The following is a 144,179-nucleotide window of genomic DNA, read 5'->3' on the forward strand; positions in this document are numbered from 1 at the left end:
TTTCAATATAAAGTTGCTCCCTAAGGAGTCTACTTTTGCATAAATATCAGACTTGATTTTTTTTCTTTTTTATTACATATTCTCTTGTTTCATTTTCCTAAGATCTTCCTATAGACTGAGTGACATGAAAAAGTGGTTAATATATGATTTTGATATGTCTTTGTCTGTCAAAACATCAGAACATCTTCATGCATGGAGTAGCTAAGACTGCTGAAAGATTGAACTTGAGATGCACTGAGCCATCTATGGGATAAATGATATGTAATACGTAATAGAAGTCTGTTTCTATTTGGAAACGTGATGAGAAATCAACATGAATATCACTTTTCTAATCATGCAAAATTGTCAGGTTGATTTTCAAGTCATTATCCCTGTAATCAGATAAAAAGTTTTCAAAACCAAGTTGTTCCCATTTGAGGTCTCTTGATCATAGCCTGTCTAGACTATTTTAACAACACATTTTGTTTAAATTAAATGTTTACACCATCTGCACTGTAAATGAAGAGGGGAAAAAAGCATTTTAGAACACTACCCTTCACAACCCTTAAGTGAATGACTATTTCTCTAAGAACTCTGCTTCACTACAAGCACAGAAAAGCATTCTTCAGAAGTCAATTCACTTATTCATTTGTATTTGAGGCATAGACTCTCCTCATGACCGAGATAAGCAGTTTCTATTTTCATGAAAGGAAAATATGCTCTCCAGCATAAAATGATTTACACAAAGCACACAAACAGCATCGCTTCAAATATCATGAACTTGAAAATAAAATCTCCCAAATATTTTTGTTCCCAATTTTTTTTCTTAAATGATGCCACACACCAGTAGATTCTGATCGTAGCTTAGGCGAAATTAATAACGTTTCGTCTTTGGCCTGTGTAAAGTGATAGTTTTTATGTGGAAAATGATAAAAGACAGTAAGAATAATGCTTCAGAAGATCAAGCTGGTTTACAAGAAGAGTGGAAGTTCCCAGACTTGTTTCTATTAGACTTGTTTCTATTATCTGTTGTATCAGAATAAGAGGATTCGAAAAAAAATAAAAAAAAAACTAGAACAAACCAGTACTCAAGGTGCAGAGAAAGTGTCGTCCATCGTCGTGTCCGTCCCTCCCCCCCCCCCAAGCACACTGACAAGCCAAACCAAACATTTTTTTTTAAAAGAAGAGATTTTTGAGCTTCACATTTCTGTTCTATTTGGGGTTTTGCAATAAATCTAAAGCCAAGCACTGAAAGCTTTAATACGTCAAAACTAAAAATAAAAAACTAAATAAAACAGGTGCTCTTAAGTATGCATTTGTATTTGCTTAATCTTTCAGTGTAATAATAGCTGGATACTGTAATTCCTTATCTTCACTTTTTTTTATTTCTTGATTTCTGCTGAACTTAACTTCACTGGAGGTGTTGCCACATATCTGCCAAATTTGCAGATTTCTATAGGCTTTCTTGCTCTAGTGCATTTTTATAAACCTTCTTCCTTTTCCTCAATTATAGCCACTGATAAAGTGTATATATTTGCATACCAAAAATCACTTCATACAGTTTGTGTTCTATTCTAAAGCTTTGCATTTTTTGCACACCAAATTTCAAATAGCATTATGTGAGTCAATGTAGTGCTCCCTCCATCAGACTCATCTGCAGAAGACAGGAAAACAACTGTATGACTGAAACCATATGCCAAAAAGGCCAAGTATTGTCAGTTTGCCAAATTAATTATTTTTGTGTAACCTTAATGCTCCAACAGAAGGCTGTGGGAAAATCTGAAGCCAGTCTCAAGTGTTCAAACAAGTCACCATCTATTTTGTTTTTTCTCTCCTCGATACAACTTTGACTACCAAAGAAATGTACTGCTATCATTACTATTTTCTGGAAAACTATGTAAATTCCCTCCTTTATATATGAGCAAAACTAACCCCTGAACCACTGTCTTTTCTACAGCGTGACTCCACAACTCCCCAAGATCCCAAACCCAAAAGACCCCAACTTTCACCCTCAGTGAATTGGTAGGTATCATTTCCATAAGAAGCTAGTATTTGCTAGTTCCTTCTGTTAGAATTGTAAATATTTGCTATTCAGACATTCCTCATTCCTAAAAAGATTATGCTTTCCCATATGGTCAGAAATGGATTTCAGAACCTCTAGTAATCAAACCTTAATTTATCAAGCTCCATATGGAAGAAAAAATGTGTGAAGGTATAAAACTCCTTTCAGACTAGGTCTTGTACAGGCTACAGCCAGAAAATCAAGCAGTCTATTCTAGATCCTAAAGGTTTCCTCCATTCAACTCTCCCAAATCATCTTAAATCAGTTTTTTAAATGAGACTTTATCCAGAAACTAATATCTTTGTCAATACCAACTGGTATAACAGAACTGCTTATCAGATTTTCAATAAAAATCATTGGTTTTACAGCTTCTATTTCTTGCCTCTAGTTTATCAATGATTAATTTTTCCTTTCCAACCAAGGAAAAATGGTTTAAAATTCCTGTATTGAAAAAAAAAAATCAAACAACTTTTAAAAAAAGAGTATACATTGCTTCATTTTTGTTATCTGTGCACATGCTTATTCAAAATAATACCCACCTATCAAGAAGCTTTAGAGGCAATGGAAATTCCACCCTGCTGCTGATTCTACTGGTAAAGGGAAGAACTACTCACTTATCCTACAAGAAAATGTCATGCCTGCCAATTTAAAGAACCTACAGCACCTGGAAATGGTAATTAAGACAGCAAGAAGAGTTTCTCATTACAAATTGTTTCCTTCTCATGGTTGATCGGAATTAGTAAAGAAGTAAATACATACAACCATGAAGTCTGGCCCTTCTTTAAAGCAATGAGAAGGCACCCACCAAATTCAATGAAGCTGACACCAGAAGTTGATTACATACTGATGACCAAGAAAGCAAAGTAGTGTTAAGTTATACAAGATAAATGTGCACTGCACCATAAATACCACCAAAGGCCAAGGTTTTCATCTACCCAATAATTTCAGCTATGCAAAATGAAATCATCAGCACAACTTTTAGCACCATAAACACAGGTTTTTACTTCTGTCTTCCTTCTACCATCAGGTTTCTCACATGCTAACTTTCTAGCTTTCTATTTTTTCCTTAGCCCTACCCATTTTTCAAAATATTGTTTTTCTACCCTTTATTATACTTCACAGCTTTCAGACTGAGGTTTGCAAAATATTAGTTATTTTCACAGAACAGTATGCATAAGTACACCCAATTTCTGGATTGCAAAAACCTGCCTTATTTCCTCACATGTGCGATTTTTAAATATATAAGACTTGTCAAAGCTGACTGATCTCAGATTTGCTTACAATCATCTCTAGAAGACCAAGCAAAGGAAGAAGTATAAGCCCAAAGAGTACCACGTGGGAGAAAGAAATAACTGCTCTTTGAGCAGAATGAAAGTATCTTGGATGAAGGATGAAGAAGTAATTTTCTGACAAGGTCACATTACTTCTTTACTTTTAAAAGGTTTTTAAACAATTTTAAAAATTATTTTTATTTTCAGGATTCTTCAACCAACACCTTTGTACATGAGTTTCTTCATAATGAAGTCAGAAAGAAACGAAAAAGACAATACAAGTGCCTTAAAAAAAAAAAAAGATGTTTCCTTAAATTGGGTCTAAATAAGCTTTAAAACCCTACCACCATTGTGTGCCATCACATGCAGTTTCTTTTGTCATTTGTTGAGTGCAATATTGTAATGATATGCTGCATAAATATTTTACTCCACAATAATTATGCAATTCTTATTTCTCTGACAGTGGTTGCCAGGTATGTAAGTAAAATTTTCCTGCATTCTTTAGGCTAATTTGAACAGCCCAGTATGTTTTCATCAGCATAGGAATACATGGATTTTATATATACCCATGATATAATTCCTCTCAAAACAGACAAGCTTAAATTATCACATCTGTTGCTAGACAGGTTTCTGAAGAAAGCAGAAATGTATGCCATTATATAAATGTACTTTCTGCTTTTCTCAAACACTGTTCTAGAAAATATGTACTTGAATATCATAGACATTTTGCAGTCAGTACATCACACATGAAACAGATGAATTCCCATAGAAAGGCTTCATTTTTTCTTAATTTCTACTGGGAGTCACAGAGGTGCCTTTTCCTTTGTCTTTCACAAACAATTAACCTTTTGGCATGTATGCAATTGGCTGAGAGCAATCCTAAGTGGCTCAGAAAATAATTTACAGCAGAAACTGTACAAAGTTAATTAGTATTAGTCTAAGAAGGTTATTCATGTATTATCAAACCAAGAAAGTGGTCAGCATGACTCTCATGGAACTTTAAACTACCGCTGAGTTTTGTTGTCATCAGCTGCAGACTACAAATGCTAATCAGGCTCATGAACAGATACAAGTCTTATAGCCATGGTCATTTTAAGTCAACGTTAACTTCTGCATGGGCAGGGAAACACAGGAATTCAAAGTAAATAACTCAATGGTATTACTCACAACTTGGAAAAAAAAAAAAAAAAAAATTCCCCAAACCAGAAATACTGTTCATTCACTTTGAGAATGTTTTTGTTGGGCTTTTTTTTTTTAACAGATTCTTTCTGCCCCAAGCTAAATGCCCTCAGAATTCATTATGAGCATGTATACTTCCAAAGGCAGAATCCAAGTATGAGAACACAGTCGCAATTTTAAATTTGACAAGCCAGAAAGAGAGCTGTCAGTGTGTTTATTACACCATATGAAGTGCACACCATTAGGCTTCCAAGTATCTGTACTGGTTGCTGTTGAAAGCTAGCCATTTATTACTAGTTATTTGATTCTTGCTTTTGGTACCTATGGCACACGTGACTATCAGGTGTCAGTCTGTTACATGGAATCCCTTTCTACCATTGCATGCCTAATGTAGTTGTTTAACTGGAAATCTTGCTTACAAAGAAGATATTCCCCGTTTGTGGACATACTTGTCAGTTGCTGACTAACTAAAGGAAACTCAGAAGTCTTAAAATCCAGCCAGAGTAGCCCACTACCTTCCTCAGCTCCCTCCAGATCACAGTATTCCCCAGATGAGGGATCTTGTTTAAGGGGAGACCTGTTTTGGTGTCATATGGAGGATCTTGGCTCCCCCATGTGGGCACAGTTTTGCTGGAAGGAGTGAGTCAGCAGCTGGTCTCCCAAGGTGAGCCAAGGCTGGGCCAAGCCCTGACACAAATTTAACCACCTCCACACATGGAACTACACTACTAAAGGTTCTAAAGACACCAGCCCTGCCCCTGCACTGTAGGGCAGAAAGATTAATACTAAAATAATTGTTTCTAACGGTGGGGGGAAAAAGAAAGAAGTAGAAAAGTACCTTCTGTATAGGCCGCTCCCATCCTGGCGTGTAGGTGTGGCAGCAGACTGTGAAGCAGCCACCAGAGCACAGGAGATATTCCTTCACAGTGAAAAACACAGGAGGCCAGGGCAGCGTCACCCCACCCGTGGCCCCCAGATCCCACCAGCTGCGCCTGGGAACAGCCTGCAAAGGGCCAGGCCTCACCACATGCCTCAGTGGTGGGAAGTTGTCCTGCAGGCAGGCAACCAGCTGGGAGCAGTGGCACAAGCAGCTCAGGGGCTGACTTCAGTTGGCATGAAGCTTCAAGTAAGGAATGTATTTAAACAAGGGTAGTTAGGAAACACTGGGTCAGTGGTATTGAGTGTTACAACTCATCACGAAAGGTTTTATAACAAAAATGGATACCTGACTGAAAAGACTTTTTTCTTGGAATGGGGATTTCTTCAGCAAAAATTAGTGTGGATGATCCCAATAGCCCCTTTCGGCTTTATAATTCTCCACTCTGCAAAATTTAAAACTAAGCACATTTAAACCCCAGACATAAAAAGGATGTGGACCTATTGGAGCAAGCCCAAAGGAAGGACATGGAGATGATGAAAGGGCTGCAACACCTCTCCTATGAAGACAGGATGAAAGTTGGGCTTGTTCAGCCTGGAGAAGAGAAGGCTCAAAGGAGACCTTAGAGCAGTCTTCCAGTATCTAAAAGGTACAAGAAAGCTGGAAACTGACTTTTTACAAGGGCATGTAGTTATAGGACAAGGGGTAATGGCTTTAAACTGGAAGAGAATAGGTTTGGATTAGATATTACAAAGAAATTCTTCACTATGAGGGTGGTGAGACAACGGAACAAGTTGGCTGAAGAAGTTATAGATGCCCTATCCCCGGAAGTGATCAAGGCCAGCCTGGATATGGCTTTGAGCAACCTGGTCTAGTGAAAAGTGTCCTGCCCATGGCAAGGGGCTGGGATTAGATGTGCTTTAAGGTCCCTGACAGCCCATATCATGATATGATTCTATGGGATGAAGTGAATTTGGGTAGCTGGCTGAAACAGCTCAGCTCTGCAGATTGCCATATGAATTACAGTTATCTAGTGAACAATTTCTTATCACTGACCAGGGAACCTCTTAGACTCTTTCTGCAACTGATTTCATACATCAAAATCATTTATGTTATAGTTTAAGTAACATCTGCTATAAACATTGTCAAGCTGAGTCAGTATCTCTGTGGTTGTTCATAACTAGAAAGTAAAAAAAGACTGATCTCTACTTACAAAAAACCTCAAAACATCTGCCATAGTAAATGACTGCTTTAGAAAAAGAATTAATCTCTTTTAAAGTAGTGAACCCTTGGATATTTCTTTTCTTGCTCTCCTGAGATTTTAGAAGATTGAGTATAGTAAGGACTTTTTCCTTTTTTCCTTTTCCTAGTTTCAAACATAAGAGGAAAATGTGGTTTTGAAAGTTAAGTTCTGATTCTAGTGTAAGAATTACATTCCAATAAACTTTAAAAATCAAATTAATAAAAAGACAACATAAATTAAGGAAAAAACAATGTAAAATAAATCTTTAAAAAAATTAAATGAGAGAAGGGTAGTAGATCAGCAGAATACAGAGCACGTGAAAGAACATAACATTAGGTCTTGCATACACAGGTATTTGTCTGCATTTGGAATGGTTTGTTTGGTTTTTTTTTCTGCTCATTTCCTGTTGCTTTCTAGAAGAATATGAACATTTTAGCAAGAAAAGTAAATGGTTCATCATTTCAGTTAGTTTAATGACCCCCAAAATAGCAACCTGCTCTGAATGCAGTATAATTAGATATTTTTCTGGTTTCAGACAGCAGCTTCTCTTGTGAAGTAGGTTTTGACAAAATGTGCTAGTAGGCCAATGGCAGAGAAGTGGCTATTTGCAAAAATTACATTCATGAGCCACAGGTGGATGAATTAAGGAATATCTGTTCAGTAATTCAGGGGCCAATTAACAGTCCCCTATAAGTCAGCATAAAAAGTCCCACTGATTTGAGTGGCTTTGATTACAGTCCTAAGGCTCTAATCCTACCATTTACAGTCTTTGCTTGGACCTCCCATCTCCTTGGATGTGCCCTGGCTCAGCCCTGTGAAGTAAATGGAAATATGTCCATACATTTTCAGATGAATTACCACTGCCTAATTTATAGGGTTTCTTGATTTGTATAGGTTCCGAGTTTGAAAACCACGTGTTTCCTCTGCTCTTCTGAGTGATACATCATTGCAGATTATTTCTGTGTTATGTACTCATCTAGAGATTTAACATGGGTTTTAAGTTTCCCTAGCATTTAATGTTTGCTTTTTAACACTCCATTATATGTTTATTTTACCTCCAAGCATACATATGTTAAGCAGAACTTTCCTTTTTACCTAATAGCACAATCTCTTAAGGAAATAACCACATGTTAGTTTCTGGCAAAATCATAGAATCATAGAATAGTTAGGGTTGGAAAGGACCTTCAGATCATCAAGTTCCAACCCCCTGGTACACCTCACACTAAACCATGTCACCCAAGGATCTGTCCAACCTGGCCTTGAACACCAGCAGGGATGGAGCATTCACAATTTCCCTGGGCAACCCATTCCAGTGCCTTACCACTCTTACAGTGAAGAACTTCTTTATATCCAAAATCATGGTAATGATGTCTGCATGGCCCTGCTAATACTTAAGAAATCCTTCTGAAGTCAATACAAATATTGAAAAATATTTATTACTCAAGCATACTGCGAATAGTTTTGTTCCACTACATTCCATCTTTCAATCCATTCACAGCCAGTGGAATCAGATGCAAGGAAGATATGTGGCAGGCTTTCTAAATTACCTGTCAGAATGAGGGAAGGAGTCATTAGAGAAAGAGCAAAGATGTGACAGGACATGACTGGGTGTGTAGTATAGTCCTTGGAAGAAGATTGAGGCCAAACTACTAAAGTAATGATCTGGATTAAATATAAATTAATGTCACAAAGAACTCTCACTTCTTATCTGCTTAAATCAAGGCACAAAGGTAACAATAGAAAAGAGGTTTTTTGGGAGGAAGCTGGCTAAAACCTATTGTAAATCACAGAATCTAGAGCATAAATGAATAGACTGCTAAATCAATGGAATGCTAAAAAATTAAGAATGAAGTTTTCTTCTGCTTAATTTTATGCATCTTTCAGAACAGATTTCATAATGAGTATTTTGTTTCATCCATTCACATGGGTGCATTCTTGTGGAATGTGTTTTATGTAAACACCATGTACAGTGAAATGTACATGAAGTATATTACTGTAGAAAAGTTTCTGCAGAAACAGTGAAAATAAAATGTAACTGCAGTTACTAGTAAGTATATCTTTGAATAGATTAATCTGAAGGGAATCTACAATGTTACTTGAGCTTTATAGAAGGCGCTTCAAATTTTTACTTCATCTTCAAGCTCTTACAAAACCTGACCTCAAGTTGGGGTGTCAGCTCTCTAAAATCTGCTAGTTTTAAGGAAATTGAATATTGCAAAGGCTACTCTGTCATTCATATAATCATAGAATCATAGAATAGTTAGGGTTGGAAAGGACATCATCAAGTTCCAACCCTCCTGCCATGGGCAGGGACACCTCACACTAAACCATGCCACCCAAGGCTTTGTCCAACCTGGCCTTGAACACCACCAGGGATGGAGCGTTCACAACCTCCCTGGGCAATCCATTCCAGTGCCTCACCACCCTTACAGTAAAGAATTTCTTCCTTATATCCAATCTAAACTTCCCCTGTTTAAGTTTTAACCCGTTACCCCTTGTCCTGTCACTACAGTCCCTAATGAATACTCCATCCCCAGCATCCCTATAGCCCCCCTTCAGATACCAGAAGGCTGCTATGAGGTCTCCATGCATGTGTTACAATTATTTGAAACCTGAAAACTTAGTTAATTTCCTATTTGTATTAACAAATTATAAGTAATTTTTCTTTCCACTTATTGTGGACAGAATTCTTTTTTTCGTACCAGTTTTAACATACAGACTTTTTTCTTTTCTTCCCTAAAGCCCTACGCAGGTTGAGTCAAACCTTAGGATATAATAGTAGCATTTTTGAAAGCAATATAAGCATCCAGATGACTTAGCAAAACCAAGCTCCAAGATTTCCATTCATAACAATGCACAGATGCCATGGAAATGCAGACTGTCAGGTGCCATTTAAGCAAGCAATTTCTTCCTTGCTCTTTAATTAATGTAAGACAGTTGCCAAGTAGGTCCTCATGCTCTGAAGTACTGTAAACAGAGCGAGTTGGTCCAACTTCTGCAAAGAACTGGAGCATGCATACTTGATATTTGACAGTATTTGCACCATCCATCATTATCATCAGTTCATTGCCTCCCCTTAAAATGAGAGACAGTACATCTCTAGTCTGCTTGCCAAGAAAAAATCACTATACAATGTCTTCAGAGTGATTTATGAGCTAAAAAGCAAACCAGAGACACTGAATAACCAAACACACATACATGCAGCAATATCACTTAATCAATTACATTATCCGCTTTTATGATACACTTGTGAATTATGTTCTTTTTGCATGTATAATTAGAAGGTAGAACAGATGGTGAAAGCTTAGTTTAAAGGCCTTAGATAAAGTTTTAAAATAACCATTGCTGCCAAGTGATCATTCACTGTAACAGGATATATTTTTCATTAAGCTACGTTTTTACCATGGTCTAACACACTAGATAGTAATAAGACTGTAAAAACATTACTCTTCAGGGTCTTCCTCTACCAGAGTTCATTGTAATGGAATGTGCACATGGACTGGAAGATTGGAGGTAGCTCTAAGGTACCTTGTCATCTCTCATTTAAGTGTACTTAAAGAGTCATCACACTGAATAATCAAGAGGATTATCCCTGAGAAGACAGTGCTGCTTTCAGAGAAAGGAAAACGATGTCTTAATATGTAAGTATTAATGATTTAGGAATGTTCCATTCTCACACGTGGACATTTATCAGAATAGAGCAAAAGAAAAGTACTAAAAATAAATAGAAATATTCCCAGTTCATTAGGGACTGGAATAACTAAGGGTAGAGCACAGTGCCAGACCATCTTACTATAATCCTGCCCGTATTTACTTCTGTCATCACTGTGCAACACATCCTACATCTAGTGTGAAATATGAATCCCAAGATGTAAAATACATTCTTAAAGCAAAATATTCTGTCATTTCTTTATGTGGACTTCTTTTTTCTGCTTTATACATTGTTATACATTTAGTACATTTTTAGAAAACAAAAGTAACAAATCAAATAATTTCGTTTGTTTCCTCTTATCAGCTGTTCTTCTCTAGTATATATTGCATTCACGTTCCCTGAAAACTTTTGGTTTAGTACTTGTTTATAACAGAAAGCTTCTGTAAACAAGTTTGGTGGTAGTTTAATGTACAACAGCTCTTTCACACAGGCTTCATTTGAAAGCAAACCTTCATATGAAGCAAACATGCTTCTGCATGTTTGTCTTTTTGCATTTCAGTGTAATCAACTTCCAAAGCAGTTTAATGAAAGATACATTATTTTTAGGGAATAAGCAGGTCCAACAATGAACCCACATAAAAATCCCATGTGGGATATTTCCTCATATGTAGAATGCCTAGGGCAACTCCTGGCTGTTTGTAGCATTACAGATGAGGCACAGCCTCTGCAAAACTTTTCCATTCCTATAGCAGTGCAACATCAATGGACACACATCATATCTTGCTGGAACAGAAAATGAGTAGTAGACAGTGATTTAGTCATTGGCTTGCTCCTAGGTCAGTGGGGTGACATGTGGTGCAACCACGCCCTTGGAAAGTTCAGCTATCATTGCAGATGCTGACTACCTGATCAATGGTCCAAAGAGAAAGCTGACGGGGTGAGGGAGGCAGATGTGTGTGTGTGTATGAAATGTGTTGATTTTCAGGAAGAATTATTCGCTACCAAGCCAAAAAAAATAAAGATCTTTGCATACTTACTTAAACCTCAGTGACACATCTTCAAAAAAATGATACTTTTCCTTTCAGATGTTTTAGATGGCGTACAACTGCTGTATTACAAAACCATGAAAACAAACACAATACACTTGGATGAATCCTCTGTTAAAATGAAGCCCATTATATCTTTGCATTGATTACAGAACTGAGAAAGCAGCACATTTGGAACCCTAATACTAGCCAGTTTGCTTTACTTATTATACAAAGTTAGAAAGGTTATTTTAACAATTATTTAAATATTTACAGAGATGTGTCATATATTTGTACAGTTGGCAGTGATTTGCTTTTTGCTCTGTTTTGTACTGTAGCAAAGAAAAAAACAAAAACCAGCATCTGTTTTGTCATTTTGTTAATTTTAGGATTGTACTGATAACTCATGTGTTTACATAGTCTTTTATATATCTAAGAACAGTCTATAAGAACAATAAATAACTAGTCCTCCTATTTATTAATTTCACTCATACTCTACAGTGCAGTGGTTGCTCATTAACAGTCCAGAAGTTTCATAGCCTGTAATGAGCCAAGACCTTTCCAGCCTGTTACTTTTCTATGCTACTTATAAAACCTGCCTAGTGAACAGTGTAGCATAGACCTTGATATCATGTTTCTCACAGTCATATTTCTCATATCACAGGAATGGTGATGACAGATCATTAGGTGTTCTCAAAAAAACAACATTCTTTTAATAAAGATTTTAAATAATAGCAATCATTAAGTAAAAGATAACTTACTGACAGTTATTGTCTGGTCGGGCATGTTGTTGGGCATGTTGTATATTGAAGGGACTCATGTAGCTGTATTATCAAAATATGCAAAGAAAGCTGTACACTAATGGATGAAAAATAATTCCTTTCTCATTTCTAGAAATCTAGATAGTTAATTTCACAAAACAAACAATTAAACCCCCTTTGAAATTGCTGAATCAAGTTATCTCCAGCAATAGGAAAATTTGCTTCAGGAAGCCCAAACAATTGCAGGAAGAGTTCCATCTGAAGCAAGTATGCAGAGGCTGAACAAATGCTGCAGGAAATCAGAGTTATACAAGAACCCTTCAAACATGATAGGATCCTTCCTGTTCCTTTTACCCTTACTGTATACATCAATTTATTTATATCCTTTGTATTCCTAACTGAAGTAAGAATTAAAGATCAGTGTATCATTTACATGCCAAGAAATGAACTACAAATACTATCTTCTGGTATTATGTGGGAAACTTCAAATTTGTGGGACTTCAAACTGATAGGATTTGTGATAGAACTGATAACAATAACAATATTTTGAACAAATAGGTCTCTCAAGCCAAAGGTTCTAGAACTGCAAAATGAAAAATTAATTTCTTGGAACATTTGGAATAAACTGTTCTTAGAACTGTTACACAAAATTTTTAAAACTATTTTTTAAACTATTGTTTGAATTTTCATTCATTTTCTTCACTGCCCTTTCACCTGCAAAAGCGATGTTCTGTTTGTTCTGGAAGTCTGAATATAGAGGTCTCATGAATAAAAATGCTAAATAATATGTTAAAGATCACAGAATCCTTTAATCTGTCTAATACCATTTTCATGTTTTATTCAAAACCTTGCTGTGGATCAGAGAGAGAAACAAAAGCTGGTTACCACTTGTAATGGGAGATTCCCAGGAGTCTTACAGTCATGCTTTTCTAACCCCGATAGTCCACAAGCTTTTAGCCTTCAAAGCTAAGACCTTAAAACTATTTCAAATCTGAATAGTCACTGTTCCTGCAGTGAACAAACATGATTTTCTGTAGGAGGAGGTAAGGGAGGAACATTATAATGGAGTATTTTAAAGAATATTGTGTCAGTTATTTGAATTTTCTTAGATTTGGGGTATATCAGTAGTCATTCCAATACATATGGATTCATGAGCCACAAATAGACAACACGGGTCAATGGTTGAAGTTGTCTTCCCTGCTTGGATATCTTTCTTGTCTGGGTGTCAAAAGTATTTTTTGAGGGAAAACTGGAATATTTGTCTCACAGAAAACTTCAGTGTAGGTTTTATTTTGTGGTAATTGAAGTGTCTGAGACCTCTCAGGCTTCTAGAATAATTGGTAGCATTCTCCATGTATGATAGTCTCACTAAATCCAGGTGGAGTTCCATCCTGCCTTCTATAAGTGGAGGCTAAATACCTATCAGGAGGCCTTTCTTTAGCGTACAGAGAAGTGGGGGGGAGGAGGAAGGGAAGGAGATTGGCATGTAGAAATCTTCTGATGCTTTCTGCGTCCTTGGGTGCACCTACACTACTGTTTTAGTTCAGCTCCAGAATACTTTTTTGAGCATATTTTCTGATTATTCCTACTCACCACGCTTTGGCTTCCAGGATAAACTCCAGAAGGGTACCTAATGCACCCTGCCTATTAATGCACATTGGGTCTAAGGAAGCCAAGATGGCTTATAGTTTCTAGGAAATATTCTTTTAGGAATAATTCGCAAGTAAAGTACAGAAGAAAGGAAGCAGAAAACAACTGGAAAGCACAACCATAGGAAGAACAAACAGCTCTCTGTTTCATATGCTCTTGAAATCTTGTGATTATTTCAAAAGGAGAAAATTAATTCTGGTTTTGTGTGGTTTAAGTGTTTATTCCTTCAGTAGTTTTAGAATATAATGTAAACAGTGAGCACAAGCAGGGAGTTGTTAACATAATGACAAACTTGTCAGGACGATACTATTTTGACATCATCTAAACATTTTCAGAATAGTAGATATCCTGACAAAGTCTCAGTAATATATTCCAGATAAAAAAGACAGTCCAGTCAGAGCAGGTGTTTCTCAGTGTGGCCTAGAAGTGTCAAAGACAGGACGAAGAGGAAAAACAAAATATTTTTCAGTGCCACCTCTCTTTTTCTCATCTTTGTATTTTTAACTGCCCTCATTTTTGAATCTCTCATTCCCCTTTCCAGACCCAAGATTCAGCTGTTTCCAGTCTCTTTCATCTCATTGGGAACTGTCTTGTATCACCACCCAGATTCCAATTCTTCCTGCGTTAGACCAACCCTAGAACCACCAGTGCATATGGAATCAGAAAATAGTTTGCAGACTTCTGAGATATGATGGGAGACTATAACCACTATCTAATCCATGAGCTGTCTGACACTGACTTCTAGTGAAGAAACCTAACAGATGTTTCATATTACACATTATATATTCATATTGCATTCATATTTCATTGTTTCTTTGAAAATAACAATATCTGAAAAAAAATAAATGACAATGACCTGAAAATGTTTAAAATTGATAGATGATTAGAAAGAAGAAGTACATAAGCAGAAAGAAGAGCAGACATGTAAGTTATACAGGGCTAAAACTGTGGACACCAACTGAAAATAATAGTTTACCATACCACAGGATCTCTCTTAATTAGAAATGCAATACACTTAACTATTAAAGCCAGAAATCACTCTATTTCCCATGCCAAGGAGAACGCCGAATCATAGATACCAGGTTGGAAGGGACCTTAAGGATCATCTGGTAAAAACACAGTCTAGGAAAGACAGCCCAGCACCCTGTTCAGCTGAATCTTGAAAGTGTCCACTGTTGGGGAATACACCACTTCTCTGGGGAGATTATTTGAATGGCTGACTGTTTCATTGTGAAAAACTTTCCTTGTGTCCAACATAAATAAATAAATGAATAAATAACTCATGATAATTCAACTTTAACTACTGACTATAATACACTATTTGAATACGTATGTAGTAGTCTCGCCACAGTAGCAGTTTCTCCAAAACATCTTTGATGTTCTGAGGTAACTGCTGTTCTGTTTCTTCACCAGCTGAAAACAACATACTCTATTATTTATGTTACATTCTTTGCTTTAAAATTTCTACAAACAAAAACTAATCAACCTGTCATCTCTCACATTTTAAATATCCAACAGTATATTAAAAACATGATTCTCTGGAAAAAAATCGACCATTAAAGTAGATTTAAAATATACTCTTGATATAAATCAAGGGAGGTAGCAGTACTCATGACTTCACTGTTTGCTGTTGGTGTGATACTAAGAACATGCTTCCAGTTCTTTTTTAATAAAAAAGCTCTTCACAGACCTTAGAGAATCAAATTTTATGCACACAATAAATAATGCAACGTTTTCATGTGCAGAATGTAACTAATGTGAAAGGTACCGAAAATCCTCTCCATAGCTAGAAGTAAATTGCATAATGTCTGTTAATTTCTTTGATCCTACTTTAACCACTGAATCTCATATTTGTAATGGAGAGTTCTTACCTACCCTAGGTCTACTTTGACTTTGCAATATGACATTTTTAACCTAAGACACATTGAGAAAAAAGAAGGATTTTTGTGATGACACAAGAGGAGACACGAAAATATGCATCCACACCTAAATCTCATTTATAAAGAGAACACCTTCACTTTCCTGTGTGTTGCAGCCCTGCAAAATCGACTGCTGGGGAACTGCGGTCTGGAGAATCACAGCCATTGCTTTGATTTCTCATAAGCCTTTCATTTACTTTGCCTTTCTATTTGTATTTAGCTTTATAGCAAATTGCTCTTTTCAGGCCTTATTTACTAATGTATTATTTTTAAAATTTTTATTCCTCCAGCTCTTCTAAGTCCATTTTCCACTGTTATCAGGCACATAAGACAGCCCTTCATCTTGGCCTGTCGGCTGCAGAACCTCCGCACTCTCCCAGGAGAGAGCAGCATCTTGTGAATTCTATAACTGCTTCACTCCCCACATCCTCTTTGCTTCTTGGATTTCACTACCTTGTCTGTTTTCTCATCCTTTCCCCCTTCATTTTAAAGACTGTCAAAAAAAGATTTCTGACATATTCTACAGATTCATAATGATCGAGCTGTATTTTACATCTCCACAGCAGTCACCAGCAGCTACTGTTTAACACACACTTCCAAGTTTCTTGCCAAGGGTAACCTGTGAAATAGGCTCCCAGATTCACAGGCTGCAACTTACATTAAGTAGTGGAAAAAAACACTGATCATACAGCTGTTGTTCTAGTTTTGTTTCCTCAAGTTAAAATACTGTAATAATAATTTATAAACTTAATTGCTGATAAGTTTTTTATACTTTCAAAATTTTTGTCAAATGTTTTAACTGCCATTTTACTTTGATTTTCTGTTAGGACAGTCACTCAACTAAGAAATCTCCTACACCGTGTGACCTTTTAGTTACTTGTCTTTTGCATCCAAAGGCTTTATCTCCTTTAAATCTTCTACGATTTATTTCAGAATTATATAACTAAGCAAATATAAAAAAAATAAAATAATTCCAATTCTTTACATCTTTGTTTCTTCCATTCATCACTGCACCATACAGCTCTAATAAGGAGATTTAAAGTACAGGGGCTTTTCTTCTACAGTGCTTATATTAATCTTGTGTAACTGACTGGTGATCATTTTCTGACCTTGGGTTGTTGCGCGATTTTTCATTTCCTACAGAGCATAAGCTCAGCTCTGACGTCCCTCAGAGCATTCCATTCCTGGCTTAGCACTGTTCCTAATCTATATGCTGGCACTTAGAGGCCAAATTCTTTGGCAATGTTTGTGTGCCCCTGCATGGATGCTGATATTCAACTGTATCTTTCTTTAACACCTTCTGTCCCTCAGGCATTTTTATTTTTCTTACATCATTTGTCTGATCTCTGCTACTGGATGTGTTCTAACATTTTCCTCCTAAATTCAACAACAACAATTAAAAAAAAAAGGGCAGGTTATTCTTACTGACAAAGTTTGTTTAGCTGTTATTTTCCTCTTTGGTATGTAACCATTCCTATATCTAATATTCAGTCCAAATAGGAAAAAGAGAAAAGAGAAGAGAGCTGCTAGTGAATGATATTTAAGTCTTATGCCCATTCTATAAGTTATCTTAATTTCAACTAAGAGGGATAGATGGCTCTTTTATTACCTAGATATTGATATCTTCGACTGTGCTTTTATTTCTAGCAAGATACATGTGAATTTGTCCATATTTCCAAATCAATTTTTTACAAATTGGTGCTTATAAAAAATACTGTTGTCTGTGTCTTCTCTGGAATGTTCTAAACCATTATGTTTAACAGTAGAGTTTATCTCTACTGTTTGTATAGAGGACACATGAAAAAGATATCTGCACCCCATTTTTTTTTAAAACAGAGTATAGAATAACCCACAAGTCTCAGCAAAGATTGACAGAACCTAAACATAAAGCTATGCCTACTAAGCGAAGCTATGTGGCTCACTTCCATCATAGCTAATGGGTTAAAAATAGGTACTCTTGCTAGAACACTTCTGGAACTATATATAGCATTGATTCCTTTTAGTGCTTTGAATATCAATCCACAAAATAAACTTCTTATGCAGCAATACTTGGAAACAATTTAACATATTGTTTTTAAGACCTGCTACATCTACCCTGGTTTAGTGTTTATTTTTGCAAAGATTTTTCATCATATGTTTGGTCAGTCACATCTGTTGCTATTGACTAAATGTGCTAACTAATACAAATATTTGTGAAACTCACTTCAGTTGACATCCATAAGGACAAAAAGCTCTCTCAGGTAGTGGATACATAAAGAGTAGGTACCACAGGTATTAGCAGTTTAAACATATTTGTCTGCAGCATTCTTACATTGCTATCAAAGGCCTGAAAATGAATGTGAACATGCTGGAAAAATGAAGAAACAGTGACATGCAAGAACAACACTGGAGTAAAAATCTTAAGAGTTGTTCAAAAGTAATATGGAGACTGATTATGAAAGCATCATAAGGGTTCTTGCAGTGAATTACAGAAGGCCAAATCTCTTTTTTGAGCAAGGTTTCCCAGTCTTTTGTAACACCAGAACTGTGCATACTACAGAACAGCTTTTATTCCCTGGCAAATAAACATTGGCAGTTTAAGATGTTCTGCTTAAGGCAGAACCTGCAAACCATCACTAACACAAACATTAGTTTGACTTGCTTAGCAACAAATTATGACAAATTCCTTCTCACAATGTGGAGGGGAAAAAAAAAAGGCTTAAGTTTTCTGCCTTTTTAGTTTAATGTTCAAATATGCATTTCTGCATGCTTAACAGTTTGTTAAACATGTTAAAATCTCTTTGTGCTTTCCATAAGCTGACAAGCAATGGATGGAGAATTGTCAAAGAAATTTCTGAAGTACTCTTGGTGCTTCCCTTTTCTGTCACAGCATATGGATGCAAAATAGTGGTGTAGTGGTGTTCCAAGACTCACCCCTGCCTCAGCTCTCCTGCTCAGGTGGGGGGAAAAAAAATTAAATTATTTGTCTAAGTACTTAAAATCAATAGGACAAGTAAATCTGAAAACAAGATACTCAAAATTGGGGAAATAAAAAAAAAGCCTTAGCTTTCAGAAGGGTTAGATTTTAGATTTTATTAGATTAGACATGGCATGATAATTTCCTTCATCATCTCAAAAATACTGCAGTTGAGTTCTTCCTCTTTTCAACATAAGAAAGTCATTGAATGCTTCTAACACAATAGATTGTCAACATCCAATTTATTCCATACAGTATCTGAACATACTGCATACCACATAAGTTCCACAGTTTACATTTACCAACAGATGTTTTTCTTTCTTGAGCAGATGGTACATTGAGTGTACCATGACATTATTCACATTTGCATTATCAGTCATGAATGTTACTGCATTCCATAAATGGAGTTTTGTGTTTTGATAAAATATTTTTAATAGTCATAGCATTTTTGTAAAAATCAATTAGTTTGATAATACAATCAGGGAACCATGTTTTTTTATCTCTGTTGCAGAGAAAGGTATGATTTATCAAAATACAAGAATTAAAAACAAGGGGTAAACATTTTGCTATTACCTTTGTTTGAACTGCACATACTTACTCTGTGGTTGCTAAATATTGAACTTCAAAGACGGAATTACTTTTGTAAGAATCCCAGTTTTCTAAGCTATGAGCTAATTCTGAGTGATATTCTTAGAAATAAAACTTTTCAAACTTACTTCATGAAGACTTCACAGGAACAAATAAAGTGAAATAATTGCAAGTTGAACAATATGTTACCAGATAAAATTAGTATCTTCACTATTCTTGGGTATGATGATGGTCCTGATAAATAAATAAATTCAAATTGTTCTGGATTTTCTTCTCAACTTGCATTACTTTTTCCACTGCATTCCATGTTTTCCATTTCCAATTTGTAACTCATAGTAGTTCATCATTACCCATTTTCATTATCCTTGCCCATTCACCTGTGGCTAATTTATCCTACCTTATACACCAGTTTGGTTTTGCAGTATTTAGTCTATATCCATGTTACTGGGCATGAGAAGTAATTGCTGCTAGGGGGTTTTACTACATTTCATTGAGGTTCTTTTTTGATTTCTTAGGAACTGCAATAATTGTAATATTAAGTTCACCATTGACAGCTCTGATAAGTTTTCATGCCTGTCCATCCCTCCTCACACTAGGAGAATGTTTATTCTCTGTTCTGCCTTTCTTCTTAAGAACTTGTGATTCTTATGCACTAGCATTCTTGTATGATCATTAAACTTCAGTTCAAATGTTTCTTGGAGGTATTTTTTTTGTGTTTATGTGTGGTTTGTTAGTTTTAATGTATTGTCATTTATCATCTAGTGCAAATTGTCTTAGCAGCCATCTGTCGATAAAATTCAAAGTGGAATGGCCCATTCATCTACTCTTTCTCACTGCGGTACTTCTGAAAATCTTTTCCTGTATACATTCATGTATGAGAATGGCTTGTAAGAACCATTTTTAAAATACATAATTTGTTAGGCCCCATTTATTTGCATCTAACAGAAGTTTGCTTAAAGATGTTCAATTTCCCACTTTCTGATTATATGGAGCCAAAGAGAACCTCTGGGTCCTTTAAGTGAGCGGGTAAATAAAGGGCTTGTCAGCCCCTTCCAACAGGGAGCAGGAGAGCACTTTTCTATGCTATTCTATGTGTTCTGTAGTTGACAGCAGAGTTTTTCAGATACATGTAATCTTCATCTAATGAAGTCAGATCCAACTGGGGCAAGGGGCAAGACAGAATGGGAGAGAAATATCCATATTTCTTCTGTAATTCCAACATTTTGTCCAAACAGATACTGCTATTTGTGGTATTCAGCTTCTTTTTTAGTGTTAGTATCATGAATAATTAAAATTATATCATCCATCATTTGTCAAGAGTCCTGCAACATCTACAGCCCTGAAACTAGCCTTAAAGGATTTCCAGAACAACCACTTCCCACTCACATAATGCCAACACAAAAAATAATTTCTAGCAGACTTTAACACATATAAAAGCATACTGTAAAAGGCAAAAAGGCCAAATTATAACTCTGATAGTTTAGTTTAAAAAAGAATACCAACTCATATATCATAATATAATTTAAACCAGAACTCAAGGATTTCAGGATCACCAGAAGCAGTATATCCTTGCTGTCCTGCTCACTGTTGTCTGATCTTTTGCATTTCAGAGGAGTGCAAAAGCAAAGTTTCCTAGCCACTGCATATTGAAATGTTGGATTCAGAGTATAGTTATGGAAGCTGCATGACCATATGGTCTTTCAACCCATCCTTAGGCTTCCAAAAATTGCAAACGTTAAGACTTGTATCATCAGCAACAGTTTTGAACTGTAGAAACACTCCTACATTGTCACACAATTACATAACCTTGTCAAGCTCCATTTTTTAAGCTATATAAAATCATCAGTCCTCTCTACCCAGCTGTGAAGACAATTCCAAATCATATGTCTTTTAATGATTGCAAATATATAGAGATTACCATTTTATCTTCTAAGTGCTGGGATAAAGTTTGTATTATGTGCTCCTTTTCCCCCAAGGCTGCAACCACCAATTTCTGGAAGATAATCTACATATTCCCTGGCAGAGAAATCACCTAGTGTTTAAAAATTGAGACTTTTCTTTCAATTTTCTATTATATCTAATAAGACACTAACAAAAAATTGATGACAGTTTTGATACAGTGTGTGTATATATAGCAACAAATACATGGAGTAATGTTATTCCTGCTAGAAAGGCTATCTTTATTTAATAGAAATGCTTCTGGGTTGCTTTCATTTAAGTGTTTTCCCTCTGTAACTTCAAAAATGATGGCAAAGGAATTGGGAAGTTTCACCATTTCCAAAAATCCCTTTGAATTAACGTGTTGACTTTAGAGAGAAAGCAACAAAAAAGGCATTGTAACATTTAGCAGTAGCTTTTGCTGCAAAGGAACTAGAATCAAATACCTGAAGCAATTTAATAACAAAAAAGTAGCTTATTTTCCAAATAAGTTTGTTTACGTGCTAAAACACAGCAAACAGGGAGCCTTCATACTTCCCCAACACATAATCTCTCTCCCCTAGTCAGTCACCAGCTGCACGACTGATCTTTATCCAGTGACGTAACATTAACCAAGGCACTTCTCATTCTGGGATATGTAGTTCAGTAGCCCCCACAATGCAACTCATATAGATTGTCTGTAGTATTTGAGCATACTATTTGTTTGGAGGCATTAGGTGAAAAATAGTGTTACATTTTATGGGTTTCCTATAACACACATTTATTGAAGTCATTACATGTATTTTAAAAATAAGTATTCTGAAGGGATTTGAACAGCATTCATGCAGGGAATTCTTTCCTGGTTTTGATTTGACATTGTCTGAGGGGATACCAGAAAAGAGAACATTTATTTTTAGTGGAGCGCCTTAGGCCAAAGTGGCACAAAATACATTTTTACTATATTCCACACCTTCAAAAAAGGAAATAACTATGCAAACTGAAAGAAGCAAAAACTAGGGGGAAGCTGATTAATTCTTTGCGAGATTTGTGAGTTTAATGTTGGATGCTTTATTTTGGCCACCACAGAATCATATTCTAGCTACAAATCACTCTAATGTCACATACAGTAAAGAGGAGCTGAAATGGTGGAGTGAAATGAAATGTGGAACAAATAATCTGTGGAGACAGGTCTGGTAATCTAGTTATCAAGAGCAGGCAATCCTAGAGCAAGCCACATCATAGACACCTGAGCAAGATGTGGGGCCACACATTCACAGTAGACTTATGGCAGAAATATAAGACACCTGAAAACACTCTATTTCCCCATTCAAAGGTCCAGATTTTTAATTTAAAATAAATAGAACAAATCCAGAGTTAGAATTTGACAGACCGAATGTAAAATACAACAAATCAGACAAAAGAAGCTGTAAACAGGCATGAGACAATTCATCGTAAGGGGGAACCTAAAGGGGAAATACTAACTCAACTATGAAATAATCTTTTTTCTTTTTTCCTTTGTGTATCTACACAGCAGTGGCAAAGATTGCTTGGTTCTCTTTGTAAAATGAATTATTTTAGTTTTTTTCTTTTCTTTTTTTTTTTTTTTAAAGGAGGCTTGATGTGTATGCAGGGGCAGATCAGCCAATTAGACAAATTTACAAGTGGAAATCTCTGAAACCCTGTCTCACCTATAGCTATACACATGACATTTTCATAGGTATGGCCTCTATTGGGGTCTAAAAGGCAAAGCCAGAAGCATTGTCTCCTGGATAAATTTACAGCCACGCCAGCAGAAGCTTAACCTCTATGGAAGGTTTTCAGAGATCCCTGCGTTCATTCGTTTATATGACTTCCATTAACCTTTTACACTTAGGACTTGATTATTTTAACTTCAGTTGCTGACAGAAACTGTATCAAAGAAAGAAACAGCTGTTCAAAAAGTGAAAAAATACGTTCCACACTAAGGAATAACAGTCTTACCTGAGAAATCCAAGCAATTCTGACCTTAAAGTATAGAAAACACATTTCATTTGGGGATTACAAGCTATGCAAATCTTTGGGTTTAGGGTTCTTTTTGTTTTAAGTTCTGAAGTTAATTATGTAAAGTAGTAGCAGCAGCTCTCAGGTTTCCAGTAATTTCCAGAAAGTCTGTGCGGCTTCAAATTTATATTGACAGCTGTATGAGTATTTAAATTGCCTGGATTTACAATTTTGTAGAGTTGTGTAGATACAATAAGATCTTCCTTTAGTAGAATATGCCACCAAGATTCACTGATATTAACTACATTGGTACCCACCAATCTAAATATCTCATTGCTTTTGCTTTAAGACATTTGCAGCAAAGCATTTGTATAATAGTGTATTTGGGTTTGTTTGGGTTTTTTAAGGCCTACATTATGTTGCCTATACAATGTATGTTATACATATATTTTTGTCACTGGAAAACATTATCAGGATATTTGACAAATCACAAATTACCATAAACCATGAAAGAAATACAGTGTTTTTAACTTTTACCCAGTTTTTTTTGCCAGTCACTGATAAGTTTTTAGAGAGTTAGTATGTAGATGCTTACAGAACCAACGATCCCTCTCCTCTTAGTTCTTGTCAAATTGCCTTGGTGTAGAAGGCAGGGGAGGAGGGACAGACATTTTAAGAATCAGCCTCCAGGGACTTTACAACTGAATTAGTTTGATGTGATTTGTTTCTAATGAACAAGCTACCAATAACTTATCACTTTATTTTCCTCTAGGTGCTTTAAAAATAAAGTCTATTAATCATTCTAGCAATTTAGTAGATATTAAGTGCACTGATCTGAAATTCTTTCTTCCCTTCCTCCTATTACAGACATTGGCCTGTTCTTTTTACAAGCATTTGCCCTTTTCCAGGCCCCAGGCCTCACCTGTCCTTCATGAGTTCAGAAGCATCATCTACCATTGACTGTAACAGTTCCACCACACTGCAGGCGGATCCAGGCATTTTTATCTGCTAAAGGTTTTATGTCCTTTAACCTGTTCCATACCAGTTCTTTTATATGACATCTATCTATTTATAGTCTCAGTTGACTAGCACCATCAAGAACTGAAATCATTACAGGACTAAAACTGTTCAGAACTGTATGACTATATTTAATTGATGCAAGAAGCATCATGGTTCACAGTTTATTTACTAAAAACTGAATTTATGTTTTTTCTGACTCTGCCACTGTATGACAGTGAGTAGGGAGTGCTATCAGGGATGATCCTGCATACAGTAACTATGATAATGACTGGGATACCAGCCTTTTCAAAGGAGGTGTTCATAACAGAAGCTATCTTCTTCATAGCCAAACCATCCTGGTCACCTAATCTGGCCTTCTGTTTAATCCAACCCTCATTTAACAGTTCCATAATTTTTGATAATACTTGATCCAGTGAGTAATCTGTAAAATGTATTATAACAAAGGTTCAGAAAAATTGAGGGAAAGAAGTGACACACTCTTTTCTTCCAATCTTGAAGGAGCTGACAGAATTTGTGTTTAGTATCTTCTCCCCCACAGGTGGTATAATTATAAATTATGCATAAGCAGGCAAGATGGGAGTTATTTCTTCATGTGGAAATCAGAATGTTTCATATTTCCTCTGTGGCTTAAAGTATGCAGAAAAAGCACAACTGAAATGTATGATTTCTGATAAATGTTGGCCAAGTAGAAAGAATATTTAGATGAGATATCATAGCTTTTGTTCTCTTCCACTAGGACTGAAAAATGTCATTGCTCCTTAAGTGTCAGCATCCTGATACAAAACAGAGAAGGTGCTTCATACATCAGCAAAATAAAGCAGGAAGTAATGCTAGTGCTTTCTCGTTAGATCAATTTAGAAAGTAGCATTGTATTTTCAGCTCAGTTAGCAAAAGTGCACTTAAAAAGGATGGTTTTATCAGCACAGGCAAGAATAAAATTCCCTGCTGTTATCATACTTTTCTACATCCCTGACTGAGGCGTTAGAATAGATTACAATGCAGTCCTCAGTTGAAAGGAACCAGTAAACAAATTCAGCATACTTTTTCTTTCTGCATGGCCCTGTCACTGCCATTCTCTCCATCATGCCAAGATGTCAAATCAGACTTAACAGAAAAAAAACAAACTGGCTTTTAATAAAAGTATTTGACCAGTTTGGTGTTCATAATCACCTTTATTCTATGAATGACAAATGAATGTCAGTAAGCAACTTCATGTCCCAAAGCAGTAAATGCTTTGCAAGTATTTTCCACTTGAACATTAAATTCCTACCACAAGAAAAATCCCCCAAAAGCAAGCACTATCTTGTCAATCCCATGTAGAAATTCTGAAAAACTAAAGCAGAAAAGATTAGAAAGGAATCTGAAGAACTTAAACTCTTCTTTCCATCCTTTTCATCAGCATGTATAATGGCTTCTAACTAATATATATGCATTTTAAAATTTTTAGTTGCCACAGAGATGCATATTTTATATATATATATATATATATATATATATCTAAACAAGACTCTGGGTATGTAGAAAGACCATTGCTGTCAATTCGTTAATGTATACTGGCAAATCATTTTAAGCATTCCTTTCCCATGGCTCAACATAATCCAAACCAAGATGAGCAAAGATTTCTTCCTCACTTCCAGCTTTGAGAAAGATCCTCTGTGAAAAAAAAATTAAAAACAAAAAAATAAAGGAAGTCAATAAGGGTGTTAGAAAGAAATTTCAGTTGATGTATTTTGCTGTTTAAAAGGAGTTAATTTTGACAGGTCTACCCATTGTATCCTCTACACTCATCAGTGTGCTGACATTCAAATGTGAAAGCGAGTTAAAAAAATAATTCTAGTGCTGCTTGAAGCTTTCAGTTCTAATGACTAGCTTATGACTTTGTTTTGATTTACTTTTTCAAGACCCTGTGCACAAATATTCACACTGGAACTCAAATAAAACCTGCATTTTCCCCCCCATGAGGGTCAATAGCTTGACTTTCTTCATAATGATTAATGTCTTTTTAAATTAATATAGTAATGTTCTCTATAAATGCATTCAAGCCAAAAGCTGATTCAATGGTTACGCTAATTATGTATAGAAGAGCATTAAAAACATTGATGCTTTCCAAATTTCTAGGTAGCTGAAAATGAAAGATCAACAATTGCAACTTCTTTTTTCTTTTTTTAACACACTCTCATAATGAATGTTTTACAGTAAAACCCAGTTTTCTTTTCATACCTGCACTTCAGATAAGACAGGATATTATTCCTACACAGAAACCACTCACAAACCTGCCTCCCCTAAGATGGACTGCTATAGTAGAGTAGTCTTATACATTCATGTCATCACTGAAGTACAATATTAATTGAAAAGGCTGCTCAGGTAGATTAAGATTAAAACAGTGAAACCTCACTGAGGAAGAGGAATTTGGAAGCAAAAAAAGAACTCAATTCTAGTAATAAAATATTGTTAATATTTCAGCAATTCCTGAATCATTTGAAGTCAAGTCTCAGTCAGTGTTCAGTTCCACACAATCTCAAACTCCAGTGCCACAAAAACTTCAGGATTAAAATTTCATAATCTTCTACATTTACTTTCTACTATAAAACAGGAGATGCTGTCTAGAGAACTACCCACTGATGAATTTTACTGAGTCAAGAAAATCTCTGACTGCTGTAAAGTTTAGGAATATTTGTGTAGCACCTCTGCTTTCTTAGCTGCCAAGCAGTGCCTCCAGGAGGGTTATGCTGCCCAGCATACCCACGGAATGGGTCCAGAAGAGGAGTCCATAACTAGATCATAGAATCATAGAATCATAGAATAGTTAGGGTTGGAAAGGACCTTAAGATCATCAAGTTCCACCCCCCCTGCCATGGGCAGGGACACCTCACACTAAACTCTATCACCCAAGGCCTCATCCAACCTGGTCTTAAACACTGCCAGGGATGGAGCATTCACAACCTCCCTGGGCAACTTATTCCAGTGCCTCACCACCCTAACAGGAAAGAATTTCCTCCTTATATCCAATCTAAACTTCCCCTGTTTAAGTTTTAACCCATTATCCCTTGTCCTATCACTACAGTCCCTAATGAAGAGTCCCACCCCAGTATCCATATAGGCCCCCTTCAGTTACTGGAAGGCTGCTATGAGGTCTCCACACAGCCTTCTCTTCTCCAGGCTGAACAACCCCAACTTTCTCAGCCTAAAATGGCTGTGCCCATGGTATGGTGGAACAATTTATGGCAGCAGAGACTTACAGCTTTTTCTTCTTTTTTGTCTGTGTTCTCTTCTTGCTCTCCTTCACTCCGTAATCTGTACAGTGCTTCCCTGTCTCTTATTCCCATTGAGATCACATAACTCAAGGGACTTTGAAAGCAGAAAATAGGCAGGTGACTAGGAATCATAGATTCTGCTTTTGGTTACTGGCATGTCATTCTTTTTCCTTTCAACTCCCCTTATCAGTCAGCAAATCAACACTGATAGGAAAGTCTTGGGGATGCAGCTTTGCCAAGCAGCATGGCACTAGCATATGTGAAGGCTACATAATGCTGTCTAAACTGCTGCATCAACATATGGAAAGCAGAAAGAACAATGAATAAGAGGGCATAAGCAAAACCACTGAGCCCAGGACAGCCTCGAGCTGCAACTGAAATATGCTAGTACATGATCAGTAAAATTCACCCCATCAGTTGGTACCCACTGGCTTACTGTTTTCTCTATCAGCCCTTTATTTCCAGTGCCTGATCCATATTTCAGTCCTGTCAGGAGCCACAGTTTTAACAAGGCATAATGAAGAATTAAACCTGTAAAGTGAAATGTAACACTAATTGTCAGCTGACTCAAACTCTTTCAGGGATTCAACCAAATTGGAAACTTGTTCCCATTTCATTGTAGTGGCATTTGAAACTTGAAGCTCTAAGTCCAACTCTACAGAGAAAGCCCACCTTTCATTGACACTGCTCAGCTCCAACAGCCAGAGTTGTCAAACTGGCAGCTTTCTTAACAGCTATTTTTCAGTGCCACAAAGTAGAATGAAAGCTAGTTTAAGTGCTAGAAAGACTACAATGACTAAATTGGATGCTAGAGGTTAGATGCTCCTGAGTGAACAGAGCCAGAGGCCATCAGTGTTCCCTTGAGCTTGGAAGGACAGAAAGGACAGAGAATACAAGGTTCCAATTCTGTTCTTCTAAAGCTCTCAACCAGCAAAGTAGGTATTTAAAAGCAGTTCTGGCTGATATCCTCTTGAAACCATCCAGAGTCATTTATCTTTCTTAGCAAATTATTGCTACAGAGTGAAGTAATATGGAACATTTTCACTATTTTATTTGGAGACAGTTCATCTTTAATTAGATGAAAACCATCTTAATAGGCAAATAATTAAGGTCAATGGTAATTATGGCAACATGAAGTAATGTGTTCTGTCTTATTAAAAAAAATACATTACAGAATCAGAAAATAACTTTTAAAACTGTATCTATTTCTGTAATGTCCTGTATAAATATGTACAGTGCAGACTTCACAAACAGGGCCTTGCCATGCTCTGGAGTTACTTGCTTCTTGTATCCTTGGCATTTATATTTCCCAGATTTGCATTTGCAAAACTGTTGTGTATCAACTGCAAACCCACTGAAATAAAGTCTCTCACAATGAGATCAGTACACGTGGTCTTAAGCTCTACTGCAAAGGCATTGATTTCAGGCAGTGATACATTCCATATGTATCTAAAATTTGTTACTAGAGTGCGCAGCCAAAGTACTTAATAAGGTATTAGAAGTTGTTTTCACTATTCCATAATGAATTCTACTTTTATAATTTTAATGTTCAAACACACCATATCAGAAATTGGAGGGAATAACTTGGCCAGTTGCCTTTTTGTTTTTTGGTTTGCTTTTTAATCAAATCAGGGCAAACATGGTATGCCTTTTTGCTTTGACATCTGTAGTGTATAAAAGAGGTCTCCAGTTTTCTCAGGTATCTTATCCTTCACCGTGAAGTTCTCAGCATATGGATATTTTGACTCTGTAGTCAGGTATTTTATCCTTCAGTTATTTTGTCCTTCACCATGAAGTTCTCAGCATATGCATATTTTGACTCTGTAGTTCCACAGACAACTAAGAACATTGCTGGAGTATGAAAAGATGAAAACAATCACATATCCATAATGAACTAACAGTTCAAAGTGGTGTCTGCAATAGCAAAGATTTCTGATAGAGAATAGACAAACAATGTTCTTTTTTCCTATGAAGTTCTAATGTCAGGTTCTGGAATAAAAGGAACCCACAAAAAACACTGACCAGGGAAAAACTGATCCTTTTTCATATAGACAGGAATAGAAAAAATAGTAGAAAATAAGCTATTGACCAGAATAATAGAAAAGGAAAGAAGACATTGATAGCTGCCTGTCAGGTAACAATACTGGGTGTATTTTGTTAATATGATAATACGTGGGTGGAAAACTTTTTAGGGAATTTTTTTTTTTTAGTTGTTTTTTTGTTGGTGTGTGTTTGTTTGGTTTTGGGGATTTTTTTTATTATTACTAAGAATAAGAGAGGAAAATCCATACACATCCACTACTGCGAAAAAGTAAAACAAGAAAAAGATTTTACACTTGTAGATAGATGTTATAGATTCTTTTCAATAGAAACTCTTCATATCTCTGGGACCCCAGATTGCATCCCATTTCTTTTGTTCTGTTACTTTATGTTTTTCTGCAAGCAAAACTAATTTCATTTACTTGACAGGGAAAATTTCTAATACAAAGTATCTGGTGCTGAATACCACTCTCAGTAGCTACAAGCCATGTTTCTAAATGAATCTCTAGCTGATATCTGCCAACTGCTTTAGCAATGTAAGTGTTATTAATGTTAATCATAACCTATGACTTTCCTACATTGTCAATCTATACTGAGCTTACACAGTGAGGCAAATTCACTGATGTTCTTTCTTTTTTTTTTTCTCAAGAAAAGTAATGAACTGCTTGCCTTGATGTCATTTTTTTTTCCAGCTTCTTACTAATATTTAGCTGATCCAAGACATGCCCAAGCAACATCAGTCAAATTTACAAAGAACACTGCTCCAGAGCAGCTGGTATCACTCTGCTCTTTTCCCATTTAATCAATTCTGTTATTTCAATGGATGTAAATATTACATTTGTGGTTGCTAACATGACCATTAACTACACCTAATGTAGAACAGCTGCCATCCAAATGTTTTCTTATGTGAACTGCTACCTCTTATTTTTCATCTTGGCATTAATGATCAATAATACTTCTGATGAAAGACAAGCACAGAGCTAGCGCTGCTTGATGATATCCTAACTAGGACTGCCAAAGTTCAAGCAGATGTTACACTACTATTGTTTGTTTCATCTCACATTTTAATACACCAAAGCCAGCAAAACAAAACTGTTATTCAGTAGAGTTCTGGTTTAAGTTATATAATTCAGAACTGGCCAACAGCATGTTTCTTTTTGGGGGGCAAAACCTGATTTTACTGATTTTGTATATACATCATTTAAATAACCAGAAAAACTTGAATGCATTGGAAAGCACTTCAGACCTCTTTTTCTCTTCCATTTTTAGAGTACCTTTATGTGTCTCTTTAATCTAATTCGTACTTCTAACAATGTAAATAAGTTGACCCTATGCATCAAGATAAGAAACCTTAAAATACAGTTAGCAATTTGTCTGGTAAAGTGGATGAAATGATCCCAAAAAAATCTGAGATACTAGAAATAACTGTGCACAAATTCTTGACTTTCACAACACAGAGGATCTTGCTATTACATGAAAATTTAGGCCACAGGACATGCACTGTCCATGTATTAAGCAACTTGTACTTTCAGTGAGCCTAGACAAATTCTTCAGGTTGTTGAAATTAAAATATACTGGCACCCAGTTTACACTTGGCTCTACTGTGGCCATCCATCTTTCTTTTCATTGTTTGGTTAGGAAGGAAAAATACTGAAGTAATAGCAACTTCCTAATGCAATGAATAAAACAATAACTTTGCTTAACAATAAGTTAAGCTCAACTGCTCTGCCAGCTTTGTATACACAAAGCTCCTGAAACCAAGTCTACTCACTCTCTCCATCAGTATTAACACAGCCTTTTTGAAACGAACACATTTAATCAGAGCTCAAGTAGACTGATATCCTACTGTGTATCACTCAATAGCTTGGTAATAAGTGTCTTGCAAAATACCAAATTGAGTAATCTATTACAACTGAGTAACACTATGACTTTCAGCTTGTCACCATGGCATTTAATTACTATTTTCCCATCTCAAGATGAACTTAAGAAGCTAGTTTGAATATAAGTTCCTCAAAATAAAAGCCAGTAGGACCCCATATTCAGAATCTGCTGGACAGCAAAGTACTCCATGTTTGTACGTACAACATATGTACATGTGGAATCCGCTGCTCTAAACATGAGACATGGTGGAACCTTGATAATTTCTTTCTTTAAATCCTTATCATCCTTGGTATTAGCTGAGAAACTAGAATTAACTAGGAAGATTCCTAGTTGATTACTGGCCCAACTCTGCTTTACACATTATTTGAGCATTTATTTCTGAACAAGTCACAGTCATATCAAGGCCTTGAAAGACCAAATAATTTACTTCCATATTCAATTTTTTCTACTTGTTTCATAGTAGTGACTTTTATTTGCTCTACAGCAGTAATTCAAAAGGAATGCAATCATACTCCAATGGATTTCATTATCCTTTGGAAAACTATGACATTGCGTAGGAGGCACACATCCTCCTTTCACAAAAAACCATAATCATTATGGTCTGTCTGGACTCCTTCTGACTTACTGTTTCATCAGGTAAATGGGGGAGGAAGGACACCTACTATTGCCAACGGTATCTTAACAAATTACAAAACTGTTTGATACAACTTTGCTTCTAGTAACTGTGAATGTTGCATGCTTTAAAAATGCAAATTATTACATTTGTATTTAGGGATTTTCTCATTTAATTTGGTCATCTCCTACTTGTGTTTCACATATGACATCTATTCACATTAGTTTAATTATGTTAATATTAGTTTTCCTTTTTAAAATTATTAAAATGGAGCTATAATGGCAATATGATCATATCTAACTTTGTAGTATTTCCAGTACACAAAATGATAAATACCAAGCAGTCTAAACCCCCATCACTTTACATGTCTGGAATTATTACAGTGGCAGTAAGCATGACAATGATAAACGAACAACACAAAAAAGAGGACAGACTGTCATTTGCAAACTTAAAACTTAGCTGCTCATTGTGCTTGCACAGAGGCCACTCTAAAAATAAGTTTTATGGGTAAAGTCTATTGTAGATGAATGATGATAACAACAGGACTTGCTTAGTGAACCATAGTAAAAGATAACACAATGCCCCTTAAATTTATTTTACACATGTATTTGTCACTTCAGTGACATCTTCATATGTCATCACTTATGCCAAGTAAATTAAAGATTTCTAATTAAAGATATTTGGAACTAATGTGGAGATGATGCTACTTACATTGCTTGCAATAGGTTCCAAGATGTGAAAGTACTTCTTTAGATATGAAAGGCCACAGCAACCACTGAAGCAGTTCACCCTAACACCAAAGACCTACAACTGACAGAACACACTACAATGCCTTATTAGATTAAAAGTGCAATACTATTAAACTACTCACACTCCTTTCTCTCATCCTATGTGATCAAATAACATTTCTACACCATAAAAAAAATGTAAATAGCTGTTAATTAAATTCATTACAGAAAGAATTGTGAGGGCAGAAATGTAAGTAATCCATCAAATAGCAAGCACTTTCCACAAGATTAGCCATGCACATGTTCATGCATGTTTACTTGACCAGATTGTTACCATATCTGTTCTCTGCCACTGGGCCAACTGAGGCAACACCACTGCACACAGGTCATACCAGTACTACAGCAACTCTTAGGAAGATGCTACTTTTACTAAATCAGCCTTTTATAATGTGTCCTTTTCAGTGTGCGTATATATTTCATTCTTTTATGACTTTCAGATTATATTGACCTCAACTCATGCATACCATGCCAAAGGTATTCCGCTAATGAGGAAGTCTGATTGTTGCATCAAAAATGTCTATACAATTGTATGTCCACAAAACAATACACTGAAGTCTTTTTGTTGTAGTATTTCCTGAAATTATTTGTTTGATTGCAGCTATCTTCTGAACAAAATGTTCATGTTTTATTGAGAGACATATTCTGACAATAAATGGGTGTAGCATTAAATTATTTCTCATCTGTGAAAATGTTAGAAATAGCAGTAAATAGAAATAAAACAAACAAGCTGGAATAGGAGCAAACAACTGAGCATTTCTATGAATCCATTGGTGAAATTTTTCAAAAGAAGTAGCTGTAGAACATAAAATTGTTTCTTGTTCTGATTATTAATTGTAATATGTGACAATAGCCTCAAGCACAAAATACTGAGATAAAAAGAAATAATCAGACATTTAAATGCTTGAACAAGCTATGTTTTCATTTATTTTATGATCAGAATTGCACAGAAGAGTTTTTTTTGTTTGCACTACAAAATTCTCTAAAACCAGAAATTGTATCTGCCTGAAAAGTGTGGGGGAGGGAAGAGGGGAATGGTGGAAGAAACAAAGAATCCAGAAAGCAAACCATACATTGTTAGCCTAGCTGTTAAAATTTAATTAAAAAAAAAAATTAAAAAAAGGAAGTTACATTAGAAAAATATGCATCTTTCTGACTCAAATTTATCTGAAGAAATTCTGATAATTCAAGAATTCAATTCTAGTGCATGAATTTTGTCAACTAGGTGTTAAAAGTCCTTAGACACAGATCTAAACATTTATATCAATATAATTCCAGTTACTTCCTATTTTTGACAACTAAATGTTCCTGCGACTAACAATGCACAAATTCCATGAGAAGAGAAAAGTAAGTTCTCAGTGCAAAATTAAAGAAAGTCCAATGCTACAGGCTTTTTCATTTGATTACAAGGAGGTGTATGGATTTCTGGTGAACCTTAGCAAAAAAGGCTTATGAAATCATGTAATTTCACTGATGCTTTTCACCTGGGAAGTCTCCTCTGCCTCACTAGCCTGAATAACTCTATCAGCTCATAATCAAAAGAAAACTGAAAAACACTGGGGCCACAAAAAAAATCAATCTCTGGCAAGGAAAGCATTTTTTCAAACAAAAAGTTGAGTCTGAAGACCAACCACTGAATACATTGAATGCAGATGTCTAGGAATTCTTGGATGTGACAAGTACGAGGACCACTGTCAAAGCAACTGAGTCAGGAAAGCCTGAGAGAAGACAAGACAGACAGGGAGAACGTATGCTCCATTTTAGATATGCACTTACATATTCACTCAGAAAGGTCACTTGGAAAAAAGGTAATCAGATTATACAGACAGATTGATGAAAAATTATCCAAATTCACTCTATGACACAACTAGTTGGACATTCTATTTATTGGCAATTAGGTTACTGCAAGTCCCATAACAAACACTGTAAGCTGATTATATTCTTGATCCCCATCAAATTAAATTGGGTTTATCCTGGAATCATAAATATGGAGAGGCTAGTAACATTTTCTAAAAATAAGTAAAAATAAAAGAGGAGAGGACAACAGGGTGGATGTTAGTAAAAAACTTGCAAAAGACAAAAAAAAGGATGGAGGAAGCTGTTAACGACTGCCTTGACATGACCTCCTAATGGTGTCTCCTAGGCTAACATTTCTTCCAATACTGAATATGCTGATGACCTTCTGGCATTCAGCACTTTCATATGGATAATGAATGCAACAGGTAACAAGTAAGGGATGTAAAACTGAAGAAAATAGTGAAAAGAAATTTTCAGTGGAATTTTAGTTCAGACACTTCTGAACTGTTTGGGTTTGGGTTTGGTTTGGTTTTTTTCAGGTAGATGTAAACCCAGACTGAGATCTCTAATAAAATGAGACAGAACTGTTTACTCTAACCAAACTTTACAAAACAATGCAAATTGAATCCAACCACCAGCCAGCCAAAAAGAAAGAACAAAAGGGTACCCAAGAAAGTAATGGAAAGAGAAGGTGGGGGAAAAGCAATAGTCTAGATAAACTTCTTCAGGTCTTAATAAAGGTCTTAAAATACATTAACCTGTCTTTGTTTTATCTTAAAGGATTTCTGAGAGATTGGGTTTCTGAAAGTGCAGGCAGTGCCTGCAAAGTGACTCAGCAAAAACAGCAGCTCAATGGAGGTTGAGGAAGGATGCTGCAAAATTAAACTGTTTCAGTCACTTCCTGTTCAAAACATGTTTAGTGCACTTTCCCCATTATCAAAAGCAACCACCTTCTGGAGTGATTAACTGGGTCATCTAATAGCTTTGAAAGGTACAAGCCACAAGGTTTTCAGAAACCTATGAGGAAATACATGATAACTGTCCATAGCAGTACAAAGGAAGGGATTTCAAAGAAAAGCATCATTTTGCTGAGGTCATGGCCATATGCTTGTGTCTATGCTTGAATTTAGTAACCTAAAGACAAGCAACGTTTCTTGACTAGTATGTCTTATCAAATACAAGGGATATAAGTGAAACCTAGTTTCTGTCAAGCACATTTCTTTAAAATCTTCCCTAAATATCTAGCTGCATATTTTCTACTCTTACCATGCATAATTTGTGTTATTGAGCATCACCCTAACCAAGACATCAGGCTTTGATATAATTTTATATGCTATATGTCAAAAAGGTATACACATGGCAGTATATATATATTTTTACTAAAATAACTAACAGGAGCCCTGTGCTGCCATCAGTACTTAAAAATTACTGACTTCAGGAGCAGAATTTGGAGATATCAGTGTTCACCCACAAGGACTATTATTCTATTTTCTTTCAATAGCTGGATGTGTGCCTCCTGAATCTATGTATTTATAGCCATTGATAAAAGGGTGCAGCCCCTGCATCAGGATTTCTGTCATTCAGTTCTGTCCAATTCTACCATGCAGTTTAGGATTACAGCTAACTCCACTCCTTATTTATTGACTTGCAGTGACCAAGATGAAAGCATACTTTGCAAACACTGATCAGGAAGCCAGCTATTTTCTCTTCCTTCTCTATGCTACTGTTAGCTTTACAAGAATGAATGTTGTACATTTTTGGCACAAATCATACATTTGCTCAGAGCTTCAATGTAGCAAATAGCTTCACAAGTTTATACCAGTTACAAACCCAGAATCGTGCAAATCAACTGTAGAGAATGTTCTACAGAAGATCCAGGAATTCCTGCTGTACACTGAGTGGTATGAGGTTGAGTGCCTTCTATCTACAATGAAAAGATGGAAATACAACATAACATCAATCCATAAAATGGTGGGTGCTTCTCTGAAACATTAGCTGACTCTTTAAGATATACAAAGTGCTAAAAAGAATCACGGTAATCAGTAACTTTCACAGCGAGCTACTGTGAAAGTTACTGATTTTATGGTCATGATTTTATACTAATTTTATGGAGAACAAAGGGAGGGAACAGAGGAAGAAAAAAAAAAACAAACCCAAGTAAATCAATTTCCAGATAAAAATGCATACAAACCTGTCATTATACAAGAGATTTCAGATAATTGCATTCACTGTCTTGAGGAGTATGAATATTGTCAGGTAGTAACATCAAAAAATGAAATTTCTCCACATCCTGATATTCATGCTGCCAGCCAGCCTGAGAGGGACAGCATCTTATCCCATCACCAGTCAGTCAGACAACATTCCCAGAATAAGACACTGCTCAAAGAACAAACATGACAGAATCTAACCCTAAGGAACTCTGTAGTAATTACCCGTACGTATATTTTACTCTGAATTCTATTTATGTTCACTATGGTCAACATATATTTTTTTAATTTTTGTGGATTGCAATAATACCTGAGAATTTATCTTCTAGTACTTTCTTAAACAATATGACAAACAACTTCCAGGCGTTTTTCCTTCTTTGCTTTTCCCAGTCTTTTCTTGCTTGGTTTGGGTTTTTTGTTTGTTTTTTTTTGTTTTTTTATAGGTTTTGTTTTAAGACTGGTTGTTAGTGATTTTTGCTTTGCCTGCAATTAGATATTTTTCTAAATATTTCTGCTATGTTTATGAATAAAACTATCAAGAAATTTCATTAGAATTATAGAACATAAATGTTGAAGTACTGTAGTACTAGAAATGTGAAGTATTTCATATAGTTTAACAATGATATTCCACAGAACTGTGCAGTCATTATGCATTTTTGCTTTGATGGTATCATAACAATTTTCAGTTGCAAATAAGCTGAAGTTTCTCTGACATTATAATATCTTCAAATGTAATTTTCATGTTTAACTGGTATTTTCTGTACTAATATTCACATCACCATGCCTGCTTTAAAATAAAATCTAATCTGTTCCTAATCCAGCTACAAACGGAATGATAAATACATCAGAGAGAAAAAAAACGACTCTTTGAAATGACATTATAACAAACCATGATGAAAAAGCAGTATTACAGGCATCACCCATTGACTCAATACCCTCAGGCAAAGTCATATGTAATGGTATTGATGCAAAATAGTGCAGTGGAATTTATTCTAATAATTCTAGGCAGGAATAACTTTTGAAGATAATAGAAGCCAGAACCATAAATTCTCACTTCATTTTACCACTGCACATGCCCTGTGCTTTTAATCAGAAATACCATACTTGAATGCTTCTTTTACAACTATAACTGTAGCTATAGGTTTATTCACATTAAATTTCTGAAAAAGTATATCCTCTGAGTAAATTAGAATAATCAGGGTGTTAGGATATTCTAGGCACTTATCTTATTAACTATTTCATAACATGGAGTAACAAAATATCCTCATGCTTTCTACATGCAGCCTACTTACTCCAAGTAGCTTTGAAGTCAGAGACAGAAAAGTACCAATGCTGAACAGCCAACACTTTGAAAAATAAGATATTAAAAAACATTATCTTTTGACTTACTTGAACAAGCACTTTTTTATTTGCTAAGTTTTAGTTTGTAAACTTTGTTGTTCAAAAAAAATGGAACTATTCTCTGTTTAAAATGACAGATATGTGGCTACTTTTCTGCAAAACACTACACAACATTATGCATCAAATCTCCCATTACAATTCTAATAATTAAAACCATTCCACAATAAATAAAGAGTATAATACATTGCCATCCAGACTGCAAGAATATGTTTTCAGTTTTGGGCATACAAAGTGAATAGAATAATTTAATTAATCTGGAATCAACAGGAATTCCCATCTGACAACCCAGGCAAAAAATTTAATATGTTAAATAGGACTTTTTGGTAGGACACAAGTTGTCAGAGAACTACAGGAGGCAATACATTTTGGTTCTGTTTTTGCTTACAATAAAGTCCTTAAAAATATCAACAGGGATTACTTCCTTTTCCACTTTAGCTATACTTCTGGTTTCTTTGTCTACGTTAGTTACACTAGCTTTAGCTTGTTAAATACTGTTAAATTGTCTTATTGTATTTTTCTTTATAAAGCATCATGTGAGTGAATGAAACAAGAAAAATGCAGAATCCTGGATTTTATGAAGCACAGTTGCTTGTAATTCATATGGGATCATTATAAACAGACCACTTCAAAAGAACATTATTGAGATTGAAAAATCAAAGACCTGCAATTTAAGAAATCCCAGGATGTGGTTGATTGAATTTTAACCTTAATTCAGTTTTCCTGTGTATATGCATAGATACTTCTTTTTTCTTCAAAGAAATACTGCTTCCTTTAGTTCCTGTAACATAGTTAGGCTTCTTTCACTAGGCAGAAAATACAATGTGCCACAGGGCTAACAAGTATTTGCTGATAGCAATGGCAACGATCTTGAATTGCGGACCACTGTGGGGGGATCAGTCTTAGCAATCTATATCTGCAATCCATATCTTTACAATCCATATCTGCTCTAGCTCCCTTTCTTTCCCACTTCCCCATACTAAGCTCTAGCCTTGATCTCTCCCCTCAGATTTCTAATGTAACTACAGACACTACTCATGCCATATCCAGAGTAAAGTGACATAAGCATGGTTTTACTCAGTTATTTGGGGCAATTGAGAGTTTACCCATTTCTTGTTCCCAGGTTAGAGCATTAGCCTTATGAATTTAATTTATTTTTTAGTCCATAAAACTTCCACTCATGTCTCTCTCTAGTCATTCCTTTTTTGTGCCCTTTTTCAGGTCAGTTTCTTCAATCAACACAGATTCTTTTCTACTATGCTGCCGCTAATCAAATACACCTTTTCCATTCCCCATCATTTTGTCTAGCCACTATCCACTTCCTTATCAAATCTGTACATTCACCACAGACTTCCCATTTTCAGTCCCACTCCATACCCCATGTTCCTCTCTCATCTTTAGGTCTTTCCTTACATAGTTTCCCTTCTACCCAGGTTCTGCTCAATCAATTTCTTTCTTCTTGTAACAGATAATCTGAGACTGTTACCTGCCCCACATTCAATAACCTACCCAAGCATATTGATTGAATAATTTAATTAAAACACTCACACATGGTTAGCTCTCTACTGCCTTAGAAATTAATATTCTGGATTTGCACCTACTTACACATTTTGAGAGCTCTATCTTTTCATTAGCAATACAGGTTTCACTAAACTGTTCAGAAAACACATCAAACAAAGGAAACAACAATTAGGCATGTTTATCTTTCTGTTAAGATGTACACCTTGCTATTACAAAAACATTAAATTTGGCTAAATATATACATGAATTGCATGCAGACTTTGTAAAAATGAACAATTATATGATACATGTGAAGCTTTTAAATTGCTAAGAGAACACTGGGGAGAAACACATTTTGGAAGAAAACGCATAATCATTTCCTAATTTACCAAGAGGTAAGAAAAGCAGATTATTTTAATTCTTAATTTTTAAAAACAGACCAGCTGCAAAAAGAACTAAGCCCCAAATCACATATGCAATTTCCACATTCCTGAGAGAGAGAAGAATTGGAATGTAAATGAAAGTATGCACATCTGTTTAAAATGACTCAGTGTTTGATTGTAGTAACGTGTGAAAACTGATCACATTAGAAATAAATATTATAAACTTTGGAACTTTATGTTTACTTTAACTTTAATCCAGGCATTACTGCAGACATCTAAAGCAAACTCTGCAGCTGCAGCATGTTTAATTCATCAAGCTGTTCTCAAGGCTGACTGTCTCGCAGCTATAACTTCATAATTTTAGAGTAGCATCTGCCAAAGTAAGACTATAACATCCAGCTTAAAAAAATAAAATCATTTAAAAAGATCTTTAACTGTGCAAATAAACTTCTGCAAGCATCTTTTTTTCAGTGAAAGGTAGTGTAAACATTCTCAGATGACGCGAGAAAACTGATTTTAAGACTATAACTACTGAATACACAGTTAATCACATGTGAATATCACACATCTTTATGTAATAAAATGAAGGTATAGAATCATAGCCAGCTCTTCTTCCCGGTGATACATGTTTTTTGAGAAATAACATACTACATAGTGACAGAAAAGAAGTAATGCTTGGAAAACAAAGCTGGCTGGGTTGTAACTGCAACTGCAAAAGTAGTGGCATTCCAGCAACACAGACTTAGACTCAGACAGATTAAAATCTGAGTATCATGAGGGAGGCTATAAGTTCAAGTATGTTGCCAGGCATGACTGGATGAACAATCTCCTGCAAACACTGTGGTCTGTGAAGCAACTACTTGGACAAAAGATAGGCAGTAGCAGAACTTAACATTCTTACAGACACCCTAGAACCAGCTCATCAGAGCATTACAGTCATATAATAGTCCTTCACCTGGGCTGCAGTCACATCTTCATTTGGCTTTACAGATACGTGCAAGCCCTGCCTGAAAAGTCAGTTAAGGATTTTCCTGAATAAGAGTGCATTCTGCAGGCAAGTAATTAAGGACTGTGCAATATCTGGTGATGACTATTGCATGCCTGTGATCTTTTCAATATGGAAGAAATCCCAGGATAATTTTTCCATGTCATGCTCATACTTGTTTCCAAAGAAAAACTAAATATTCTCTTAAAATAAAAGTTGGGAGCATAGGGTTTTAGTATTATCAGTGTAATCACACAATACTTAATGGTTTGCAAGGCTGGGTCTCACTGTGAGGTTTTCGGAGCATTTTGTGAATTTACTATTCAGAGCAGATACATAAACCACCTCTCTTGTTATTCAACAGCTAAGTAACATTTAATACCATCGAAATTCACACAGTGGTTTTTAAATGCAAAATTATATATCTTTAGCATTAAAAAAATTAAGGCAGCTATTTCCCATCTTAAATTTTTATAGGACATAAAACTAATAACTGCTTTCTGCTCCAATGACTCTTCAAAATAACACTGAGCTTGTGACCCTCCTCCTACAAAAACCCAACAACCTACAATGTTAGTGCAAGAACATTCATATGCTAATAATTTAATCAGTCTATTATATCCTAGAAACCCCAGCTAATATTTTGCAAAAGAGCAATGTTAATTATTTATGTTATTTTTTTTGCCTTGAACTGCAGACAAATTCAATTCTCAGATCCCTCAACCAGCTTAAAGATCTCTGTTGGGCAGTGGTGTGATATAGGTGCAGAAAAGAAACACTTTCTACATGGCCATGATCCAGCCATGAAGCTGTTCCACAAGCCATCCCTAAAAATCTCCTTCCAAAAAACAGAAATAGAGAAAAGTACTTGCAGCAGCTTAATGCATCTAGCCGATCCCACCGCTCATTCAGCTTAACTCCCACATGCCCACTCACATGCTTAAAAGATAACATTTTGAGGGAATCTACCATTCAGACTTTCTGGCACAGAGCAGTTGAAACCAGTTCTTTTTTTATGCAGAGTCATCTCCTGTGAAATAGAAGTGATTACAGATGAATACAACAGGCTTATGCCAGGCTCTTTGGCTCTGAGCAACTGCTGAACAGCAAATGGCATCAAGAATAATGAATATACCTTGAATGACAAGAAAGTGCAATACAGAATCCCACTACAGCTGAAACTGTGTGAAGTACAGCAAGAAAGTTTTAAATATCCTTCCTTACTGTGGCTACAAGGAACTGTTTCCAAAGAGTTACCAAAATGTAAAAACCAAAAAGAAGTTTCATTATCTGACAATCTGGGTTCTGAAGTATTTGGTAATGGCGCTACTTTTAATTCAGATAAGGGAGTTTAGCTAGGAAATAATAGTAAAAAAGGTTGATAAATCCTGCATTTTAAAAAATTCAGATTTATCCATGGTGTAAGTGGTAGGGCTAGGCTTTGCATAGCACAATAGATCCTTCAGAAGCATCTTTTGTACTTAAGTTTGGGGCATCCTCAGATCCAGCTCTACAGAGAAAAATGATTCCATCATACATGGGTTCTGTTGGCTGAGAATCACTGGAAGGTAACTTCCCAGGGTTCTAGGGAATGATATTTCTACTTAGAACATGTATAGTCACACAAACATAATATCCCACTGCCTTGTGAACAGATCTATTCACCAAAACAGTAATGAATTTTGTTTTTTTGGCATTTTCCTACTTAACTGAATCTGGATGTTTCATGAAAAATTTATAATTATCAAAATATTGCCCTGAAAAGAGTAATCCAATACAATTTATTTTACCAGGCACTTTTAAAAATCTAAGCCTATTTGAGCTCCTGCCAGCTTGCCCATCTTCTCAACAACTTGCTTGACAGGCTACTGGGAGCCTGAGTTCAAATAAGTCCTTTTAATTACATCAGAGCCAAGGTCCCCAGAAATTGTTGGCTCCATGATCCTGAAGAAGCCAGCCAAGAGCCTCAGAGCTTGCAGCACCAAGAGCTGCCTGAGCTTTGGAGGTTTGGAACAGCCTGATCTATGGATTGTTTCCAAAGCTGAGATTAAAAAAAGTATTTCTCTTTGCAGAAAGTATCAACATTTGAGTTTCCCTCTGATTGAAAGAACAAACAAATTTTGAATGATCAAAATACTTCATTAAAGATTTATTCCTTCTAGTTATAGGGAAAGGCAAAACACTGGATAATGAAAGTCTTTCATTAAACCAAACTAGGTTTTGCTACGGTGGTTAGCTACTTATACTTACTGCACCTTTTTATTGTGGGAATTAAGTTTTATTGCTGGGAAGTGAGACCAAGGAAAGTTAAATGACCTACTTAAAACTACAGATAAAAATGTGCTAAAGTGCAACTTAAGTTGCAAGCTGAAAGTCAAACCTCTGGACCATCCTCCTTCCTCAGGCCATATTACAATAAAGTGAACACTCTCTTCAGCTCGCACAATTGTCACTTCATGACAAATGTCAAAATTCCTTCTCATGTTGCCTTTTTGCAAGCCAAATCAGGATTAAAAGAGGGTTCAGAAAATGTTCAGAGAGCATGAAACCCTGAAATCTGTTTGAATATGCCCTCTGATGTCACCTGTGTGTACCAGTACACTACCCTTTGGCTAACTGTACTCAACGTCAGTCTACCAGCTTGACACGATGACTTTTTGTAAGTCATACAAGAAAAGGCATACGTACTAGGCAATAACAGACCTACTGCAGAGTAAGAAAAGGCACAAATAGAGTAGATGATTTCCAGTCTGCATATGAATGCCTTCCAAACATGTTAACAGTTATATTCTTGATTGTTTTCCCTGTTGAGCCAAAACATCAATAGTATGAGCAAAATTTTACACATAAATTTCAGAATGACTTGGCTGTGCACTTAAGACATCTCTCCAAGTTCAGAGCCTGGAAAATGCACAGCCCTGAAGAATCTAACTGATAAAACTTCACATGATTTTCAGCCTGCTCATTCAACATTTCCTTTAAATACTAATGGTTATGTAGGCTATGGAAATGGAAGTTTGTGGGACAACTGTTTTCACAATCAACACTGTAAACAATTCAGATACCAGTGACAGGTATAGTGTCTTAGCAACCAAGTATGTCAGGTCTTTTGGAAACTGAAAAAGGACTTTTTATTTTCAGTAACAATGCACAGAGAACCAGAAGGAGCAGAAAGAGCTTTAACCAGCCAAAACACAGCAGATCTACAGTTGTATATAACAAGGATTGTGTATCTGAATTGGATCTTCAAAGGGATGAGCCATAAGGAAGACTGGGGTCACAACAGCATAGCATTTATGAATTGCAAGCTGCAACCTCAGTAACATCCAGAAACACAGAGTCAGGATGAAAAAGGAAAACAGAAAAAGAAGGATTCCAACATACTTACGTTCCTGTGGAATTTTAAGAGTAAGAAGAAACGAAAAGTTTTGCAGCAATGCCAAAGAGCAGCTACCAGCAAATGTGGTAATAACAGAAGTTAAATCAAAATAATCTTTAATTAAAAACACAGCTTTTCTTGATGATGGAATTTTTGGAATTTGAGTTTGATTTTAGTGTTTTCAAGACTGGAATCAAGCTATATTAACACTGGTTAATGTTAATTTCAGCAGAAAGACAGAGCTTATCATCTTCCACGGCTACAGCAGCTCTCTAGGTAGCTCACAAGAGCCTGTTGGATCCTTTTGAGATCAGGATAAGGAAAGTAACTTCTCAAACTACCATTTTACACCACTAAGTTGTAGCCACCCTTTTTACAGTCATTCCCTGGATTTTGAAGTGGTATTAATAGTACCCAAGACAAAGCAGGTAGCAACATTGGAGTCTAAAAAATACTGGAGTCTATGAAACTGAATGAAACTATGTCAAATTAAGAAGAAATAGAGACTTGGATGAGATTAATCATAGAGACAAAGTAAAGGCACAAAGAGTACAGACAGATTTTATATTTATGGTGGCTCAGACTTCAAAGTTAAAGATGATGCTAAATTCATAAGCTGACTGGATTGTAGCATTTCATATTCTGGAGAACAAGAAAAGTTTTTCCTGAAGTAATGTTCTTACTGAAGAAAAGCACACAATTAAGTCCTAGAGCCATTTCTTCGGAGAAGAGTAATTCCACATTCAGTCCCACCCTCTTGGTGAAGAGTTCAAAAATCCAATATCATAGAGTCCAGCTTCAAACACTGCAGTGACCTTCTGCATGACAAGGATGCTCTACTCTGACTAACAGCACCAGAGTTTGGAAAAAGAGCAACCAGCAACCTTTGAAGTTCATGAATCTTATTCCAAGCTGTTGGCACTCTAAAAGGGGACAAGCACTCATACTTCAAGAACAGCTACTCCTTTAAGAACAGAAAGCCTGTGGTTTGCCAGCCATTTTAAAAATAATAGAACATTAAAGTGAAAGTAAATCACAAATTTATTACATTCTCATGCAAGCAGATGATATTTATTCAGCTTAAAGACAGGTATTTAAAACAGGGTTTAGAACTGTTTCTTCTTTAGTTAGATCCACTATCTCTCTCTCCATTTCAGTTAGTTAAAAATATGTCAGGATATTGTCAAAACTTGCTAAAGACTGCCCCAGTACATCACAAAATTTTAATCACTGCAAAGAAAGCGCATTTCAAATCTCAGTATGTGGCAAACTATATATACATGCACACAAAAAACTGCAGTTCAGACAGTGAACTGATAACCACATTACATAAATACATAAAAATAGAGGTCCGAGCATACACTCTTATTAGCTCCTGATTAAGAGCACAATGCATGTCGTAACCAAAAATTCTTTATAGTGGGTTAAGAGATAAACCCTTTAGAACCCTAAACCATCACAGAGGGGTGTCAAAACAACCAGAAATGCCAAGGTTTCCAGCTTAATGACCTTAGTTTTTCTAAAGAGCCTATTGTTCACTTGACCTGACTTATGGTTCAAACAGGAAAAAAAAATCCTGTTTTTTTCATAAGCACTTCTATTTTACTGAGACAGAATATTGCTCATTCATGAATCAGGAAAGTTTTGCAGTGACAGTTTTATTGGCCCAGTTCATAAATGTGTCATGTCATTTGTAACCAGTGCAACAGCAATAATAATATTACAAGACATGCGGAATATACAATTTTTCTTTCTTCCTGATGGCTGATAAACAAAGTCTTTCATTCCATAAGGCTGGGAATCATTGTAAGGTTTGATCTCCAGCTGCTGTAAATCAGAAATTTCATATTTCAAGTTGATATATACAAGTGCTGATTTCCATAGCTTTAGAACACAGTTCTAAAGAGGCACAGGTTTGGACATCCACTCATCTTTATATGAAAAAGAGGCTGACAGATAATTGATAGTAAGTTCAAATTTTTGTTGTCACAATTTTCCTACCAAAGGAAGATCTACAAAATGCCCTTTTTATTACAGAACCAAAAAAAAAAAAAAATCATTAGTTTGATAGTTGCACAGTGTCTTCCAAAACCCACAAATATATCAAAAAGATTCATGCTAGGAAAAAATATATATTTAAAAAAAATCAAAGCTGAGGAATAATTTCACAGTGTAACTTTGTAACGAGCCCCTAAAGGAAATATCTGTTTCTTTTGTTCCCCTCTGCAAAGCTATGTAATTGATTCCTAACTGCTGTGTTAATGCTCCCTATTCCTGTCAGAATTCCTTTGGAAATACATGAAAGTAACCAGGACTTTTTCCTGATGCAGCTTCTTGAATGCTGGAACCGGGGATTCTCTTCCATACATCACATTTCAGGCAGTGGGCCACAGTGAAAGCTTCAGTGGCGAAGGGGTGATAAATATTAATATGGAAGAATAAAGTATACCAAATTGTATACTGAAATGTAGAGCAAATCAGGAAATTGTTTACTGTTATAATGAAAGACATTTTCTTACAGACACTGTTATGTTCCAACAGAAAAAAAAAATATCAAAGTATATATGTTATCACTTGGTTTATTAACTTCTTTATAGACCAGCTTGCAAAATTTCAAATAACTTTATAGACCAGCTTGCAAAAATTTAAATAATGATAAAGTGTTTTCAAAGAAAGGATTTGGTCTTCATCAAGATCAAGAATTAGTCTGGTTCTCCATGACCTTTCTATGCCTTTTGCTGTACACACACACACAGAGTAATAAAAGAATGAAGTAGAAGGGATTTGGCCCAGCTCCTGAATTATAACCCAGTGACTGTTACAGAGTTGTGCATGAAAGCCTGTCTGCCTGGACAGAGCCAGTGACATCAGGCAATCTCTCTTCAACAAACAAGGAGAGAAATACAGGAAAGATGCGATTCATTTTTTTACCTGTGGTACCTAATTAAACTTAATTAAGGTTGTGCTGAGGGATCTTGAGCAGCATGCACAAGGGATATCTGCTTCCTGATTGTTTTTTAGCTTTGAGAAAGCTTTCCTTTGAGAAAGGAAGGTTTCCTACCACAAAGAAAAATGTCCTTATGAAATACATGTGCTCAATGTTCCAATCTAAATTTAATAGATAAAACATCAGTGCTAGTCAAATGTTTTTTAAATGACCTAAAATTACAGTAAAGAAGATTCTCTAGCCTTCTAATTAAGATTTAAAAAACAAAAAAAAAAGCCTTACCAATCCACCATTTGAGTATATGTTCCCTTAAACAGCACTAAAGTTAATAATTATTTTTATCACCGATTTGAAACTGACTAACCTGATGACTCTAAAAATTAATGAAGCTTGGCAGCCACACAACTTACTGCAATCTGCTCTTCCACTACGGGTCATCGTCTCAAGTTTCACAGCTACAGACACCATTGTTTTACTATGTACATCCTTGATTTCATTACATACTGGGTGGCAGTGTAGAAGGATTCTTAAGAAAGGAATAACTTAATACAAAATTGCAAAATTAAAAATAAAAATTATTTTAACACATCAGATTATAAATAGTGGAACCCTTAGGGAAGGGTGTGTCTCCTGATTCTTATTAGAATGACACTACTTGATAAAAGAGCCTTGTTTAAACAGATTATAACTTCAGTGCTGCCTGGTCTGAAATTTTTCACATTGCATATCTGACTTAGAATTTTCTTTCTTTGTGGAAAATTTCAGTTAATATAATTTAGCAATTTCTGAGATTGCAGCAGAGACAACAACAGTAATACACTGCATCAACAGATTAACACGAAATCTTGTTTTAAATTCTGTGGTTTGTGGCAGAAAATAAAATTTGGAAGTGAACTGGCTATGTCTGGGATTAAATGAGAAAAGGGAGACTGATGTTATTGGAGAGGATGATAACAAACAGAGATTTGAAAGCACAGTTCGCTCCCCACCAAAAGGGACGGTCGATCTATTCATGTACTTCATTTGATATGTGGAAATTCTAAATTAAAGAATTTATGATCAAGACAGTTGAAACTTTCCCTGGATTTTTGGATTTTTTTTTCCTTGTCCTTGTCATAGAATTCCTGCAGTATAATAAGAAATAAGGAATATTTTGTAAGTCTTGCTTCTTAATCTCCACGAATTATGTTTCTTCAGTTTGGGGCAGTGCAGTGAGGAAACATAAATTGAGGTTCAGACATGTAGAAGGTCTGGAGATTCAGTTACAGCTACAGCTGATGGTGTGGAAAACATGTTGTGGCTATACCTATTTCTATGTATTTTTCAAAGTCCTGAGGCAGACAGTCAACAGGAGAAAAGTTCAGGCCAGCATCTGCAAACAGGGGAGCCCTTCAAATCTGTGGCTTTCTGGGCCTTAAGTCTTTCTCTGCCTCAGTTCTTTACTTGAAAATTTGGGAAGACAAGAGCAACTTTTTCACAGAGGGCATTGTGAAAATAAACCCATCATTTATCTCTGAAACATCCTGGCTAATGCAGTGAAATATGCATTTTCTTTCCCAGAACGATTTGAATGATATGCCAAATACAAAGCCTAAAAGCAATAAAGAAAAAGTAATACTGATTGATGCTGCTCATGAACAAACAGTGTCTTTTTTGCATTACTGAATGCCTTAGGGTTCTGGGTAAAAGCAGCAGATATAATGACATATATACTTGTACACCAGGCAGGCAAGTTTTGCTGCACACAAAAAATAACACTGGCATTTCTTAATTTGTTTGTATTTCCCTAGTGCAGTTATCTGTTGCACCCTAAAAGCTATTTAACAGAGCACATATTAACTTGCAGATAGTAATATTTGCTATATTATATTAAGCCACAGAGTTTATGTTTTGAATTCTTCCAACCTATAGAAGACAGACACTGACACTGTCCCTGTGTTCATGAAGAAACTACCCCCTTTGGACATTTGATAGCATACTTATCCATTATGCGATTTTATATTTTCTTCTGAATCATCTATTATTGACAATTGTTGGAGACAGGATATTTGACTAAATGGATCATTAGTCTGATCATTTCCCCAGGTTTCTATGTGAACTGAGGATGCCGTGCCAGCTGAACCTGACAAGCACAGAGACAGCTGAAATTGAGTGAGGGTTTAGAGCACTTCTGCGCCTCACAAACAATGAGACAATGCTCCATGTAAATAGAAATGTTAAAAGCAGTCTCCATTCTATACGGAATATGTAGAAAAGATCAATGTAAAATCTTGACATGGTACTTTTACTTTCCCGTTTAATAACATCAATAAACATCTTCAATATTGATTTTTGCTTATTATTAAAATGACCTAATACAAATACAGACATTAATCCGGATAAATGCAGAGATCAGTATAACTGCACCCAAGAACATTTAGGCCAGAAAAACTATCAATTATTACCAAGACTGGGAAGCCTGACAAAACAGAACTCCACACAGATTTCTACTTGCAGGGCTTTAAAAGCAGGATGATTCCTGAGGTCCACTTAGTTATCATATCCTAGGAAAATCTTCCTTAGACCTTCTGGCTGTGCCTGCACCACTCAAAATCTATTTTTAATTTGAAATATCAGTACAATGTCTGTTAAAATTGTGCCTGGGACAAAGAGATGACCTTTCATTCTGAATCAGGACAGTAAAATACTTTTTTGAAATACTTGCAGATGAGTTGTTCTCAGTTTTGTGAAGGTTGCACAGTTGCCTCCAAAACACTTTTGTCTAATGTATGTTTCTTGCTAAATTTCAGAAATTACCTCAGCAATGCCAAAAAAGGTTTGTCCAGGTTTAATCAGGCTCTGTCAGTAAAATTACATCTTCTGAAGGTGGGACTGTTTTACTATGTGGTAGAGAATCAAGCTAAACTATGCTATATACTCAAATACCAGTAACAACCTCAAAAAGCAGACTCAGAAATAAAATCACAATAGCTTTATTTATGAGAATAAACAGTACCTTTTTCCTGTCATATAAGGCATGGTTATCCAATATCATCTTCTTTTCATGAGTAGCATACCTCCGCAAATCACGTCCAAATTGCTGTAAAAATATTGCAGATATCAAAAATTCTGACAAATCAAAATTGTTACTGTTTTTGAGTTCCAACACCAAATCAAATAATAAACTAATACCTACAAATTAAACAACTATAGTGTGAAAAAGTGGATCATCTGAAAGAATAATGCCTTGAAAGTCAATGGTCCATCATTTCAGTTGATTAGTCAGGGAATAGTTGGGCACTGCATGAGAAAGTAAGCCAGTGATGGGCTCTTACAGTGTGAACACCCCACAACAGATTTGAGAGAAGAACTTTCAAGTAGCCAAACACTTTCAGGATAAGAAGGACCAAAGAGTCTGCAGAACTTAATCTAAGGTCCAAATAAATACATTTTATTAACTCAAAAAAGACAATTGACTGAAGTAACTCATCAGCTTAGCAGGATAATACATCAATTGCAACATTTCTCCTGGTCTAAAACATCCCGTTTCCAATTAACCTGAGTTGAACAGAGTGGCAATGCATCTGTACTACTTCTAGCACAGCAAAAAGATCATTCAGAGCAGGTTAAGGAGCTCTCCTACCATATAGTCACTCCCTAAGAAAATGAGCATCAGAAGACAAGCATGTAGAACAGATTAAAAACTAATTCTGCCCAGGGAGAGATTAATCATTTGATTTCAGCGTTTGCATTTAGATAGAAATTTTTTTAAACAAATACTGTATTATTTTATATTATACCCATTGATTATGTGTCTATCGTGAAAGTATCAAGTTTTCTTAACTTCTTCAAATATCAATTAAAACATAGTTTATAACAAAAATAATGCACAGATTTTAAAATGTGCCATTTTTTCAGGTTAAAAACAATTAATATACTAGTGAAACAAAGCATTTTATCTAATCCCAAAAGAAAGAGGTCAAATGGTTTTCAATTCCCTACTAAACAAATTAGGTTCCGATTCCGAACATGTCTTCCTCAAATATTTAATTTCCTGTAAAAATCTGTGACACTCTCCAAATAATTTCTCCACTCAGTAACCATTTAAATTGCCTGTTAGCGCTAGCATGATGTAAAAAGACAACGCAAGTGACTGAAAATCAAGCTCTTCAGCTCATGAACAGAAACACTAAGATGTGAGGAAAATAGATGTTAACTCCTCTAGAAACATATCCATAGATGTCAGTGAGGACTTCATCAGTTCCAATCTATGATCACACGCTGATGACAGCATGAAATGTGACATGTAGAGAGAAGGAACATTTTTTTAAAACTCCATGAACTCTGCATGGTCCTGCAATAACAAAACTAGGTTAGGAATGCTAAGGAAACATGGACTGCTGTGGTTACTTACCCTGGAGCCTGTCCAGCCTAACAGAGCATATGCATATTGCTCAAAAGGGGCTATGATCAGATCCACACGGATTGCCTTCCAGTCTTTGACTTCTGCCATATCGATATTTTTTGATGTGTTGTAACTGCTGTTGTCTACTCTTGGCTGACACAATTTTAAAATGGCAAAACACTTCTGAAAATTATCCATAGCATCAACTTTTCTGCTTGGTATCTGTTCCTTTAGAAATGTTGATTCGATGATATCACAATATAGGAGTAAGCCCTAAAGAGAAAATATTGCTCACATTGAATTGCTGGACTGGTTTTACTGTAATTCCAGAGTTTCTAGTCAGTTATCTTAAAAATTCATGCAAAATGCAGCTTCAGTAAACACAAAACTGTCCCGGGCTAAATCTGGGCTAAGCAGAAACTTGAAACAGCTGCAGCTTTTGGAAAAATATTAGCAGATCCTTTGAGGGAGATCCACAGTGGTGGTCATTGGATAATGACAAAGTCCCACCCTGTACTAAGGAGGCAATATTTGCAATTTTCCCTCTCAGTTGTTTCCTTCTAAGCCTTTTGAAGTTACGTCAACAGAAATTTCTGAGTAAGGATTGATGCCTTCCCACTTGGCAGACATATAGATAAAAACAGATCTGTCCAGAGCACAGTCTTGCTGACAGATTCCAAACAGAGCATTTGGACCGTGTCTGTTGTGTGAGATTTCCTTTTGACAAAGTCTGGAGTCTCCAGAGATGGAAGAGCTCTGCCCATGCCTTTTGTCTGAAGGAAGTGCACCAAAAAACGGTGATCCTCAAAAGTCAGATTTTATTAAAACATAAAGATTTTTTTTTTTATAATAAAGAACAACCAGAGTAAGAGAAATGGAAGTAATAAGAGCATTGTAAATTAATTCCTTCTAATCCAGTACTATAAGAAATGTTGAATGGAAAGAGGTAGTGCTTTCTTTCATCCTCGCTCTTTAGCCAGCCACCTTTTCAATGACTACTGGCAGTGAACTCTGCACTATCCCTTCTAGGCCCTTAGGAAAAGCATCTTTCTGTGATTCTGCTGGCCTGTCTCTGTGCCTGTTCCTTGCATTCCTAGGCAGCTTCCAAGGCTACTGATTTCCTGGACATCTCAGACTTACCCTGTACTTCCAAAGCTTCTTAGAGCATGTTCAGCTGCCCTCAGGTAAAGTGCAATCTCCCTTCACCAGCCAGAAAACCTCTCATAAAATCATAGAATTGTTCAGGCTGGAAAAGACCTTTAAGATCATTGAGTCCAACCAGTTCTATGCATGGAGATCCAAAGCACAGCACCTTGGACAAGACAAGTAGCAGCCTCCCTCTTGCTGCTGCTCAGCACATACTTTTTAAGAATACAAATTATCAAATACACAATAACGAAGAAATAAAGCAGATATTGTCCATCGCACTGCTTCCTTCAGTCATCCTTGAGTCTTCAGAATAGAAATGGAGCTTGATATGTAATAATACAACAATGTTCACTGTCACTGAAACCATTTCTAGCAGGAAGGCTCAGCTGGCAAAAAGATTCCGCTTTCTGAAAGTGGTTACACATGACAAAAACACTTAAATGCGTGCCTCAGCCTTAATTTAGCTTTTATAGATCCATAAAAATACAGTAAACCACTGTGACCACCTCCTCTAAGGTCCCACTTTCACAGAAAGTAAAGACTTTTGAGATTTGTTTTTGCAAAAGAAATTTCAAAAGAAATTTAACTTTGTTATAAAGGTTAACAACAGTAGTGCATAAACCACTTTCTTCAGTCTATCAAGTGTTTAATAGAAGGAAAACTACTAAGCTGAACTTAGTAAGTGATGTTCTGACTCTACAAATTTATTAGTTTCCGTCAAGATCAACAAGCCTGCAACTATCATGTCTTTTCATATCTCCTTTTACATTTCTTTAAAACCTACACATTGATCAAACCCACTTCTGTTCCTCACTGATGAGATGTATAGACCCTTTTTCCTCAAATTTTCATCATCAGGGTTTCTTTAGGTTCTTGGATCAATTATTTGTCTGTGCTTTGGAGACCCTCAAATGTTTACACATTCTCCTTCCTCTGTACTAGGGATTCTCACTGTAAAGAAGCATGGTCAAGAATTCCTCCTGACTTTACTTACTAAATCCATTAATATATAGTAAAGAATCATACTAGGTTCATGTCGGGTTTTGGTTGTTGGGTTGTTTTGGGGTGTTTGGGGGGGGGGGGGGAGTGTTGTTTTTGGTTTGGGTTTTTTTCTAGTATTGAACTGAGAGTGTATAGAAGTGGTTTTATTTCATGCCTGTTGACAGGTCTTGCTTATTTCTTTTATATAGTGCAATTGTGGTAATTTTACCTGATAATATGTTAAATACCTTGGAGAATATAGCAATAAAATTCTTTTTGTCACTCAGAGGTTTAATTCTGAACAACAAGAAAAGCATAACAAAACCCCTTTAAAAGATATGATCTTCATGAAAAGATGCTGAAAAATATGTAATTTTCAGCCTCCAGGTTTTTGTTGATGATTTGTTCCAAATTAACAATCCCATTATTTTACTGCAAATCAGTCACAGGCTGTTTTATGGGTCATTGTCCAACCTTCTTAATGATAACTATTTGATTTGCATTGACATTCCTTCACTTCCTTGGAATTTTTATAAATTTATAAATCCTCTTAAATAACAGGAAATTACTTACATAGCCCATTCCCTTGGATCACTAGTTTCTAAGTCTGATTATTTGAAAATGCTTAATTTTAGCAGGCACCCTTTCACATCCATCTTTAAAAGAGATAGGAAATTGTTCTTAATTGTACTCCAATGTCAGAAGGCACTGATGCTTGCTATATCCAAATATAGACTCAAAACAGCTGTTGAATGTTAATGCATAACTGATTATTATCTCACTCTTTCTGATGAAACTATGCCTGCCTTCAGGTTAATTTTATCACTTTTAATGCTAAAAATACTTTTATTTTCACTGATCATTAAACAATCGATGACTTCAAGCTTTGATTAAGCACTGGCATTCTTCCCATTCTCTATAAAAATCATCTAGCTACTTCATCAGTGCTTTCTCATCTTTTGCTTTGCTTATCTTTCTGCTCTTTGAGATCTGGGGCATTACATAGCATATCCCAGAACAAATCTAAATTATGTCTTTCATTAGGCAAAATCTTAACCAGATTAAGCTTTGGTAAAATCTTATTTTATAGTTCCAAGTATCTACATATTCAATATCTGTATGACGTTTGTAGACAGTGTGCTAAGATCACCAGTTTTGCACTTTGCCACAGTTTGTATCAGTGTTTCTGTCTTTATTCAAATGAAGTTGAAATAGCCTCATTTTGGTGCAAGAAATCAGGAATTAAAGCCTGTCTTTAGCTGGACTACAAAAGGAATAGAATTTCTACTGTAAGTGCAAAGACCAAGTAGAAGTTTTGTTTCTGATCATTTGAGAAACAGCAAGATACCACAGCCTGCAGCGATTTCTCTCTTCATGGGCAGGAAGAAAGCACCTAGCGAGTGTTTTTTCTCAGTCACACAGGGCCACCAGTAGGCCACACACCTGGATTTTTAGCCTGTAAACTCTGGAGGACATATTATTCATTACCTGTATGTCTGTAATAGATAAAATGTCCTTGACAGAAAATGTTTAGGCCTTTTAAGATGTTCATTTTTAATGTTTCGTCATACATTGTATCCTCTCTTTCACCAATATGTTCATTCTGACACTTAGCTGTGTTATCATCTTATAGATAATGTCTTCTGCATTAGCTTTACTTAGTTTTCACAGTAATTTTTTCCAGCTTGCTACTTGTATATATACAGGAATACAAAGTTATAAATTAAAATGGGGGACATTCGACATATCAGGCATTGAATGGCCTTTATCTGAAGTCATCCTGGTTACCACACTTACTAAAGGTCCTCCCTTTGATATCTCTCAGCTGCTCAAAGAGTAAAATTCTGCCTGTTAAATCACAGCATTTAAAATTGTGTCCTTTTCTTTTTTTTTCTTCCTCATCCTATTTTCATATTTAGGAACTTCAGGGGAATACTCCTTGGAGTTAACACCAAACAATCATGAAGCAGTTGTAACAAATCAGTATTGGAGCCTTCCTACTGCTGTTTTCCTTTGTTGACTAGGCTGCGTCTTCTATTTGAATACATATTAAGCATATGCAGATGGTCACAGTTAGCATGTGTGGCTGGAAAGATATTTTAGGACTGCTTGTCTCTGGGTTATTCTGTAGTGTTTTATCCTCATTTGCTGGCTGGGGAATTTCTAAAGCGAAAAGGAAGACTATAAGAGGATGTAGACTGCTGTAAATATCTACTTCAACTCAAAAAAAAATGCAGTTCGGCAACAATTACACAAGTGCTGAGTTCAACAAGCTGTTGAAACCTGATTCAAAGTCAGGATATCACCTTTAAATAGGAGCCAAATCCTAGATCATGTCCATTGGGATGTTTCTAATTAACCTAATTTGATTAGGCACTGGACATCACCATTACTGCATAAAATAAAGCTGAAGTGGCACTTCTGTATGATTTGAAATAGTATTGCCTGGAGGAGCAGTCAGCTATACAGATTGTGTGAAACTCTGGCTACTGCTAGCTGCAAAACAGCACCCTTCTCATTACTCTGTGTCAGGGAATCTGCAGCTCTTTGCAAATTTCAGTTTGATCTATACACCATAAAGTGCTGTAGACATTGTTTACACAATCAAGTTTTAAAATGTAGGTATTTTCATTTCTCAAATTTACAACACCATCAAAACCAGATGTATGGGTTTAGGGCAGTTATGTTAATACCCACTACCATTTTTCCTTTTTTTTATAGTATTATGGGCTTTTAGTTAAATAGACTGCTGACACATCAATACCATTGATATTGGAGTGAATCCATGATCAAACTGAAGTGTGATTTTTTTGAAAAATATAAATATAATACCTGAAAAATAAATCCAAATATGGTTATTAGCATTGTCTCTTTTAATTAAATGAAATCCTATCCTATTTTTAATGTTGCAAGCTGTCATTATTGAAAACTCTTGGTAGCTGTATTAATTATCTTAAAGCTAAATAGGAACATTTTATACCACCTGAAAATCTAATCCAGTATGATCTTCTGAAATGGATATATGTTGCTGCTCTTCATTTCCTTCTGTTTTTTTTTTTTTTTTAATTAAATTCCTATAGCTAATCCAAAATAGGACGTAGGCATGTTAGTTTGGAAACATCTCTACCTAGGTGATACATACTGAATTCTATAAAGTGGAACAGCTCAAGGAACAGACACCTGGGAGCAGTCAGGCCTGAGGAATGGAGGGATTCCTCTTCCTGAGCAGACAGGGAGAGAGATCATTAGCAAATGGCATCAAAGGATTGATCAGCAATACAAAACTTTGCAGCTCTTGCAGAATCATGCAGCTGCCTTAAGCCCTTTTGCATTTTCAAGTTCCCTGTATGTCAGAATGGTCTAATTCTGGGCATGTCCTGAACCACCTGATTTTGACAGCAATGGACAGACAAGCACCGGAGTCCAGGAATGATGTTTCCCTCTCTGTGGCATGAGCATTTGCACCAGTGAACAAGACAAACAGAAATACATACATGCATACTTTCCTACATACAGATGTACAATACAGACCAGAAAGATCAAATGCTATAAGAAATGCCACTGCTGCCTGGATCTTCACTTAAAACAGAGCAGGAAATGGAACACTTCTGCCTACTTTATGCAATAACCTCACAAGCAGGACAATCAGATTCAACCCATCTTCTGCCTAAAGAAATTTAAGCCAAGTTCTTTCATGTCCAGTGCTCTAACAACCATGCAATAGTCTATTTTAGGTAAGAGTGTCCTCAGCCCCTGCTGAAGATAAGCCAGAATGAAAAAAAAAAATCAAAAAAAAAAAAAAAAAAGTTTAATAACACATTGAGTCAAAAGGTGAGATGTGATACAATCAATACATGTTCATAAAGGAGCTCTCCACCCTTATGGGCAGAGCATTCATCTGAAAAAAAATAAGCTCTTTGCTCCAGCCTCTTAACAATTTCTGTATCTTGTCTTGTAAATAGGTTTTGTTGCTGCTAATATCCAGCTGTCACTCAATAAGGAAAGTGTTGCTATTCTGTGAACCCCATTTCCAAAAAAATGTTTCCTGCAATGAGAAGTGAGACCAGTTACTTGTTCCTCACCATCCACCTTAATGGGACATCAAAACTTCCCCTTCCTGAGCTGTTCACCTCAGTAAGGGTGAATAATAGAGTCTAAACCATACCACTAATACACTGCAATAAGCGTACACAGGCAGGCATCTACATTCTTCATTTTCCTAAAAGCCATAAGAAAAATGCAACATTATAATTACATGAATACAAAAGGAGCAAATGAAAAGTGCAGAAATGCCATTAGCAATGGTATCTCTTCCTTTGTTAAAAGTAACAACAGGAACAGAGCTCAATATAGCTATATAGGTTTTTAAACAAAAAAATTAAAATGTCTTCATACAGTATGTGAATGAAGCTGCATCAACACAGATGGCTCAGCCTGTTTGCCCTCAGACTTCCAAGCTCTAACCCACAGGAGTCATCTCTTAGTTTCTCTAAGAAGGTTTTTGGAATGATTCAAACCATAACCTGTGTACTACATTGCAGCTTTTCCATTTTGATGCTCTACTTTGAGAAGCTTAATGGTGACTTTGTACTATCTGTTCCTTGGCCGATTTTATTGCTGGTGATGCTGTATCAAAGAACATGATGGTGTTGATTTAATCTTAGTTTTCAGCAGCTTTCAATGGAAGGATCTTATTACATTAAACTTTTCAACTAGGAGAAAGGCCTTTTTATACTATTTAAATAAGACTGAGGTCTGTAGTTTAGAAGCTAAACAACGCAGAATCCTTCACTAAGAGCTGCTGAAAGGAAGTCAACATTGTGACCTCAGTGATGTTCTTTGATGAATCTGGGCTTTGAAGCAGTAGCACAAAAGGGGAAAGCTGTGGAAAAGACTACAGGTTTACTGTCAAAAAGTATTAAAGTGCTTTAGATTTGAGGGTTTTTGTCTGCCTTCCCCTCCCCCTTAGAAATCAAAGGTAATAAAAAGAAAGTGGAGTGTAATTCATGTCTTTCTTTTTTGCATTTTGATTTTGCTGGCAGCTTACTTTTTAGTAGTACCAGTAAAAGCCTGTATATTACAACTGCCACAGCAGAGAAGCAGTATAGCTAGCAGTATATAAGCCATAAAAATTCTGGAGGACAAACAGAACACAGGAAATATGTGTCCATACCTTTAAACAATTCCCAGCTTGTTTGGGTTTGGTTTCTATGGCCATTGTGCACCTCCCCTTCTGACATTTTTGTCATGCTGGGATTTCTAAATGAATCCTAACCTTTTCATCAAACCCTTGGTCACCCTTGATTTCCCATACTCTCCCTGAACTCGTTTCTGCTAAATTTTATCTTTAAAAAATCATCAAGAATGATTTATTTTCTACTTATTTTCTTTCAGTTCCATTTAATGAAAGCAGTTCTGAGTGATCTCAAAAGCTTCAGCAGTTGCCAGATCATAGCCACCATTCTAATTCATGTGACTGGAGTATGATGAAATGGGAGAAGGAATAAAAGGCCGCACTCAGGACAGGCTCTATTCTCAGCCTGTTGTCACTTTTCCTTTCTGCTGTGTATAAGAAACATGATTTTTGGAGCACCCACACATGGGTTTCTAGAGATTCAAGTCTGCTTAAGAAGGTAAAAGAACAGCTTCCAAGAAAAAAATGCAACTTTTCTCAGAATAAAGGGAGTAGAATGACTGAGAAAGAAGCTTTACATAAATAATAAAAGATAAAAATAGAGTAGCTCCTCAGCACTCATTAACTGTCACAGCTTCATTGCATTTCATTGGAGCATGATAAAATATACCTGCTAGCAATCTACTTCAATACATACACTTGCTGTAGAGAATTAGGATGGAAGTCACAGAAATCTAAAAAATTAATAATAATCTGTTAACATTTCAAAGACAAAAAGCCAACTGAAGAAAGAGAAATTCAGTCAATAGATCTTACCAGGATAAAAGAAGTTTGAAGCCCTTCCATTAAAGCCAGTTGAAAGATTTTGATTACCTTGAAACAGGTCACTTTCTACAGTCAGCTAAGCTTTTGTCTGGTTGGATGTCTTCCCTGTGTTAACCCATTGCACATTAAGTAAAGTACAGATTTCAAGAATCAATTCAAAAGCATTATTTCCAGGCTATCTGCACTAAAAGCTGACTTAGCAGTGGAGTGTTTGGTAATTTACCTCAAAAGTGTTGGCCTCCTACTTGTTGAAATGTACTCAATTCCTTTGAGCAATACAGGTAGTAAATGTTGAAAAATATCTTAGCTGGCTAGAAAGGTAGAAGAAGAAACAAAAGCTAATTCTTCCCAAGATGCTATATTTCTGACCAGCAATATTTTGCAGTACAGGCATCTGTTATAATTCAGACTCCTCCGACTTTAGAGCTGCTTGAAACTGAAGAAAGCTGAATAGAAAAAAATACCAAGTCCTCTTAGATGAACAATTCCTCTGTGAAAAGTGTGCATTCTTCCAAACTCAGACATCGTGGAAGACTATGTCAGTTTTCACAATATTCCAAAGGAAGCCAGGAAAAATGCTGGTCTGTGGGCTGAAAGGAAGCTAGAATTCCAGGGATTTGGTACCTAAGCTTTCAGACTTGCTCACCTCACATCATGACATCACCTAAATCCACTACACTTAAACCTGGAGCTCCCTGAAGTAGTTCCTACCAGTTCCTACATTGAGATGGGAGAACCTACTCCCATCTCAATGAGAAATTAAATAAATACATTTTTATCTAAAGTATAAGAACAGTTTTCGGTGACACTCAAAACTCCACCTAGCTTGATTTCTTACCTCTGGCTAGCTGCATAGTCCTAGAGTAAAATACAACAGAATGTGTGCGAAGTACTACTCATATAAACTTCAACTTTAGCATTCAGAGCTGGAGGATGCACCTAGATCATCGTTATCAATAATCAAATAGAGCACTATCCAATTTCAAAATATTGCAGTCATCTGTAAAAAGGAGTCAACATTCTTTAAGCACTGCGTAAGCTTAAATTGATGGTGTTAGAATATTTCCTCTTTGGCCAAATGTTATTTAGCTCATACCTGTTTTTTCCATAAGCCAACAACTTTATGCAGAAGTTCATCATCTTCTCTTGGTCCTGGATTGGTGATCAAAAAATCTATATCATGTCCAGTCTTCTTACCCCTAGAAGCAATAAACAATAAGAAGACTAAAAAAAGTTAATTTCCCATTGAATTTCACACTACTTTCAAAAAGAACAGTTTTGCTGCATTATAAAGAGTTTGCAGCGCAAAGTGATAGCAATGTTTTTTGAAACATAATCAGGGTGGAATCTTCTATGTCTTTTGTCAGGAGTGTCAGTGTTCCTCATTAAGCAATAATTTAAGCTTTTTAATGTATTTCCTCTGTTGTTCAACAAGATGGTGCAGGTCCATTTACTGATGTTAAATCTCTCTCTTTCTTCCCTGTAAGTCCCAGAAAAGGTTTCAGTCATCTTTGACAAAAAAACAACAAAAAAACAACCACAAAAATACTGTAGTACATATTATGAAACCAGTGCAGTAATAGCAAATAAAGTTGCCAGTCTGACTACTGCAGCCTTAAATATTCTTCTTCAGCTTGTCATGATGACCCTTTAATGAACAAACCTGTGATTATTAGTAACTTTATTTTTTCTTTTAATGGCAGTTATCAAATCTTTGTATATTTTACATTTCCTCTCTTTTACGATATAACAATGCTTTTTGCAGAAATTGAGCTGATTTTTTATTATTTCTTTTTGAGAACAGCTCACCTTAATGTGACTAAAGCTAGTTCATTACAACCACTAAGGATTTCACAATTAAATCCATATGAACAAAGTTAATTGTAAATGCTCTTAATGGAAAATGATGTCATAACCTTTAACCTTTTGGGTTTTTTTCTTCATATAAGTCTAAGCGGTCAGCTTGCCTTTCATCTACTTATAAAATGTGTTAGAACTAAGTCAGAGTAAGATGTAGCTTTGCAAGTAAGATGTATCATTGCAAAACTGTGCTAGCAGAATGTTTCCCTTCAGAATTATGAAATGAGCATATCTGAAAATCTATCTCGGACTGCAATTCATCTCAGGATTGCAGAACCAAAACTAGGTTTTTAATTTGGTCTAAATATTGCAACAGGGACTGCATACACATCTATTTATTGGCTGTAATCAGGACAGCCTAAGGAGAAAGGGGCAGAGGAGATATTCCTGCAACTAGGTGCAGTATGTAGGAGGTGGGGTAAACACCTGAAATCCGGAGTGGTGGCACTTAAATGATACATATCTCCAAATAGTTTCCATGTGTTCATGGAAAAAGTCTGCTCTTGCTGATGTTCACAAGGGTACTAGATGTTATAGCGCAGGTGTGTTTCAGTTCAACACCATATCCAGTATTCAGAGAACTTGTGAATTGTTACAGAAGCAGTGAAAATGGAAACTGTACAAAACAAGATTTGCTTTTTATTATTTCATTAAATAATTCATTCTCCTAAAATAGTGCCTGAAACGGAATCTGATTTCTTAAATTTGGAAATAAGTAGGAACAGAACTGATTGGCAGACATGTCAACTGCCATTTGCATGACAGGAAATTATCCAATTGATAGAGAGCTGAACAGCTTTAGCAGCAAGATGTAAGGAAATTCAAATCTAGGTTTTACATTTGACAAGCAGTCTACTCACTATAATGCAACTATTGTGCCATGTCTGCAGCAAAGTCAAAACTGCTTAAACAGGTGGAAATGATTTCAAAAGAAGTCTCAAATGAAGCACCAGTCTAGGCTCAGAAACCAAACAGCAATTCAAACTCAAGAAGTTAAAAAACATTTAGTATTCCATGTAACAGTTCCCAAGTTATTTTGTAAGATGACATTCATTATCTCTTAAATTACCATAATAATCCAAAACTCTTACATAGCATTTTTTACTTGCATGTCTCAAAACGTTTTTTTCAAAGGGAAGAAATATACTGTTTCCAGCTTAGACATGCAGAAAGTGGCATAAGAAAACTTGTCTGAAATCACTAAAAAAAAAAAAAGAAAAAGAAAGAAAAAATCGAAGGAAGAAATAAGAAACTGATGGAATTGGGAGCCGCTTCCTAGTTCATCCTCTGATACTCAACACATACATATTTTAGGTTAACCACATATAAAAAATCCTCCTTCGCTCCAGCTGTCAAATCCAAGAAATTCCAGGTGTTTCACAAACCATCTATTTCTCAAGACAGAGAGCATTTATTGAAGTGCTTTTTATTTGTGAAGTTAGTGTGTTTAAATATGATATAAAGACACAGAATATAGTATCACTGTTAGCATCAGTTATATTTCAGCTTCTCTTTGAATTAATTCACAATGGATTAATTTCTGACTGAATTTGTCAGGCTATTAATGGAACGTTTAGTCTAATTTCCACTAGCACTCTTTACCAAATAATGTATTTCATCCTAGAAAAATGTATTACCTTCCTTAAAATAGAAAAACAATCTAGTAAATGAAAAAGCTGTATAATACATATTGCTCAAGGCTTGTAAATAATGCAAAAAGGTGCAGTAAAATGCACATAGATTCAGACCATTGTTATATTGAAGCTGAAGACAATGTGGCCATTGGTTTCAGCAGGGTAATGCTATTCACATGTATATATTTATATATTTGTGTGTGCACACATATAAACTTAGAACCATGGATATTCATGAAAGTACATAAAGGGCACATAGGATGGGATAGTGCCAAGGTGCTCTTTTCCCAGCTCAGGAAGTATGTAAACATGTATTTTGTTTGTCAACAAATAACTCTATATGTACATCAACAGTTAATTGAAGCTGAAGCTAACCGTATACCTAAAGATTAGCTATGATACAGGACTTTATCATATAAAAATTAAACACCGTGGTGCCAGCCATCTGTTCTTCAAACTGAAGTTTTGTCCTAATAATGTATTCAAGTCTGAAGACTGCAAAAGACAGAGCCCTGCTAATTAACTGTGTTCATTTCTTGGCTGATTAAACTTGTATAATGTTGGTGTTTCTTAGAAGTTAGTTAATTACCTTTAAGGTTGTTGGCATTTTCTTTTTTTTATTGCTGTTATTGTTTTAATACAAAATCTAGATTCCAAGTCATCAAACAAAACTATCATTATAACTAAAACTTAAATATATGACTGAATGGCAAAGGCTAATCATATTGTCTAAATCTACAAGGACAGCTGCATGATTAAATATTTTATAGTAGTCTGTGTACAGAATATTTTGAAATCCCAGGATATTATATAATGGCTACTCAAATCCTGTCTATTCTTTATTCATACAAAATTTCCATTTGCATAGTGTTGCATTATAAGTGTTGAAAGAGATCGCATGGGTGCTAAATCCTTCAGTGTTTATACACAAATACGAACTTTACACATGAAAACACCACCACTGATATCGGAGGCATTAATCACTTGCATGATGTCAAACAAATATATTTAAGAACCTGGAAGACTAACAGCTAACAGGTGCTCATTTCCAACATCTGATCAACTATATTAAATAATAAAGAAGCACAAATTTATGTGGGGTTCCTGGAATTAAACAACTTAATTGCATAGAATTAATTACATAATAAATCTTCAAATCATAAAATCATGTGACTGCTCAAAATAGAACTTATGAAGTGAGGACAAATAATGGAAAACAGAAACAGATTTGACATAGATATGTCAGGCTTCTTTCTATTTAACTGAACATTATATTCATGTTAAAATTGCAGGAAAATACTGATTGTGGAAGAAGGCATATGAACTCTTAAACAGTGGGTATTGGCTAATATTTTGAGCCAGCCAGTTTGATGAAACTGGACTGTATTTACTAAAATAGTACGATAATACGAATATTCAGATGTTAATGGCTGTTTTACCCAGAGAATTTGCAGCCTTTATATGGAGTAAGTAAAACCTCATAGCTGTGAAATAGGTTCCTGAGAATGACTGCTATCAGGAAAGACAGCAAAAAAAAAATCAAGCCATCAGGAATTGCTATGCAACCAATATTCACCATAAAACTGGTAAGATTTTTTAAACTCTCACTTTCCTGACCTTTTTATTGTATAACTGCACTTTGGCACAGAAAGCTAAGAAAAACAGTAGAAGTAAACTCAGACTGGAACTCTGGCCTTAGATAGAATGTTGGAGAGTATGCACAAAATATCAGAGGGTATAACTTTCTCCTCCTTCCAAAGAGCTCAGATGAAAAGTGAGCCTTCTGAAATTCATTTGTATAGCAAGCTAGATGCTAGCTAAGCATCTGAAAGACAATACAAAAAATAACAAGTCCTTTATTTGTGGAAGGAAATATGGGAGTTCATTACATGTTAAATTAAGCATCATCATCTCTGCATTCTTCTTTTGGGACACACAGGGAGAACAGCTTCTAGACAGACATCCCCAAGAGATTTGAAAACATGCGAGGCCATTTGAATATTTCCTTGAATATAGATGAGCAATATGCATAAACATCTAGGAAGACCAAATTCAATTGCTGAGGTGATGATTGTGTGGTAATGGAAAAGGGATTAAATGTTGCAGAAGATTACACACAGCTGAAGGAATGGACAAATTGTGATACAGCACAATGAACATTTGTTTAAGCAGCAAAGAGAAAGCTTGGATAAACAGCAGAATCACTCCTTTTAGATAGAGCAGACTAATAATTAATAAGTACTGTAAAATGTATGTTCCTGAGGGAAAACTCTAGCAGCCTCTAGTAGCATGCATAGTCAAATATGTAATTACAGCTATAATCAAACATGCACACACATGCATACATAGTTCAAAGATTTCTTTCTGACTATTCTGATATTGATGCCACATTTTTACTCTAGGAAGATATTCTCTACACTAAGTCTGATTTAACTCTCACTGTACTAGCAATGAAAAACATCATTTGACATCGAGTTTGTCCAAGTAGAAGTGGTATGGTAAATCTGTCTCTAATAACCACAGTCCTGATGAAGGTACTTCTATTACCTGTCTCCTACCAGCATATGCCTTCTCAGAGGAGAAACAAAAATTTTAATTCCAGATCTCAAGCAGTCTGCATGCTTGTGGATTTGCTCATTTCAAGGTCTCAGCCTTTGCTGAGATACATGTGACTTTTATCTGGTAGAAGTGTGATTCTGTTTTGGTTTTGGTTTTTTTTCCAATTTGTATAATCATTGTCCCTGCCTATGGCAGGGGGGTTGGAACTAGATGATCTTAAGGTCCTTTCCAACCCTAACTGTTCTATGATTCTCTGATAGACAATTTCTTGCAGCCAGATATTAAAATAATTCTGAGTCATTGTCACTCAAACTATGAAGAACTACACCTTTTTCTTGTATAAACTCCATTATAAAGAGAAAAAAAAAATAATCTTGAAGCTGGAAGTACTGGAACGTGACAGTGCTGCAGCTATTGTATGAAAGGTAAAATCTTGGACTGTTTAACAGCCAGAGGAGAAAAATTCCACTACTCCAAAGAAGTCACAGGTTTCATTCAGGCAAGAATAATTCTTGACCGCAATACTACAGATTTCAGAACTTTCTTCCATACTGGTCAGTATTCAGGTATAAGTCACTTCCAGTTTACTTGCCAATAGGTAAAATTCTCAGAATATTTTACCTGAGTAAATTGACTGAATTCAGAATTTAATCAGAAATTCATTATTTCATTACACTTTCTTCAAACCTTTTTTCAGGTCTGATATCTAGATCTAAACTAAAATGACATTATTGACTCAGAAGGACACTGACCTTTGCTAAACATGTCATTAGTACACTGACAGGAAAGAACAAGGCACTTTCCAAGGAAATGAATAAAACCATATCTGAGCAAGGGTTTCTGCAACAGTGATTTCATGCAGAAGGATTTTGTTGAATGGCAGACATAATGTTTGCAACATTCTCATTTCATTTGCGACGAGAACTAAGAGGTAAACAAACAAACAAAAAAGGTAATTATCTTGTTTGTGATAGAAAAGGGCTTCCAAATTACAAGAAAATGCTGTAACATTTATTTGAAGTTATTTCCTCAGAAACCCTCAACTACATGTTCTGATCAATACTGTAAGGAGCATTAACAGCCTAAGTAGCAGCATAATACTGCACTAGTCCATTGCTAACTCAAACAACCAGCTAAAACCTGTACACCACACATAAGATGTTCTTCAAATCACTGCCAGCTTTAGATCAGGTTTCCTTAATTTTAAAGTCATCTCCACATTTTCAAAACAGCATTTAGACTCAACAGTGTCTATTCAATGGTGGTTCACATCCATATAGAGTAGGTAGCAGGAAAATAAACGCTCACTGAACTGCAAAAGCAGCTCAACCAAAGTTAACAATCCATAAAACACTAACACAGAGAAAGCAGCGACGGCAGAATGCAAAAAGTAACTGCTCACAAGCCTCACACACTGTGCAATGATTACTCTGTCAGCAAAGGGTGAGTGGGTGAGAGAACATTCAGCTAGAATAAACTAGGGACACTCAAATATTCCAAACTCTCCCACCAGCTTCACTTGCTCTCTAGGTGCATGATCTTTATAACACCACCTTAAATATGACAAGGACCTAAGACTGATGAGGATGCCAGAGGCAAGATACCATTTAATAGTTCATCAAATTAGATAGTCAGAAGGCTCATCTATATCATTTATCACATGAAGACATAGTAAGCTCCCCAGAGGTATTTTCTGGAATAATATGGCTCTGATTCCAGAATTAAAACTCATTGAAGACCTCCATTGCAAAACTGTAATGGTACACAGGAAGAGAAAGCTGTATATATCATCAGCTTATTTAATGCAATGGATAATTACAAATCCTAAATCATCATTTTGCCCATGGTTATAAAAAAAAAAAAAAATAACGGAAGGATCCTGCTCACCTTACATTGCAAGTATCTATGGCAGGAGTCACCTGGTATTTCGCCCCAAGTGAAGGGATCCCAACACAGTCCACATACAGAATCAGTCCCTGATTTTCAAAAATAAAGTAACATGCCTAAAGTAACGAGGAAAACAATATAGCAAGATCTGATCAGGGCTCTGTGGTAGATAGATATGGGTATGGGAATATCTGGCTACTCCAGATAATTTCTGCTCTCCTGGTTAGCTTGACTTAGATCATAGTTGCCTCTGAAGGTAGTCTGACTCTAGTGGCTCCCAGGCAGTGTCAAAATTCATTCTCTTTTCTTTGTAATGACTACAAAATACTTGTTGAGATGGGAAGTGCCAGTGTAAGAAAATACTTGCACATTTTCCAGTTGGAATCTGATTTTAGTTCCCAGAATTTCAGTCACCCCACTGGACTTGGTTTGCACAAGCTGGCAAAAATTGAGAGTTGAATATTTCTGGAAATCCAAACCCAAACTGATTGAAATTTTGTAATCCATATCAAAGGAAATTCTGGAATTCCTATCCCTTGAGGATTAATTCTTCCCTGACTGTACATCACAGGGCTATTTTGGGGCATAATTAATATCTGTGAGATGGTTTAATAGGATGCTGATTAATGTCTGAAATAGCAATGATCAAATTAAATTAACTGAAATAAATTCTGCCACCAGCAAAGACAATTAAAACTAAAACTGAATTAATTGTATATTTAACTGAAAAGATACCATACAGTTGAGAGATACTCTGACTCATTTTGAGGCAATTTGGGGGTAAAAGAAAAATTGCTGTTGTAGCTTTGTCTGCAGAATTACTTTCTCCCTGATTTAAGAGTAAAATGATATTAGATTAGACTGTCTCTGAAATGAAACCACTGTGAAAACTGAGCCAGTGTTCTTCCAGGCAGCTATAAACCAGGCTTCTACAAAGGTTTGAATTGCAAAAGATAGCATATAGTCTTCTTCACCCAACCAAGTAATTCAGCATAAACCAAACTGAGCTACATAAGTATTTGGCAAAGATTCACAGGTGTCTTCTCTGGAAGAGGTGCCCGAGGGTGGACAATTCATTAAAATGTTGCTTTTCTGCCCAATGTAACACTAGTTCTAATTCACCAGGGGCAGAACCCATTTTTCGGAGCTGTGAAGCTATTTATTTTATTCTCGAAGTTAATCCAACTCTGCAATGAAGTAGCAATGGAAAATTCCTTTCCCTTTAGGAGCAGAAATTTTATTCATACAGCAAAGGGAACACAGCTTTAATACTGGATACACAAAACAAGCACTTTTAGTTTCTCATTTATCTAGCAGGATATCACTACTATGGTGCATTAGTAGCTGCTGTTCAAGGAGACTTTTAGGGAAACACCTAACAACGCAGAGAATGCACCTCTCTTGTCTCAAGTCAGGACTTCTGCAGCAGAAGGGATCACATCTACAGATATTCCTGCAAATTATACTCTGAGGCTGAAAAAAATCACTGAAGTGAGGAGAACCAGTGCAAAACCACTTAAATCTTCCTTAAAACCTAATTTCACCCTCAGTGACTACATTGCCCCACGAAAAACTTAGTATTGCATGCCATTCACCTAGTCTGTCATTAAATGAGCTTTCAAAGACCAAGTGTATGTCATGCTATGCTTGACTGTGTGTGTCTTTTATGACCCACAAGAAACCCAGTGACTGTTTCTCAGACTACAAGACACCTGGGTAACTCCTCTTCATGTCACACTGATATATTTTTCAAGCTTTGCTTTAACAGATATTTCATGTTACTTTAATGTGATAAGAAAAGATAAATCAGAAAATGGTTATTTAACTGAAGATCTTAAATGACCAGCAGTATTGCTGAATTTGAAGTTCTCCAGTGATTTTTATAAAGGTCTATTTGATTATCTGCATTAAAAATTATTTAATGAGTTAAAAATATTATAAAGCATAACCTTAAAAATATTTATTTCCCTTGCCTTGTGAAAAGAATAAATGCTGATTGGTGGGTTTATTTATTAACTTCTGCAGACTCTAAGCTAAATGGTTATTAACAAGCATATTCAGTTTAAAATACAACTGCACGAGGATTTTTTTAATACATGGCTATCTAAGAAAAACATTATATTGTGGAACATTATGAAATATGGCAGTCAATATTTAAAGATTTGACACAAAAAAAAAAACCACAATAAAACACCAAAATCAAAACCCCAGAAAATACAATCCCACAAACAAACCCATTGCAAACAATCTGATTCATCTATTTTTTTTGTATGTATTTTGAGGAGGACCACCTATTATTCACATGCTGAAATTAATTAAACAGGAAACAAAACAAAAAAGAAAACAAATCTGCGAGAAACAGTTACAAAAGTAAATACAGCCAGGTTTCTACTGAGACAGCAAAATGGGATAATGGCCATATAAGAATTTCATCACCTACTTCTTAATTAAAAAGTCTGGCTATCTGTATGTATAATAATAGTTGTACTGCCTAGATGGCATTATTGTCTTCCAGCTTTTCATGACATAAATGCCTGAATGTGGCTGTCACCAATTATACCTTGATGTTGAATGTTTACCTGCTTTGGCTTGCACGCAAGAGGACTTTTTGCTGCTAACAACTCCAGGCTCTCTGTATTCTGTATTTGAAGTAAACTCCCTATTCCACCAGCCAAAACAAAACTATGCTTAAGCTTTGAATCATTGAGAGTGCTGTCTCAATTTCATGTAAATAATGCAACTGTACCTGGAAGCTGTCCCTATAATTTCAAGCTTTTAAAGTTTATGAAATGTACCATACCAATCTGTCACAAAATAAATTGCTGAAGTTTGCTTTTGCTGTCTTGGCAAATCTTTTAAATTACACTCCATTTCAATCAAGCGCTTCAAGTGACATCATAGAAACTTCCTGCATACATAAATTTTGCCGAGCGCCAATCAATGGTGAAGTAAAACCCCTTCAACACTGTTTGAAGAAGATATACACTCCAATGAGAATTGATGTAGATTTGGGATTTCATATATTCAGCTGAAATGTAAGAGTGTGCAGATGATACTTTAGAGTTAAAACATCTAGTTTCACATGTGTAAACTCTACTGTGTAAGCTCTACTACACAGCATATTCTGTGATAATATGGAGCAAGCTTTCTCACTCATAACAGTCTGTATGACAGCGGTACAGTATCTTTGGTTAACAGAAATTGTAAAGTTTTAATTATTCTGAAATCTGCATGAAAAAAAAAAACACACCAAAACCAAACAAATTCCAATATGCAGTAAGTACAGAAGAATCAATCTTGACTGGATAGAAGGTACAGCTTTATTATTTATAAGAGCAGGCATCTCAGACTAGACCTGCTCAGATATTCTGAAATACCCAGGGTTTTTTTTGCCCAATTCAAAGGCTTAACAAAGACTTTAAAATTATGCAAACTGAGAGACAAGGAAATTCAACCACATATACTTATAAAGAATAGAACAAAGAGATTAGTGCACTCAAAAATGTCAGATGCTTCAGTGAACTTTCAGAAAGTATGATGAACTTTGGGAAAAAAAAACACCCAAATACAGCAACAACAAAGAAAAAATAAACAAAGAAAATAACCTATATATGTATTCAACAATAAATCAACCTGAGATAATAAAAGGAGAAGGTTAAGGTTTTTAGGACTTCTGCCAGACTTCTTTGCAGGTAGCTGGTGACCAGTGCTTTTAAGGACAAGTTACCACAAACTGGGAGTGCTCTCGACCCTTCTAGATCTGCATTAGTCATTACATACAGATATTGTTCTGATTCAAGACAGATTCAGCTGCTGTGTCCACCTTATGCTGGTGTTTTGCCAGAGAATGAAGTCTGCCATTTAGATACTGCTAAACCCAGGACAATGGGGTAATCAAGAGTAGGCTATGGATTATGTATGTACTCCAAATGCCTAAAGGTGGAGCTGGACAGCTGAAATATATTGACATTCTGGATTTGTAAATCAGAAAGCCTTACAGTTTTTTTTATGTACTCAGCTGAGTACATAATCTACTCAAGTGCAACATTTCAAACAGCATTACTTGCAAACCAAAACCTCAACTAAGCAAAATATATACTGCTAGAACAATAACCTAGTGATCTCTTCAACACCATTAATAATGCAGCAGAGAGAACAGAAAGGTCAGCTGCATTCAATTTCTTTATTGAAATAAGTAGATAACAGTCTTCATTATTAATTATGAGAGCTGTATATTTTAAAAAAGCTTTTATGAAACTATTTGTCACACCTTTTTTTTTTATACCAGAAAAAAATGGTTTTGCAGCTAAGGCAGTTTCTATTTACTAGTTTATATTTTCATTGTCCAAGAGAGAATTTTTTGGTTCAGAATTATATTTCTATTCTACTTATTCAGATGCTCATCAATATATATGAGATAATATTTAAGACATATTTTATTTTTAAAGAAGAAAAAGATATTTTTCTATACTGACAATATAACAGAATTAACAAATAGCTTTATAGCAGCAATTTTTGCTGTATTGAAGCTTTCTAGTGGCAGATTCAAAATGTGCGTTTAATCCCAGTCCATTTCATTCTCTTCAGAGTTTCAAATTATTTCCTTTGTCATATCCATCACAGACACTTCCATCAAAAAGTTCTTTTTCATGCATGTCTACTTTGGCATTTCCAAAACTCAAAATATTCACTTTAAACAATTTAAAAGACAATATTAATGTTCGTGGAAGGAAGGAAATGTGCATTTTCAGAATATCTGAATTATATTAAATGTTCAGCCTGGTCTTCGCTTGGCAGTGACAGAACAATCTGTAGAATCAAGCTACCATAAAAATAGATGGTTTCTATTTGCTTCCTGCTCAGATGCACTGGAAGTTATATAAACAAGACAGTTTTTCTTTTAAAATTCTTGAACTGAAAAATAGATTGCTTACATCCATTGGGAAAAAAAAATAAACAAAAAAAAAAACAAACAGAAAACAAACAAACAAAAAACAAATCCAAAAAACATCCCCCGCAAACTGTAACAACAAATAGGATTAAAACTTCTGTTTGAGGTGCTGGCAAGTGTTCATGCGTTTGCATTAGACACAAAGACATGAAAATCTGATTGAAGTTAAACTTTCATGGTTTTTGTGGCAATATGTATAATCCTGCTTTAGCTGTCATTATTTTAAGACATTTTATTAATGTATCCCATCTCCAATAGAATATAATTACTCATAATTTCAAATTAAACAGTTGTGTGGTTGCTAGCACACAGCTGCAGGATGGTGAGTTTGAGTCTAGCCTTTCTATCAGGACATTGAAGTTGTACTCTAGCACTTCTGAAAAAAATATGCACAGTTTAAACTTCAAGCATGAGTAGAATCTATTTAATTTTAATGACACTGCCTGCTCACTTGAATTTTTAGAGTGAAATGTTAATTTTTCCAGGGTTGGTCTGACAAATAGGTGTTCCATAACAACACTTGCATATCCTTACTGCAAACAAGGTAGTTGGGAATTTTACAGAAGCATAATCTAGACAAAATGAAATTGCTCTCTTTTGAGAGCTAATTTGGATTGTATAACCTACTAATTTGTCTAAGGGAAGGGATACATTTAGGAAACCTGTGGTATACATTTATAAAACTAGACTTTTACAAATAAATTATTATTTACCTTTAAAATGAACATATTTTACTCCAGAATTATGGAATACAACAACTATGGGGTTTCTGCAATCAGTTGTCAAACATAAACTGAAAATCAAAACCTGCCTATTTGGGCTACATCAGTGTTTTGACAATATAAGTGTTGTGTGAAATGGCACTGCTAGCCAGCAGTTCCCTGGACCTGAAACAGTTATACCCTTTGGACCAATACTGGTTTTTCCATTTGAGGACATCATTTAAACTATGCTAGCAAAGAAACACTGCATCTCCACAGAGAAAAGCTGCGAATATATCCTACAGGTATAAGCATACCAAAAAGGCCCTTTAAAGTGTAGACAAGCCTGTCACTAAAACTACCTGCTGCCATAAGTAAATCTCTCCATAGTGAAATCTTGTTATTCTCCTTTACAAAATTCCTCTGCTCAGCTTCAAGACATGATCCTCCCTCAGTCTAAGGAGCTCATGAACTTGGCTTAGTTGATTTAATCCTGATTTCTTCAACCTTCAACCTGCGCAAAACCACACTGTTGTGTAACCTCAATTAAAGGGAAATTTTAAGGGATCTTCATTGTAGCTATCTATTTTTATTTCTTTAAGTGAAATGTGAAGATGCATTTCCTGGGTCATCATTTCTTGCCAGTTCAGATTCTCAAAACAATCAGATGGAAGCATCCTTTTATTTTCTCATGATTCAGCTGAAACCAGTGTCAAGGCCCCTACTCACCTTTAGCTAGAATGTACCAACAGGTTGTTCCCATTTCATTCAAGCTAATTGAATAACGGAGATATGATCTACATGTACTAAGTCTGGACGTAGTACTATTTAGGGTAGTGATACAAACTCACACTACAATATCAACATCAACATGTTTCACAAGTAACGATGTTCAGTGAGGGTATTACTACTAATGCAGGCAAACTAGGTGCAACTAGACATAGTAACCTCTGCAATAGGATCAAATAACCAGGAATGTCTGCTGTGTTTACCCAGTAGAACTGTGTCTCAGTGTAAAATTTGCTGAAAAAAAGGAAAATTTTCTGCAGTCTTGGTATATGAACCAATATGAGTTTATAAACTTATATACAAAAAGAAGCAATCCATAATGTTTTACTTTTTCTTTTGTTCTCCGAGATAGCCCCTAGTGGTACCAGAGAACAGCTATCAAAGCTGACTATAAGCAAGTCTGTCTTATCAGCTTTGCTGCTCTTTAATGCTGATCTTCCATTCTTCAAAAACTTGCCTGAAACATTTCCATCCAACTCTCACAGTAGAACAACAATCCATAATAAATTACACCATTCCCAAACTGAAAGCAACTTAAAGGACTATTTCTGGCTACAACCTGTAATTCACGTATTTCCTACATGATTTATTTTTAATCTTTTTTTTTTTTTGTCTTTTCCTTGTTATCTGTCATGTAGAAAACGTTCTGTCTGACTCATATCATAAAAAGGAAAAATAAAAAATTAGCCAACAGTTACCTCCTCATTATCATGTCCCCACACCACTGGCATGATAATGCCACACTTAGTTAAAATGTTTAGGCTACTTTTGCTCACAGGGACCTGCAAAACATATTCCCTAGTTGCTCTAAACGCAGTACAATGTCACCAATGCTGTCAGCTTTTCTCGTGACTAACTGCCAGGAAAATGTCATTCTTTGCTTGTGCTGTCAACCGTCTTCAAACCAACCAACTAGCCTATAATAAACTTTGACTTTTGCTAAAGAGTAAACCAGCAATAAGTAAACTCTGCTATAAATATCTTGTTTTCAAGACATCTTTCTATGAATAAAACCATGGTAAAAGTGATGCACTATATTACATATTATAATTAGAGCTTGGTTTTGATCTCTTGACTCTAAACAACAGGCATTTGATTCTGCAAACCCTGAAATGTCTGGCACCCAAGGCTGCAAAAATCTCTTTTGCAAACAGTGAACCACACTGCAACTGCTCATTAACAGAGAGCAAAATCTTCGTCTCTGGCATAGATGCCCTTAAACATCTATCAAACTAACAAACATGATTATCCTGCCATATGATTAGTAAGAAATACACTTTTGAGGCATCAAGAAGCTCTCAGAGGAAGCAACAGACATTCAAGAAAGACCACAAACAAGACAATGTAATTAATTAATTCTACTTCTGATCTCAACTGCTTAGGGATAGGCATCAGAATTCATAGGTAAAGAGATGTTTCAGTATAACCACCTGAAACAAAATAAGAGATAAATGCTTGATTTCTGATGCACCTGTATGTCTGATGGAAAGCTTGTGAAGCATCATTAGCAGTGTTCTTTCTTAACACATTAATTAAATCTCTTAATCATAATCAGGCCTTATCTTTGGCCCATTAATGCTACTTTACAGCTGACTTTACTGCTGGGAACTTATTCTAAGGCTGCTGTCAGAATTTTGATCCAGTTTGATTCAATTTTCCTCTAGACTTCTGCAGGGGTGCCTGTTACAAACACAGTGTCGCTATCTGTCTCTCTTCATCCTGTTCCCACCTTGACTGGCTTGGATTTTGCAAGACATCCTCTTTTTAACAGGTGGACCCCAATGAAACTATTTAATAGATAAAATCTAAGGAACTCAACTGTCTAACAAACTATGCATCTTTATCATATCAAGGCCATGTATGTCTTCGATTTGACAACTTGTTCTTTATTTTTCTATCTTACCACATTATCTGAAATATTCTGCCTCTTGCTTTTTATCTTGCTACTTCATCTTTCCCTGAATATATTCAGCTATCTTAATAGCCCTCCTTGTACCTAATGCTCTATAACTTTTAGATTACTTTTACTTTCCAGTTTTATGTACTATTATGAATATATTTTACTCTATAGTTATTTATTTGTGAGACAGCCTGTAAAACTTCAAGACCCTCAGTGCTCATCCATTTACAGCAAGTACTTTTCAAGTAGTATACCTTAAATATCATACTTCAACATACTTCCTGGCCTGAGTATTAAAATCAGTCCATTTAAATTCACTGGTTGAACATTTCAGAAATCAATGCATGGTATTATCTGTCTTCATGTCAAATGTTTATAAGAAACATCCTGATTATTATGACTTTCTAGGGCAGTACCTTAAATTATGATTCCTCCCCAAGAATATCCATATATAAGGCCAAAACCCCCAACCATTAAAAAAACTGTAATGACTAACATATTTGTTGGTGCTTGATTTTGCTACAAGTTTTGAGTGATAATTATAGTTGATGGCTTATTTTCTCTCCCTATTAACTCAACCTGGTATTTTCAATGAGGATTTAGCCAACTTGAAATATAACATATAGTATATATGTATAATATATCCTGAAATACAAACCCATTTTCAAGAAGGGAAAAACGGATGACCTGGGGAATTACAGACCAGTCAGTCTCACCTCTGTGCCTGGCAAAATCTTGGAGCAGATTCTCCTGGATGGCATGCTAAAGCATATGAAAAACAACAAGGTGCTTGGTTACAGCCAGCATGGCTTCACTAAGGGGAAATCCTGCCTGACCAATTTGGTGGCCTTCTATGATGGGGCTACAGAACTGATGGACAGGGGTAGAGCAGTTGATGTCACCTACCTGGACTTGTGTAAAGCTTTCGACACTGTCCCACACAACATCCTTGTCTCTAAATTAGAGAGACATCAATTTGATGGATGGAACTCGGTGGATAAAGAACTGGCTGGATGGCCACACACAAAAAGTTGTGGTCAATGGCTCAATGTCCAGCTGGAGACCAGTAACGAGTGGTGTCCCTCAGGGATCGGTGTTGGGACCGGTCTTGTTTAACATCTTCGTCGCTGACATGGACAGTGGGATTGAGTGCGCCCTCAGCAAGTTTGCCGATGACACCAAGCTGTGTGGTTCGGTTGATACCCTGGAGGGAAGGAATGCCATCCAGAGGGACCTTGACACGCTTGTAAGGTGGGCTGATGCCAACCTCATGAAGTTTAACCATGCCAAGTGCAAGATCCTACACCTGGGTCGGAGCAATCCCAGGCACAGCTGCAGGTTGGGCAAAGAAGAGATTCAGAGCAGCCCTGCGGAGAAGGACTTGAGGGTGTTGGTTGATGAGAAAATGAACATGAGCCGGCTTCAGTGTGCGCTTGCAGCCCAGAAAGCCAACTGTATCCTGGGCTGCATCAAAAGGAGCGTGACCAGCAGGTTGAAGGAGGTGATTCTGCCCCTCTACTCTGCTCTTGTGAGACCTCACCTGGAGTATTGTGTGCAGTTCTGGTCCTTTCCAACCCTAACTATTCTATGATTCTAAAAATATAGGAAAATATAAATAACTAATAAATGTTTTAATCCAAGTTGTTGTTTCAATTACTTGGCTAAAACCTGAATCAAAATATTTCAGAAATCTTGAAAAAGCATTGCAGCACTTCACAGAGCTTTCTGTGCCTCTAACTACCTCTTCCATGAGGCACACACCCCTCTATTTAAGTGAAATTATACATGTATGAAAATTCTATACTGAGATTCATCATGGAAGAGAAATTTTGACTAAGTAACTCATTTTATTTTAAAAAAAAAACCAACAGTTGAATTATAGCCCCTACAAGGCAACAGAATTATATTTGTCCAGTTCTTAAATTTAAAAATTTCCACAGAAAACAAAGCAAGACTTACAAACATTTTGACATATTTTCCAACTAACCGTAAATATAAATGTATGATCTACTTTAGTTTCTGGATATAGATCAGTTCTGTAACAGCACTGATATATTTTCGCTTGCAATGTTCATGTTGTCAGCATCCCATTTCATCAAACCTTTTCCTAAATAGTAACATAATCTTTCTGTCTTTACTCTTAAAAAAAAATAAAATAAAATACAAACATTAGTGAAAAGCCACTAAAAATTTCAAAAAATGCTTATCAAATCTTCACTGAATTATTTGTAAAGCTGCCTTTTAATCAGAACAGCTTTTATTCCCCCATGACCTATACTAATCTACTCCCAAATTACCAAAACATTCAAAGAACAATAGTTCACCCTTAGTGTAGGATGTGATTTTCCACCTTATAAAATTATACTGATAAATCAATTTTAGTACGTGCTCTGTATCATGCAACCTGCCCCCAGCTGTAGCCCCAGATTGTATGATATAATAATGCCTGGGGCCATTGGACTTGATGTGATATTTTGGATGAAATGGTATCCTATTCAAACTGCATCAGCACCAATGTCTGTGTCCTCTGCAAAAGACCTCACGGAAAAATGTCCTATTCATATATTGGGAGAATCATATTCAAGGAAAGGCAGAGATCTCCCCCTCCTAAGGAAAAAAAAAAAAATAAAGGAGAAAAAGAAAAGAAAAAGATGAAGGAAAAGAATAAGGGAGTGTTTCCATATGTCGCACCAGAACTTAGTATTTACATGTTTAATTTTCATAATGCTAATAGTAAACAGTACCACGTATGTTAATTGTTCTAAAATGATGAATGAGCAATTTTGGTTTTATTGCTAACCCACTAAAATGAGACTGGTCAGTAAAAGATAGGTTGTTAAGTATTTTACATGGACATCTTACATGGGAGTACAAATAGTTGCACTATAACCCCCTTTTAAAACTTTTCAGAACATTCACTTTGGCAAACTTGCCTAGAAACTTGTGTAAATAATGCAGAATCTGTTTTAATATTTTGGAATTCTAATGGTATATTATCTCAGAGTGCCACTGCACAAGCCACTGAAGTTTTGAGCTGGGAGTACTGTTATTCATACTGACAACTGTCACAGCTTCTTTCCACTTAGGTGAGTCTAATGAGTGAGCCGTCATGATAGTCTGGTATTTATTTTACAGCTGAAACTCTACATCAGGAGAAAGCAAGTTATTTGTGGGCAGGTTTATAATCTGATACAAGCAAGCAAAACTGAAGTCAGCGCTGAAATCTTCTCTAGCTAATGGCAGTACCATTCTCCTGCACTTTGATAACCAAAGCCACTAGAAAAGATACATCTACAATCCAAATGACCGTCAGCCCAGCTCTTCTACATAAAAGACTTCAGATTGCTTTTGTTGTATCCCATGCTGAGCAGTAAACCCAGAAGCCTTTGTCCTCATGCCAGCCCCATACACAGTGAAGGTTTTAGCACAGTAGGCCATCTCTGTTATGTAGTGAAGATTTTGAAAATCTGTCATCCAAAAATGAGAACAAGCATCAAACAGAATTATGGAAACATCGAAGATGCTTTTGAATGAACTATGGTAGATTTCTAACAATGTATATTGCTTTTTCTATAAGTAAAAGGCATATTACGTTGTAAACACCAAAATAATTCATGAAAATTTTAAAATGTGTTATATTAGTATAGAATGCACGATTTAAAAAACAAGGGACATCTATTAAAGAGATTACATTATTTGAAAAATGTTAAAATAAATTCGAGAGGATCCTGCATTGTCAGCTCACTATTTTTCTCACCATCTCCTAAATTGCTTTCAATGTGTAACTTCTTGGCAAATTATTTTGTTAATTTCTCAGTCATGCAGCTGCCTTAAGATCTTAAACGGATCTTTTTGAGCTCTTCTTCCTTTAAATTCCTTTCTCTTACAAAACAAAGATGTTGGTTTGGGGTTGTTTTTTTTCTCATCTCTACACATTATTCAACAGCATTGTACAAAAAACGTGTTTGTTTTTTGACATTGCATCTCAATAAATGGATTAAATGACCTGTGAATATCAGCATTTAACCAATAAAAAGAGATCTTTATTTATTTAAAATATATCAGATCTGCTTCACCTAAAAGGCTAATTGAAAAGGCTATTCAGGTCAGCTGTGATATTAGAAGAAAACTGAATCACATTTAATGCTACTTAATGGATGTGAATGGGCTAAGAGAAAAATTAAACCATGGCCATTAAAATTTAATTTGACTTCGTGAAGCCATTAACATTTTGGTTTTATGCAGTGGCAAGCATTCTGAAAATATTTCCATATAATTCAGAAACACAGAATTGTCAGATGGCTGACCCCAATGTGCCAAAAATGATTGAAAGTGATCTTACAGGGCAAATCAGAAAAAAAATAATAATTCTTTGAATACCCTTATTAGCTATCATTCTGTTCTTTCTTCATAGTCCTTTTACATATATGTGTATTAGTACTGTATACACACATACATAAATTACCTGCTCACGGCGTGTTTCTTGCTCATTCTAACTCCTATTTTATTGTCGCTATTTCTAAAATTTTGTATCTTACCACATATATCAAGAGGATTCTCTGCAACTGCGCATTTCTGCCTCTGATAACATCTAAATTGATCTACATAGTTATCAGCCCAAGCTCAAACACTTTGTCCGTTACACTCTTTTAAAATTGCTTTTTAAATTAAAAGGCAACCTACTTAGAATTGGTGGTCAAAACCAGTTAGAGTCCTGTGAATTTTAGTTTTGTTATTACACTAAAAATAGCTACATTTGGAGTATAAATTCTTGCTTTTTTTTTTTGCATTTTTAATTGCACACCTTGGTTTTCATTTTAACATGGAACACCTGATTTTGATGTCAAATGAACAAAGTCACTCATTTTACGTGAACTATAAATAAATAAGTTATTTTTAAGACTGCTTTACCTTACTTCTAGTAGAGTACCTGCGGTATGTTGCTTTGCCTCTACAAGTATGCCTTTGTAATCTGAAAATGCTACTGCCAATATTCCTTGTACTCTGTATAATGACAGATATTGTAAATAGCACAAAGCAGTCATCAATGCAGTAATTTTAAAGATTTTAGTCGGTTTCATATGAAAACTTTATCTAGAATTGAAATGGTACCTACTCTGATCAGGTACCAGCACATAACTAAGATTTCAGATTGACTGCCTGACAAGGAAATACATTACCCGTCTTTGGCTTTCATTCTCAATTTTTTCTAATTAAGTTAAAAAGAAATGAAATGCAAATAGAGAAAGCTTTGTCGCAATAGTCCTGAAATAATATAACCTGGAATCTCAGATCTTGCTGAATAAGCATTATTTGTTTTGCTTCAACTTATTCAATGATAACCTCATCACTGCTGACAGGATACAGAAAATGCTGTTAAGGTTGTTACAAATGCACTCCAGGAAGTGCAGATTATCCAGGAAGTTTCTGGCTCCACACATACAGTGTAAAACTGACTTCGCAGAAATTGACAACATTGCCACCTCTACTCTGGACCCATCACTTGAAGTAGTTTTAGAGACAAAAGAAGCATATAACTAAACAGCATCCTTCCAATGAGCTCCTAAACCTGTGAAAGTGGTCAAAGTATGAGAAGAATAGGGCATGTAAAAAATCTTGAATCAATAAGTTTTTGTAAGGCTTTGAAAGAATATACTGGGCTAATTACTTGAGTGTTTTCATGGTTTCTTAAAAAGTTCTTTTTGTCCATGATTCCTAGATACCTTATTCATCAGCTTCTACTTCATGATTCGTCATAGCTAATAATATATTAAATGAGTGGAAAAATAATCAAAGCTGTAATGACAAAAGGAAGTATCTGAATTACTCCAATAGATTATCTTCTAAATAGACTTGGCTAGCCATTAATACGGACAAAATTATTTTCTCCCCCCCAGCTTGTTTTTTAATGGGTTACAGAAAATTAGAAGCAGAAGCTAGTGATGACCTCTGTTCTTTTCCAGTTGTAGTGCCTCTAACTCCTGCTACCTCAAGGTGAAATGCTTCTAAAATTAAGGAATTCAGTAAGATGAAGCTGGTTTACTAAACTTTAAGACAAATCGGACCACATTAGAACAACTCTGGGTTAAACTATAGTCCACTTTAGATGAGGTTTTTATCAGAGGCAAAGCTTTACTCATGAATGATATACAGTCTCAAGTCTGTTGCTAGAAGAACTGCTAGACTCTATTAGACAGTGTGCAAACTACTGTATCAGCTCAAGTGTTTGGTGAGAAGCTTGCCTCGCAGCTCCTTTATAGAATATTTCTCCCTGACAAAATAACAGCAGATGAAAAAAATTGCTTCTTATTACAGCAGTGGAAGAAAGTAAGAAGAAATTACAGTATTTGAACTTCAGCAGCTGGGTACAGCTTATATCTTCCCTTGTTATAGCTCGTATTTAGGAGGGAAAAAAAAAAATGATAGCAATAACTATATCTAAGAATAGTATAAATGCAAAGATACCCTGTAACATGTGAGTGGAATAAGGAACCTCTGCCTAGGAGTTTGTTTAAAAACTTAACAAAAGAAACCTTTGATAAATAATTGATACTAGTTTCAAGACTAGCACGATTTTAATCCTAGATCCAAGTGGAAAAACAATGTGGGGAATAGGACTTCAAATACATTTATGTCTCAGAACCTAACAAAGATTTGGTGTCGCATCACGTGTGCTAGCCTCATTGTAGAACCTCTACAGCCTGCTAAAAAATACTTTTATTAGAAGCATCCAATATGAAAAGGCCAAATTGAGCTTTTCATCAGTATTTATCAAGAAATACAGTCAAAGGCACATGACTAGCTTGTTAAATAAACCACAAAGCCTTGAGTATATACCAAATGCTTGGGAAGCTTAATATTTTTCATATATTCAATCTCACATTCTCTCATTTATGGGTATGTGTCAACACATATTAATTGTACCTTATAGAATAAGGTACAATTAATAAGGTACCAGATACCTTATAGAAGCCTCATTTTTGAAACGAAGGTGCCAGAATAGCATTAATTATTTGTCGGTGCATGAGCCTGAGTCTGTAAAATAATCTCTGGAAGAGTTTCTTGTTCTGAGCTATTTCATTTTATTTTATCTCTGAAACTGAAAGAAGGTATATTTAAACAATTTTCTTGATAAAACAGGAAAGATGAGGGTCTTGTCCCATGTCATTCCTTTACGCATTCCTTTGCCTTCTAGGAAATGCCACTGCAAGTAGGGAAAACTTTCACACTATAATACACAAAAAGCATGACAGTGCTGCCTGACAAGAACACTGACACTGTCCTTTGCTCTCTTCATTGCTTTTATAATAGCAATCCTTATCTTTGAATGTTACAGAGCCTCAAATCCCTATTTCCAAAAGATAAGATAAAATTCAAGCAAGAAGACAGTAATCTACAATTAGGCTCATGACAGAACTGAATTCAATAATAAGAGAGTCTGAGGCAAAACTTCCCTGAAGAGTGATGCAGGATAAAGGAATTAGCCTTCTACGAAGGATAGGTACTAGTTATTCTGCTTGATACATCACCCAAGACACTTGGACACCTTCTTAAGAACTCCAGTATGAAAACTTATCTAAACCAAAGTGTCTCCTTAGTCTATTTCATTCTATCTTAAGGCAAAGATGAGAGAAGCTAACAAAAGTGTAAGTCGGAATTGAAATCGTAATACCAATAGGATGCCTAGGTAGCTTCCAAAAAATAAGTGCCTATAAATGATATAGTAACTGTGCTCATATCATTGCAATACAATCCTGCTGTTGCAGACCTAACCACAACTATTTGAGTGCGCTATACAGAACACAAGAAAACTGAAACCTAATTTGTAAATCGTTTGTGAATCATATGGACAAAGCATACAGAAAGGCTGACAGAAAGCCATACTGGAAATGAAGTTAACGTGATGATTTATTCTTATTATTGTATTTAATTCTTATTCCAGGTCCTTCAGTCAATGGTGTTTTGTGAATATATGTGTTGGGATATGAATAACCAGTAAAGAGATTGAAGCCATAAAGTACATCTACTATATAATGCTTCATCTGTCTAATATACAATGCTCTCAAGAAGCTCTCACCCTAGATCAACCCTTGTGCAAAACCAAATGTCAGCAGGTAAATCAAATTAGGAAAAACACAGACTCTTGCAGGATGTTGTGATAGTCATTCAGCCCACGACAACCTTTTCTTGAAGTCACTGTGAAGCCACGTCCTAACATGAAGCTACAGGAAAAAGGGAGAAAACTCCCTGCCGTGAAACCTAGTGTGATGTTTTCTATTTGTCATTATAACAATCCTGTAGAAATGCTAATATTATTAATAGTAGCACTAACACATTGCTAATAGGCATCAAATTTTCTGTAAAATGCAGTAATATATGCAACATGAGATAATACTATCACTATTGAAAAACAATTCTCTTCATAGAATGAAATTACATTTATAATAATCATAAAAAATAAATAAATAAATAAATAAAAAAGAAATTATCAGGTCCTCAGTTTAACTCTCTTTAAAAGTGATAACACACATTAGCCTAAACTACACTCCTGCCTTGGATATAGTTGGGGCAGATACAGTACTAATCAGGGATGTCACATGCTAAAATAAAAGGGGTTTTCTCCTCATTCCAGGGCCTCAGTATCTCAGCATTGGAAGGGAAACTTCACCCTCAGTGGCTTTTGTAACTTGCAATACGAGTTGTTACTCTGAACCTCAGAATTTGTCTCACTAACTTTAAGAAGAAAAGCAGTCTAAAATCTCAGCAATTCAAAATAAGAGAGGCTAAGCATTGAAAAATAATGCCATGCCAATTCCTGATTCAAACAGACTGCATGGCAAATTCAGTCTGATAACATTGTGCGTGATATACTTTTTATTGCATTATCAGTATCCTCAATAATTCCTTCCATACAGTTGAGCTTATAGGCCTCACTGGATAGACCAACAAAATGCATTCCACAGCATATGGGCATGATTTATTTCATAAATACAGTTGTTTTATTTCTGTATTTCCATACATTTCAGTGTTGTAATTCTGCTTCAAAATGACCCAGATCAGTGTCAGAAAAATATTTTTGAAAAATACAATGATTCTCCCAGCCTCACATATCAAACTATACCAACTAAAACTCAAGGAGTATGTTTTATGAGCAGAAAGCTAAGTGTTTCTGTAGGGGTGTAACAAAGAATAAACTCATCCAGATTCCATTAATTTATTAATTTCTGATCCTGGAAGATTTCAAACTAAGGAGATACTGGAGGGTTGTCATCACAACACTTTATTTCAATTACTTTTAAGTCTTTATATTCCTTAATTGATTCAGAGAGCTGAATTGAAACTTGCTTTTGACCAAATGTAATATTACTGAAACTTCCAACCAAAACCAGAAGAAAAGGACTTTTGATTAAAGATGTTTTATGAGTTACTGTTTTGTGAAAACAAGCAGAAAGATGAAAGACTCAAAAAGAAAAGGCCTCAAGGAAGTAGTAGACGTTGAAATCTGCTTCAATAATATGACCCTTGACAAGTGATAAAAGAAAGAATTTGGGGCCTAAGCTGAAACTACAGAAAGTTAGAGCGAAAGAGGAAATAAACTGTATGTAACTGGTCAGAGGAAAAGGTATGTCCTCAATACAAATTTCATATAACAGTACATCCCGTTGATTGGTATGTCCTCAATCAAATTTCATCAGCTTTCCTAATTTTCATTCCTTACTCTAAGAAATTGTAGGTCTGGTATTTTTATTCAACCACATAAATGCAAAGTACTAATTTGATTTTCACTTTCTGTTTATGGCCTTTTTTTTCTTACCCTTGAATCTTCCACCATTCTGAATTAGAAATACACAAACAGTAGTCTCCCACTAGCATTAAGACAAGTACAAGAAGCAATACAGAAGACTAAAGGTGAAAGCTTAATAAAACCAAAGTCCATGAACAAGTTTGCTAGGGCTTCAAAAATAGCTATTATTTAATTGGATTTTAATTATGCTTCCTAACTTTGATTAAAAGAAACACCAAAATATCTGATTTCATTAAATTCCAGGAATCTAATGGAAAAGGTCTAGTAACTCATCAAATATATCCAGCCATGTGTGTGTTTGATAAGTTTAGAGAAAAGAATGTAACTTTCCTATAGTTCACCTCTACCCTATTGAATCTCCATGATTGTAGATCGCAAATTCCTTCCTTGCAATTCATCCAGTTGTCCTGCATAGTAAGTAAGGTTTATGAGTCTCATGACTTTCAAATCTCCAGTCAAATCAGGAGGAACACAATCAACTGCTTATTTTTTCTGAGTTATGAAACAAATAACAAAACAAGACAAATCTGGGTCCTAGGGAATGAATATATAATTCAGAGCAATCATGAGTTATTTTTTCTCTTATGTTAGTAGTGTACAAGTATGAGAGAATGAAGTCAAGTTGTTTGATTCACAAAATTTGCCTACTTCTTTTATTAAAATATTTACATAATGATGAAAGAAACAAATAATAATTTGTTAATTGAAACTGTGAGCTACAGTTTCAGATTGGGTTTTAGGAACAAAAATCACCAAGGAAAGAAATTCTGAGATCACCTGATCTACACAAAGATTAGTGCATGTTCAATTTAGTCAGCACTTTTTATTCAGTTTAGTCAGTGTTTACTGCAAAGTATATTTCTAACACTACAAACTCTGCACATTTCACTCTCATGTGACCAAGTTCTCTTAAAGAAAAAAAAAAAAAATAGCCTTAAAGCTATTGTATCTTTTTTTCATGCATGGCCTGACAATATTTTCAGCCTTGGGAATTCAGATACACTAAAGGAGAAAAAAAATGTTCAAGTAAAGTACGTGATCTAAACATCATTTTCCCACCAAGTTATTCTTAGACAGATTTTGTTCTGACAAACTAACCCTCCATAGTAATAAAACACAGGAACCTGGGAATGTCATAGGATTGCTCTCCTGCCTTGGGGGAAAAAGAAACCCAAAACAAAAAAACAAAAAAAACAATCACAGCAACAACCAACCAACAAACAATAAAAAACCCCAAACAAACAAAAACAAAACACAAAAAACAGCCATTGAAAACAAACTCTTTAACCTTTCCCACTAAGCTGCTTTGATTTTTCCAAGACAGAAACATTATTTTCTGTGTACCTGAATAAAACAGCCAAATGCCCTTACTTGTTTTCACTCACCTCCTGAAACCACCAGTTATAGTGACTAAAGCATCTGGTAGAAACGTACACACAGTGTTCCTGACAATCAAGCTTACTGCATCTGCTTCTGCCTTAGATACACAGCTAACAAGGTCCTCATAGTAGAGAAACCCTGGAAATCAAAACAAAAGAGGTACAATCACTCTGTGGAATTATCAACATCAATATAGTATTAGGTAAGCCTTGTGTGAAATAGCCAACTTTTACCAAGAATTTGAACCACACAACTTGTACCATGGGTGAAGAAACCCTATCTATGCAAGAATTAAGAAATGCTCAATCTTGAACCTGAACCTATAGGTTTCAGTTTTGGAACCTGAAACTATACGTTTGTTTCAGGGCATGTTGCAGAAAGAAATATATTATGATACAGCCTTTTTAGAAGTGTCTTCCTTTCTTCCACCATTCCTGGAGTCAGCCTTCTGCCTTGAATGTGGGGGATCACAGGTAAGAGACAGCTTCTTCCTTCCCTCATCTTTGTCTTTCTATATAATTTTTAGGACATTATAATTTGTTTAAAATTGTGACAGCAGTAACAATTTATAACATAGCAATCAAGATAATTGCTTCACTTGCTGACAACCTGAATATTTATAAATTACTCTGCCTTCCCTATCAGCTCCCATCAATGGCATTTTTTGATGTACTGCCTTAAAAGTTGGGTCTTCTCAAAATAATAAGGATCAGAGGTACGTGAAATACTCCAGCTATCTTTATGTCTGTTCACAGAGCTTGTATCAAAAGTGCCAAAAGTCCTGCAGCTTGTTTCACATTTGGATTTTATATATAAAATCCAAAAGGACACAGGAGCATAGATGGAGGCAAGCTGATTCAAGGGATTCTGAGGTGATGTAAAACATACGGGTTTATTACCAAAAAAACCCACATGATTTCAATATAATTTTATATAGTCTCCTTTCCTTAATGTAACTGATTTCTTTGTTTAAATTAATTCCTTTATTTAGGGAAACAGCACACACACACACACACACACACAAAAAAAAAAATCTATCGGGAAGGAATATTATTCATTTGATCTTGCTTAACAGTTTAAAGCTCAGATGTGCTAGGATTATGGAAGTAATTTTACAAGTTCTTTATTACAAGACTTGGTTTATCACTGCCTCAGAGGAGACAGGTCTCCACTGAAAAGCAGTTCTGGTTTCCCAATGTAAATTCTTCATGACTTGTGCAATAATGACCCTTTAAAATTTTTGTATGTAATAGCAGATCTCATTGGATATCTGCGCAAGCAATTAAAAAGAAAATCATATATTTTGAATGACACCATTTTTAATTAGGAGCTCTGTTAATCCAAGTATTATTTAAACCTAATGATTTACTATTCTCAAGACACCGCAGCAAGAAAATGGGTGAACTTTGCTGCCTCCTCTGATCTGCTATCAAATTCTTAGAAGTTTTTATGAAACTTTCACTTTACCTGCTTTCTGCATTTTTGACAGCTTCAGGGTCTTGTCAGCTTTTACCTCTTCCAGAGTTCGCAACCCCATTCTGTACCATTTCTCAGATGTCTTCACTCCCACTCCAAAGACTGAAGTAAACTGCTAAAGGCCAGTAGAAGAACACACATTTCAGTGCTGTTTTCTGAAGGAGCAGTGAATTAACAATAAGTAGGTAACAGCAAGGTTTCACAGGGAAAATTCTGGGCAGAATTTGTCCTACATTGAAGATAATAGTGTAACACAAACATACAGATTCAGCTTCCCTTCTTTAAAAAATTATGTTGAACAGATCGGTTTTATGCATGGGCAGTTCACATTAAAGAGAAATTTAAACAATAGCACAGTAGTGGCTCCAGAATATTTGTGCGATTTATCTAATATGCACTTTCAACTAAGGTTTAAGGTAAGGATAATAGTCTTATTTTTTAATGCATTTCTTAATAAAAATACAAAAACTAATGTTAAGTAGGTAGATTCCCTTACACAGACTTTATAGAATAAGTGATATCTCAAGACTATCTTCCTAATTTGACTGACGTTACAATTTTGTCTTATACACTCTACCAGCTCTGTAGTTGTACACGTGATGTTGGTGTTGCTGCACTACCAAGAGATGAGGTCAGTGGGAATCCGGTGGCTCTTGAAATTCTGCGCTGGGCAGAGGCTCTCAACGGTGCATGGAAACAGATGGTAAGTATGTAAAGACAACTAATCAATTTTTATACTGCATTCTATAAAATATATGCTTGGAGGTCACAATACTGGTTTTCAACTTGGAATTCAATTTCAAGCAGAAATTGTGACTTCTGTTTGCTTGCTTACTATGCATATAGTCTTACGATTCTGAAGTCCTCATGTGAACCAAGCTAAATTCCTGTATGTCTTATTTGGAGTACAGATTTCACTATTTTGGTCACTAGGAAAAAAAAATAAAAATAAAAAAAAAAGCCCAAATGTACAAGTTTCTAAAGTTTTAGTATGGTTATATTCCATTTATTCTAAAGTAATTTTGTACGCTAACTTATTCACTAAGAAAGGACATAAAGCAAAAATGTCACAGTTGTAAGCATTATGCAGGGGATCGATATCTCAGATGAACAGTGATATGAAAGCAAGAGGGAAAACTTTAATGCTTGCCCAAAAGAACACTCCTTACATTCAGTTTGTCAATACTAAAGCTGTCAATAGCGTCTTTGTACTTTTATAGAATTCAATGAGTAGCTGTGTAAGACATAAATAACTGCTGTTTTCCATTGAATCTGCAGTCTCTGGATTCCAGCCATGCTAGCTTTATTTTGTGTTTTTCTAAAGAGATTAATTCCTTGGAAATAATTAAGATAAAGGAAAGAGAAAAATGGTAATATTAAACAGCAATTATCCCACATTTCCTATATAATGGATGAAATTACCTATTCTTTGTCTGAAACATGAGTGTTTATGAAAGAATGTGGGTTTTTTTAAATACTTAGATAGTTATCTTTTAATGCTTTTGTTAGTGCTAAGAGATTTTCAAATGGGTCTATTACTGGGTTTAGAATGATTCCAAGAGATGTAATTAATATTAGGATACAGAATTAAAGATAATGGATTTTATGCCACTGTCCAAATGTTTGTGTGTGTCAAAAAAAAAGCCCATAATTTTTTTCTTTCCATTTGAAAATCCATCATTATTCAGTATATTTATAGATGTTAATTTAGAGACACTGCCCAGAGTGCAGTGTTAGCAGCAGGCAGCCCATTTCTTCAACTGTGTATACAAATATTGCTCTTTTTCAGCTGGTGAAATTAAATAATATAAACTCATTCTCTACAGCTCCCACTTCTGTAAGGAGGCAAAGCTGATCATGTCATACCCTACTGTGCAATCTATTTCACTCATTTGAGAACTGGGACCAGTGGTGATCTTTTAAGTCATGATGAGTAATTTGCAGCAGTTACTAGAATTATGCTAAACAGTAAAATTCAGGAATTCACCAATATTATGGGATTCTTCTTGGCTTTCTTAGAAACACATGAAAATTGTTTGGAAAAACTGGCTACAGCCAGTTTAGCCAAAATGTTGAGACTGTGCTGAGCTAACGTGAGAACCACAAAAGTTTGTTGGAATTTGAAATGTTAAACAAAGCATAAAGCACATTTGAGATAATATTTCCCCTGATAGATTTTTATTCTAATCTCCAAGAAATGTTCTTAAATCCTGAAACGCAAGATTTAATGGCAGATCCTAAATACATATTACTATTAATAAGCAAGTTTGGTTCCTGAATCCTGCTATACATATGAATCTGCACCTCTTTTCTGACTGTCACTACAGATGGCATCAACAACTGTCACTGTACATCCTCTCATGCCTGTATTACAGGTCAGAGTGTACGGAAGAGCCTTTCAATAGCTGGAGTGAAAGTGAGTAATGAAGGAGAGAATTAATCAGTTCTATTTGGTTTACTCTTTGTTTCAATTTTTTCTGAAGACACAAACAAGATACTTCTTAGAGATCAAGACTGCAGATCAAATTGGGGGAAAAAAAATCCATTATGTATTTTTCCAGAGAAGAATTCACTGACCATATAAGAAATGGGAACTGCAGTATTTATTTGGTTTAAATTACATGTAAGTATGAGGTACGATCATGACTCTGAACCTACAATCTCCCTAACAGAGAAATATCTCCAGTCCTCTTCATCTTGCCTCACAAAAAAGGGAATTAAAATAGATCTGGGTCATTTTCTTCACCTAGTATTTTCTTAATGCCCAAATGAGATGGTGCAGTGTTATAATGTTAATAAATTGAGGAAATAAACCAAACATTACAGCAAAGTGTATGTATTATGTTAGTTTCCAAGCAAAGAGATTGTTTAGTTCAAGCTTAAGAGCAACTGTGTATGTATCACATTAATTAGAAAGGCAACTGATTTCACCATTATTCCTTACTCTCTCAGTTTCTCTCTTTCCCTTTCTCATTATTCAACATCTTTCTTTATACTTGATATTATACGTTCCTTTGTAATAAAACTGATGGTTGTATCTAAGCTCTACTAATGGGAGGGAAATTTTAAGCAACAGCAATAAATTTTAAAAGATTTACCTTAAATGACTTGTATCGTTCATCATTTAACACTTCTTTAGCTCTAGAACTCTCTCCTTCTTCAATAATTTCCTAAACACATTATTAAAAAAAATATAATCAAAATTACAATAAGACTTAGTAAAATAATCTAAAAGAAAGGCATATCAACCTGTACAAACATAAAGAGCACGCTTAATGAACATACTGGTTTATTCCATTAGGATCAAATCCTAATGCAATTACTGAAGTATGAAGGAGAAATTGGAAGCAAAGAATAAATTTCACAGTACTTATTTACTCATAAATTTACTCAAGGATGAAGTGGAAACTGGGACCATGGAATATATTTCACAGTACTTATTTACTCATAAATTCACAGCTAGAAAGTAGTTATTTATCATAAGCTATCAATGAATTGTCCAGAAAATTAGATTTCATTATTTTGTTGAATTAAGTTCTCTTAAAAAATCATTGTAAGAACAGATCTCTTCTTTCTTGAGTGTACCGTTGTTTCAGCCTTTCTGATAAAACCTAAAAATACCAAACAAACAAACAAAAAATCCCAATAGCACCCCCCTCCCAAAAAATCATAACATTTTCTGTGGCATCATAATTGATTTCCCAGTCCCCAGGTGGTAGGTACAAAAAGCACTTCAGAAGCTCTGGTGGTGTGAGGCAAAAAAGGAGCCAGAGTGAATCATAACACTCTGCAATGACCTCTCCAGACAGCTAAGATCCCCTGATCAGCTGCCTGCTGGAATAACAGAAGTGCAGTGTGGTATCTGAAAAGGCTAAAGAAAAATACAGGGAAAACTTAAAGCTCCAGTAAAAATGTAGAAGTTCATCCATCACCTAAATAAAGGCTCTGCTTATAACTCATAGCAACATAGGATTTAACATTAAAGTACTAAAATATTTACCAGCTTTGCAAAAATAGTATTTCTAATAAAGCATTCAGGTGAGCAAAATGATGTTGCCAGTGGGAGAAGTCATAAGAACAAAACTATTAACAGTTAACCTGATGCAACCAAATCAGTGCAAGCCTTTACAAATTACATACCAAGATGGTACTGCATTATTAATTAATTTGTTCATTAGTTATTTTTATTCCTAAGGGCAGGAGTTCCATGACAGAACCTTATGTTACTACAAAAGGTTTCCAGAAATCACTGAGTTCTCAGTTACACAGATACTATAATGTTATTACAGGAAACACAGAAGGTTGCGTAAATACACTCAGATATCAGTGCTGCACTCTGTGACCTCTAAAACTAGATCTGTAAAAGAATCAATTCACAGATAATTCAGAGGTACTTTACCTCAATGACATCTCTGACTCTGTCTCCCATGCAGGGCAACCCTTGTATATCTTTCATTCTGATTACTGGAAATGGAAGACATTTCAGCACAGAAGCTGCCCTCAGAAATTCCAGACAGAATATTTCATTTTCTTTGAACTCGTAATTTTCAGCCATTATCTCAAAGGCATCCTGGGGTGGGGGGAGAGGTGTAGAAAAAAGTTAAAGGTTAATAAAAGCTTAAACTATTCAGTATACTCCAGCTTAGAAAGGTTACTTTGTATGCTAATTCAAGAATGACTGCTTTACACTAGGGTAGTTCATATTTGAAAAATAAATAAATAAATAAAAATCAACAATTTTGTAACCACTTGAAATTTTTCAAGTATCATACAAATTGTATTTGAGAGTTAAAGGTGGGAAGAGATTCTGATCTATAACAAAGCCAAGCTTTGAAAACTTTTCTGAGATAAACTCTCCATATAATGTGCAGATCTAATAAACCACTGTGAAATAATACCATAATGTTTAGAATTGTGTACAAGCATACACAATCTAGCAGGTCAGTACATGACATCATTTCCAGACACAACCAAATAGGAGTCTGTGACAACACTGGAAACCACCTTACCCTTTTAGAACTTGCAGCTATGTTCCTATTTAGTAATTCAGGGAACAAACTGTTTTTCCTCATTTTTCAGATGTACGAGCAATGCAACTCATTTTCCTCATTCAGCTATCATGATTCTTCAGTACTGGAACAGGTTGCCCACAGAAGTGGTAAATGCTCACAGGACAGGTTGGAAAAGCCTTGGGCAACATGGCCTAGTGCAAGGCATCCCTGCCCATGGCAGGGGGGTTAGAACTAAATGACCCTAAGGTCCTTTCACACCCTAACTATTCTGATTCTACGATCTATAAGTTGGTTTATTCAATGTCGCACTCAAAACTACCTGGAGATTGTCAGTACAATCTTAGTTTGAACTATAAATACGTCAGCGTCCCTCTCAGAAAAAAAAAAAAAAAATATATATATATATATATAGTAGCAGCAATTTTTAGAAATTAAATGCAGGGAACAGATCACACAGTGGTGGAGAAGAGAGACGGGGTTTTTGGTTTTCTATTGTAGAATATAACGCTTTGAGAGAGAACAAATGCTGCAGAAGAAGTTTGTGAATAACGTAATAAAAGAAGTTATGAAGGCTTGCAGCTGATCAGCAGGTGGAAATGTGAGTTCTTAAAGAAACCTTGCACAAATCCCCAAAAAAAAGAAAAATGAAGACTGCAAAACTCTTTTCTTAAGATACGTATAAGAGTGCACCATTTACAGAAGATACTTTTGCTGTTCAAAATATCTAAAATGAATCCCACACCTGATTGTTCAGGATGCTCTTGTGCATCATTCAAATGGCACAGAGCAGTCTAGGTACAGACCATAAGCTCCCATACTGCACTGTATCTTGCTCTCCTGTCCCAGATCCCACTTCTTACTCTTCAGCTGTATGTCCCAACTTACTCCTGTTCTTTCTTTGATCCAAAAGCCATTACAAAATAACAAAGAAGGGGTTGTCAGTGTGCATCTGCCTGCAACTTTCACTTCACAGAACTGTAGCCCAAGTGTCTGTTCACAAATGTTTTCGGAATAAAGATCAGTAACACCTTGCGATACAGACAAAGAGATGGAAAATGGCTTCCTAGAACAAGACTGTAGTGGATAGTAGGAAGGAGTAAAATTAAACAGCTTTTTCCTATCCTCAGTAGGAAAAAGTTTACATTTAGGCTCAGATTTAAATAAATTTGTAATTAAATGGTTTTATTACATGAAGAAAAATAATTTTCTATTTTGCGTTGATTTTAATCTTAGCATTAATGTGCTTTATATTGGAAGATAAAAACAAGTAAAAACCAGCAGCCTGGACCTGTAAAACTTTCCTCTTAACAAATCAAAACCATGAGATCTAAATTGGCTTTGACATGATCTCTTTAGAAGAAATAGGTGCCTTGGCTGAGCAAATTCCTCTTTTGCTTTTCACTTCACTTTCCCTTTTTTCTTAAATTTTTTTCCCCAGCCTGCCATGCTAATATGTACAAAAATAATTAATTAGGGCTTGTTACAGAGGATTTGCTTTGTTCCATATCACCAGTATAACTTCACTCCTTGCTCTCTCGAAGAATCAGTCGCCTGCTGTCTATTTCACTGAAAGAATCCTCCCCTTAGCTGAATATTTGTTTATCAGCTACCCTGATTAACAAGTGCTGTGCAATTCCACTTTCATAACGTTTCATGAAAGACCTCTTGAGAAAGAGAGCTATTTAGCAAGATGTTTGATCTGGAATATTCTATCACTATTTACTTCAAATAGCCCTTGGATACAAGGAATCAATGGGAGGTGGGAGAACACTCCTTTGAGGTAAAAAAAAAAACAAAACAACAAAACAAAATAAAAACGAAAACAAGAAAAAAGACAAAACACAACCATGAAAACAAAAAAACCCACCACAAACCATTCTATTTCAAAATAATGCCCAGCTTCCTTACAGCTGCCTTTAAAGTGCTTGCAGTTGCTAACCATGGGATTTATTCAACTGCTATTCCTTTTTCTTCCCCTCCCCCCCCCCCCCCCCCCCACCTCGGCAAGATCTTTATTAGCTTCACAGATTATGTTGTATTTAATTATATACCTTTTAGTTAAAGACAAGTGCACATTATGGCTCCCTTTTAGAAAGAAAACTAGTGCAGAAAAAGGGGAAACTACCAATTTGAGGTCACAAGTAACACGGGTTCATCCCAGTTTGCATATTGAATCAAAAAAACACAGCATACACAGAATTGCAAAGCAAATGGGGAAATATCTTTTACAAGTGGGGTGATAGGAGTTAAACGTTTCTCTGCTGTGGGTTTATCTTTGTTGTTGTTCTAAGTCCTTACTCTTTATCAGCTTCAAAAATTCTTTTCTACTATGCAGTAGACGATGCTAATTCTTGCTTTAAGTGAGGTTTAAAATTCTACTCACAGAATTATTATTATTTTTGCTTTCTTTTTCTCTCTTTACAATCTGTGCACATGAATACTCAAGAAAGCAGTGTTTGGCAAGAAATTTCTTACTCTGGGTAACAATAGCAGGATTAATCAGGGGACAGAACCAAAAAGATATAGTTGCTACCATCTTGCTAAAATAGTCTACCCACAAAAACTGGAGAACATAGCTCTCTTAAGTTGCTGCTCAGCATTATGTAGTCATCGTCTTGATTAGGAGGCTCAAAAAGTCTAAGGATGTTTTTTCTCTCCCCCAATAGGTGGCCTCTCTCATTTAAATAGATGTATTCTACGCTGTATAATCAGCCATCATCATAAATGTGTCTGCCTCTTCCAGCACCACTGCTGTTTTAGAGAGGCATTGGGCCCTTACTACTAGCAGGAAGGCAGTTTTCAGAAAAGCTGTGTCACCACTAATATTGAAAAAGACAACCTTATGCAACATATTATTCACAGACTCTTGACAGCCACTAAGAAAATATAACCAAAGGATTTTTATCATTCTAGTTTGCATTTTTCAGTGTTTTCCTGCCTTTGCAAAGCTCATTAAACTATTTTAAATAAACAATTAAATAGTATTGAATATTCAGTATTCCTTGTACAAAACATTGCTTGCAAATGCTGCAATTAATTACAGATCTGTCATTTACATAAAACTGCTTTTGACATTCTTTTTGATAAAATCTTTCTGCTTTAAAAATAAAAAGCAGCTGATCTAAAAAGTGGAGTTGCTGGCTACTGACTATTATAGTCCAGGTTGAATAATATTCCAGATGGGAAAAACACATGAAACTGCTATATTAGCTGGGAAAAAGCATGGAATCTGTTAGATCTCTGGTGAAATCTACTTATGGCGATATCAAAAGGAAAGTTATTGACCCCTCATTTATTCTAAACCTTCATATTGTTTACATTAACCACCTTGTCATCATTTATCAATTAAATCAACACTCAGACTGCCCATTTAAAAGTACTAGATTAACAGAAAACTGAATTTCTAGAAATTCTGAAAACGTGATTTTCAAACTCCCTGGGGTCTTTTGCAGGGGCTGCTCTAACTGACTGTGAAAGAGAGTGGGGCTACATTTCAGTTCTTCATTTACTGCAAATTTTCCATCTATGTCTGAAACTGTGGAACATATGTTGATGTTGGGCTATGGAAAAAATTGGGGATGGAATGGACTTCCAGATCCCAGCGGGTCAGGTATAAACATACACAAAGCTTTTGTTAAATGATGTTGAAAATATGGAAGAGGATGGAGGTACTGAAAGAAAGTTTGAAGCTCATCTAATAGCTGATGTTTAAGTCCTAATAAGATAAAATATCATTAACAAATCAAAGATACTGATAAGCATCTAGCATATATAAAGATGCATACTAAAATATATTATAAATGCTAAAAATCATAATACTGAAATCAGTACAAACAGCAGGATTCACAACTAATATATGAGAACAATTCTCAGAAAAAGATAATAATCAATAGTACTATGCTGGTTTATGCCTGCTGAACAGTGACCCCAACATGAATATCAGCGTGTGAGTTTCCTCACACTCAGGAAAGCAAAAGAAGCTAATGATCCCATGCTATGCTTCATACTATCCTGCTTGTTTCAACAAGATTGTCAGAGCAGTTCCATTGCTGCCTGCAAAATAGTCTTTAATAACCTCAGTTTAAGACTGCAAGAACAGACACCATCTACATTATAGAATTGTGAACATACTTTAGATCTAATCTGTTTAGTAAAGAAGTCATTACAGTTTCATGGACAGGGCACTTGTCTTATTCCCATGCCTACACCCACTGATCCTCTGTTCTGTGACCCTGGAAAGCTGCTTCAAACCTCCTCACCATTGTTTCCCTTGCTAGCTTTCATTTGCTGTCTGTTAGGGCTATGAACTCTTAAGGGCTCGAATTGTCTTTTACAATGCATTTGTACAGCATCTCTTGTAGAAAAGGCCTCTATCTTACTTGAGCCTGCAAACACTATTGCAACACAAATGAAAAACAACATACCATTGTACAGTTGAACTTAATCCACCAAAGAGCTAAAATAGCTGAGTGTGCTGAATTAAAAAAAAAAATCCAACACAATACCTGGTTGAAGGACTACTTTAGGCAAAGCAGCGATTTGAGATAAACTGCTTTTCCTCCCAGCCACTGTTTTCTACTTAAAATTTATGTAATAAGTCATAAATCCACAGGCTGGGTCCTAGTTCTCATCACATTGCTGCTTTCAGTGTTTGGCATCCATTCAGAACTGACCGAAGTGATTTTAAAGAGATTTAGAATGAACCTTTCATTCAAATACTCTTTTTCTCACTTTCCTCAGTGTAAATCCTAATTTCATGTGTCAATGGGAAGTGATATAGGGCATGTGAACACCTTTTGAACACAGAGAGAGAAGATAAATACTGTCAGGTTCTTATTTCAAGGAGAATTAAACAATTTGAGCCAGTGAGCCAACCTATAGTGTTGACTTAAGTTATTTCCAAACAAATAAAATGACACATTTTTGTTTAATCTGATGTTTGGGGGAGGGGGAGGTTAAATTTTATTTTTGATAGCTGAAGTGAAAGGCCCAATACTCATCAAGGTCCAAAGATTTTATCACATCATTTTAGATCAGCTGGAGAAACAAAGGAGCTGAGAGAATGAGAATAACAGTAATAGCATAATGCGCATGATCTCAAGGTCCTTGTATAAACTGTTACTAGAAATAAATATCTGTTAGATCCAGATGCTTCTCATATTAACCAATAATAACAGGTTCATTTCTTACAACAGAAAAAGTGGTACTCTGGAGAAGTTTCTATATTTTTCCACAGAATGTAAAAGAAAACAAGACAATTCTGGAGAAAAAAAAAAGAAGATTTACTCTCAAAGCGCAGAAACACAGTTAGTGTGTCAATCACGTAACACTGCCCTGGAATAAAACACACAGGGTAATAAGAAACATAAAATGCTAAATGAATATTACATGTTTTTAAATGGTGAGAGAAAGCAAGCATAGCCTTGAGGTATATGTACAAAGGTTTCTGAAAGGTAAAGGTATGTTTACTTTCTGTCTGTATTTTAAGGAGCACCCTCCCACTTACCTTCCAAATGAGAAGAGGTCATAGACCTCCTCAGACCAAACTACTAGCTCATTTTGAATAGGTATACACATTACATACATTTTAAAAGTTGTAGAGCATTCAGTGAGTTGTTTTCTACCTGTAGAGCTCCAAAGTTCATTATAAAATCAAAGTTAAGGTTCTCCTGAGGTCTGTTTTAAAATGGAATAATCATAAGAAATGCTTGAGCCACTGGCACAACTGATACATGTTTCTGCAGGCACAAAAGAAGGGAAAATAAAAAAGGGATTTTCCTTTTTTCCCCTCTAACAGAGTGGAAAGGAAACCAAGCATCTTTTCCCATGCTAAACATCCACATTTACATTACGATGAGTAACAGCAGAAGCAGAGTAACATTTAGTAGCATTAGCAATAAGCCTCAGAATCAGACAACCATTCGCCTTTGACTTAATTAGTTTCTTTGTAAGAATTAAATTGTATTTTTCTCACAGAAGAATGTTTTGAATTTTATTGCAGTCTGGTATTAATATTCAAATCCAACAACCCCTCTTGGGCACAGCAGAATGACTGCATTTATTTTGCCACAAGAAAACACAATGCAGCCCCCAAGTGTATATTTTCAGTGAGAGAGGAAGAGGATGGCTAGCTATTTACAAATAAGCCAGAGAACATAATATTGTGATATTATATTCTACAATAACGTTAATGTTTAAGACAAAAAAATAAGGAAACATGCTAAAGTACAAACTCTGGTGAAATGATCTGCCCTTTTGTTTTGCATCTTTACGCATCTGAACAGCAACAGTTCACCTACAGAGTCAGGGCTATGTGTTCACGTGCACTCACTCAAATCGGTTAAGCTCATGGCAGTGCTTCCCAGACTATGTACTGTGAGGCTACAGTATGCGATGCACGGCGACCCAAAGACTACATAAGGACCCACAAGTCCAAAGCAGTTGCATTTCTTCTACATTAACTGCCACACAACGCCACTGTCTCCTTGAAATGAGATTTCACATACTTAGTCTATTCTTTACACAACAGGCCTTGCTGCTACTTAACAGCTCATAAAAAAGTAATTCAGGGAGGGCTTGCACCATACTGAACATAGTCATGAAACTGTCATCTGCACAGTCTTTGCCAACCCCTCTGTAGCTTCTTCCACAATATAACACTGGTTTATTGCACCTTTCTGCAAGTTATTTTCTGGCTCTTACAGAAAGGAAACATGGGACAGTGGAGCACAGAAATTGCCCATAGCGTGTTAAACCACCAAGTTGTCCTCATGACCTCTCATCGAATATATCTACTGCTTGGTTTTAATAAATGGTCTTTCATGGTAAAATGTATACAGAACAGGACCCAAGATTAAAACTGGTCACTATTTACCAATTTCTCCAGAAATCAAGTTTCTAAAAGTGTCTTTCCCCAGAAATCAGCACATTCAAAGCCTCACTGTACATATATCACTGCCTATTGGTGACTGTTTACCTGCTCTTCTCAAGAGACTAAAAGATGTCAAACATAACTATTACTCTTTTGCAAACATAACTAATGCTCATTTGAAAAAGGAATTTGATACAGGGTATCAGGGCAAAGTCTGCTAAAAGGAAGAATCCATGTGCTCATCTGTAAGAATGCATAAGCAAGTAGCAGCTTTGGGCCCCTGTTATAGGCAAGATCAAAAACATTGTCTTTCAGCTAATCAAACACAAAATCTATAAGAAAAAGGAACAACCCTGGGTCACAGAACAAAGTTGTTATAACAAAACACTACCATCAACAAATAGTTCAAGGTGGTTTGGACCAAATTTTCAGAACGTATGACATCAATCCAGGACAAATCTGTCATTTAATGGTTGGCTGCCCACAGCATGCACAAGTGAATTCTACCAATGCTTCAGTGCATTTGCTAAGTGCTCACACTGTAACAACCTCTTGGAACACTTATTTGAGAACATGAATTATAGGTTTAATACAAGACTGACAAAACACAGAAATTCAGGTTCCTGTGACATTAGGCAAACTAACTGGCAGGCCTCCAGGGAATGGGCCAGCTCTTGCAGTCCATAAACACCCAAGCCTTCAGTTGTCATTGCAAGCTTTGGTTGTGAGGAAAAGAGTAATGGCCCTAAGGAATTACATTACAACTGTCAAGATGCAGATGCTTTGCAGAAAGATACTGCAACTTTTCCAGTACCACCTCCTGATATAAAATACCACAACTCGGAACAGCTATGCTCAATATATGAGGATGAAAAACTGCCACTTTTGTCATTATGAAACCTAATTTGTACCCAGACTCAGAAACTTGATATATAGGATAATAGAAGGGAGTCTCAGTGCTTCAGTCATCAAACAGCCCTGCTTCTTATGTGTTCAACTAAATTAATTTATCAAATACAAGTTGACATATCAATTTGATATAATTGTATGAAATCTGATTCATATATCAAATACAAGAGACAAATACTCTGAGATTAAGACTACTGAAATGATAAACCTGGAAGTCATTTAGGACTGCCTCTCTGTGAAACACAGGTATAACAGAAACCACTCAATGAATATGTTCCTACTACCATAGTTTTAATTTGCACTGAATCTTGGACTAAATTCAGAAATTCAACAGCTAGAAGACAAACTATATATTGAGTGGAGTTGTAGTACGCAGTCTTCGAAAATTTAAAAATACTGTGCGAATTTCCAAATAAAGATATTAAACGTTTCAAAAAAAGAAAAATTAAAAAGGTATTAATTAAAAGGGAGCTACCTTATTCTAGACCTTTTGTGCTCAAAATGTTAATGACAATTAAAAATTAACAACTTTGTGCCTTCAAAGAGTAGCCATTGTACTTTGACATTATCCATCAAAATTCCTTTTACTTTTTTACTTTCAGAATGACTGACAAAATGTCATACTACGGAAAATTCAGCATCTCACATTCCACAGTTTTCAGGATGTATAGAATCAAGGCACTTATTTCCCATTTCTCCAAGAAGGACAGTATTTTACAAAATCTTTGGGTCATACTATATTTGATCTGACCCTTCACTATGGCAGGATGTATTTAGTATTTGTAACAAGAGAAAAAAACATGACAGCTTTCAAGAAGTTAAATGATAACATTCACAGCCTTGTTTTCTAGCAGATGGTGCAAGGTAGCTAGCCATTTCAAAAGAAGCAGCTTTGGGAATGTTGGAATCATTGGGGATGAAAGTGACTCAGGAGGTCTCTAATCCAACCTCAGGCTCAAAGCAGGGTCAAAACTCAATTCCCATCAGGTAGCTTAAAAAGAGATTTTTTTTTTTTTAATAAGCAAACAGTTTAACCTACTTGAGTACTATAAACAGTATAATATATATTTGGTAAAATCGATGATTATTTCAAAGCATCACTACAAGGCAAAATTCAGGTTGTTTAATTTTTAGCCGTGAATGCCCAGATCAAGACATTTTAGAGCTGCTTTTAGGTTTATCTCTAGTTCTGAACTCCCAGAGGGTTTAATATTTACCTTGTAAATGTTTTTTATTCTCACACTTCTGGTATGTGTTGTTATTCTTTTTATATGGATCCTACAAATACTATTTACTTGAAAGATTTGTGTGTATTTATAGGCACACACACACAAAGTAAAAGCATAAAAATTATAAATAATAAAAAATAATAACACTTTAGGAAGGTGAGGAGGTGTTTCATGTTGTAGTTGAAGTGTATAAATGTAACTATGCTAGATTTATTCAGACTATATATTACATTAAAGTCTCTGTGTCAAATGTTTCCTATTGAATAGTTGTCACTGAGTATCTACAGCTAGCCAAAAGGAGCAATTAAGCATAACAACTCAAGAAGAATTTAGACCAGATGACTTGGGCTCTTCCATACCCACTGAACTGTGTAATGTTATAAGTATTAAATAGGCAATACTATAGTCTCTAAGATTTCTATTTAACTAGACTAATTTGGGGGGGGGGGGTCATGTTAAAGTAATTACATTGATCACACAATCCGTTTTCATAAGTAAGCAATTTTGAAAGTCTAAAGTCTACAACCACATTTTGAATAAACAAACATTTCAGCAAATTAGAAGACAGCACCGCAATTGTTAAGTACCTTGGATTGACCTAAACCAAACTTTTGCTTAACATTACTTCCAGATTGTTCAATAAGACTGTGATGGAAGACTAAAAGACATTTTCAGAAGGTTATTCTATCACTTGTTTTAAAAATTCATGTGTTTACAAGCTATTAGTTTATTTCAACACCCACTGTGTTAAGCTTTCAGTAATACTTGATGCAATTAAGCTTGCACTCAATTTTAAGTATGGCATTTTTAAAACTTTTAAAACTTATTAACATTATGCTGCCTGTTTAACTCTTGAATTTGATGAAGGAGCTATCAAAAACATTGGTGCAAGTACTGTATTAATTATTTTACTTAAGTTAGTTTTTATTTAATGGATAGAATAAGTATTACCGTGAACTTCTTGTTGCAGTTATTTAAAGTTGTCTTCCTTTGACACGAATACTGAGATACTTTGCTTGCAATAAATGGCAGTGCTTCTGATTCAGGCATATTCAAAGGAGGAGAATAGCCTTGTTCCTAACAAGGGAAAAAAAAAAGGAAATGATGGTGACACACCAAACACCTTCAAAAAATTGCAAAAATACTTTTCACAAGACCAGAATATGTACCTTTAAAAAGAAGGCAAGAGAATAATACTGCTCCTACTATCTTCCTATGAAAAACATTTAATTTCACATTGGCTGCACAGACAATACCATTTTTTCTAGTGATTACTGGGATTTTTCATTTCCTGCAGTAAGTTCTTCCAGGAAGTTTTCAATGGTTTTGTCATTAAAAAAAAAAACAGAAAAAAAAGCATCTCCAAATGGCAAGTATCTCTACATATTATTGCAGTGAGATTGAAAAACTAGAAAGCTTTGAGAGTGGATAAGCTTGAAAGAATGGAGTTTTCCTGGAAAACACTAGATTATTCAATATAATATCGGGGGGGGGGGGGGGGGGGGAGGGGGCGCAGAAAAGAGAGAGTGGTATGCTCAAATGTCAAATAATTGACTTTTGAGATCTGTAGCCAGATCCAGTATCCAGTAGTGAAGGAAAAATGTTTGCATTACTTCAAAATCCACTTTCCCCCTCCCTTTCCAGATAAAATGAAAGAAAATATTTTTTGTTTGGATTTAATTCATTGAGCTAAATGTTCTATTTTGCGGTCATTATAAAGCTAAGGAAACATTTACAAACAGCCATAGAAGAGTCACCTCAATGCCTTGACCCAACAGCCGGCATTCACCTTATGATGCAGTTTCTCACTCCGTCCCTTCAGTACATGGTTGATCCAATTCAGGTATCATTTTTAGGTTCACTGAGCAAGGAAAAGGATCCAGGTACCAAATCTTACATGCAAGTTTTCCATGCCCAGGCTACCTACATTTGCATTTGCTTTTCGCCTAATTTTGATGCAAGATTGACCAAGTTCCCCAGTAGGGTGGGAAGGGAATTCTCTCAAAACGTAAGATACATAGTCATGTCCCCATTGGCACAAGAGCATGAGTCTTCAATATCCTCAACAGCAACTACAAAAAGACAATCTAGCACCAACCTTGTGCTTTATATGCCCACTCTTTTAATTCCTTTGGTTTCATTAAAAATGCCCAAATCCAAAATACTTTGGACATGCTGAAAACGTTCTCAGTGTTTCTGTGTATTGTTTGCTATTTGTCATTTTGTCTGAAGACATTTGGCAGATCTGTCAAAAGCATACTGCATTGCACTATCCAAAAGCCACAGGGAAATGGTTCAACAACAACAAAAATACCACAAAGATACACAAGAGAAATTTTTACCCCCAAAATGGAATGTTGAGCCCTCTCTCTCCAGTATCTAAAGACATGCAGACAAAAAACTAGCATCTGTGCTAGACAAACTCATAAATATGTGTGTGTGCCTTCACACACACACAGAGCCTACATATAATTTCATGCTAAATTGCCTTTGTATTTGATGCAGAATAGTTAAATAACAGTATTCACACACACACAAAAAAAGCTTTTGCTTGCACAGCTGAAGGAGCAGTGAATTATATGGCAGGTTTTATAGTATACACTGAAAGGAAGCAAGTTATTTTATGTGTAAGACCACTCTTGGGAATAACCAAAATGGGTTCAACAGCACAACTCATCCACTTTTGCACACATTCATGAATTATACTTTAAAAGTGATTTTTAAATCATATAAACAATGATTGATTACAGCAAAAGCAGGTCCAGAAAAGGGCAACAAAGCTAGTGAAGGGTCTGGAGAGTAAGTCTCATGATGAATGGCTGAGGGAACTGGGGTTGTTTAGTCTGGAGAAGAGAAGGCTCAGGGGGGACCTTACGCTCTCTGCAACTACCTGAAAGAAGGTTGCGGTAAGGTGCACAGGTCAGTCTCTTCTCCTAAGGAACAAGGGGTAGGACAAGAGGTAATGGCCTCAAGCTGTACCAAGGGAGGTTTAGACTGGCTTCACAAAGAGGGTGATTAGGCCCTGGAACAGACTACCCAGGAAAGTAGTAGAATCACTGCCCCTGGAAGTGTTCAAAAGCCATGTATATGAAACCCTCGGTGGTATGGTTTAGTGGCGGTCTTGGCAGTCCTGGGATAATGGTTGGACTTGATGACCTTAAAGGTCTTTTCCAACCTAGTCGATTCTATGATTCTAACACAACACTTGAAATTATAGTGCCAGCTGCAAAGACTCTGAACAAACAGAATGTGACTGAATAGAATATATAATAAGCTATTATCTTAATTAGGACATAGACACACAAAGAACAAAAGTTTTACATGTAGCATTACCTGGCATTGTGTATGAGAGCAAAATTAACACAGAAACTTTGTGTTTAAAAGGGTGACAAACTGGCACATAAATATCCTGTCTCTGCCCTATCAAAGATATTTGAGCATTTCTTAATCAATCATAGTTATGCTTTTAAATAACAGGACTTGATTCTATATAACAAAAGAAGACACTTCAGCTAGAAAACAATAGCAAAATCATCTAGCAAACAATAATTACTATAGTCTGATTTTTAGGGAACATTTCAATGCCTGCATGACAATGACATACATGATTTTCTATTATCAGCAGAATCAAAGAACAGGATTGATACTGCTTTTCGGTGGGAAGACCAGATGGGATAAAATCATTTGTACAAGTTATGGGACAAGCTTAAAATTTCATCCAGTAGCAATTACACTGTAGAACAAACAATCCTGGAAACTCACACTACCTCAAAATAATTTGTAATACTAGGAAGAAACAACTATGGATATGAAAAAAATGCAAGCATTACAATTCCCGGTTTTGGGGGTTTTTGGTTTTGTTTTTTTTTTTGTTTTGTTTTGGGTTTTTTTGGGGTTTTTTTGGGTTTTTTTGGTTTTTTTTGTAGATAACTGCAGTACATTAAAATGAAATTACGGTACACTGCAGAGAGGCAACCACTGAAAAGTATCCAAATGTGTAGATTACTTAATTCTAGAGCTAGTCAGAGTTTGCACCCCAAACCCAGTCTGCAGTAACAGTGAATGTCACTGCCACTCTTTCGCAGTGACATTTTCGACATGGCATAGCAGGAAAATCGGCCTGTACCACTAGCCTTAGCTTGTACAGCATAAAGGCTTAGTTGCCTTTATGATCTTGTATTGTACTACTTTACTCTTTGTCAATCTATTCTTTTAATACAAAGGAATATAATAACATAGGGAAATAATAGAGAATATGGAGCAGCAGTAAATAAAGTGTGCAGATACTAGAGCCTGTGTCAGGCCACATTATTCAACAGCCAGCAGCTTTGTGAAGTCCAGGGAGCACTGATCAAATACCAAAGTCTCCAGATACCCAGTATTTTATGAAGACAAGGCAGCCAGTTTATAAGTTGCATTTTATTTTCTGGGAAAATGACTGTTAGTATGAAGAATTTCTACCAACAGTATGAAGAATTTCTACCATCAGTTAGAGCCTCTCTCACAAGGAAACAGAGCAAGACACTCTGGAAGATGTTACATATCAGTTGCCTGTCACATGATATGACAAAGGATCAAAAGATGCACTACTTCCTTTTCCTAATATGAAGGGAAATCCCTTGTTCAAGGAAATAAATACTTCCCTTTCTAAAAAAAGAATTTCTGGGTTCTGACTAAGGAAAAGGCAGAAGATAGGCAGTGATAACAGAGTTCATAAGGCTGCTGTGCATGCCAACCCACTTACGGTTCTCTTGCTTTCTTTTTATCCCTCTGAAAGCTTCCTCTCTGCCTCTTTCTTTTTATTACCCAGGTAACAGCACTACTTTCTAGCATGTGAGGATGACTTTGCATACATATTAATGTCCATGTCCTGCTATTGCCCAAAATGCCCATCTGCTTGTGGTGGGAAAGGTGTCTCTGGACAAAGGCATTCTTTTAACAGAGGTTTGAATTTCCCTTTAAAGCAGATGTTTGGCTACCACACTTTCACAGCCTATTAAATTAAATGATAGCTATTAACTGTAAAAGTCAACTGTTACTGAATGAATCAATAAGAATTCAGACCGTCTTTGATCTGGTCACCCAACCTTTTATACTCTATAAATCACTACCATCAGAGCATCTCTCAGATCACTAGCAATGGCAGAAAGATGTACTTTAGTGACAATTGCAATTAGTATGTTAGCTAATGGTCTGTGACTCTGACTTTATTCCCCTTGTTTTGCACGGAGAAGGACATTTCTTTTTAGTACAAATGTCCTGAATGAAGAATGACCTTACAAACAGGCTACTGTAAGATCTGAAATATGAAATCTTACTGCTATTAATAGGAATTGTGTCACTAACATAAATGTAGACAAGACTTCACCCAAAACATTAGCCAACTTTACCTCAAAGCCTTCACAATGTAGCCTGAGTTCAAAGTTTGCTAATTCACTTTCATTTCACATTTTACAAGTCTGACATAATGGACCAAATTTGTCTTCAGTGAAGCTCCAATTAAATTACATTATGTATGAGTTCGGTCTAGTACTTAAAAAGAAAATTAACCTTTAATTCAATCCTTCCTCATCTCTCAAGGCATAAAAAAAAAGAAAAAAATCATGGTGACATCGCAACAATAAAATTCTTTTTAAATTGGCTCAGCTTCTAAAATCCTCTCTCTTTCTTCCTTGTTTCCTTTACAAAAATGTTTATTACTTTAGAGCCACAACATAATTAAGACTGGTCTTAACTATAAGCTTTAAAGTTAACTGTACAGCTGTCACTGGCTTGCTTATTGCACTCTACATTTATTAGCATGAAATCTTTGTTTCAATAAAAACAGAAATTCTTACTTGCAGAGCCAGTCTCAAAGCATAATAATGATCTCCTGACAGTGCTGTTACCTTTTTCAGAAGTTTCTGCTCCAGCAGTATTCGAGAAGGACTTTTAGATATAAAAGAAAACTAAAGCAGTGGCCTTCTCATTGATTTTTTTTTTCTTTTCTTTTTTTCTTCAAAGTAAGTTTCAGCATTGTTGGGAGGCATTTTGGAGACAGACAAAGGCATTTCTTGCTTTGGGGAAAAAAAAAGTAAATCTCTTAAAAGATATTCTCTGAGCTATCTGAACCTATAGATCTTCACGTACTGCTGAAATTAATAATGTAAATAAAGGGCAATTTGTTTTACTTTTAATCATGATGTGAAAATCCACAAAAGTCACAGGATTTTGCTCACGTTTTAGATTTATTTCTTTTTTAGAGAACGTCTTTGCATTCTGAGTAGCCATATTTTTATGACCTTTTTGCCTGCGAGATTACATGATGCAGTAGTTACAAGATTTTTAGTTTTCTGGCTTGCATCGATTTCTTTGATCTATTCTCCCTCCAGCAGATTCACTGAAAATATTATAAATATACTAAAAAATATTTCATTGGAAAGATTGCTAATATAAACACATATTCTGTCATGGAATTCTGTCAAGTCTGAGAGCGACAGCTCCATCTGGTGTATTCACTACTCCCCCCCCCCCCCCAAGTGTCATTAAACAGCAATTCTTACATGTAAAATCCTGAAAAATAGTTTCTGACAATGAAAGCTGACTGAAAAAAATAAATCAGGAGCAACAGTTTTTCTTGGGGAAGGGTAGTAGTTATGAATTATCCTTAGTAATCTAAGCATCAATATGAAGAAGCAGAAAACAGCACAATATTGCTGTTAAATATTAAGGCATCCTAGGGCTCACAGGAAAGTACATGCTGCAGATCCTGCCATGGTCCCGCTGTTTATGGGTTTGCCAGTTATTGGTTTGCAGTGGGGTTACAGTTCACATGGAAACCTTCAGAAATTAGCAGGAATCCCTCACTTCACAAAGCTTTAGATCAGACCTTTAATTCTCCTGATGTATGAATTAATTTCCTCACCAGCACACATTAAATCAATCACTGTGAGGCTCAAGTGTGCAGAACAAGAGAACAGGTTCATCCTGCTGCACTGCAGCATTATTTCATGGCCTAGCAACACATACTATCACTGAGCTGTGCACAACACACCCAGTCATCCCTACCACACCCTCATCATTAACAGTCTCTACTGGGGGTACTGAATACCACCATTTCACACTACCACTTTCCAGTTTGAAAAATTAGCACATACTTCTATCAGATATAGATCAGAGGAAAACATGTCAACATCCATTGTTTCAAGGTCAAACGCCATTTACCAAACAGCCTGCCATTCACATTATCATCTGAATTACAGCTCCCATTGAGAGATAATACAATATAATAAAACCTCTTAGCACAGTTTTACTTGATGGTGCCAAGTTTGTAAATCCATATACACAGACTGTAGCAGCCTTCATTTCACAGGTCCTTCAACAGCCCAGTAGTTAGATGATCACTTCTAAACAAAAAAAGGTTTTAATATTTTTGTATGGTTTTGAAGAGGCAAAGCATTCCATCAAGAGCCTGTTAAAACGCACTGCTCTCAGGGGAACATTTACCATGATGTTGAAAAATATGTGGAAACGCCACAGGTACTACAACAACAGCAAGTGCTGCATTGATAGATATTATGGATATTTCCTCTTTAATAGCACCCACCTTTTTTTTCAGAAAAGGTGACAGTGTAGTAACTTCGCATTACCAAACACTGATATAGAAGGTATGAAAAGTCTTTTTCATCTATTAAACTCATGTGAATTACTCATATAAATTTCAGGAAAAAAAAGTTTTTAAAGTCAGAAATGCTGTCACAACATAAGTATATATGTTTTTAGGGTACTAAATAAATAAATAATCGCACAGTCATTTATTTTGAATGCCACTGTATTCTGAATTTTGTATTTGTAATTTGAATTTTTTATTTTTATTTTGAATTTGGTACTGTCACTGTATTTTGAATGTCACTGAAGGAGCTGGCAAGGATTGCTTTTTCCGAGCTCAAGATTGGAGCATCCCGACACGTAGGAAGTCAAGGAAGAGGGCCAAGAGACCTGCGTGGCTAAATAGGGAATTGCTGGGTATGCTCAAGTGGAAGAGGAGAGTTTACAGGTCATGGAAGGAGGGGCTGGCCACTTGGGAGGAATATAAGGCTGCTGCTAGAGGATGTAGGAAGGCAGCTAGGAGGACTAAGGCATCCTTAGAATTAAACCTGGCAAGAAGGGTCAAGGACAGCAAAAAGAGCTTTTTCAAATACATGGCAGACAAAACTAACACCAGAGGCAATGTAGGCCCACTGATGAACGGGATGGGTGCCCTGGTGACAGAAGATACAGAGATGGCAGAGTTACTGAATGCCTTCTTTGTCTCTGTCTACTCTGCTGCGGGCAGTCCTGAAGAGCCCTGTACCCCTGAGACCTTAGATGAAGTCAGGTCGACGGAGCGGTTTGCCTTAGTCGATGAGGAATGGGTTAGAGACCAGTTGAGCAATCTGGACATCCATAAATCCATGGGTCCAGATGGGATGCACCCGCGGGTGCTGAGCGAACTGGCGGAAGTCATCGCTAGACCACTCTCCATCATCTTTACCAAGTCTTGGGAAACGGGAGAGGTGCCTGAGGACTGGAGGAAAGCGAATGTCACTCCAGTCTTCAAAAAGGGCAAGCAGGAGGACCCGGGTAACTATAGACCGGTCAGCCTCACCTCCATCCCTGGGAAAGTGATGGAACACCTTATCCTTGGTGCCATCTTAAGGCATATCAAGGATAAGAGGGTTATGAGGGGCAGTCAACATGGCTTCACCGAGGGGAAATCATGCTTGACCAAACTCTTAGCCTTTTATGAGGAAATAACACAGTGGATGGATGATGGCAGAGCGGTGGATGTGGTCTACCTTGACTTCAGCAAAGCATTTGACACAGTCTCCCACAGCATCCTCACAGCTAAATTGAGGAAGTGTGGTCTGGATGATCAGGTAGTGAGGTGGACTGTGAACTGGCTGAAGGAGAGAAGCCAGAGAGTTGTAGTCTATGGGGCGGAGTCTAGTTGGAGGCCTGTAACTAGTGGAGTGCCTCAAGGGTCAGTACTGGGACTGGTATTATTTAATATATTCATCAATGATTTAGATGAGGGAATTGAGTGTACTATCAGCAAGTTTGCTGATGACACTAAGCTGGGAGGAGTGGCTGACATGCCAGAAGGCTGTGCTGCCATCCAGCGAGACCTGGACAGGCTGGAGAGTTGGGCAGGGAGTAACTTGATGAAATATAACAAGGGAAAGTGTAGAGTCCTGCATCTGGGCAGGAACAACCCCAGGTTCCAGTATAGGTTGGGGAACGACCTGTTAGAGAGCAGTGTAGGGGAGAGGGACCTGGGGGTCCTAGTGGACGACAGGATGACCATGAGCCAACACTGTGCCCTTGTGGCCAAGAAGGCCAATGGCATCCTGGGGTGCATTAGAAGGGGGGTGGTTAGTAGGTCGAGAGAGGTTCTCCTTCCCCTCTACTCTGCCCTGGTGAGACCGCATCTGGAGTATTGTGTCCAGTTCTGGGCCCCTCAGTTCAAGAAGGGCAGGGAGCTGCTGGAGAGAGTCCAGCACAGGGCAACTAAGATGATTCAGGGAGTGGAACATCTCCCTTATGAGGAAAGACTGAGGGAGCTGGGTCTCTATAGTTTGGAGAAGAGAAGACTGAGGGGTGACCTTATTAGTGTATATAAATATATAAAGGGGGAGTGTCACAAGGATGGAGCCAGGCTCTACTCAGTGGCAAACAATGATAGGACAAGGGGTAATGGGTACAAACTGGAACACAAGAGGTTCCACTTAAACTTGAGAAGAAACTTCTTCTCAGTGAGGGTGACGGAACACTGGAACAGGCTGCCCAGGGAGGTTGTGGAGTCTCCTTCCCTGGAGACATTCAAAACCCGCCTGGACACATTCCTGTGTAACATTATCTAGGTGTTCCTGCTCCGGCAGGGGGATTGGACTAGATGATCTTTTGAGGTCCCTTCCAATCTCTAGAATACTGTGAAACTGTAAATGAAGTTGCTAAGCCACTGTCCATCATATATGAAAAATCATGGCACTCAGGTGAAGTTCCTGATGACTGGACAAAAAGGAAATATAACCCCCATTTTCAAGAAGGGGAAAATGGGTGACCCAGGGAATTACAGACCAGTCAGTCTCACCTCTGTGCCTGGCAAAATCTTGGAGCAGATTCTCCTGGAAGGCATGCTAAGGCACATGAAAAACAAGAAGGTGCTTGGTGACAGCCAGCATGGCTTCACTAAGGGGAAATCCTGCCTGACCAATTTGGTGGCCTTCTATGATGGGGCTGTGGAACTGATGGACAGGGGTAGAGCAGTTGATGTCATCTACCTGGACTTGTGTAAAGCATTTGACACTGTCCCACACGACATCCTTGTCTCTGAATTGGAGAGACATCAATATGATGGATGGACCACTCGGTGGATTAAGAACTGGCTGGATGACCGCACACAGAAAGTTGTGGTCAATGGCTCAGTGGCTAGCCGGAGACCAGTAACGAGTGGTGTCCCTCAGGGATCAGTGTTGGGACCGGTCTTGTTTTAACATCTTTGTCGGTGACATGGACAGTGGGATTGAGTGCGCCCTCAGGGGGTTTGCCAATGACACCAAGCTGTGTGGTTTGGTTGATACCCTGGAGGGAAGGAATGCCATCCAGAGGGACATTGACACGCTTCTGAGGTGGGCTGATGCCAACCTAATGAAGTTTAACCATGACAAGTGCAAGGTCCTACACCTGGGTCGGAGCAATCCCAGGCACAGCTACAGGTTGGGCAAAGAAGAGATTCAGAGCAGCTCCTCAGAGAAGGACTTGGGGGTGTTGGTTGATGAGAAAATGAACATGAGCCGGCTTCAGTGTGCTCTTGCAGCCCAGAAAACCAACTGTATCCTGGGCTGCATCAAAAGCAGCGTGACCAGCACGTTGAAGGAGGTGATCCTGCCCTTCTACTCTGCTCTTGTGAGATCTCACTTGGAGTATTGTGTGCAATTCTGGTGTCCTCAACATAAACAGAACATGGAAGTGTTGGAAAAAGTCCAGAGAAGGGCCATGAGGATGATCAGGGGACTGGAGTACCTCCCATATGAAGAAAGGCTGAGAAAGTTGGGGCTGTTCAGCCTGGAGAAGAGAAGGCTGCGTGGAGACCTCATAGCAGCCTTCCAGTATCTGAAGGGGACCTACACTAGGGATTGTAGTGATAGAACAAGGGGTAATGGGTTAAAACTTAAACAAGGGAAGTTCAGGTTAGATATAAGGAAGAAGTTCTTTACTGTGAGGGTGGTGAGGCACTGGAATGGGTTGCCCAAAGAAGTGGTAAATATTCCATCTCTGGCAGTGCTCAAACCAGGTTGGATTGAGTTTTGGGTGAGATGCTTTATTGCAAAGTGTCCCTGCCCATGACAGGGGTTTGGAACTAGATGATCTTAAGGTCCTTTCCAGCTCTAACTATTCTATGATTCTATGATTCACACTGAAGGACCTCTCTTACCATGAGACGATATTTCACTTCTGAATCAACTGGTCTTCCCGCTTCCATGCAGGCTGTAAACCAGGAGATATCCAGTAGTTCAAACCTGGAGCTATCGTCCACACCCTGTCCTCTCAGCCAGTCCATCACCTCTGGGTAGGAGTTGTTCTCGGCCACAATATGAGTGACAGAGTCACTGTCAAAAAGTACACAAAAAGAAATTTTCTTTTTTTTTCCTGAACACATGTGCAGAGCTGCTATTTCCCTATTTACTTACCATGCACTTCCTGAAAATTGTAGTATATATTCTACATTAGGATGTGGGAAGCAGTTTCTGTTTCATATCACAATATATCTATTACGGTCACTGAATCTAGTTTGAGGAAAGACTTCAGTCTGACGGCTCCTGTAAATGCAGCTGCTTTTTTTTTTTTTCAGCATCATCTTCCTTCCCTAAGGTACTATCACACTTTTTTTTTTGCAACTCTGAAAATATTTGGCTTGTAGGAGCAGTACCATAATGAAAAGGCTGCTTTATGACACCCAAGAGACCCTTCCAAATATTTCTGATCAATGAATGAAAGCTTTACAGCATTAAAAAGTCTGCTAACAATAATTCTTTAAGCTTTACAGCTAGTAATATCTTTCTGTAAACGTAACTTTCCTGCACTTACATTACAGTCTTTACATATGGCATTGTCAAATATTCATGACTTAAATCTTATGAATTATGCACTCCATCTAAAGACCACTTCCTTGCTACTAAGAGGCCAGCCTCTTACAAAACTACTATCCTAGTTTAGTGAATGTGAAATTTACAGATCGAGTTATTGTGCATCAGATTATATGGTGTACATTGCTTAAAATATAGTAACACAAATGTTATTACACTAAATTTGTGTTGGTGTCCTAGAATAACATTAGACAGAATCCCATGACACTTCATGATTAAAAAGATACAGTTCTTCACCTTTCACAGGAAGGTGAAAGACAGGGACAATTTTTTTCAAGAAAAAAATTACACACATACTAAGGATGATCTGTAAATTTCTACCTGACCTGATGGTGCTTCTCGGCAAATTTAGAAAACCAATAACTTGATAGAAATTTGGAGTGATTCCTAGGGTTCCCCCTCCACAAACACACCAGGGAGGTGCTGTCACCCACAAAGATAATAAATAAAGGAGCAAACTCTTCATTTCTATGAAACCTCTAGGACCTCAGTATCTCAAAAATATATGCCAAAAATAACTGGTATCAGTAAATAGATTCCTAAACTTCTTGGGGTAAAGGCACAGACAGACGGCGTCATTATTTTATTTAGGTTTTATAAAAATAAGTCTAGAACTGGAATAAAAGTTATCCTGATGGCAGCCACCTCCATTTGTGAGCTTCCATAACCTTCTGGTAGCCCATCTGGTGACAGCCTTGTGTGTATGCAGTAAACAGACCCAACAGATTGCTTTGCAGCCCTTCTGTAACACCTGAAGATACTAAACCACTAACCTGTCCAAACAGAGAGAACAGCACTGGTAGAGACAGCTGTGTAGCTGTTAAAGGCAGACCACACAACCTTTCAAAGCAAACTGCATTCCAGGAGACCAACAAAACCCTGTGACCCCGATTCCTAACAATAACCACTGATTTCATAAAATTGCCAAATCGCAATGACAGATACTGGAGTCATCACAGAAGAAACTGTTATCACATAATTTTCTAATGCATTAAATCTGCTATATTTTGGAAACATAAGAAATGTATTGAATATATTATATTTCAGAAAGATGAAAAACATCATGTTATAGCACAATTTTTTTCCTCTGTGGGCTACAACTTGTAAAGGACAACCCATTGCAAAAAAAAACCACACACAAAATTCAACAAAAAACCCAAAAAAAAAAGACCAAAAAAGAAACAAGAATAAAAGTGCTACTAATATTGTTATTTAACCCTGCTTGATTCTACTGTCGCTAAACCATCACATCTTTAGTTGAGTAAAAAAAAAAAAAACAAAACAGTTAGGGACATAGAACTTCTGTTTCCTGTGGTTTATTTCACTTTATATAAAATATTCATATGTAATATATTTATACCAAGCTGCAGCTCTGGGAACTTTGCCATTGCTATGCTCACAGCAGCAGTTTTGTTGCTGCTGTGCACCAGTTTCCTCTGCTACCTGTACAGCTGTGCTTTTTTTCTTGGCACGGAATATAACAGATTTAGCATTTCCTCTAGTATTTAAAAAAAAAAAAAAAAACAAAAACAAAAAGCAACAGTTAAATAGTTTTATCCAGTAGCATCTAAGCTGAAATTAAACACAGCTCCTGCCTTGCATACAACTTACAGAAAGTCTGAAATACTGGCAGTAAAAACCTGTGTGTCAAAGCAGCTCAGATAAAGCCTGTACTCAGTCCTCAATGGATTGTTAATGTAGGTTTCAGAACAGCCCAGTTAATTTTTTTTCCCTGAGACTTCAATTAGTTTTGTATCAGACACTAATTGCCTACTTCTGTTCAATACCTGCTTGAATCTTGCTTTACAAATTATTTCATCCTCCCTTCTTCCTCAGGCTTTCAAAGTTGATGGGATTGAAAAATCTGTGGAAATGAGCTTTTATAAGGAGGACCCAGTTGTATACTATCTGCATACAGATACAGAGAAACGATCAATACTAGGTTTTCTTCCAGCTTTTCAGACAACATACCTAATGATGTATCTTTCCAAAAACTGCAAAACTATATAACTAGCACTCATGACAAGCACTATTTGGAAGAAGGCTTCCTTCAAAATGAGTTGGGTTATTGAAACATCACAGGATGAATCTACAGCTGGAGTATAATTTCACCCTGAAATGCCACACCTGTGGTATTTTATTCTTACTTTTTTTTTTTCTCCAGTGCTCTGTCCAGATTGTACCAAATGCAAGCCAGTAACTTTGATACATCAGAGTATTACTCACAGGAAGAGTAAATATTAGAATATCAGAGATGTTCTAGAGAAATGCCCTGACACACGCACACATATTTTCCCTTTCTATATGTTTAACCTTTTTTTTTCATTTCAGGAATTGGCCTTTAAATTCAGATTAATCTTCATCTGACTTCAAGGGGAAAATAGCCTATTTAAATCAGCTGAAGACATGACTCATTGATTCCATTGAGACTATACAGATACACAGAAACGTATCCCATGAAAAATATTTGCAAGTTCACACCTTGCATTTTTTATTTTCCATGTGAGAAGCTGCACACTGAAAAGGCAGACACGTTAAAACTGACAGACTTAAGACAAATTAAAACCACAGATTTTAGAGATGAAAAATAAGAAATGTTGCTGTTTATATTCCACCTACTCTCTGCCCAGAAGGCATACTTTAGGAGCACCTACTGAAATCCTGAAGCATCTTTATAGTCAGAAGAGTAACATATACCCACCAATACACAGGCAAAAGCTTCAACCACAGTCACTTGTATGACTGCATTTATCAAATTAGAATGTTTCAAGCAGCATTACTAGATGTTATTTTTACACATATAAATATTTTCCTACCTTAGCTCACTTTCTACTCTGAAGCCTTTTCTTCTTGCCAGCTCCATCAAAAATATCCTTCTGGTCCTACCCATCTTCCTCTGAATAATAAAAATGACAAACTCATTGAACTTTATTTCATAACTGCAAGTAAGATTTGGGGTATGTATCCCTTTCTGTCTCTTCCTCTGGGAGAATACAGCTGGAGCTCTGATCTTATCCATGATGCAAGGTAGAAGTGTTTTCACTTGGGTAAAAGGGAGATAACATGCTTTCTGGCAGACAGCAGCTGTATTTAATGTCACCACCCATTGAAGTAATTTTCTTCTGTTTCCCCTCTGAAATCAAAACCAGGTGCTACACAAGCAGAAACATCATTTGCTTTTTACCAGCTGGGAATTCATGTACAGAAATACTCCAGACAGGTGCAAATATGCTTTTGTTCTTCAAAAGAGCCATTACCTGTAAAGACTTTATCCAAATAATATTGGTCATGGCAAATTTATCTGAAAATATCATCCAGGTCTTCAGCTGGTTTAATGGCCCAGTTCCATCAATTTCTGCTTTCAAATCTTTTCTAAATCTCACTTTTCTAAATTGCAGGGCACAATAGTTTTCAGTTTATTAAAAAAAAAATTAATTCCTCTGATTGTTAGTTAAGAACTATGTCTTGGAATACAACTAAATAACAGTATAAAAATACATTGTATTTGTACTCATATATATACCTGTACGCTAGCTACTTCCATGTAATTAATTTGATTAAAAAACAGATTTAAGAGAGCAAACAAAAATAAGTTATTGTAATTGACTTTACAATAAAAGAAACACTTTGCTGTTTTGATAGTAAGGCAACAAAAGAAGAAGAGAAAGCATTAGAGATGTGTTTAAATATAACTTCGGTGTGCATTGCCAACACTGCTTTCTACTATTTGCCCTAGTATGTACTGGTATCTGTGGCAGGTACAGTAGGGAAAAGGTAACTACCCTCCTGCTTTTAAGCACACAGTTATCTCCAAACAGCTACAGAAGAGATTATGCAAACTGTGTACTTTCCTTTCCTAGAGAATGGGGTATTGGTCATCAGAGTACTATGCTAAAGTTTGTTGCAGACATTGTGCTGGATCCAGTGAGGTGTCACTCTCTATTTCCATCAGCGCAAACTGAGTGCAAACAAACAGGTGTACAGCACAAGCATCTATTTCATCACAAATCTACTTCAGTGGTAAATATCCCCATTTCTATGTCAAGTTGGATTTTTATTTTTAGCATAGCAGAGAATTTGGATTTTACCAGTTCTTCAGAATGCGTCAGAAATGTTGTATCTTGCAATTCTCATTGCTCATGTTCAAGAGAGGAAGCAAGGTGGAAAAATCCTGCCTAAGATAGATCAACTATCAACTTTATTTTCAGCCATTTTACCACAGATGGATATACAACCTGAGTTACAGAAAAATGAGTCAAAACCTGGTTTCTGCAATTATGGTCGTGAGTATAAAATTAAATTATAAAAGTATTACTGACATTTTCCCAGCCCTATAACTCTTGCTGCTTCAACTGTACTACACAGATATAAAGAAACAGTTTTATGAGAATAGAAACTAGTCATCAAAAATTAATATAGAGCTTTCAGCTCTGAGGTCTTCCTGAGGCCATGAAGAAAATATATACATAGTTCAGTACATATACTAGACTACATTCATTTCCTCCCTTGCTTAAGGATAACCCAGAAGCCAAAATATCTGCTCCTCTTTCTAATTCATAACATTAAATTGTCAAAATGTATCATTTCAAGGATATTTTAAAATTATATGAGATATTTTCGTAGGAACAGGAAATTGGACAAGCAGACTTTAAGAGGCTGAAGGAAAAGAATAGCAAGGAAGAAAAAAATAAAATAATAGTGATGGATCTGGCATTAAGGCTGAGCAACCTATTTTGATTGCTCCATGTCTGGTTTTCATACTACTAATCAACCACAACTAATTGAACGCTGGCCATCTCCCTCTTTACAGCTTTCCTAGGCTTGGTAAAACACTTATTCTCAAGCCTTACAAGAAATAGTGTATTTGAGAACAGATTCTTTACATATGTTAAACAAAGTCTTATTTTATGTTATAATTAATTCAGTGCTCTCAAATATGTAAATATAATTTCCCCCAGTGTAACATCAAGATGCTCAGTGTCAGTAAAATCCTTCTGGCATGAAAAACATAAGTTATTATTCCTTTGTGTTACTGTAATAAATCCCGAGCCAGATTTTTGAGGGGTTTTAGGTGCCAAAAAGCTGTAAATAGAGGCCTAGTGGGATTTTCAAAATGCCTAAGCAGCCTAGGCACCCAGCTCCTCTGGAAAACAGTTTTTGTCTTTGAACCTTATGCAAAGGATTTTCTCTAAGAAACACAGTACAGAGCCATATAAAGGTCTCTGCCAATGATGCAATTTTATTAAACATACTTTCTAGAATTAACAGGATTTACATACCCCTGATGAGTGAATAACCTACACTCCAACATTGTTTTATAATATTTGATAGTAACATAAAGACTAGAATATGCATCAGGGAGAGAGCACATACCGTGCACATCTCTTATGTATGACAAAAGAAAAGTACCTTTTTATCTGTGTCATGACATCAGCTACGATTAGTGCCCTAAAACCACAGAAACTTGCAGAAGTTTTTTCCATCTCCCAGAGTTCAGAGTAGTTCACATCCCTGGGGGAAATCTAGAACAAATTTCCATGTACTGATGTTTCTGCTGTAGATCAGTTTTGTGCACTTTCAAGGACATGGATTAAAAACAACATGTGCACAAATGTTGATGGGCATTTCAGTAAACTTTCATCACCTGTGCTGTTGGCGCCAACAACAGCATCCCAAGCAGTTCTCAAGCAGTGTCTAATACAGACCTCAGGCTGAAGCCCAGAGTACTGATCTGGCTTCAAAGGGGGTTTGGCTGGGAGGAAAAGTGCAGGAACACACAAGTTCTGGAAAGCCCAATTCAGCACCTCTGAATTTCAGTATTCACACATACTTTCACTGCACCTTCTTGATTATTGTTAGACAGTATTTTAGTGGCCTGCTCTCATCTGAACTGCATTGTAAATATTTTATAAAATGTTACTTGCCATTTTATATAGTTTCCCTGTCAAGAGCGGTGCAAGGTGCTTTTAATACACAGCTCAATATGCTAACCTTCAGAGAAAGCATCTCTTAAGTATCATCAGTAAAAAACAGAGGAATTATTGTTCGGATACCTTTTCTGATTTCACACAGGCATAACAGCATTTCATGCATGTTTCAAAAGGACTAATTTTTCATAGGTTTTTCATTTTAAAGTCTTTGGTAATTCAGCCTTTTCCAATGAATGATTTCATGGAAATTTTAAAATCATTTGGATAGGTTTTTTTGTCCAGCTATTACCATAACTCGGCTTTTGTTTAAATTCCAGCCTTCTTGGTTGCTCTGCATTCCCTTTGCTATTGATACTTGTTCTACTAATCTGTCAAATAATGACAGGTGTTTTTCCTGGTTTTAGTAAAAGTTTTGTGGAATCCAATTATATTTTTAAACGAAGTTATTACATAGAACTTTTCTGTATTTGTACCATTTACAAACTTGAAGGATGTACATATACCAAAATATAAAATATCTAAGATTTTTTTTTTGTGAAGTTTAATCTCTTACAAACAAATACAGGCTTTGTTTTCGTTTTCATCTATTTATTTACTTGTTTTACTTCAACCTTCTGCTTCATTTGTCACAGGGAACTGTGACATATGGACTCATGAAGGCCTCAAGTTTCTGTCCTTAATTCCACATTATGTGGGATGTTTTCATTATTGTTTGGTAAGTAATCAACAAGCTTAATATGTTACAATCCTGTTGAACAAAATGGATCAGTACCTAGAATTTCTGGACACTGCTACCCGCACCAGCAAACCTTGTTTGAACATATGTTGCATGAATCTGTTTCTTTAGTCTCTGTATATTAGATATATTTATTATATATACTAACATACAAATTCTCACAAAATGAGCATGGTAAAAAATCTGGCTAGCCTACAAAATAAAGAAACAACATTACGCCGTTACACTTTATTTGAGTGTTTTGGATAAATGTACTATTATTAAAGACAAAGAAATGGTGAAAAGTACATTCTGTAAGTATTGATACTTTTAAAAATCCATCCTCCCTCATCCTCTTTGGTGTTTGTATTCTACAAGAACATTTTCAGGGGGCATCTTCAAGGTATACATGCTTCAGTTATTCACATCAAAGATGATAAACTCTATAAAATACCCAGATGACCAAGAATTCTGAAAAACTGATGAATTGACAGTATGCTTTCAACATCCTTGCTTGGTTGTATCCTGGTGCTTGGCACATAAGATAAAGCAGGCTTAGAGAAGACACGAAATATTGTAGCTGCAGTCATTAAATGTACAATCTTTCTGAGGTACGTGGTCAGAATAATGGCTTACTTTTTCTTCTTTTTTCCCCCAAATTGAAGATGTAAAGCTGAAAAAGAAGAATGTATTTAGCAACATATCTCAAACACTGCCCATGTAGAAATCATACCAAGAGCTGACAGCTTCTTTAATTGACTGCATACACAGCTATTACAGAAAGGGTTTGTTCTTCCAAGCCCCCTCTGAGTAAACTAGGGAAAAGAGATATCACAGTGCTGAATAATTAAATAGAGCAATCAAGTTTCCTTTTACAGCGTGGGGAAAAGTAAATGTGACAAATGCTGGCAGGAGCTACCTCCTACCCACACCAGTGGGCCTATATTCCCTGGAAACTATTATTTTTACTTTTTCTTCAGTCTCTCTGTTCAGTAACAAAGCTTACAATTTCTCTCTTTGTTTACTCTATTAATGGTAGCTGCTGCTCCTTGTGATTGTTACAGGAGTATTCTTTGATTTTTTTTGTGCTGGTGCATCAATGGTTTTCTTTATGCTGTAGTCTCATGAGAGCCTCATGAACCTCGAAAGCAACAAGTGGAGACATATCTGCATAATATCATCAATATACATTGTCAGGCAGGCTCTTTGACAGTTATGCATCTCTTTCAAACACAGTTTACAAAGGTAAAAGTCTCTGGATATTGAGTACCATTTATTTAGACTCACATTCATCTCATTGCCAGTATTAAGGACATTTCAATTAACAAATTCCAAATAACCCTTCAGAGATGACGTACTACACAAATTGTGTTTCATGGCCTATATTTAGGCAGCTGAAAAGATTCTTTCTCTCAGTGATGACTAAATAACATTCCCATGGACATTGCAGAAACTTCTTACATAAAAAGGTAATAGTAAAAATGAATACACTATTATATAAAAATTTTTGTCCTGCCACTTTCATTCTCTCATGAAGAACCCTTTATATCACCAATATAACAACTAAGTTGTTCATGTATGTTCTTTTAATTAGTTGTTACATGAGTTATTAATGGTAGAATTGATGCCTCTTGCAGTAATACTGCAAATGCAGTTCTAGACCTATTTAGATTACAGAATATGCAAACAGCAGTATCTGTAAGATTTATGTCCTCTACACTTCCACACAGAGGGTAAAGCATGATGCATTTAATGAAGATAGATGTACATAAGCTGAAATAATGAAAAATGGGAAGAGACTACTGCCATATTTCACATAAAGCTTTCAATTATATACTCAATTTTCAGCAGTACGGGAAAGTTACTTTGGCTTGCAGTTCCCACATTATCAAGGTCAGGAGAGAATCATACCAGATAATATAGGAGAGAAGTAAATAAAAGTACCATAGATAATGTTGCTGCAGAGGGAAGAAAAACTTATGAATAATATTAGGCAGTATGTTCCCTTGTCCTCTCAAAAGTTTAAGCAAATCACACCAAGATAAGAAAGTTTATTTCACTTTCTGACTACTGAGCAAAAGCAACAGGTAATGGCTAACGGTACGGTGAGTCCTGACAGAGCTTTTTCTGCAAACTCCACTGAAATAAGCGGTATAAAAAAGTCAGAGCCAGCCTCAGAGAAGCTGAAAGAATTGCTGATGAGGATAACACATATCTTCGTGCTGTCTCAAGAGTGAAAATAAAACAGATGTTCATATGAGTGACATGTTGTGAATTTTGCAGGCGGAGGAAAAATCAATTAGAAGCTTTTTTTATTCTAGAAATCTTGGCTGAAGGAAGCTAAAAAACAGAGTGGGATGGAGTAGAATTATCACCTTTTTGATTTATTGAGGTTCTGAGTTCCACTAATGCAGAACTAATTACAGCAGAAGTAGCCTAGCTGGGCAATTAATTCATAACAGGAAAGAGTTTGCTTTATCCAGATGGATTTTTTTAATCCAAAGCCACTCTTGACACAGTTTCCACAAAAGCATTCTTTGTGTGTCTTACTGACTTCACCTATAATTTGGCAGCTGCCTAGAATATCACAAAATACTTAAACATCTTTTATTTTGAAGTGTGGATTTGATGGCTCTAACCTTCACTATAATGAAAGCTAATTTTTTTCAACTGCATGAAAATTTACTTCTCAAAACCACTGGCAATTGCTTTTTAAGGCTTTCTCAAAGTTTGCTTCATCTGTTTTATCTTGCAGAAAGCTCAACATTACTAAGTCGATTCAAAGTGCAATAGCCCCCACAAGCCCTGTCCCAGTGTAGCATTCCATACTTACTTCTTTTTGAGAAGACAGCTCTCAGAGACACCTCTCTGTCTCCTTAAATCACATATGTAAATCTCATGCCATTATTTTATGATGCACACCTGCTTATTAGGAAATTCGATCACAAGCTTTGACACACTTTTATACTATTTAAAGAGACAATATAATCCCACCTAGTTGAAATACTTGTATTATGAGCTTTACTCCTCTTTCCCATGTTTATTGCTGCAGAGAAGATTAAGTTTTAAGAAATTAAAGCTAATTTTATGCTACATGAATAGTCAGACTCAATGTACTATCACATAACTATGGATTGAGCGGATAATTCAATAGTTAAATGAGTCAGAAGATTACATGGTCCTGGACAACTTTCTTTCAGAAAGCTTCAATGTCTTTCTTCCACTAAGGGATCTTCTATCCTTCTGATTTTCTATTCCTATGCCAGCCTAATTATTATCATATATTATGAAGCATGACTGCAGGAAGGTTATAAAGCAGGTGAATATATTTTGAATGCTGTTTTGTTAAACAATACTCAAAATTTTACTAAAAATGCACACTGTTTATAATAGTTAAGTCACTTTGCACTACATGATGTTACTAAGGAGACAATTCAATATCATAGTTTTCTTTTGTTGTTGGCATATCATTTCAATGTTTACAATGCACTAGAATTCAAAATATCACGAATACAAGCATGATACATAGACAAATTTAGATTCTATTTTGTTTATCTGTATTGAAATATGTGGAATTACAAAAATGTAGAATCATGACATGTTAGAGGAAAGAAAGGCCTAAATCCTGGGGCTGTGCTAATGGTTATGGAGAGCAGGTACCAGTAGATGCCAAAGTTATCATATAGCCAAGAATAATTATTTTGACAAATTACTACATACGTGTTTTCAAAACCCAACCAGCTCATTTCCAGCTATTGTAGGCTGCTCATATACAAGCTTGATTCAAGCACTATGGAAGTGATACCAATCTCTCACCCAGCTTTCACTGTCCAAAGCAAATAAGTCAGGTAGGAGGAGCTGGAGAAAATCTCCTGTAGATTTTGGTACTTAGGCCAGATGACTGATTTACTTACATGAAGCACTAAGGAAAAAATCTTACCCACCAGTCTGTGCTGTGCAGACTCATCACACAGAACACCTGAAGATAACGTGAGGTGTTGAACACCTCAACAAAACATGCCCAGCACAATAAACTTCAAAGAATGAAGAAGCCATGGGTATAACAACACAGGCTTACACTGAATGCGTATCAAAATTGTATTGAGAAGAAAAAGTCTGCAGAGGAGCAGACTTATAATATAGTAGACTTCTATAGTAGTGAAGTACTAAGATTAAAATAATCGTGTAAGATGTAGTCATGTTTTCAAATGTATGGGAAAGTATTACAAGATGTCTCATGTTTTATAGAAGAAAAAGCTTATGTAAGAAAAATGGGACACAATATAGAAACCATATACACTGAATTTACTAAAGAATTTGTAAGTTGCATATATAAGTGTCATAATCACTGAACCACGCAGTCAACATTGATAAAAATACATTTTGCTAATAGTATGGGTTAGAATCTACAGAAAATTGGTCAGTTAGTCCATTAGCTTCTGTAGGCATCTAATCAAGTGCAAAATGTGTCATATTGCACAACCTGCAGAGTGAAAATCCATGTATATTTTTGTACATTGATAAATCCAGAAAATTCTCTGTTACAATTAATTATACATAGTGCATGTCTTTCCCTTTATGCAGACTCAATGGTTTTCTGGTTACTTATTTCACTGGTATATAGCTTACATGAGTTAAAATGTCTTTTAGATCCTTTCCTGCACATTGTACAGGTGTTGAAAAATCAAGACGGGAAGAGGGTAGGGTAGCAGGGAGTACGTGACTTTGGGTGATTGTGTTCAGTTTACAGGGCTCAAAGAAAAAGTTCAACTTTGCAACAGCCCTTAATGTTCTGGTTGCATACAACATCGTGAAGGAAACCAAACGTAAATATTTCTTGATGAAAACTGATAGGGGAAGGTTAAAAGAGCTACCTAAATCAGACTGTAAGAATGGATGTTTCCATGAGCGAGTAAAAAAAAATTATATTTGGAGAGAATATTAGATAATTATATTCTTTACTTCATTGCAGTGAGTGGAAAAAGATGGCTCTGTCCAGGAGACCGGTATCTGAGTAGAAAAGATTTGGTGATGGCAAGGAAGTAGGCATATATATCGAGGGTATATGATACAGGCCATTAACAAATACCCTAAATAGCTATTCTCTGGTAGACATTGTCAAATAAAAGTTGAAAGGTATCCAAAATATCTTTAGAGCATTTGCATTTAACTGCAAATTATGTATGTATGCATAGAAAATCATTTTACCAAAGTATTAAAGTTACAGTTCTAAACAGTTAGATGTAGCAATTGTTCGGGCAAACACTCTAACTTTAGCAACCATTTATACATATTCTCTTCACTACTTACTGGTCAAAACCAACAGACAACAAAACACAAACCCCACCAGTCATTGTGGTGAGGTACAAAGCCATAGCACGCACTCCCTACTGCTCCATAGCAAACCACCACACAAGATCACCTCGTGCTACTTCCACAGGTGCGCTACCACAAGCAATCTACAGCACAAATACCAGTGTAAACAAATAGCAGTATAACGCAGAAGGGTGAAGATGAGGGCCAGAAACCGAAGACAACTGGTTTAAAGGACTATTAAGGAAAAAAAAGTACTGGCAGTATCTCTTCAGTCACATTCAGTCCTACCATATGTGTTTGTTTTCGTAAGATGCTCTCAAGGCTATTTTACATTAATTAGCATGGCAATTTGGCAAATTCATTGAGTAAATATTATTAGGAAAATAACAAGACATTAAATTTGTAGAAATAAACTACTTCAAATTTGTAGTACATATAAGAGATAGAGCTACTATTTGTTACCACCTTGTCCCTCACAACCCAATACTGGGCATTTGACATGAAAACTTAAGAGTTCAGCCTCTCTGCAACATGTCTGAGCCAAAAGAAGTCAATTGCTGCACCTGACTCTGTAAACCATGAATGAAAACTTAAAAAACCTTGTTCTTGCAAAGCCTGAGCCATCTGAGGTTAGAAGAACCAGCTGAGAAGATGCATAATTAATATGATAGAGACAGTTGCTTTATAACTTACCTTTCAGAAAAGGATATACAGCCTCCTTAGTTATCTCCAGAGCAAAAAAGAAAAAAAATATAGCAATACAGTGGTTGCTCAGGTTTTCTTTTCTTGTTAAATTTGGGAATATTCTCTCATTGCAGCAATGACTGAAGGTCTGTCCTGTTGCTTTCTTTCCCAAGAAGGCACATTTTACAGGCATCCTTTTAAATGGATACATTAAAAATCCTCAACTTTCAGATTGCTTCAGAATTATTATAAACTGTATACACCTGAGCAGTTATATATCACTTTTCACACTAATTCATGCTGAATATGCCTGAAAAGTAATTGATACTCTCCCTATTCCTCACATTTCAAAATAGGCACATATGTATATTTAAGTGGCATACTCAGCACTCGAGGTTTTTTATTTTCACAGGTGACTAGAAGCATCAAACTCATTCACCTTCCACTTAGATCACTGCTTTTCAAACTTTTTCAGCTGTGAAAACACATAACATTTTTCCAGGTTAGTCCTAGGACTCAAATACCACTAGCTTAAGCTCTACATGTTTAAGAAAGCCTATGTTGCAAATTATTAGGAAGCAATCCTGTTTTCCCCAGATATAAGTACCTGGCCCCATAATCTTTTGAGATACTGTCTTAACTCTGTGCCTGAAACACGAATTTCAGACCACCTGTATACAGACCTTGAACTGAGGAACTGCTTTTGTTCCCACTGTAAATGTAGGGGCATGACCAAAGTAGCATCAACCCAAAATTAATGGCAATGGCTTCTGCAGGATCTGATAAGCTAGTTAGGACTGTACTGAGACCAAATTTAGTGCGTACTCTTACATGATTTTACCTCCTGGGCCATGATATTTTGGATAATAAATATTGCTTCTGTGTATTCATAGAATTATAGAATAGTTAGGGTTGGAAAGGACCTTAAGATCATCTAGTTCCAACCCCTTTGCTATGGCAAGGACACCTCGCACTAAACCATGCCAACCAAGGCTCTGTCCAACCTGGCCTTGAACACCGCCAGGGATGGAGCATTCACAACTTCCCTGGGCAACCCATTCCAGTGCCTCACCACCCTAACAGGAAAGAATTTCCTCCTTATATCCAATCTAAACTTCCCCTGTTTAAGTTTTAACCCATTACCCCTTGTCCTATCACTACAGTCCCTAATGAAGAGTCCCTCCCCAGCATCCCTATAGGCCCCCTTCAGATACTGGAAGGCTGCTATGAGGTCTCCACACAGCCTTCTCTTCTCCAGGCTGAACAGAATTGACTAATGTTTTGGATAAAGGTTATGTCTAAAGCTGAAAGAGACAAAAAGGAATAATAAATGGTTTTGGTAGGTTCAGAAATATATATTAGGGTTTGAGTTTGTACTTAGCCAGAAGAGGTATTCAATTTGGCTACAATCGATGGCAGCAAGGATAATCTTGGATTTACGGCAGCTGAGGTAAGAATGCCTAAACTTAGTATAAGGGCTAGAGTCCAGATCTCAACAAGTTCAGATAATGTATACTTAGATATAAGTATCAAAGGATTTAGTCTAGTGCAGCGTCAGCAGCCTTAATTCCTTATGAGTGATGCAATGTATCCATATAAACAATCAGGTTAGGATAATTATTAAGTTTTGGGAAACAGAGCACATTTGCCTATGTTTTAGACTGTCTAGAAATTAGACTATTGATTTGAGCACAGATGAGAGCAAGTGTCTGAAACCTGTGCTTGGCATTTGGCTGAAAGGAATAATTTTCCAACATTAATGAACAGGTTAAATCTTTAGAGTTCAGAGTCCAGTAGAGTTAAGAGTTTAATTCAATAGGATCCCAGGGCCTATATCTAAAAGGACTGATGGGCTAGCAATTCTGGGCATGTGTACAGTATTAGGGTAGCAGGGGTCAGGATTACTGGGATTATTTATCCACACTGCCAAAAGGGTTTATGGCTAATTAATTCCTATGCAAATTATGAAGCTTTCCTGTTTGTTTAAGTGTGTTATATGTGGGGAGGTAACAGCTGTGTTTGGGCTAACAGCATTTGACAGACTGGAGTCAGACCTGACTTAAAAGAAGCCACCTGGCTTGGTTTTGTGGTCATACAGGAAATAATTTCCCTCTGCAGAGCTCTTGGCTGAGCTTTTGCACCTCTTCTCTGTTTAATCTGACTCTAACCCTTTTCTTCATCCTGTAAAGTGATCCTATTAGGCCCCAATTTAAATAAAATTCTAGGCCAAATTAGTACATTCAGGTTCATAGACTCATAGAATTAACATTAACGTTAACATAGAATTAACAGGTTCATAGAATCATAGAGTATTTCCAGGGTTGGAAAGGACCTTAAGATCATCTAGTTCCAATGCCCCTGTCATGGGCAGGGACACCTCACACTAAACCATGTCACCCAAGACTCCATCCAACCTGGCCTTGAACACTGCCAGGGATGGAGCATTCAGTGCCTGACCACCCTCACAGTAAAGAACTTCTTGCTTGTATCTAACCTAAACTACCCCTTGTCCTATTGCTACAGCCGCTAATGAAGAGTCCCTCCCCAGAACCCCTGCAGGCCCCCTTCAGATACTGGAAGGCTGCTATGAGGTCTCCACACAGCTTTCCCTTCTCCAGGCTAAACAGCCCCAACTTTCTCAGCCTGTCTTAATATGGCAAGTTGGCAAGCCTCTTCTAATAAACACAGAAGAACACACGTGGTGTAGGAATGCAAGCAGGTAAAGAAAGCTTTTTCAGTTCATTTGCTGGACAATTGTTGAAAGAAACATTTCTTTCACTAGAAAAGGCATAACATTTTCCATGAAATGAAATGAAAATGTTTCTCTGTGATTGAAATTGCTCTTTCAACTGAAAATGAAACTCCTTCTATTAGTTATCCAAAAATATCCACATTCAGTTTAGGTCGAACAATGTTCTTCATTTGATGTGAAGCTGGTCAACATAAAGCAATTTCAGAACACTTGTTTTCCTAATTCTGTATTATATTTTTCAATCTTAGGGCCATTTTTAGTTTAAAATACCATTTTTAAATGAGAAGAAAAAGAAGGCGCCTCACTCTGCTGGTGACATCAATTGGCTTATCTTAAGTTTCATAAACATCAAATCTTAAATGGACAAAAGCAACAGGAAACTTGGAATAACTGGTTCCATATCTTGGATCTCTGGCTTTTGTTAAATTTCATAACAGCATTGAAAAATGTTTGTGGTAGGGTGTGGTTTTGGTTTGTTTATTTTTAAAACATATGCTATTGTTGCAACCATTCCTTTAACTATGATCTTGATTTTTAATAGTCATATTTTGGTGCATCAAGACAAGCCATAATGGGATATCCTTAGACTCAGATATATTTAGACCAATATCGAGTTATATGCAGCTATCTTGATAAATTCAAGCTCTCACCAGTAATACATGGCAGAAGTGATCCGTTCACCTTTGTCAATTTCTGTGCAGCCAGACTGTGGCAAATTTTCAAAAACTGGAAACTTTTTATGAACTATATATTTTAGTTCAATCACAGCCATAGGACATAAAGCAAGAATTTGTTTACATAATTTCTGTAATGCAAAAGGTCACACTATGATGATTGTTAGTCACTTGCAACCTTAATGCCTATGAATTTATGAATCTCTATTTGAAGCCTTTGTGAAAAAGAAGACTAAGATGCGTACTGTGACTTCTACACTGAGTAGTTTCCATTTTCATTCCTGGTTTAAGGCCATCTTCTGGATTATTTCTGCTTCAGCTAGTATAACTAAATCAAATAGATGGCAAAATCTTGTGTTTAAATAAGGGATTCATGTAAGATTTTCAAAACTCTAAGTAGGTTAACAAGAGTTCAGTAAGAGCTAGGGAAGAGCTGTGCTCTTTACTCTGCAAGTGGTGCAGAAAAATGTATTTTGTGCCTGTGTACTGGTGTGTACATACATGTATACACATTTCACTTCTATGAATGTGAAAAACATTTTGTCTGTATTGAGTAGGCCAAACGCTTGAAGTTGAAAACAACTTATGATTCAATCGGTGCTACTTTATTGGATACAGCCATTCTATATCACCAAAAATTCCAGAGAGCAGTTTTTTCCTGAGGGATTCAGGGATTGAAGGGGTATGTTTAGTCTGGGGCACATTTTCTTTCCATCTATTTATTACTGTACTATCCAGGCAAGAATATTATACCATAATATTTTGCATAATACCTGAACATAGTCCATGTTTTTTTGACACTTAATTAAATTCTAGTCTGATTACTTGTTTGACCCTTATTTTCGTGACAGTAATATCCATATAAGTTTAATTTCTTCCTTCATGAGATTTGTTCTAGATGTACATTCTTCTGGAACTAATCTCATAGTTTTTAATTTAAGCTTGTAAGCCAAGTCATGCTGCCCATGAGGTGGAAATAAATCAAGCAAAAGACTTTTTTTTTTAAGCCAGATTCCAGCATTAGATCTAGCAATATTTTGTCCAGCAAATGTATGAACAGTGAACTAAAATGGAGAAAGAATTGCTCAATGCATTATTCAGATTAACTATTTCAGTGCAAAGGGATGGTGATTTTACATAAGAACAATTCTGTGCTAAGAACAGCTCAGCTAAGTTCCAACATTTTCATGATCACTAGGTTTGGTGGGAAAGGGAAGAAATGTCAAATGCTCAAACAGTTCACCTGAGAAAGGAACGTGAACTACTGCCCCTGACTGAGAACACACTCCGTTTCCCCTAAACACAAACTCACCAGCAAGAAACAATAATACTTTCAAAAAATGCAACAACTCTCTTTCACTCATTGTTAAGACAGAAATTTCTTTCCAGACTTTGGCCATTTTCAGAGACAGTTCAATTGAGATTAAGGTATCTTTTCCAATATACTGTTGACACACTTCTTTGAACTTGACTTACTGAAGCATGAAAATGTACATAGAATGTCGGTGTTCAATATCACTTATTCCCAATTCTCTAACTCAGAAATCACTGTTTAATCAATCCAAAGCAGAGAGAAAATCCATTAGGCTTACAATCAATGGCTGTATATCATCTTCAAATAAAGCCTTCATTTAAGACCTCATTTCAAACTGAACAAACATTAAGTCCTAAAATGATATAATCAGCAAATATCTATTCACCAGAAGTGTATCAAAGCCAGAATTTGGCATAACCGAATACATTTTCTATTTACAAGATGTTGTATATACATTGGGAATATTCACCTTGGCAGACAAATGAGAAGGTGAAATTGAGCACTTTAATACTTCTTTTCATATGCTTGTTGCAATAAAGATCAGATTTTGAAAATATCTTCTAGAGCTGCCACAATATTTCATTTATGCAGGTACAGTGAGAGTCTGTTCCACACCTGTACAGAGCAAAGTTCTGACATTGTATTTGTTATATTTCCACTGCTGACAAATAGGGGAAACTTACAAATTCTGCCTAACTTTGGTAATTATGACTTGCTTAAATTATATGAATAGCACTTGAGAAGAATACAAAAATTCCCAAATAAAAGGCAAATTGGAACAGGTTTCCCAGAGAAGTTGTGAATGCCTCATCCCTGGAAATGTTCAGGGCCAGGTTGGATGGCACTTTGAGCAACTTGGTCTAGTGGAAGGTGACTCTGCCTGTGGCAGGGAGTTTGAGAGTTTGGAACCGGATGTTCTTTAACGTCTCTTCCAACCCAAACCATTCCACATTATGATTCTATGATATTTTCCTTTGAAAGTGTGGCATTATTCTACTGTTGTCTTCCACATAGAATTTGCTAGGATAAACTAACAGTCAGCTATCAAGTTAAGCCCCCTTGATGCTAAGTGTCAGTTAGCAAAAACAATACAATCCTATATCTTGACATTAATCTGCACTGGTTTTTATCCTCAGATCTCAAAACAAACCAATGAGCTGCCAACTATCTGACAGCTGCAAGTGTCTCCTGTATGAATGTGTACTATGGGCTAGATTCCTATCTCTGTAACAATAAAAGGTCTCTTAGTAAACATCAACATACAAGAAGTGCACCGACTCTCTATGGAAAAATTACAAATAGAACCTATGTTTACTGCATAAATATAGGGGGAAAATGAAAGGGTAATTTTGTATGTGTAAATATTCAAAATTTTACACTTAATAAATTGACCATCCAATTAAATATATGAAGAAACTACTCCTTTCCAAGTGACCAAAAAACACCACTCCATTTTTTAAAAATAATTATACTGGTTCTGGTTCAGTAAAGCATTTGATTTTACATACACATGGTGTGACTTGATTATTTTGAGTCTAAAGATCTGAAAAAGTCATCTTTTACAAAATTGATTTTCATTGTCAACAAGAGTTGATTACCTACATTCAGCAACCGCCTTGCATGAAAACTCCTGCTTTCAGACTCTATGCAGGAGCTCTAACAATTCAATGTATTTAAGTACGCCCCCTTATGGTCTTTTACAGCATGGCATTGTAATCTTTGCATGCCTCGTGATTAAGTGTTACAGTCTCATGCACACTGTATATATATCATTAGAGTTAAGCTAAGCCTATAGCATTGCAACTCATCTTAGAAACTGCTTTGTTCAATTATTCTGTGATAACAGATGTCTGCAACTGCAGAAAGTATGCTGATACCTGAAAAGTTATTCAACCAGTGAAATACAGTTACCAATCCCTCCATTTCTTTTTACTTCCAACTCACCTTCGCAAAACTCTTTGAAAAACATTCATTAACAGCAATGCGATTTCACCACCTTTGTGCTGTGTCAGTCCAGCAAAGTGCTCTTCTCTCTTGCAGTCTTCAGAATTCAGTTGGTAACTTCAAATAAAGGCAAGTTCTAACTTCTTACAGAAGATCCTGTAATGTTAAGCAAAGTACATGAAGGATTAAGACCCTCTCTGAAAATAAACAGCACTTTCTATGATTCAAGTTCTTTTCCCTGAACTTTAACTGAATAGTTCTAGGGTCATTTTGATAAAAATTTGCTGAAAGGCATCCTTTCTGATAGTGCTTTTATCTTTGCTTACTCAGTTTAGAAAAATGAGGGGGTTTATCTGTGATGGATTTGCAATTTAAATCTCTAAACAAAATAATCAGATTAACAATTTTCTGCAGTATATTTTGTGAGAGTGAATGATAAAAGAAAATATGTATTTAGAAGATTTATTAGAACACTCCAAGTGTGTGAACAGCCCAACAGATGCAGTCCGCCGAAGAATTAGACAAAAACCTACTAATATCCCCCCACCAAAAAATAAGCCTCAATACTGACATTCCCTCATAACATTCAATAAATAGTTCCCAGTACTATTTTAATCTCCTCTGGAAGCACAGAGAGAATCTAAAGATCCATTGTCTACAAGCACATTAAAGGATGCACAAGAATCAAACAGTGGGGGGTCACCTCTATTCAAGAAGCTCACTTGGTTTTGCTTTCCAAGTTTCCAAATTCATACCCACAAAATAAATTCTCCTGTTATGTAAAAATTTTACAAGTAGGTCTTAAAGAAAGTGGCTACCCTCTGAAGCAAGGAGGGTTATTCCTGTCAACTTTTCTCCTAAACTCTTCTATTGTTAGGAAGATATCAAATATCACTGAAAGTTTATATTAAATGCTACATTTCAACTTTTCTCTGAGATGGACTGTGTTCGAGCAGAGTCTACTTTTGTAGGATGGATGCTCTAGAATTCTCCTATATGAGGTTGCACAGAAATACATGTAAGAGTTTCTAAAACTGAAGTTAATAGCCAAAACTAATTGTATTTTCTTACCAGTTCTAGGTAGTACAGGCAAGGATGTTTGTGTTAGAGTATTAAATGCCATAAATACAAAGGCTGTGCCTTTCAGACACGGTGAACAAAGAAAGAAAGCTGCTTTTCCACAAAAAATCACCTTATTGTTGAGATGTTTCTAATCTTTCAAAAGAGGGAAAAACCCCAACTCCCACAGACAGTTTGCAATCTCAAAGCAGACAAAATGAGAGAAATTCAGAGGAAAAAAGGGAAGCAGAAAGATAATCCTTATTAACATATTGCTTTACGTCAAAATGAGGGGTCTTTTTCTTCAGACAGCTTTCTGTCAGTAGCAGGGTGGAAGTCAGTCTTTCAGAGAGCCAGCCAAAGCTGGCCACCACATGCCTCCTAGGATATACCTTCCCCTCTCAGAAATCCATAACCAGAGTTGTGTAGGAGTGATGCGTTTCAGCCTACTTTTGTTTCTTGACACCTGATACTTGAGAAGCAAGTATGTTTGCTCTCAAGTTTCCTCAGATACAGATATGAAATATAAAGAAGACTACCCTAAGACTAACCTAAGAAAACCAGGGATATCTCACCCTAAACCATGTCACCCAAGGCTTTGTCCAGCCTGGTCTTCAACACCGCCAAGGATGGAGCATTCATAACTTCCTTGGGCAACCCATTCAGTGCCTCACCACCCTGACAGTAAAGAACTTCCTCCTTATATCCAATCTAAACTTCCCCTGTTTAAGTTTTAACCCATTACCCCTTGTCCTGTCACTACAGTCCCTAATGAAGAGTTCCTCCCCAACATCCCTATAGGCCTGAGGTCTCCACACAGCCTTCTCTTCTCCAGGCTGAACAGCCACAGCCTTCTCAGCTCCTCTTCATTCAGGAGGTGCTCCCGCTCCCTGATCATCCTTGTGATCCTCCTCTGGACTTGCTCGAACACCACCATTCACCACTGATGGAAAACAGGAGGCTCCTATTTCCACTGCTGTTCAGTTTACTGTCTTGCAAGCCCGGTAATGGAGCATATGGGAAATCAAAAGCAGGGGAGGATCTGAATAAAACTGTAATTGAGATAGTTTCCACCTGAGTAGTAGCTCATCCTCCATCTTATCTGATAAAACAGCAGTGTTCTTAAATACATCAACATTACATAAATCAATTATACTGGAAACTGAAGAAGGCATTTTGCAGAAATGTCTTGCTGTAAATAAAGTTTAGCCAGTGCATTTATTTCCTACATTGCTTCAAAGTACATTCGTCACTTGAGATATATCATTCCCATGACAATGGGATCACAAGGAATCATGGTATCACAATGTTAAACCAAGCAGACAGAATGTCAGCTGTGCAAACTGGCAAGTGTATCATTTAACCAGAGATCAAGAGGGAAAATCTGAAGGTCAGAAATATAATATTTATAACAACGTCAGTAGATAGATGCATGCTGAATACCTCATATCTACATCCTTAAAAAGCTTGTAAGAGGAATGTTTACGACACATGAGAGCAGCTGTTACTGGAGTTTTCTCCATTTGGTTGCAACATGCATGGATATTGAGCCCAGCATTCCCTAGCATATTCCCTAGAAACAGCAAAAATTTTGAGATATATTTTAATGTCACTTTTTGTCATGCAAAACATACACAAGTAGCAGTTAGCTACTACTGTCATTCTCACTAATTCCAACTTGTACCACAAAACTGCCCTTTGGTACACCCCACCTAATTGTATTTAGAAGACCCAGCATTTTTTAAATAGGCAATATATATTTCTTTGGAAATAAACATAATTAGCATGGCTTCTGCCTTTGGAAGAGAGAAGAATAACAACTGAAATAACTCTGTACTGTCACCAATTCCTACTGCAACAGCCAACTTTGGCACTGCGCAAAGAATATACGTGTGAGAATAATCGCAGCTTTTCTTCAGTGTCTCTATGACAAATGAACTGGAGATGCTAAAGCTATAGAAGAAAGGCTGACAAAAGCAAAAGCTAGTTAACAGGAAAAATGGAAAACGCATTAACATAACCATAATAAATTCTGCATGTATGCAGCATACAACCATAGAAGAATCCTCCAGATTTGGTGCGTGAAGAATTTGACACTGAATCCTTGTTCCTTCCATATCTTTCTTGTTATTATAAGATCGTTCTACCTAGAACTAATTCACATAGTATCATGCTGATAGAGAGGTTTGATGACATTACCATAAACAAAGGAGCTAGAATAAAAGGTTATGAAATTATTGAGTTTCAGTTTTGTGACTCAAATGAGAAAATTTAAAAGTACCTTGTCTTTTTTTCTTGATAGCTCTTCTGTTTAAAATTTATTATCATAAAGACAGTATTCCTTGAAATATACTTTTGAGTTCTCCACAAATACTGCAGTCAGAATAAAAAAAAAAAAAAAAAACCTATAGATATCTTAACTCTTAAGGTCTTTCTTATTTATTGAGATTTTATCATATGCGCTCTCTGTTGACTGTCAAATAAACTCTGCTCATAAAATGTTATCTATGACAGCAGGCTAAGGACACATGTGAAAGCTCTATTTAGGAGTCTAAAAACCTTGAGAAATATTCTCTAATTATACAGCTCGTCTTCCTCCTATTACCTTCTTCCTCATTTTATTTTTTGTACCCTTCTACTTCTACACCCCATCCCCCTTTATCAATGTCTTCAATTTCTCTATCCATCTTCTAAGCCCCCTTCCCCTTTTTAATTCCTGCTTTCTCCTGTCTTTATCTAAACAAACTCAGAAGTTCCTTTTTCTAACTTCATCTTCAGGGCCCTGTTGACTGCAAGTCAGGAGGTCTGCTTGGTTTTGGCTGAAACAACATCTGGATATCGGCCAGCTGACACACATGATCCACCCAATTCCTCTTGAATAGTGAATAAAAGGTTCCCCTCAACTATTTGGGCTCCCCCAGACCATCAATTTTTGCTTCCTTCCATGTGCTCTCTTTATGACAAAAAAAAAACACATTCTCCAAACAACTGTATCTCAGATTCTGTTCCCAGACCTTCCCTCCTTCATATGACAATTGACCACAGTTTCCCTCAGACCTTCTGCTGTACTACAGAAAAATCATAGATTTTGCAGTGTCCTGTTTCCCCATCCAGTTATTTTCTCCGTCCAGTTTTACCTCGTTTTAAGTAAATAAAAGAACTCAGGCTATGACCTTTGTCAATTCACCTGATACATTTTTCTGAATGAAATGTGTGTGTCTGTAGCACAGGAACACAATATCGTATTATACTACAGTGCTATAATGCTATGTTATAGTACTATAATATATAGTATATATGCACTGTACACACTATAGACTATGCAAACATTCTAATACTGATGATACTATAATAAGGGTACACTGGTGCTTCACTATTGTTTTGATATTTTAAGTTCCCCAGCTCAGGAAGAACATGGAAGAAATAGCTATCCTTCTCCAAACCTGTATGTTAAGCAGGAAGAAATACCTCTTAAAATCAGATGCAACTGATTTTATATATTTTATAAATATATATAACTGAAATTATATATTTTACATATCCTGTTAACAATGCATCCTAACAACAAATACGTCAATTATGACTCTGAAGTCTGTTGTGACTGAAGTTTTCTGGTTCAACGCACTATCTCAGTGAATTGAGTAGTAATAGTTCATTGCGGAAATTAGCATAAGCTCTTCTTGGTACCTGGTTGTACTGTAATATCAAAGGCTGTTCCAAAGGTTATGAGGGCTGAACAGAGCACAGTGGAAGTATGGGACAAGTGGGGAATGGAGACATACCTCTGTGCCTATACTTCAAAGAAACATGCCACATATACATGACACTTGATATAAAGGCACATCTTTGTGCATTTTTATTTAATTCTAGCTTTCTTTTGGAAGTCATACTAAAGCAGATTTCTGAGAAACATCATTTGGAATTTTCTCTAACTACATTTATCTGGAGATGGCCAAACTCATTGCAATGATGGAGAACTCTGGACTGGGAATCAGATGCAGCCAAAAAAACAAAACCACCACTCTGGTTCTTAGGGTAACTTCATGGCAGAGTCCAACACCTACAGGGGCAGCTTTTGTTGATGTGATGATGCATTAGTATGCCCACTGGGAGTTGAAGTATCAATTTGACATTTTTCCATTTATCTCATATCAAGAGTTGTGTGCATGGTAAAAGACCTTTTACAGATGTCAATGTGCAAACCTCAAAGAAATCAATACTGTTTAACTAAGAATTCATTATACTAACAAAATCCATCAAAAAAAAACAAAAACAAAATAATTTAAAACAAGCAGCAGCCACAGCTTTTCAAATTCAAGCTGCCTAGGAATATTATTTAAATTATAAGTTGAGACACTGAAATAATATTGGTTTTGTTTTGAAATTTACTCACTAGACTTTAATGCATATGAATGTTGCCAGACAGAAACCTGCTCATACACGTTTTCCTGTATTTTATCAGAATAGTCAACACACAGATGAATTTCAAAGAAGGAGAAGTTCTATAAAGAAACTATATAAAATGTAACTGCAAAAATGCCTGGCAAAATCTTGAAGCAGATTCTCCTGGAAGGCATGCTAAGGCACATGAAAAACAACAAGGTGCTTGGTGACAGCCAGCACGGCTTTACTAAGGGGAAATCCTGCCTGACCAATTTGGTGGCCTTCTATGATGGGGCTACAGAACTGATGGACAGGGGTAGAGCAGCTGATGTCATCTACCTGGACTTGTGCAAAGTGTTCGACATTGTCCCACACGACATCCTTGTCTCTGAATTGGAGAGACATCAATTTAATAGATGGACCACTCAGTGGATAAAGAACTGGCTGGATGGGCACATGCAAAGAGTTGTGGTCAATGGCTCAATGTCCGGCTGGAGACCAGTAACGAGTGGTGTCCCTCAGGGATCGGTGTCGGGACCAGACTTGTTCAACATCTCTGCCACTGACATGGACAGTGGGATTGAGTGCACCCTCAGCAAGTTTGCTGATGACACCAAGCTGTGTGGTTCGGTTGATACGCTGGAGAGAAGGAATGTCATCCAGAGGGACCTTGACACGCTTCTGAGGTGGGCTGATGCCAACCTCATGAAGTTTAACCATGCCAAGTGCAAGGTCCTACACCTGGGTCGGAGCAATCCCAGGCACAGCTACAGGTTGGGCAGAGAAGAGATTCAGAGCAGCCCTGCAGAGAAGGACTTGGGGGTGTTGGTTGATGAGAAAATGAACATGAGCCGGCAGTATGCACTTGCAGCCCAGAAAGCCAACCGTATCCTGGGCTGCATCAAAAGGAGCGTGACCAGCAGGTCAAAGGAGGTGATCCTGCCCCTCTACTCTGCTCTCGTGAGACCTCACCTGGAGTATTATGTGCAGTTCTGGCGTCCTCAACATAAACAGAACATGGAACTATTCGAGCAAGTCCAGAGGAGGGCCACAAGGATGATCAGGGGACTGGAGCACCTCCTGTATGAGGACAGGCTGAGGAAGTTGGGGCTGTTCAGCCTGGAGAAGAGAAGGCTGTGTGGAGACCTCATAGCAGCCTTCCAGTATCTGAAGGGGGCCTATAGGGATGCCTGGGAGGGACTCTTCATTAGGGACTGTAGTGACAGGACAAGGGGTAAGGGGTTAAAACGTAAACAGGGGAAGTTTAGATTGGATATAAGGAAGACGTTCTTTCCTGTTAGGGTGGTGAGGCACTGGAATGGGTTGCCCAGGAATGCTCCATCCCGGGCAGCGTTCAAGACCAGTTTGGACAGAGCCTTGGGTGGCATGGTTTAGTGTGAGGTGTCCCTGCCCATGGCTTGGGGGTTGAAACTAGATGATCTTAAGGTCCTTTCCAACACTAACTATTCTATGATTCTATAAATGATACAAGCCAGTATATGAATCAAGAGAAACAGACAGCAAGTTCTGCCAAGGTGTTCAAAAGAATAAAAATCAAAAAGTAGCTCAGTTAAACTGCAAAGAATACTGAGTACTTGTGAAAAGTATCACAACCAAGCACTACAGCTTGCAAAAAAAAAAAACAACCAAAAAAACAAATCAAAGAGAATTTCTAATGAACAATGTCACCTTTGTAGCATGTTGGGGTTTTATTACTGTTGTATTTCATTGTACTAGTTAAAAACATGAATTTTTGAAAAGGGTAAAGAAAAGTAGGTGCAAAATTCAGGTTACAAACAAATACCTATGAGAATAAGTACATTTTTGATGCATGGTTAGATGTGGGAAAAACTGGCAGAATCTGTTGCTAGATTCAAAGAGAAGGTCAAGCTAGCAAACATATAAATAGATTTTAGAAGGCTGAGTGATAACAAAAAGCAACTGTCCCTAAGAATAGTTTTTATGCCATGTACCTACACTCTGTAACAAAGCAAGCAAAACAGAAAACCTAGTGTTTGGCAACAATTAAAATTCATCTGAAACAACATGACATACACACCCAAAAAAAAAAGAAAAACCAAAACAAAAAACCCACACCAAAACCAGAACAACAGACATCTACAAAACTCATATGCTCATTTTATCATTTTACAACACGAAAGCCTTCATAACATTTGGGCTGTCATTGATATATTAAGGCTTCTTATGGTTTTCTCTGCTATAAGGGGAGGAAAACACCAGGACAGAAGATAAGATTTGCAAAGATCCATAAAGTACTGACGCAGGTAGAGTTCCCTTTGGCCTCTGAAAAACTCCCTAATTGACTTCCTTATATAAATCACCATTTTTTTAAATAAATAAAAGTCTACTTCAGTCATAAATGGAACCCAAGACTCTTGAATTCCATTTTCATGCCTCATGTAACCAGACAATATAGCAGAAAAAAAACCCCTATGCAACTAGAACTCAAAACCCAATAGTATATGTTGCCAACACTGCAGTATGTGTTGTCATATGGAATCATGTACAGCTATTAATTCCTTTTATTCCTGCAAAACCAGGAAAATTTTGTTGAGTCTGACATGTTTCAAATCAAGCTCTGAGATAGGTCACACCATTACAAAAGTTGTTATGGATTTGGCATTGCAGTTTTATTATTGTAAGAACAGATGTCCATTTTAAGCAATACAGCACTGCTGCATATGAAGAAGTGATTCTGAACACCTTCTTGCTGCATAACTTCTGGAAATTCAAAAAGAACTTCCAAAAAACAAATGCTGAAAACTAAATTATAAAAGCGCATGGCAGAATGCAATGAAGTTAAACCATCTTAAGTACACAATTACTCTCTGCAGAAATATTTTTGTAAGAATTTTGTGTCAGCACTTACCTGTGGCACCATACAAAAAGGCTGTGACACTTCCCTCACTCATAGGTTCATCCAAAGTCCACCAAAGTCATTGTGGCTCCTGAAACATTAGTAAGAGAAAACCAGAAGGGAATTAAAGATCCGCAATTTGGCAGGAGAAAAAAAAAAAAAAGGAATATATAACAAATATGAGAGTAAATGGAAGTATTTAATTAGTCTTCAGTGGAAAAGATTGCAACCAGATGCTTAATTTTGATAGCAGGCACAGCAGGATCAGAATACTTATTACTGATATTAAGATGGGTTAGAAATTTAAATAAGAATGGTATAATAAAATTCTTGATACAGATTATGTAGAGAACTAGCCAAAGCATTTTCCTTGAACTCTGAGCAGTATGCATTCAGCACATACTGTAGGTCAATAAAGTGACAATAACTAAAGAAGGGCAAACATCCATCTTTTAAGGTGAGGGGCTGTACTGCGATTGTGTGTCAAGGTCGAGGGGGAGGTGAGGCAGGGACTATAAGGGTGGCTTCTTTGAGAAGTTGCTAGAAGCTTCCCCCATGACCAATAGAGTCAGTTCCAGGCAGCTCTAAGACGGACCCACCACTGGCCAAGGCCGAGACCATCAGTGGTAGCACCAGACAGAGGAGTGAGAACATGTGAGGGAAGCAGCCCTGCAGACACCAGGGTCAGTGAAGAAGCAGGGAGAGGAGGTCCTCCAGGCACTTTAGCAGAGATTCCCCTGCAGCCCGTGGTGCAGACTGTCCCCTACAGCCCATGGAGGTCCACAGTGGGGCAGGTGGATGCGCAAAGGAGGCTGTGACCCCATGGGCAGCCCACGCTGGAGCAGGCTCCTGGCAGTACCTGTGGCCCCATGGAGAGAGGAGCCTGTGCTGGAGCAGGTTTGCTGCAGGACTTGCGACCCATGGAAGGGACTCACACTGGAGCAGTTTGTGAAGAACTGCAGCCTGTGGGAAGGACTCACATTGGAGAAGTTCAGGGAGAACTATCTCCCATGTGAGGGACCCCGCACTGCAGTCCTCCCCTGAGGAGGAAGGAACAGCAGAGACAAATGTGTGGAGAACTAACAACATGTAGTCCCCATCTCCCTGCAGCACTGAGGGGGAAGGAAGGAACAAACAAGAGGAATTACAGATGCGTGGAACAAACAAGAGGAATTAGAGGTGTGTGCACGTCTACGGGGGTATGATATAATAGGCATCACAGAAACATGGTGGGATGGCTCCTATAACTGGAGTGTTGGAATGGAAGGTTACAGGCTCTTTAGAAAAGACAGGCCTGGCAGGCGGGGAGGGGGAGTTGCCCTTTATGTTAGGGATAGGCTGGAGAGTATGGAACTGTCTGGGGACAGGTGAGCAGTTAACAGAGAGTTTGTGGGTCAGGGTTAAAGGGAATGTAGCTATGGGAGACATTACTGTGGGGATCTGTTACAGACGCCTGATCAAGGAGAACCTGCGGATGAAGCACTCCATAGACACACAGGAAAAGCCTCACACTCTCAGGCCCTTGTTCTCATGGGTGACTTCAACCACCCTGACATCTGTTGGAAGGACAGTACGGCCCGGCACAAGCAATCCAGGAGGTTCCTCGATTGTGTGGAAGACAACTTCCTTCTGCAAGTAATAGAGGAGCCGACAAGGAGAGGTGCCGTGCTTGACCTCG

General features: G+C 36.4%; 1 protein-coding gene across 2 annotated transcripts; it reads right to left on the reverse strand.

Moving 5' to 3' along the window:
- Positions 1-25,569: 25,569 nt before the first annotated feature.
- DNTT (DNA nucleotidylexotransferase) lies at positions 25,570-117,905 on the reverse strand. 2 transcript variants are annotated; one of them, XM_061459093.1, is made up of 11 exons: positions 117,668-117,905; positions 114,140-114,314; positions 103,636-103,761; positions 93,063-93,233; positions 91,762-91,833; positions 88,655-88,778; positions 87,193-87,325; positions 60,818-60,920; positions 51,642-51,905; positions 50,244-50,327; positions 25,570-25,732 (listed from the first exon to the last, which is right to left on the reverse strand). In XM_061459093.1, the coding sequence occupies exons 1-11, from the start codon at positions 117,868-117,870 to the stop codon at positions 25,646-25,648; spliced, it is 1,542 nt and encodes a 513-aa protein (XP_061315077.1). In that variant the 5' UTR covers positions 117,871-117,905; the 3' UTR covers positions 25,570-25,645. The 2 variants fall into 2 exon arrangements, with proteins under 2 accessions (XP_061315077.1, XP_061315078.1); XM_061459094.1 differs by lacking the exons at positions 93,063-93,233; positions 103,636-103,761.
- Positions 117,906-144,179: the final 26,274 nt, after the last annotated feature.

Source organism: Pezoporus flaviventris, unplaced genomic scaffold, assembly GCF_033815535.1.
Source record: "Pezoporus flaviventris isolate CSIRO_AGI_PZ_B2104156 unplaced genomic scaffold, CSIRO_AGI_Pfla_v1 ptg000029l, whole genome shotgun sequence".
NCBI lineage: Eukaryota > Metazoa > Chordata > Aves > Psittaciformes > Psittacidae > Pezoporus > Pezoporus flaviventris.

Excerpts from the sequence above, each read along its gene's own strand:
- DNTT (XM_061459093.1), bottom strand. The coding sequence starts at position 117,870 with ATGGATAAGATCAGAGCTCCAGCTGTATTCTCCCAGAGGAAGAGACAG. Across the intron at positions 87,326-88,654 it reads GTCAAAAATGCAGAAAGCAG|GGTTTCTCTACTATGAGGAC; the intron begins GTAAAGTGAAAG and ends TTTGATTTCCAG. Across the intron at positions 51,906-60,817 it reads TTGGCTTATGGAAAAAACAG|GGCTTACTCCTATATTGTGA; the intron begins GTATGAGCTAAA and ends TTTTCTCTTTAG.